Here is a 127,545-nt window from a genome sequence, read left to right on the forward strand (position 1 = left end):
TACCTTTCTCATCATTCTGCTGAACGTTGCTGGTGCGTTGACTAGCCCGAAACTCATGACATTAAATTGAAATAAACCAAAAGGACTACTAAACGCTGTAAGTGATTTAGCTTTATCTACCAAAGGTATCTGCCAATACCCACGGGTCAGGTCTAGCTTTGTAAAAAATGCTGCGTCTGCCATTTGAGGTAACAAGTCTTCAGGATTGGGTAATGGTTCCGATATTTTTATTCTTACTGCGCCTGATTTTTTCCTAACTACCACCATAGGTGATGTGTAAGGTGACTCTGTTGGTGATATAATGTCTAATTTCAGCATCAACTGAATCTCTTCTTCCACTTCCTTCATATACCCTAAAGGTACTGGATACGGTTTCTGTTTCACCGGTTCAGAGTCTTTGAGAATGATGTCGTGTTTAATTGCTGCAGTTCTCCCTGGTACATCCGTCAATATATCATCATATCTAGAAAGTACTTCCTTCACTTGCTTATTCCTCTAAATCTTTCTTAGAAAAGTTGATAGAAGCTTGCAGTGCCTTTCCCTGTAACAATGTGTATAGATGACTTCCCCACTGAGTTTTAGGTCTTTCTGTAGCTTGAGCATGTACTTCAATCTCGCCAAATATGCATCCATTTGATACACATTCTCATTTCGTCTCCCTAAGCTCCAACTCTCTAACTCTCAATTTGTGTATTTCTACATCAGCTTCTTTCACTTTAGCTCTCACTTTCCTCTCTTTAGCTCTTTCATCTCGATCTTTGTCTTCTCTTTTTTTTTTCTACCCACTCTTGTAAAGCGGTTCCAGTCAATCCCATCTCTTCTCCAGCGGCTATTATCTGTGATAATTTGTCTGCCATTCTTGTTTATGTGTGTAGCATCAAATATAAACAAAACAAATTATTTTATCACTGTGTCTGACCTAGTTTCGTCTCGGCTGATTGACTTAGTTTTTTTCTCCCGTCGTTGCACGTGAGCGCACACACTTCACGGCCTTCTTGGTCCTTGACCTTTTCACAATGGCAAACCGCAGTTCTGCCTGTCTTCCAAGACTAAGTCAAGTAACTAGATAAACGAGCCTCCAAAATATGTCACAGCTTTCCTATTATATAACTATCTACTTATAACTCGATAGAATCTACCTTAAGTCTCGATACGTCTCTATGTTTCCCTGGTTCAGCTGTAGTTAACGAAATAAAACAATTAAATCACTAGATCAAATACATAAACTTTAATGATCTTTACGGCATATCACACAAGCTGGGTTCTGTCTAATCACGATCTGAGAACAAACACACTTCCGGTCAATCTATATTTAATCATGTTTATTTAGGCAACCGTTTACCGGTTAGCCAACTAAAGAGACTTCATTTTAGGGGTGTGGCTGGGTGATAGTGTAAAACAGTGATGCCCAAAATACGGCCCTCGGGCCAGATCCGGCTCGCGACGTCGTTCCATCCGGCCCGCCGAAACGTCAGCACAGAGCGTAGAAAATCTTCCCCCTTCCGAAAATAAAAGATGAAAATGTATTTTTCCCTATGTTAGGACAGTCACGCTTTCATAGATAGATTGGTACCATGACCTTTTAAACTTAAATTTGAAATCTTCCTGGAAAAGTGAACGGACCTTTACTTTTTTTTTAGGAACATGATAGTGAGTCAACATATTTGTTTGATAAGATACTGTGGATGTTTTAAAAAAACAAAAACATAATGAAACAGGCATATCTGGTATCGCTTAACTCTTGGTATTTACGGTAGAAGCAGCAATATTGAAATAATAGAGGAGTTAATAGCTATAAGGAGGATGCATGGGGCCATCACGCAAAGACCTGTTCAAAAAGGTTTCAACCATCATAAAGGATATTTTTCTTGGGAGAAATTTATGAGAGTGACTACTGATGGCGCCAGAAGTATCTTATCTTATATAATACAGACGTTACTTCAAAAAAGAAGATGATTACGTCCTACGCGTCATGCATTTAGTCATGCATATTAACCAATGACTTAAATTAAAAGTATGGTTGGATTCCACTGTGGACTGGAAGCAAGAGTTATTAGAAAGGTTGTCGAGTCAAATGGAACCAAGTGTCTGCAGCTTCATTGCTTTATTCACCAACTAAACCTCTGTGACAAGGGTTTAAACCTGGAGCATATGATAAGGTACTAAAACGTGTTTTTTTTTAAATCAATATTTGAGACAGAGCATTCAAAGCAAGTATCTCAACTGAACTACCACACAAAGTTGTGGGATTTGGCTATTTTATGAGACATTACATCACATCGGAATGAACTCAATATCAAACTACAAGTTGATTTCTCTTAGCATGTCTTATGCTGACATAAGCGCTTTCGAACAACATTGCAGCTCTTCATTCAGCATGGGAAGGGGTGCATCTTTTCAAGTTCTAGCCTGTACCGCTCTACAAAAATACAAGCAGCTTAATATGTCTATCCCAAAAAGATCAAAAAACGATCTAATTTCTGAGGCCACTGAAGGATTATTCACTGAAAGATTTATCGATTTTCACATTTTTAAAGAATGAATTAAGTCTCTTCGAAAATCCGTTAGCGGCTGATGTCAAGAGCTCTGTCATCCCTGTAACTGGAACTGATTGACTTACAAAGCCAGACATCATTTCTTGATACATTTCTAACCATGCAGACAATTGATTTCTACTCCGTGGTGCCTGCAGAAACTTGTCTAGATCCCCCGAAACAAGAGTTAAGGATGGTCACCTTGTTTACAAGCACAAACTTTTTCAGTGATGAAACAGGCGAAACCAATATTAAATCCTCGTATCATGGACGAGAGTCTGGATTCAGTGCTCTGACTTTGTGTCTCATCTATGCAGCCGGATATTCAGAAGTATGTTTTCGAATAAATTTCTAACAAGCAATTAATGTGTGAATAATTACATAAAAATGATTTCAAGTCAATTTTCTTTCTTTCTTTTTTATTTGATCATTTCGGTGGTGTGGCCCGCGACACGAGTGTTAAAAATTAAAATGGCCCACGGACCGAATTAGGTTGGGCATCACTGGTCTAAAATGTGAAAATGTCCGGCTTTCAATTGTTGTATACTACAAAGCCAAATTATAACGCCATCTAAATCAATCCTTTACATCTTCTTCTTTAATCACTTAAACCCACTCACTAATGATGAATTGAATGGGAGATGGGTTTTGAATTATAATCATTTGTGTGACCAGAAATACACAATTCTTAGAACGCTCATACGTCAACCTAATCTAATCCTAATTCTAACTCTAATTTAGCCGGACATCTTTTTAAAAAATATCCATATAATAAAGTACCAAAATCAGTCTAAGTCTTACGTAACAATCTCTTGTTTACTTCTACTCTAATGAACTGGGTTGCTATAAGAATACTTCTTATCTTATCTTATAAATTACATACGTTTCTCAAAAAGATAATTACGTCCTAATCGAATACATTTGTTAATCTAGTCACGCGTGTTAATTAGGAACTTAAACTCTCAGGTTTTTGGTTTTCCTGGCTGATTCAGGCAATCTATTTTATGCTCTAATGTCACTATGGAGAAGAAGTACTTGCAAAAATTTGTTCTAGTATATAGGATAAGAAATGTACCTTTATCGTTGTGTCTGAGTTTCTTTTTTATTGAGTTGTATTTTTGCATTTGTAAGTTATGGTTCAATGTATTATTGCTACCTTATTGTCATTCTTCTGTGCTAAAGTGTCTATAAATTGCGTGATTTGACTAATGGCGTTACTCTAGTCAGATCTGAATATTTGTTTGCTATAAATCTCGAGGCCGCGTTTGTTCGAATGTCTTCATGTTTTCTTCAATTGAAGGTTTGCAAAATGTTTTACGTTCGGATGTTCTTTCAGATTTGAAGATAATTTTATCCGAGCTCAAACATCGAGCAGGTCAACGCAGAATGGCAGTGGGCAGGGTATAAACCAAGGACCAATGGGACCTTTCGAATGACAGTCGAGTGTGCATACCACACGCCCAGGCAGCCAACCCAAACAAAGGACGCATATTGAGATATTCTAATATTCACATATACTGATGTCACATAAATTAAATACACGATTTGAAATTCTGAACTCGGAATAAGAAAAAGGGAAAACATAACATAATCTGAATATTCTGAATGAACTTGTTTGACATCTTGATTAAGTTGCCAGCTTTGAAGGACTTGGTCAGCATTCTCTAGATCAGTGTTTCCGAAACCTTGTTCCGCAGAACTGTAGGGTTCCGCGAGGCCTGAATAGGTGTTCCGCGGACTACTAGAATAATTAACTAGTAGGCCTGTTGTTACGGCGCCTTCGATATGTCACGGAGGTCACGTTGACTTGTAGCACCAGACTGCTGGAAGACAACTAAACCGTTGTTAGGCGTAATGCATCTTAACTTAAAAACTTCAAATAACTTGAATAACTTCCTTTTTTGAACAAACTAAATAACATTTTAATTATAATATAGACAAAACCAACTTGTGATTAATGAAATAGATGTAGTAGACTTAAGTAATAATTCATATTTCTTAACAAAATCTAACTCACTACAATAAATCAACCGTTCAGTCTTCCGTTCTTGAGTCGTCTGTCCTAACTAAGACCAAGTGACGTCAATGCCACCTATATTGCATCATTCACAACCGCTAACCTCTCCCCACCACCACCATATAAAAACACACAAACAGACACTCACACACACCATAACAAGGCCACCACGTGAATAGAAAAAATAAGCGAAGCGCTCAGCTAAATACTCAGAACGTGCGAAGTGTTCCTTTAAGGCAGGGGTCTCAAACTCATATCAGCATGTGGGCCGCAGTGGGAAGTAACAACCAGTCAGCGGGCCGCACCACGAAAAGAGTATGTTTTTCCATTAAATTTTACGAACACTGCAGTTAAATGCTAAAATAAAGTTTTTATAATTATTAATCACATTTAGTGTAGTTTATAACTTTCACAGACAGTTTAGATTACTAAAATAAGTTGACGTCACTAATAAAAAAGCAGAAACTGTATTTCCCCCCCCCCCCCCCCCCAAAAAAAAAAAAAAAAAAAAAAAACTATAATTACTAGGCCAACTGCAGTTAACTCGTCACTCATGTTTCTGTCCACTCATCTGAAAGCGTTTGGCAGAGACCAGACCATCGACGTTAGGCATGCAGTCGCGTGTAGTGGCAAGCCGCAAGGTTGCTCTCAGATGCTCATCAGTCAGTCTTGATCGTAATGCTGTTTAATTGATCTTCATTCTGGAGAAAAACTGTTCGCAAACGTACGTACTCCCAAACATCGCTAGAATTCTAGCAGCTGCGCAGAATAAGTTTGGAAACTTCTCTCTGGGAAGAAACTGGTAGAAAATCTGGAACGCCAACATCAGCGTATTTTTGCTTCACAACAGTGTCACACTGCAGGTCCAGTAGATCCATCTGGACTTCCTCTGGAACGTTTTTCACGTCAACTGCGATACAGCAACTCTCCGTATTCCGTTTCTAAATCAGCTAGAAATTACACAAACTGTGGTTGAGACCCCGTGCACGTATGAAGTTCACCGTCTTCACGACAACATCCATCACGTTCTTCATTTGTAGACTTTTGCCACAGAGTGCTTCTTGGTGCTGAATGCAATGTATGGCTGCAAAAGGTCCCGCCAAGCTGAGCTGATTCCGTTTCTCTACAATTAATCCAACAACACCAACCTTCTCTGAACACATTGCTGGTGCACCGTCCGTAGCCACTGAAACAAGTTTTTCCCACGGTAGCCCACACCTGTCAATACAAGCTTCCAAATCTTGAAACACGTCTCGTCCAGTCGTCTTTCCTTTTATGGGTAGTAAGGCCAATAGGAAACAGTTTGTGAAACACTGCTCTAGCGACACACGTTTAGTTGCTTATGCAATAGCGCCGACTTTTATCTAGGTTTGCTCTCAGTGGACAGTGACTTGAAATACCCTCCCGTCTTAAAAATTAGTATATGAAAAAGAAAATATAAAAAAAATACTTTTAGAAAAAAACTGTACAAACTTTTTACCAGACAGACAAAGAGAGTTGATATACGCTTAGTTAAAAAAAAATGTGTGGCCGCCTGTTCGAGTGATATGCGTTTTAATGCTAGTCGTCAATGACGTCATCCCCTGACGTCACGCATGAGGTTCGGTCTGGAATGAATTATCTTCATTTCAAAATAAGTGTACGAAACTTGAAAAAAAAAACAAACTTTAAATTGGGAGATCACTTACACAATCAACCTGTCTTTACACAGCTTAGATCAACTCACTCTGTCTGGTCTAAAGTTTTAACACGTTATTTCTCCCATACCCATTCTTGGATCATGCTTAAACTTTGCACAATTATTCCTTGGTGAAGTAAATACATGAATCGATAACAAAAAATTAACCAATTAATTAATGCATCCTCTGTTTGGGACCCCTCAACTCAAGAAAACATTAAGAAACTAGAACAGACACAAAATAGAGCAGTGCGACTCATAACAAACGAATATTCACATTTGACTAGAGTAACACCTTTAGTAAAATCACTAAATTTAGAAAGCCTTCAAGACAGAAGGCTCAAAAGTAAAGTAGCAATCATACATAAAACACTGAATCATAATCTTCAAATACAAAAACAAAATTTAATAAAATACTCTGAAAGACACAAAGATAAAGGCACATTCCTCGTCCCATATGTTAGGACAAATTTGTACAAATACTCCTTCTTCCCTAGTGCTATTAGAGCATGGAATGGGTTGCCTGAGCTAGCCAGGAAAACCAGTGACTTGGCAGAAGTTAAGTCATTGGTTAATATGCATGACTAAATGCATGACGCGTAGGACGTAATCATCTTCTTTTTTGAAGTAACGTCTGTATTATATAAGATAAGATAAGATTTTTAAGTACTGGTAATTAAATATTTTGTTTAATGCCAACAAGGGAAATTAATCATTCAACAGTCACAGATATGCTAAATATGTAGGGTTTCGTCCCCATAGATAATTGTGCACGTTATTTCTCCCACATCTATTTTCGGATCAAGTTGAAACTTTAAACAATTATTTTTTTTTACCTAAAAAAACATTAATCAATTAAAAGTTAACCAATTTGCCAATGGACCTCATTCACCAATTGTAAACAAACAACATTTAATCACGTGATCTTATTGATAAAACAACGAAAAAAAAAACTGTCACGAGACAACCAACATGAATTAAACACGAGATCGTAAATTATATAGAAGAGATTGGTGAATGAGGTCCATTATATATTGGTTATCAATTATTTTGATATGGAAAAAAATAAAATATCTTCTACAATATTGAAATTTATTGTTGCGAAGGTGGAGTTCTTCCTCCTATAAAAGATTTTTTTTTAAAAAGTATTTCTATATTTTGCCTTTTTCTTGTTCCTATTGTGTCCAGATAGTGTATCCAGTACTTCTGAAAGACCTTTTTGTTCCAGGTTATTTGCATTGCTGGATAGGAGTAAGATCATTCAAAAATCTATTCAGAAAAGCAACAAGTACACTACAAACTTAAATTCCTGTTGTTTTTTTTTAAATTAGATTTTAGATCTATATCTAGACTTAGCTATCACAATGACTTGTTCAATTAAATGAATCATCTGAACATGTTAAGAGGTGGGGAAGTTAACAACGTACACAAATCATTCGTATAATGTTTTATATGTTTCGGATGTTCCTTCAGGACGACGGGGGATGGGAGCGGGCAGGGTTTGTACCCGGGACCCTCGATGAATCTGAACGACAGTCCAGCGTGCAAACCGCACGCACCGGGCAGCCATCCACGACCAGGCAGCCATTCAAACAATGAATGACAATTGATCTATATTTGTTTTGATAGTATTCCTTCTTATTTAGATCGATCTAAAATTACTTAATTCGAGATCATCTAAAATTTAGAGCATTTAAAGTTTAAAAAAAAAAGGAAAAGCGAAGACCAGAAAGTGAGGACTTAAAATTATAAATGATGGCTCCCCATGTCTCAGAAGACAATGGATGCTCCCATTAGATCTATAAATACGAATTAGAAAAAAAGATGACTTCCGCTACAAGTTTTTATTATTGACGTCTGAAACTAACATGACTAGCTAGCTCTATTGACTATTAGACTTTAATTTACAGTCTGGTATATAGACGCTAGATATTTCATCACGGTAATCTAGATTTATATAGTTACTAGAATCTACTCTAGTATTTCCTGAATCATTCATAAATTTCATACATTTATTGTTTATAAATCGATGGCGATGAAGACCATGTCATGCGCATGTCCAGGCCCCATGGCATAGGGGCATACTACGGCATAGGCATAGCATGATGATGATGATATTAATGATAGCCCAGATAGACTCACTGGCAATATAAGTTTAAAAGTTGTAAGTTACAAGTAACTACAGTGACTAACAGTGACAGTCTGAGTTAAGTTAAGAGTCAGAGACAATCTCTTACACTCATCAATGAGTAACACTTACAGTGAGTCACAGATTAATTTAATCATTTAATCTGTTTTTTGTGATCTTTTGTGAATCAACAACCCATCAGGTACGTAGATATTTCATTATTCTACTGAAATGTAAGCTTATTACAAATAAGTTTGATTGCAATATCCTAATCGAAGTGCTTTTTTATTACGAGGTTACTAAATTTAACCATTCAATCATGACGTCACGTGAAGCGTCTTGAATACAATTTAGTCTTAAATCGTAAAGTTAATAAATTTTAAAGCCTGTTACTAAACAAAAAGTTTATATTTCTAAAACAATTATGTTGATGTAATAGTAGACGTGTGTAGGGATTTTAAAAAATTAATTTGTTTTTATTTTGAGAAGTAAATTGGATAAGGCATTGAGGTGCTCCATGGGACACCGTGTTGGTGTTTTCCATGCATAAATTGTGGTGTCACATGTAGCGTCTAATACGAGTTCAGGATTTGTTAAGTTTTCTGTATTCATGGAAAGTTTCAATTAAGATTAAATGATTTTAATATATGTAATAAACTATTTTCATAATCATTTTAAATGAACATTTTTTTTGACATCTTTCATTTTATATTTTTTTGTAATTTTACTTTACATCGTTTGGGGCGTTTCAGTGGACACTACTCCGTTTATTTACAAATGGTGTCCTAGTTTACGTCTGTTAAGTCCAAATAGATTTTAGTCAATTTTAGTGATACTTTGTTAAAGATTTTTACAGTGTCAGATAATATTAGCTACATCTAAAAGAAATAAAGCGGTACTGTTTAAAAAATATTAAATAATTAAAATTTACTTATTCTGTAAATAAGATTTAGAACTATTTGATCTTTCGTTTGAGGCGCATCTCGGACACTTGTCTTTAAAACTTTAAAAAGCTAAACTCTAGATCTAGAAATCTAGACTGACTAGACCTCTAGACCTAAATCTAGATTTACTCTAGATCTAGATCTAATTATGTAATTCATTATCTACATTTACTCTAGATCTAGACCTAGATCTAATTATGTAATTCATTATATTATAGCTAGATTTACTCTTGATCTAGACCTAGAGTAGAGTACAAGAGTCTAGAATAGTCTAGTCAGTCTAGATCTAATTCAATATCTAGATTTAGATCTAAACTAGATTATTAGATTAGAAATCATTAGATCTTTTATGAATCTAGACTAATGACTCTAGACTAGGTCATTAATGACTAGATTTAGATCTAAACTAGATTATTAGATTAGAAATCATTAGATCTTTTATGAATCTAGACTAATGACATTGACTAGGTCATTAATGACTAGATTTAGAATCTAATTCTAGATTTAATAATATATTTTTCTTTAAATTGACAAGTATCTAGAAAATTATCTAGATCTATATTATAGACCTATTCTATATTAAAATGTAGATTATATCTAAAACAAAGTTTGGTTTAACCTGCACTTAATTTCCATTGTATTGTTTATACAGTATATTCAATTATATTGTATTCAGTTCTTTCAGTATTAACTTAAGTTAATATAATTAACAGTACTAGTCCTATATTATTGATTGAGTCTATCCCTATCAAGCAATTATGGGCATTACTAGACTAGATTTAAATAATGCACCAATATATAATATATGTTTATGAAAGTTATTAGTAGGCCTATATATAATAGATCTATTTATTTTGATACTTATACATTTTTATAAATTACAGATTTCAGTAATGGAGTATCTGTTAGTTTCAAGGCGTCTACAAGCCAAGAAAGACTCTAAATTTACAAGCATCAAAGCCTGAGCCGTGTTGCTGTTTTAGAGTGGAGAGAAAAGGAAAGGTTAAGAAAAGCTGCATACAGGGCCTAGTTAAGCCCACATGAAGAAGCTTGGATAAACAGAAAACGCAAAGAAAGAAAACAGCAAGCTAATAGTCCACTTAATGTAATCTCAGCAGAGGTTGATGAATCACTAGGTACTGGATTCCAGACTCCAGTGGCAAAAAGAATGGCTGTTTCAAGGGCTTTGATGAAATTGCCTAGATCACCCAAGAAATATGCTGCAGTTTTTGATGGTCTCACACAAATATGCTCTCCAAGAAAAAGTAAAGCTGTCAATGACATACGCTTTCTGCGCCTACCTGAGAGAAGAAAGCTCATCTTTCTAAACAACATTAAAGAAAGTATCAAAACCTAACTACACTCCACCAACAAAAAAAAAGTCAGATGTCTAGTGCTCATAGACATGTACTCTGCAGTATCCTTAGTAAGTACAAGAAACTTAGAGGTTGTGCTACTCATTTCTAACATTTTGGTCTTCCAAGAAGTTTTATGTCCAAGTGCAAATCAGAACAAATTGCAAGAAAAAAAATGAAGTGATTGCATTGCACAAAATGCCTTGGAAACAATATTCATTTTTTACAGTAGAGAGGATGTCTCAAGAACTGATCCCTCTCAATCATCTGTTAGTGCTCAAACAGGAAAACGTTTCATGCAAAAGCTACTTAACATAAGATGCAGTCTTGCTTATGTGAGTTCTGTTTGAAGATTTTTCTTTATATAGAGGGCATTAATAAATTTCTGATCAAAAAAGGACACAGAGAGCTGACATTAAAAAAATCCAGCTTCATCACTCGACGGTGATGGTACACTGCGAAAGGTAACAAAGTGGCGACCAGTAAATAAAGAAGGATCTTTCAATGACCTAGTGAGAGGTATTACATCTAACACTATTGCTTACAGAAATAGAAGCTGTTTCTGCTTTCCATGCAGAAATCCATATGGCAGTCAGTGCCTGCATGATGAAATATGTGGATCTTGGAAGGTGTTCAAACTTCAGAAACAAAATGGTAAGTACTTGTATTTATTTATTTTTAAATAGCACTTTACAATTATCTGAGAAAAAACATTATTCATTTTAAAATTAGCTAATTGATTTCTAAATGAAATTGTTTCTTTTTCTTCAGTAGTGCAATCTCAGTCAAATCTTGAAGACTGTTTGGATGTCAGTCCCATATGCTCAAATTCAAAGGTAAAGAGCTTTTACATATAAACATTTAAAAAATTTTCATTGAATCTTATGTTACCTGTATTGTATAAGTTGTTTTTTAATAATATACCCTGCTAAATAATTTTATACTCACTTTAGAAATTAAGTATTTCAGCCCCATGTTGTTGTTTTTTCAGGCCCAAACAAATTCCTTCACTAATCAAAAGTACATTGTAAATAGCTGTGTGATTGTCAAGTATGGGGAAATATTCTATCCAGGTATAATTTTTTGCACTGTGTACCTTTTAATTTCAATAAACAAGTTCAAAGTATGTTTTAGATTGAAGTATTAACTTTTCAACATTGCTGGTATTTTTTTTTCTTACAGGTGTTGTGATAGAAGTCCTGGATGATCAGCGCAGAAATAATTTTTTAAAAAGGCACAGACAGACCTGCCTACCGTTACGCAAAATGCGTATTCGTTACACAAAATCTCCCAAAAATGACAGTCAGTACGCAAATACGCTTTCAACCCGTCGCGTTCTTCATTTCGTATCCTTCCCCCCCCCCCCCCCCCCTCTTGCCTAGCTTACCATCGGTCACGGAGGTCACGCTAAGCCGTCCTGTTGGGGGGGGGGGGGGGGAGGGAACAGAAAAGGTGGGGGAACACATTGTGTTCAGATCTATACGTTGATTGGTTCTTAAAAGCATAGATTTAGTCTAGAAATGAAGAACGCGAGAGTGAGGGAGTGGCGGGTTGGTACCGTCAGTTAGCTGATACACCAACGTGACTTTTTTTTTGTAAGTTCATTAGTAGAAAATAATTATGTTGAATCCCTGATTCCCGTATTCATTTGTATAGAAAAAAAATATCGAAGTGCTATCGATTCAAAACACATTGAGTGACATTGTAGATATCTAGTCTAGATCTATATCTGGATTCTAGATCTAGAATCTAGATAACTTAGTTATACAGGAATAGATCTAGCTAGACATTACGACTGATGATTACGTTATGTCATGAGTCTCTACATTACTCTATAATCTAGATCCAATTTAGTTGCAGTATGATTTAGATTGACTAGATCTAGATCGATAACATCTACTAACATCTAGTCTAGATCTAGACTAGATTAAATTCTTAGTCTTAGTATAGAATAGATCAAGGATGAAGGTAGGCTTACGAAAGTTTGGAGTAGACCTACGTTTGTAGCGGATCCACGGCATCGGTAACACTCTTGAGCCCAGATCTAGAGTAGATTATATTCATTATATAGACATAGATCCAAATCTAGTCTAGATATCATCTCTATTGTCGTATTGATTTAGATTGTAGATCTAATCATGACATTTAGATCTAATATTATATATATATATATATATATATATATATATATATATATGACAAAATAGTGGTTCGCGTAAGTGTTACGCATTCTGGTGCCAAAATACGCATTTTGACCATCAGCGTTACGCATTTGGACTTTTTTTGGTAGGCAGGTCTGCACAGAAATAAAAAATATATTTGTATATCCAGAAGTGCAGGACATACAGTTAGTGTAAGCAGACATGATTGTTACTGAAGTGATGTTGATACCAAATGGCAATAGTTTGAGAGTGGAATGTTTTGATTTCTGAATTTGTCAAATAAAATTTGTGTACAGTTTTATGCCTTTTCTTTTCTTTCTTTTTTTTCAAACCTTTTTCTGTGTGTTAAAACTAACAAAAGATATAAAATATATATTGTCAATAATTTAAAATAATAACGATCATTGACTTGTGCACAGATAAGACAAAAATGTACACTTATAAACATTATTTTAAAAAATGGTGTCCCATGAAGCACCAGAAACATTTTGTGAAATTAAAGCAGCATTTTTACAAATGGGTACTTTATGACTAGAATACTGAACTTAATAATAAGTCTAATGGATCACTTTAGTGCAAAAATAAAATAATTTCTATATTCTCACAGAATATCTTTTAAAAAAAACTTTAACCTGTAGTGTCACAGGTGCTACGGTGTCCCAATTTTTTAATTGAACTCAAATCCACTTTTTCTATTCAAAAGCATAAAATTTAGTATCTAAAGACTAATAACAATAAAGACAGTTATATTATGCTAAAATACAATGAATTTATCAATTGGTAGTTGTTAAATTATCAAGTGGTGTCCCGGTGATGCACCTGTGACGCAAAAGGGGGTACCCCTTGAATAGACACTTCTGTCAAAATCTACATCTTGCAATTCATTTTCTATTGATAAATTCTTAAAGTGAACTGGTTGAAGAAGTGAATACAGTTGAAATGAAACCAAAAACTTCAACTTTAATTTTTAGCATAATGTGACACTTTTTGGCACCAGTACTGGAGAAACACTCATATAGAAATCTAGATCTATGTGGTGACTATGACCACTAAGTGACAGTCTACTACTTAGTACTAGATCTAGGTATTCTAGTATTACAATAACACTTAGTAAGAAAGTGAAAGTGCTGCCTGTAATGCTGTATTGTTGCCTGATGTAGAATCTTAATGCATCTAGAAATTTAGTCTGACCTATGACTAAGTCTGTACGATTTATGACATTATATATAATGTCACCCTAACATCATGTTATCATATTTATGATGTCCTGATAACTAGGTTTATCACTACATCTATATCCTATAGATCTAGTCAATAGAGTCTGAATAGACTCATTGCTGCGAAATGCCTGCAACGGTATTCATGATAGTCAACGTGACAATAATATGATTCATAAAGACATAGATCTAACTATGTCTATAACAATTAAGATTACTAAGAATACTTTGATATGACTTGAATCAATCTAGATCTTTAACTATGTCTATAACAATCAAGATTACTATGATAACTTTGATATGACTTGAATCTATCTAGATCTTTAACTTAAGTAGTCTTATTCTTAGTCCCAGAATCAGAAAATGGCTGTCAACTGTCTTTGTTGTTGTCACCTTCTCCTTTAAGCTTCTTCAGAGAGTATGCTTTTCAAGAACAAGAATCATGAGTCAATAATATTCTTAAAACTTAAAATATTGTTGCTTTAAATTTAGTATGTAGTTTATAGTTTAGTAACATCTTTCCATTCAGATCTCTCTTGAGCTTTTTATCTCTATGCCGAAACTCTAAGTTGTTGTAGATCTGTCGCCATATCTTCAATCCATTTTATTTATGTTCTGCCCTTTGTTTTTTGTTGGTATACTTTTTTCGCTCCTCTGTTGTCTGACATTCTTTTGGAGTAATCTTCCCAATGTAATCTGCTCTTTTTTATACATTTTTCTAAGGATTTGTTATCTCCAAGTATTTAGCAGACTTTCTGTTGTTTTGTCAGTGCCCAGGTCTCACTTGCATACATGGCTACTGGTCTTATGATGTTTATATATACTTCCCTTTGATTCTCCAGACCATCACACTAATGAAATAACACAATAATTTTCTGGCAGAATGATCTCCACCTAACAAACCAAATTATGTCTGTGACATTACTTCAGCAGATGGTGCTACTGTTTGTCAACATCACTTGTTTTTTTATTTACCATGTGAGGCTACTGAAAAATAAATCCACTTTCAATATTTTTTGGAAATAAATTTATTTGTTTGGCTTTATATGTTGTAATGATTCTCTCCAACAGGCCTTCTGTAAACACTGATCAACACAACAAATCCAACTCAAGAACTTGACAACAAGAGTTCCAAAATAATGTGGTTCTTTAATAACAAACAAATAACATCCAATATAAATACTACACAATTGTCTACAGGATACACTGGCTAAAAATGCTTTACTAAACTCTAAATTGCTGTACTGCCATACTAAACTCTCTATCTATTCTGGACTCATACTACTTCACTTGAGAATTCACTACTAATTCACTTGAGAATTCACTATCCCCGGACTGACTTCACTGTAGACTAATAGTTTGGTTCCCCTAAGGTTTCAATCACATGATCATAACATGAGTCATATTTATGTGTAACATTCATACCAGTACTGTCCCTTGTCCATCAACACTCTACACTTAACTGTATTACTGGCCTGTGTCAAATTTGTCAGGTTATGACACACAGTTAACCCTATCATGTCCTTCAGAAATGAACATTTCTTCAACTGAGCCTAAACTTCTTGCTGGATGGCAGGGGATGAGCTGGATTCAAACTTGGAACATCATCTTGATGACAGGATGGCTGCCTGGTTGCTGGTCTTGATTGTCTTCAGTTCAAACCCTGCCTGTCATCATCTCTTGCAATTCTTAGGTGGTTTGTGTTAGGATGTAATACTTTTTCAAATCTGAAGGAATATCAGAAACAAGTAAAAGCAACAAACAGCATGATCAATGACCACATGAACAGGCAAGCATTCATCTGCATTACTAGTATCCAATTCAATAGATATATATTTTTATATATAGATCTATATACTAATATTTAATTATTGTGCTTTGTAGCCTAGATATAGCCTAGATATTGTGCTGTATACTGTGTAATATATGTACTGTATAGCCATATAGTGCTACAGAATGTAAAATATAGCCTAGAAATTGCACTATAAATTTAGTTTTTGATAGAGTTACATGAGTTTATTTGAATGTATGATTAGTTAAAATTAAGTGACCATGTATTCTCTGACCCAGTTTCTAGAGTCAAGCTTGCCTTATTTTCTGTCAGTGATAAACATAAATATAAATAAGTTGACACTTGAGTTATCTTCAAGTTTTCTCCTTGATTTCCTTCCCTTAAGTATCTGCACTATTCAACACATTCAAAGAGGAAGCAGCAGCACAAACTTCACAATTTTTGAGTCTTTCTATTCTGTTGTTGTCATGTTCTCCACTGATGGCTATGGAGAATTTTTCCGACATTTGGCTGGGTCGACTCTTTATGATTCTAACCATTGCCCTGGCCTTTGTTATATGTAATCATACTCAAGTCTCCCAATCTAGCTAAGTAAAGGGATACTTTACCTTACTACAAACATTCCAATGGAACTTAAACATTTTAACTCATTTCTTCTAACTGGTTCATTGTTATAAATCCATTCTAGATTGAAGGAATCTTAGCCACATACATGGAAAGAGTTAACTGTGGTGGAGACTACCGTTTGGGTCTATCTAAGATCAAGAAGCATGTGATTGTCTGTTCTACAACATTAACTCTTGACAGCCTGATAGACTTCCTGAATGAGTTTTATGGTAATCCTAACTTAGAGGTGAGGCCATTGCTTGAATATATGACCATTAATAGCACTTTAAAAGAGTTGTACTTTAAGGCTCTCATAAAATAACAAAAATACTACAGATTTGATGAGGTAACCTCCACTTGGGAGTCATTTTACAGAAGATTGAATCATATCAACTTGCAAAGAGATATGTGGCTAAATTTTAAAAAAATTGAATAACAAAATAGTTTAATTTTTTCAGCTATTTAGTAAAAAATATTGATAAAAACACTATTGGCTTTGATTCTCATGGCATATAACTTATAACAAAACAAACACAAATGAATAGTTAGACTACCACATGATAAAGAAAGGTTTGAGGTAAGTAATCTTTAATCATGGGTTATGTTGGCAAATGACATGCAGGTTTTTTTCGTCTTTCTCCCACAAAACTTCAGAGGCCTCTAGGATATGGCTGAGTTGCAGGTGGTCATGACTTCCACAGTATGATGTGGAGGGTTATAAGGGAAAACCTGCACAATCTATTCACCCTAACACAAAAAACTTCCCACAAGCCTCAGCTGAAGGCACGGTGGCTAAGCGGTAAAGTCTAGTAATGTGCTTCTCCAGTTCCGCCGTATGGTAACGTGATCAATTTGATTCTCTGTTTTATTGTCTAGTGAAACCCATGTCACTTTGTGGCATTTTTTGTGGGGGGAAAATGCTGCCTCCTATCACTAATTCATTAAATGTGCAGAAGTCTGCAAACTTTTCTCCATTTTCTTTTATGATGCCAAGTCCATGGGTGCCCATACTTTTCTCTCTCTCTCTCTCTGTGTCACTTCCCACTTTGGCATTCAAGTCTCCCATGAGGATCAAAACATCTCTTGTAGGTATTTTGTCAACTTTACTTTGCAGTTGGTCATAAAATGTATTTTTGTCAGTATCACTTGCAAGGTTGGTGGGAGCATAGCACATAATGATGTGAACATTTTTGAACTTAGACTAAAATTTGGCTCTAATTATTCATTCTGAAACTTAGACTTTTGAAAGCGTCCTTGTTTAGTAGTAGTGCTACACCATTTTCATGTAAGTCATCTTCTTTTTCCTTTCCAGAGAAGAAAAGGGTTTCTCCTGATTGCAGTCTTGTTTCACCAAATGTGTTCCATCGAAATTCACTCATTTCCAGGATCTGTAGTATGTAGTTGGCCATTTCCTTGGCAATTGGAGCACATCTACCTGGTTCTAGTAAAGTAAGTTCCATGTTCCCAAGTTAAATGCTGCCTTCTGAATAAGGAAGTGTTTCTTTTTCATTGGTTTAAGTAGAGTGGTTGGCCTCACAGGATTCGTTCGACTTTCCCTGCATAGCTTCATAAGTCTCCTTTGTGGAGCTCTACTTTCGCCTCTGACAATGTTTAGTGTTTGTGTTTTTGTTCTGGTTTCTATAACACTATTTTTTCAATGGACAGGTTGTTAGCCTATTGCACAACCCCTGTGTCCCGTGGAGGGGGATGCACCTTTTGTCTGGCCTCTTTCCAGCAGACCTGTCTGGCTTGGTAGTACCTGCCAGGAGTGATGAGCTCCCGCCGGTATAGCTCTGAGGGTCATTGAGGCACTCAAGCTGTCACACCACAGCATGGTATGTGCATCAGGTGTGCATCTAGCGCGTCAGACATTTACACAGCTAAAACCAACGTGGAAATCTCCTCACATCTCAAACAAGACTAAACTAAGAATCTTTAACTCTATTAATGTCAAGGCTGTCCTACTGTATGGTTCTGAAACATGGAGAACAACTGAAGCCACAACAAAAAAAATACTGACCTTCATCAACAGATGCCTGAGAAATATCCCAAAAATACACTGGTATGACAAAGTAGAAAACACCAAACTGTGGGAGATGAGTGGACAGAAAAATATAGAAGTGCAGATCTTAGAGAGGAAGTGGAGATGGATTGGTCACACCCTTAGAAAAGATACCAGCAACAGAGCTAGGCAGGCCTTAGAGTGGAACCCCCAGGGAACAAGACTCAGAGGAAGACCAAAAAGAACATGGTGACGCAGTGTACTTGAAGAAGCAGAGAAGACCGGGAAGAGCTGGGAAACCATAAAAAAACTAGCAAGAGACTGTGGAGAGTGGCGTGTTTTTGTCGAGGCCCTATGTTCTATGAGGAATTCAAAGGATTGATGATGATGATGATGATGGAAACTGAGCCTCACTAGTCTTTGGCAAACTCACAACAAACATTTTTCAAAGACATGAAACAGCTGGGACTAAGTGTTAGATTATGTCAGGGTAGACAAAATCATAGGCAAATACAATAAGTTCTTAGCAACTTGAAATATGGTGTCTAAATGTAGCCATCTTTATTTCATTGTTTTAATGACCAAATGATGACAGACAATTAATGCGTGTATATTCCGCATTCCACATTTTTCATTCCAACAAGGACATCTGTACAATAAAGTCTCTATTTTCATATTTATATATATATTATTATTTTTTTTCAGATTAACAATTGACATCTCCTCATGACAATGTCATCAGGTTTTGGCAAAACAAACTTTCACATCAGGCTAGAACCAAGATCTTTGTGCTGCTTAGAATGGGGAAATTGGGAAAGGTAAACTTAGATCTTAGTTGTCATTTTGTAAAATTCAATTTTTCTTAGCACTCTCATAATATAACATACCCTTGGTGAAGCAAACTTGCTGCCTTGCAGGATATGGAGGGATCTACAAAGGGTTAGAGCAGCTTACACAAAAATAAAAGGCAGCTATTGATAGAGGCAAAAGGCTCACTCCCCCAGACGGTTGTGCGCAGGGCAAACAACCCTGTCATATAAAATGAATACTCTGACCAAAGCTTCTATTTTTCTAAGCACACTTATAATATAACCTTATGTCTCTCATAACATACTTTATGGCCAAGATAATTAGGATGTATTAGAATGCATACTCCAACAAACCTCTGTCTAATAAAGATAGAGAAATTCTGGATTTGTAGGGCATAAGATAGTACAGTAAGAATAGAGGTGCAAATAAATAATATGTCAAATAATAGTAGGTATAAAAAAAATACTGTAAAATAACAAAAAATGTTTTTCCTGCTAACAATGTGCCATATACTGGTTCATCTATCTCTGTGATGTTTTTGGATAACAATGTTGAATTCTTGATTGAAAAAAAAAATTGAACTTATCAAAGGGCAGTAACTTTGGTCTACACTACATATAAAGTAAAGTTCAGTTTCTGAACAACTTACACATCTGGGCGAGTCTCTCCAACTGCTCTCATGTCTTTAAAAAAAATAGGTAAAGTTCCCATTTCAGACCTTGCGATCTATAGGGCATATGATGTTAAGGTCATCTGTTTCTTTGGCCAACAATTAATAAGAAAGGTGTCCTGTGGCTAGCACAATTACCAACCACCTTTACTTTCCCCAACTAAATTCAGGTACCCATTAGAGTTGGGTGGACTCCGGTGCACCCTGAAAATCCCGAAATAGAAATCCTAGTCTTCTCTGAGTTTCACCATCTTCTTCCAGGTCTGTGACCTCTGTTGATTTGCCATTTGTTATTACTGAAGCTAAAGGTTTTTCCCTATGCCCAAGCTTCCTCCTTTCTCAGCTGGGCTTGGGATCCTCCTATGGCCTAGTTTTCTGCACAAAATATAGTAGGTTTTTTTTCATGTCACATCTTTTCATTTTTAGTTGTTGATCTAGTATGGGTTTATAAAGAAATATCTTGAATTAGTATTGTCTATCAAAAATTTTTTAGCATTTTTTTTATAAAGTGAAAATTTTAATAATAGCCTTTTGTTTTTTTAAATGTTTCAGGCCTGACGCTTTGTTCCTGGATACACTTGCTCATTTCCCATTGGTCTATTACATAACTGATAGGTACAGTGTCTAAAATATTATCAGTATTTGATCCTGTTTCTTGTTGTTTATAGACGTATTGGTAGTAACTATTAATGTGTTAATCTAGTTGTTTATTTGTTCTATTTATGCTTTAATCTAGTCATTCATTTTTCCCTATCACTTCGTTTCATTTGTCCCTTGACTTTTGGTCTAGGAGTACTGTGACAGTTCACATAACCAAATCTCTCCACTTTACCTCATCAGCAGGTGTTCTTAGCAGGATATTAAGATCCATTATTTTATGTTATCCAGCCAGATTGACCCTTTCTTCATGTTCCCTCCACTGTACCTTGAAGAATGATTTTAGGCAATGAGTCATGTCTTACAATATGACCAAACCAGTTCATCAGCTTTCATCTCTTCACAGTATTGAGGAGCTCCTCCTTTTTGCCAGCCAGTCTTCTTTTCCTGGTATTTGATACCCTGCATTTTTCTGTTCTATTCTCTCAAAGACTTGGGTTTTTCTTTCAGTCAACCTCAGCATTAAATGTCAAACTTTAACAACCTTATAGGAGAACATAGACCACTAGCCAAGAATAAAGTTTTGTGTATTTAAATAAAAAAAAAAGTAATGAGTCCATGTTAGATCTAGCTAGTTTGAGGTATTGAAATTTTTAAGAGTTTACACAAACATGTAGTCAGTATAATATGAGATGAAATGAAGACTAGCCCAAACCTTCTTGTGAAGGCAGCCTTGGTGTGGGAAGCATTGAGATCAGTCTGATGTACATATCACACAACCAGGCAGACATCCTCACCATTTAATTGCATTTATATATAAAGTCTAGTTACATATGATTTACATTTTGTCAGTATGTCACAATGGAGTAGATCAATCTTAATGTTGTGTCTGTTCCAGAGTGGATGATCTCCTAGCGGCTAGAATCACTCAAGACAGTTACCTCTAGTGGTTGTCAAAAGAAATCCTGATTCTAATTATGAAGGGAAAGAGTTTCTAGAGGATTCCTCCACCATTGTTGCCATTCAGAAAATTGTTAGGTAATACATTTCTTCATTGCATTACAGTAAAAAAATAAATTTGTTTACTATGCAAAATAAGAACATAACCATTGGTAGCAAGCCTGAATAATTGTTAATCATTTTGGTTTTTTATTCTACACAAATTTTATTATGAGTTTGTATGATCCAAGAATGGCAATATCTGAGAGTCTAAAGATGAAGAATAAGGGCAATACAAATAGATTGTTCACACACACATGCATGCATCCGTTACTTTATTAGTATGAATAATAAATAAACAAAATCTATATCAGAACTTTCAGAGTCATGGATAAAAACTAAATAGTTTAATTGCTTTCTAATTAACAAATTATTTTTGTGCATTTCTTTTTTTTTTATGTACATATTTAGCTAAAGAATTACCTTTTGACTGAAAAAAACTCATTTAGTTTTAGTTTTGTTCCTTAATTATTGAATTCATACATGCAGACACTATGCAAATAATGTATTGAATTTTGAATATTTATTGTAGATCATTATTTGGGACAAACATGTTAAAAATTTTTTACTAGCTCCAGAGTTTAGACTTAGTTTAACTTCAAAATCTTTATCAATAGTTAATCAGTACGCTAGTCATCAACAGTTAGTTTGTTCTATTCTGCTAGACAGACCACTGTCTTTTAGGTCTTGTTGCTTAGTTTAGCTTGAATTTTCCATTGTCCTCTCTCTATGTCTCTCTTGTTTTTTCCTTCTGTCCCTCTTTCTTTCACTATTCTTGTCTAGGTCAGTGTATTGTTCTCATTCTAAGTATGCAAGTAACATAAAAAAAAGTTGTAAAAAAAAAGACAATCCCTCTCAACTTTTTGTAAGAATGATTACTTTGCTCGTAACTCTTAATAACTAATTCTTCTTCTTCATTGTTCTCATTGTTATGTTGGAGTGTTCATATGACTAGACCAATACATGAGATGAACTGCGCGGTGGTTTCCAAATCAGGGAGCTCTCCATATAGTTTTCTTTCTATTGGGGTGATTTGGGGCCAATGTCTTATATGGGCCTCTTGGTAAAGAGAGCAGTTTTGGAGGACGTGGTCGGCATTCTCTGGTGATACTCCACATGGGCAGATTTCACTGGCTCCAATTTTGAGCTTCCAGTGCATGTGTTGTCGCATTCTGTTGTGTCCGGTCCTGAGAAAGATTAGACGTTGGTTTTGTCGGGATAGCTTATAGTAAGCTTCATCTTTCTTGTGATTTGGATGAGAGCTCGTCCATTTCTCATTTATTTTGTTTACAATTAATTTCTTCATTTCTTCTGGATAGAGTGCAGAGTTTATTTGAGAGTTAGTTCTCCCACTCTTGGCGAGTGTGTCAGCCTTCTCATTTCCTTCTAGTTGTATATGGGCTGATATCCATTGAATAACAGTTTTTTTGCTCTTGTTGTTGAGCTTTGTAAGTGCTGTTCTGAGGTTTTTAATATAAGAGGAATCAGAGTTTTGCAAACTTTGGAGGGTTGTTTTTGCATCGGTTAGCAAGACAATCTGACTGTGAGGGGAACTTGGATGATTTGCTAGCATGGTAGCAGCTAGTGCTAGTGCTTCCCTTTCTGCTCTGTGACTGTCAGAGAGCTCTCCAGTTGCAATGGATTTTTCTAGTTTTCCTCCATCTGGCCATTCGATAAGTATTCCAGCTCCTCCATTTGTGGTGGCTTTATGGGATGAGCCATCCGTGTAAACTCTGATCCACTGATTGCTAGGGTAATAGGTATGTAGAAAACAGTTCACTATTTCCTTGAGCTCTGTTGGTCTGTAATCAGATTTTCTTTTTATGTTTTCAATATGGTCCCTTATAGTAGGAAGAGGGCTTTCGTCCCAGGGTGGAAATTCGTTATAGTTTATTGAGGATTCCAGAGTAATTTTTTCAAGTTGATGTTTCTTTTTTAGGTTTAGAGATTCCTGTATGAAATTGGTCCTTTTGAGACATTTTTTGTGCCAGTTTTGTGGATTTTTGTTCTGAGTGGGTGCCTTTCAAAGGTTTCCAATTTAGTGAATTGGGAAAGGATTTTTATTTCTCTTCTTTCATCCAGAGAGATCAGGGCAGCGGTTTCCTCCATAGCTCTAATGGGTGTTGTTTTGATTGCTCCTGTCATTATCCTTAAACCAATATTTTGAACCTTGTCTATTTTTCTTAGGTTGGTTTGGGCTGCTGAGCCCCATGCTGTGGCACCATATTCTAGTACAGGTCTTACATAACTGGTATAGGTCTTTTTCAGGATGTTGTGATTAGCTCCCCAATCTGTGTCAGCTAATTTTTTCAAGAGGGATAGTCTCTGGATGCCTTTACTCTGTGTTTTATCTATTTGGTTTTTCCAGGTTAGTCTCGGGTCATAGGTGACTCCAAGATAAGTAGGGCTGTCATTTTTTTCTAAAGCTTCCTTATCTAATGTTAATTTTATTGTTTGTTGTTTTGTTGACAGTGAGAATATGGTATATGTTGTCTTTTTTGTGTTAATGGACATGCCCCAGTCTTTGGACCAATTATTGAGTTTATCAAGAGCATCTTGTAATCGAAATTTCTATGTTCCTACATATTCTTCTGTGCTAATTAAGGCAAGGTCATCTGCATACATGCTGCTTTTAACTTTTTTGGGTAGGTTTTGATTTAGATCGTTTATGAATATTAGAAAAATTGTTGGGGATAGGACTCCTCCTTGGGGGACGCCATTTTTTATACCCACTGTGTGGCTTCTTTGTCCTTGCATGCAAACTAAGGCTTTTCTGTTATTTAGGTATTCCTTTATCCAGTTGTACATTCTTTGGGATATGTGATGCTGGATTAGCTTGAGCAAGAGACCTTGTTCCCAGACTTTGTCAAATGCTTTTTCTAAGTCAACCCACACAATTGTTGTTGGTTTCTTTTCTTGAAAGCCGTCTTCTATTTCTTGTGTGATGAAGGCAATTTGATCTTCTGTTGATCTGCCTTTTCTAAAGCCATCCTGGGCTTCAGTGAGTAGGTTATTTGACTCAAGGATCCATGTCAGCCTTCTATTTATCACTCTTTCCATCAGTTTGCAAGTACAGCTAGTGAGGCTGATGGGACGGTAGCTATCCAGTTTATTTCTTGGTTTGCCGTGCTTTATTATAGGGATCATAATGGCTTTTTTCCAGATGTTTGGAATTCTGCTAGATTTCCAGCTAGCATTGAATAATTGTAGCAGTTTTCTTTTGGCTTGAGGACCCAAGTGAAGAAGCATGTCATTTGATATTTTGTCTGGGCCCGGGGCTTGTTTTGGTTTGAGGACTTTTAGGGATTCATCTAGTTCCTTCATTTTAAAATTAGTGGTCATTCCCAAGGAGTAAGCTGGATTGTTTTCTTTAATTTTATCTTGGATTTCTGAGTTTACATCTTTATTTCTACTTTCATTAATTTGTATTTGTCCTACGCTTTGGTAAAACTTAATGAATTCATTTGCTGCTATGTTGGAGTTCAGACACATATTGATCTCAGACTTTTGTATATGATAGAGCTAACCATTTTTATCATTGTTCTTCAACATCAATTCTGTTCTTAGGTTGTTCTAACAATATGTCAAATGATGTGGACCTGTGATGTCACAGCTATTCTTAGAGACTCTCGAACAGTTATCAGGGGAATGAGGGACTTCGAACAAAGAAGCTTTACAGTAAAAATTTTTATTTGATTTTATATTTCACAAAACTTATCTTTTCTACCATTATGTATCAGCACTTAAAATATATCAGTACTTTCAAAATCACTTTCTATCAACAGGAGTTAAATCTTCTAGCTGGGGCAGTGAGAGGAGAACTTCCTAAACTGGCACGAGCTACACTCTGCGCTCTTATTACAATCAATGTTCATGCACGGGACATAATTTCAGAAATGGTGAAAAAACAGGTCAGACATTTTTTGACATTGAACTTTTTCATCTTCCTAATATTATTAAATTCCATTTGATGGCTAAATCAATTTTTTTGACATCATTAGAAAATACATATTGCTTCATGCAACAAAGACCAACAACTCTTCTTAAAAGATGACTGGTGAAATGTGCATTAAAAATATTTTTAAATGAAATATATTCATTGTAAAATCTGTAATGACAACACCTTATAGTGCCCCAAGTACCCTATCTATCCCTCCATGCTGTGCAAAAAGAAAGACCATTATGTGTGACCCTTGAGGTAACAGAAATGTTTTACATGCAGCCCTGAGATTACCAAAAGCTTTAAAATCTTGTATTAGAATGTAATATCTATAGCTAATATCTTACAAATAGTATGTCTGAAAAACAAATCAAAGCTTTACAAATTAATCAGTCAAATGGAATTTTAAAAATGGTAATCCATTGTAAAAAAGACAAAATCCTAATTGTCCCAAATGTGGTTAATTATGCCTATATTAATCAGCACTCAAGACTTCATGGTCAAAAAAAAAAAAGAGCATTTAGAAAAACATCGTTTAAATAAACTCAAGATCTTCTTTTTAAAAAGATAGAAAGGAAAATCACAAGTTACAGTTTCATTCTTTCGCTTTTACAAACTGTTTTGGGAAAAGTTTTTGTTTTTAAAAATAAAGAATAGTTTCGGTAATGGTGATGAAATGTAGCACAGTGCTTTACCTCTTTTACATTTGTAACTATAGGACTCATTTTAGTCTCTTTAGGTCTGTGTCATTATCATCTGCATATAAATAAAAAATCTTTCTGGGGATCAGTATAATGCTAGGAACAAAACAAAAACATTTTCTTTTCTGCACATGAATGGAAACATTGCATGTGCATTCAAAACATTTACAATCTAGAGGAAATATATCTTATAAATATTTCAAGTTGTAAGTTGTAGCTGCTGGCAGTTTTAAAATCTCTTTAGCCAAGTTTTTTGGTGTGGCATTTCTTTTGATCTACTAGATTCATGAATCTCTTTGGCCTTCTTTCATTTGTTTGTTAAATGAAGAAACAACAACACTTGTGTTGACAGGTATCAGAACTTTTAAGTTTTGACTGGCAAAAACAACTCAGATATTATTGGAATATGGAAGTGGACAACTGTGTTGTCTGCATGTCAATTGCTGTCTACACCTATGGCTATGAGTACCTTGGAGCCTGTCCTAGATTAGTGATTACACCTCTGACTGTAAGTTTATTGATATGGCTTTATTCGGGAAGTGGGGCTATCTACGAAGATCTGATTTATGAACATGCACTGTTTACATTAGATTTTTACCAAATATTTAAATTTTTACTACCTTTACTATTTTAACTGTGAATAGACCTTGATTTTAATGATATGACTGTATAGAATCTGGCCCTTGTTGTTTAGAGAGAGAGTAGTCCTTAAGGGACTGCAGGCACAACATGGCCTAAATTGTGCCGATGTGCCTCAAATCAAAAATCAAATCGTTGGACTATTTATATTTTTCCAAGTGACAGGCATATTTGTTTGATCAATTGATAGGATAAAACATTTGAATTAATGTCAGGATAGAACATTTGAATAATATGACATGACCTGACTAATTTTCAGAACATGCCTAGCTGACTATTTGAGGATTCAAGTGGATATTTCTATTGAATTAAAAAAATAAAATATTTGAATAACTAAGTTGACACATTTCATCAATGATTATTAACTGGGCAAACACGTTTAACAAATTTACTGAACACAACAGAATTAATTGCTAATAAATTCTTTAGTTTTAAATAAACTTAATAGCAATGCTTTTAGTTTAAAAAATACAGCTACCACTTTTGTGTAGATCCCTACTTTTTAATTGTAAATTCTCAGTACTAGCCTGAAGATTTTATGATTTACATATTAGTACCTTATTCGTTAGTAATCTAGTAGAATGGGAACTCAAAGTCTGTAAGTGATGCCAGATGTTACTTTTTGACAAATAGTTATAAGCACAATCAAAGCACAATCATAGAGACATTGACAAAATTCTTTCTTCCTCCTAGAAGGATAAGTTTCATCTTTCTGGTTTATGCATTAAAACAGCAACCATCTTTATCTTTAGTTTTCTATACATGCCACATTGCTCATTCATAGGACAGATGCTATCTCTGCCTTATGGGAGCCCTACAACTTGATCTAGGTGGAGCACCTGCAGGTCCAGCTGGTACTGGAAAGACTGAAACAACTAAAAATTTGGCTAAAGCTTTGGCTATATGGTGTGTAGTGTTTAATTGTTCAGACAGCTTGGATTATAAGGTGATTAGGACCTTAAATATAATTATGTTTCTTTTATAAAGACTTTATTTGAATTAGTGAAAATTTAATATTTAGTTCAAATTGTTCATTGACTTAAAAGAGACACCATGGCTGAGGGGCAGACAAACCATAGCTATATGGTATAGAGAGGCTTACTTTCATTGAAAAACACCATGGCTAATGGCTTACATATAGACATGTTGTGACTGATGAGACTGGGTGACATAAACACTACAGAACTGAATGACATAAGACTCCACAAGGCTCAGTGACTTAGATAATTATATTAACACAATATATTTTAAGATTCTATACCAGAAATAAATTAATCCTCTCTTGATTTATATTTTTTTTTTTTTTTTTTTTTTTTTTTTTTTTGTGTGTTTTTATTGGCGATGCTCTAGTGTTCTAAACTTCATGTAATCCATAATATGCTATTGGAAGGGAAGGCTGCTTACATTTTCATTAGACTAGGCTCACAAGTCTGATAAAACTAAAACTCACCCCAAAAAGATGCAAGTCTACAATACATGCATTCTGAGTACAAAACATGGTCAATGTATGTGAAACAAGCCCCCACCTCTGCCAAGTGGATGTGATCAAAAGGAAAAAAAAAAAAAACAACCTTTGTGGTGATCAATATTTTTAAATAGAAAATAGTTGCTTTACTATCTTGATGATAAGTGTGTGATCATCATTTACAAATGAAGCTTTCAGAATGCATCGAATCATATGAATAGAAGAGCATATAAATGCTTGGGAAGACATGGACATAGATCTAGACTTCACCATGTGTAGAGAAGTGGTAGAGAGACACTCTATAAACAGCCATGTAGCAGCAATGATGTTGCAATTATCTCAGCTGACCAACCAAGCTAAATGGAAAAGACTGGAACTACCAGAATGAATGGGAAAATGCCTATCAAAAATAGGGCTCTATAGCCCCAACAAGGAAGGCTCTATGTGATAGCCATAGTCATCTTAGGACAGAGGTCTATCATTGATGATAATAATTATTCTATGGTTTGACTCCTTAATGTTAATTACATTTTATTGAGCAATTATTAGATGTTAAAATTTTATGTTATTTTAACATAACTGATAGTTTCAATTTCCATTGTATTCTTCCAGATGATGGGAGGATTCTTCTCTGGACTAGCACAGTCAGGGGCCTGGTGCTGTTTTGATGAGTTCAACCGAATCAATATTGAAGTTTTATCTGTTATTGCTCAACAACTTATTACTATCAGAAATGCCAAAGTAGCTAAGGTAGGATTCAAAAGTAGCTAAGGCAGGATTCAAAAGTAACATAGGCATGAAGCCAAAGCAGCAAATATGAAGCATGTCTTACCACCAATGAAAGTGTCGATTAAAAAGTGTAGCCTGAAAATAAATAAAATAATGACTAATCAAGATAAAGTGACTTTTATCAAAATGTAATTACTTTAATATGGTTATCATAATATAGGATAAACTGTTATAAAAACAAAAATAATTATTTGCAAAAGAATCTAATGAGAAAATAATATTTTCATATTGAACATTGTGCATGAAAGTAAATACTTGGGTTCTAGGTTTCTGAATGAAGATTTCTTGTGTTTTTATTAGGTCTAACGACCCAGATGAAAGTTTACCTTTATTAGATTATACTTCGGCATGAAACTCAAGACATACATGTTTTTTTTGTTGTTTGTTTTTGGCGTAAAACTCAAGGACTACATGTTTTGTTTGTTTTTTTTGACATGAATTTCAAGGCCTACATGCTTGTCTCTAGTGTTTCAATCTAGTCCTTTATTAATCTCCATTATTGCCTGCTAAAAGAAGAGTGTTTTTTTTTAAATATTATATGGAAAGGGAGTTAAACAATCAATGTAATTAATCAGACTAAAACATTGTTCTCTTGAAAAAGTGGCGAACATCGTTAGGCTTAGTTTTTTTGGCAGTATTATTTATGAAAAGTGTTGCAGACTAAGAAATAAATAACTTCAGTTGTACAAGGCACAGTAAATAAAGACACCATATTAACTCCAATAAGTCCTTCATTATAAAATACAAAGATCAGTGTGAGAAAATGTACCTCATTCCTATAATCTTATTCAACTTATTCTGCTCCTCACAAGTCTATAGACTTCTCTAAGTTGTAGATTTTGAATAATGGGATTGGAATTTTTATACTAAATAGTACTGCAAACTTTCCATATTATAATCAGTAGATACAAGTGTGTATGTAAATGTGAATAAATCAGCAACTCTGGTTTAAAAAGCGAAACAAAATCAATCTTTCAAAGAGTTTATCAGAATAACACACCAATATTTCATCAGAATAACACACCAATATTTCATCAGAATAACACACCAATATTTCATCAGAATAACACACCAATATTTCATCAAATGAACACACCAATATTTCATCAAATGAACACAACAATATTTCATCATGGGCAGTGTTTTTGTTTTACTTATTTTTCCAAATTCTATGTGTCAAGCAGTTTCTTGTATTTTCTAATTTTGCAATTTAAAACTTTCATATATATTTTTTTTTTTTACACCACACCATATATTAATATATTCCTGAGATCGTCATAATCATTATTTCCAATTTAATGTTGACTATTCATTATCATTACCTCTGTTTTAGTGATGGTTTGAGAGGTGGGTGCGTTTATTCTAACTTTTAAAACCCCTAGATAGAAGCTTGGTAATTGCATGTAGTGCATGTATGTTTCCATGTAGGTTACGGTCAAAGGGATTCGGTAATGAAATTGGTTAACCTGATTGGTGTTAAAAACAATTTTAAAAATTGTCTCTCTCTTTAGATTACTAGACTGGTAAGAACAAAGTTTTCTATGTTGTCTCCCTCTATAGCTCAATAGGTTCATGTTTGAAGGGCGTGAGATCAAACTGGTTCATACATGTGCAGCCTTCATCACTATGAATCCTGGTTACGCTGGACGGACAGAATTACCTGATAATTTACAGGCTTTGTTTAGACCTATATCAATGATGGTACCAGATTATGGTAAGAGGATGAAACATCTAGAAGGTCTTTTCCTTAGTAGTATTCAAAAGCTAAAAGTACAACAATGGCTAAGTGTTTAGAAAAATCCCAAAAGGCCCAAATCTGCAACTACATATGATGCCTGTCATGGAGGCTTGAACAAACTGTTCATTGTGCAGAGCAGGCCATTGTCTTGTATTGTCTTGTACTTTGCATGGTTCGGGCCAAAGTTTGACTCCTACGGAGATTTATTTATGTATTTAATTTATAAGACAACAAAAATAGAACCTAAACCTATGGACCAGTTTAAAGTTGAGTGATCCTTTTGAATGTTTTATTACTTTTATCTCTGGTATCACATGCAATTTCTTTCTCAGCCTCTGTCATTTGAGATGGCTTGGATCTTATGCTAGATATGCTATATTGTCTCTCTATTCAACTTGGGCTAATTCTTTTCATCTCATTTCAGTATTGATACATTTTCTGCTGTAAGACCAATGAAGCTTTTTCCATTAAGGCCATCAGTGTTGATAAAAATGATATATAATAAACTTACAGATGAAGTTTATATGTAGTTTATTGTCACTCCGGTACAAAGTGACTCCTTGTAGATAAATTATTTCCAGTTGAAAAATCTGGCCATATTTTATTGCTTCTTTTGTTTTAGGTCTGATTGCTGAAGTTATCTTGTACTCAGAAGGATTTGAGTCCTCCAGAACATTAGCCAAGAAAATGGTTCAAATGTACAAACTGTGTAGTGAACAACTCTCGCAACAAGATCATTATGACTTTGGTAATAACCTTGACACATTATTATTATTATTATAGCTTTTATATAGCGCTACTTTCATGCTTATAGCATGCTCAGAGCGCTTTTGGTCCAATCTCATTTGTGGACCGGTGGGGGGGAGGGGGTATCTAGGAGTTGGTTTTCCGTGCTGGCTTTAGGCGCTCAGTAAACACAACTCTGCCCGAGTCGGGTTTCGAACCTCGAGCCCCCTTCTAGGTAGCCAAGCCAAGTTCAAGCGCACTTGGCCTCTCGACCACGCTTCCCACATTTTTAAATAAGTATTTCCTATAAAAAAAATACACACTCATAAATAATAATGTCCTAGAAAATAGTAGACACTCCTGAATAATTATATCCTAAAGCTAAAGACATGTACACACTCGTATAAAATGTGCTTATATGTTTCATTTAGGTAAAAAGCAAATTTATGATAATGTACACATTTTTGTTTTAGGTATGCAAGCTGTTAAATCTGTCCTGGTTATGGCTGGCAGTTTAAAAAGACAGAATCCTGACAAACCGGAAGATGTAGTTCTGATTCGAGCGCTTCGTGATAGCAATCTTCCAAAGTTTTTGTTCAATGATGCTAAACTGTTTCAAGTAACTCGGTTTTTACTTTTTCATTTATTATTATTATTAGTATAAGTATTACTATTATTTGTTTATGCTTTGAACTGTTATAAAAGACTAACAGCTAGCAGGAAATGAGAAGGCTGACACACTCGCCAAGAGTGGGAGAACAAACTCACAAGTAAACTCTGCACTCTATCCAGAAGAAATGAAGAAATTAATTGTAGATAAAATAAATGAGAAATGGACGAGCTCCCATCCAAATCACAAGAAAGATGACGCTTACTATAAGCTATCCCGACAAGACCAACGCCTAATCTTTCGACTCAGGACCGGACACAACAGAATGCGACAACACATGTTCCAGAAGCTCAAAATTGGAACCAGTGAAATCTGCCCATGTGGAGTATCACCAGAAAATGCCGACCACGTCCTCCAAAACTGCTCTCTCTACCAAGAGGCCCGTATAAGACATTGGCCCCAAATCACCCCAATAGAAAGAAAACTATATGGAGAGCTCCCTGATTTGGAAACCACTGGGCAGTTCATCTCATGTATTGGTCTAGTCATATGAACACTCCAACATAACAATGAGAACGATGAAGAAGAAGAACTAACAGCTATATATATAAACTCTTCTAACAAATGTCAAAACAATAGAAAGATGAAGTAAAAACCACAGTGTTCAGCCTTGTAATAAATGTGAACCATTTGATGAAGTGATAAATCACTCTGTTGATTAATAAACCACTACATCTACATCTACATCTATTCATGTAGGCCCTACTTCTGATTATAAGCTTACTGAACCATACAATAGTAAAAACTGTATATTATTATTATGCCATAAACTAAATTATCACTCATATTGCATGTTAATAATGTGTATTTACTTACATGGAGCTTGAGCTTTTAATTAGTTTTTAGACAAACAGGTTGTTATCTATGAATTATCAATTAATTTGTGGAAAGTTTTTCTTATGGTTTTATCACCAGCATTAAACAGAATATTTCTTACAGATAAATCAAAATTTTACAAAAAATTATATTTTTGGGTGGAATAAAAAAAAGTATTAAGAAATAGTTATGAAACGTGTTCACTGAGTGGTTTATAATGTTTTGCAGGCCATACTTTCAGATCTTTTTCCTGGTGTGAACATCCCAGAACATGATTCTGGCCAGCTGAAAGATGAGATCATGAACATCCAACTAGAAATGAAGCTCCAAGTGGTGGACACGCAAGTTGTGAAAGTGATACAGTTCTTGGAGACTATGATTGTCAGACATGGTGTTATGTTAGTTGGACCAACTGGGGGTGGAAAGACCACAATTTACAGGGTAGTGTATTACATTTGTAGCCATTCTAATTGTAGTGTTTTAGAGCCACTAACTTAAAAACACTATTCGACAATGTCGACCCTGGGAAGGTACTGGGCTTTATCCGGGAAGTGGGGTTGTCTACAAAGATCTGATTTATGAATCTGTGAACATGTACTATTTACATTAGATTTTTACCAAATTATTAAATTTTTACTACCCTTACTATTTTAACTGTGAATAGACCTTGATTTTAATGATTTAACTGTATAGAATTTAGCCCCTGTTATGTAGAGAGAGAGTAGTCCTTAAGGGACTGCAGGCACGACATGGCCTAAATTGTGCTGATGTGCCTAAAATCCAAATCAAATCAAATCTAGGTACGTAAATATATTTTCATTCACTCTGTGACTCACACAATTCTCAGACATCACATTCAAGCATATTTTCTACAAATGAAAGATTGCATTTGTTTTTAAATGAATGACTTTATGTTCTTGCATTTGAAAAGTTTGAAACAGGGCCTAAAAGCAGAGTTTAATGATGCTAATAAGGAATCCATCAAAAGTACATGATCTGCTAAGCTAGTATTTTTAAAAAATATATAGTCATCTATCCACATTATGTCCTTTTGTTGTACAATGACCTTGTTTCTTAGGTCTATACATAGAAAGTTAACAACAATCAATAATTAAACACATTCAATATCAACTTTCTCTGTGGCACCAGTGAGACAAAGACAAGAAATAAAATAGGCTCCTCCCTTGGAATTATGTATAACAATTTGAACAAATTTAAAAATATTTTAAAGACCATCTTTCACACTTAGAGCATTTATATATATATATATATATATAGTTTGTCCATCGTGGTTTGATGATGACCACTTTTGTCATCCAGGAGGCTGAGGGCTTTGCACAGGGGTTTTGTGCCCCCTCATTTGGCTGGTGAGACCTATGTAATGTTTGGCCTTCTTCTTCTCCTTTGGATAGACTGTCATATGTAAAAAAATGCATATCTTGTTTCAACTAATTTGGGACAGGTTCTGAGTTTTCTGAATTTTTTTCACAATTTCATGATGTAGGTGTAGGTTAAGACATCATTGCCTATCTTCTCAAACTCTTTGAAATCTATGTTGAAGATGGTCTAAGATTTGTCTCCAAAAAATGTACTCAGACAATGAACCAGGTCAGTATTTTAATTTTGTGTGATCATTCTTTTAAGAGACCAAGTCCATTATTAGTTCATATTACTTACTGAAAAAAATCATTTGTTAAAATTACACTGAGTCATATTTAGCCTACCTTTTTTTAGTGATATAAACTAAAACTCATTTAAACTCATACAAACTGAAAGTCATATATACTTATTTCATTTATACCTATTTCAATACAAACAGTGGCCACCAATATAAGACTTATTTTTTCATGCACTTATATCAAAATTAGTTACATTTAAATTAAGTGATTCACATTTCTGATAATGTGTGTTGATTTGTCTTATTTTGAAATGTAATTTTTGTATGTTGATGTAATTATGACATTTAAATGTTAAAACAAAAAAAAAGGGAACCTATACACTAAGTTTGGTCAACCCCTTTATGTGTGAATTGTCCTAGAAATGTGAAAAAGTAGCAATTTTTTCACAATTTTTGCCCTAACATAAACATAACATTTCTATTTTTTAGGATGGGGGAAGTCAAAGTGTCCATTGTAATAGATTGTAATAAATTGTAATACATTGTAATAGATGCTATGCTTAAGAGTTACTAAGACATAATTGGCAACACATTTATTCATATTGAAAATCAAACAAAATTTTTTTTAAAACTCTAATTATTTAACAAAAAAAAATATTGTGCAGTGTATATGATAATGTTTATTCACCTTTTTGAATTTCAAGATTATATCATTACAATGTTAAATGGATAGAGATGGAAGGTAGTGAATAATGTAATGATAGAAGCATGCAGATGCTATTAGCTAAGGTTGACCCATCAGGGTGCCAAGAAAGATTCTAGTGCTTTTTAAAAATGATGTTGGATTAAATACAAAGTATCTTAAAGAACTATATCCATACCAGTAAGAACAAATTAGTTTCAATGTAGACTTAAGAATTCTCAACATTTAGATCTGTACTCTTATATTCCAGGTACATATCAGTAAAATAAACTCATTTTGTAAGTTGCTTGAAGCCATTTTCTTCTACAAGCTTGGTCAATTTGACTGGTCACTAGAATCCTCCAAGATGTTTCGATTTCTGTGCCAGATCTTTGTGTTTTGTTACCTTTGGGCTCTTATGGGTAACCTCAATGATGAGTACAGAGATGCTTTTGATCTGTTTATACGACAACAATTTGATGAAAATCAAGATGCCAAGGTAACTGAAACAATATTATGTGTTGATAGTTTCAATCAGATATTCTATTTATACATCATAGGCAATTTAGTGCTGAACGGGCTCAGAGTTGATTTCATTGTTGGATAATATAACAACAAATTTGGACCTTAAAGAACTGGGTATATTTCTTCTACTCACTAAACCTATTGACATTATTAAAAACTATACCCATCTAGTAAAAGACTACATTGGTAGTGATAGTAGAAAACAATTAACAAAACATACACCAAGGACTCTTCTTTATAAGCATAAAAAATAGTTTTTGTGATTGGATACAGAGACGGGTGAGTCTTGAGTGCATTTTGAATACTGGTGCTTGCTTATAGCTTACTTCAGTGAGTAATCTAGTAGCTGGAAAGAAGTCTAGATGTAGTGCATTCTAGATGCACTGCTGAAGTACTATTGAAATGACAACATGTTCTGTTTAAATTTGATGTTATGTTGTCCTTAAAAACAATACTGAAGTTATGTGCATTGAATTTATTTGCAAGATGGAGTGTTTCTCTATTATTAATAAACCTTTCAGCTTCCAGGAACATATCCCTTATGGAGCTATTACATTGAGGTGGATTCAAAGAGAATGGATCTGTGGGAACGTCTTGTCTCATCCTTTCGATTTGACAAATCCATTTCATTTTTTAAAATGATGGTGCCCACTGTGGACACAGCACGTTATGGCTACTTCCTAGAGAGGTTACTTTCTGTTCAAAAACCAGTGCTCTTTACAGGAGGGACAGGCGTGGGCAAGGTAGTATGAAATTAGTTTACCAATTTACCTTCATTAAAGATATGATTATAAGATGTTGATTTAATGTTTTTGTTTAAACTATAACTAAAAAAAATTGTTGCAACTTCTGAATATTTCTTGATTGGTTAATGTTTGTGTAATTGAAATAATTGACTGCATATCTGAAAGAATGAATATATTGTCTCCTCCAACTTGTTCTAGTCTGTGATAGTAAGAGATTTACTTGATCGCATCTCTGAGAGAATGAACTACGTACCAGTTTACATTAACTTTTCTGCACAAACCAGCAGCGGAAGAACTCAAGAAATTATTGAAGGGAAGTTGGAGAAACGAAAGAAAAATGTTATTGGTAAATTATTTTTTTGTCTATAACTGTAACATTTTAACTTCTTATACAGTCTTATGTTTTAAACTAAATGTCTGATGTCAGTAGTTTTTTTGTTTTTTTTATGTCTTTTTGGTTAATATCCTGACTTATTAATTTCTTTATTTACTCTCTCAAGATATTTTTAGTACTAAAATTAATTTCAGTAATTATAAAATTAGATATCCTTTTATGCTAAAAATTGATTACTTAAAATAAAATAATTTTCTATATTTTCAAAACCCTACCAATTGAGTCCGGGTTTGCAGGCTATATAGGCTACTGTTTTGATCTTATGTGCAAAAAGAATCGACAGGGGCTTATTGCAAAAAAAAAAACAATTTATATGAAGAGCGCACGTTGAGAAAGAGATCATGTTCTTCCTCAACTACTAACAAACATTTTGTGTTCAACTGCTAATATGCACTTCTCTAATGACCAACAAAAATCTTTTAAAAACTAACATATATATCTTTAATGACTAACACACATATAGTTCTATAACATCTTCAATGTTTGAAACACATATAAAAAAAGTTATGTTCACTTGATACGCTTTGCCAGCTATGCTTTAATGATCTAGAATGGTTCCCTGCCCCAAATGATAGTCTGGATGGGGTTACATCTGTTTAACAAATGATGTCTGGATGGGTTACATCTGTTTAACAAATGATGTCTGGATGGGTTACATCTATGTATAAGTAACACACTTCACACATTGCAACAAATGCATTCAAACAATTAGTAGAACAAACAAAATAGGCTACATTTCTTTTTTTTTTTTAAAGTTATAAAACAAAAAAGTTGTTTGGTTGAAGTTGTGGCATGTTACCCCACGCTGGGGTAACTTGACACATGGCTTGGGGTAACAAATCACCCACACACAAATCACCATAATTGGATCATGGTTGTGGCTAAAAGGAGTATGAAAAATAGACTTTGTCCTTTCAATATACCTGCTGGTGGTGAAAGAGTGGTTTTTATTTCCTGTTTTGGACAGTTCCAATAGCAGCTACAACAATTTTTTTTCCCTTTCAGCTTTGGCATTTCTTTTTATAATGCCCTGACCCAATTAATTTTTAGTCTATGCTTTGTGTATTTTTAGTTATTTTTTTCCTGATTCTCTCAGGTCTACCTAGTAAACTCATGAAATGTTTCTGAAGCAGTGATCAGTTGCACCATTAAATGTTTTTTTTCAAGTTCTTTCAAGAAAACTTGTCAGGTCTTAATTTAACCTGCATTTCTTTTTTCTTGTTTGCTTTCCACACATCAACTGTAGTTTTGTTTTGTACATAACATTGTGCTGTTAGGTAGTTCAGAGTAATGACAGCATAATGACATGGTATCTGCTTGCAGCCTAATTGTACTTTTAATATTTCCCACATGCTTCATCATGATTGGGGGTCAACATGTCCTAGAGCAATTTTTAATACATTAAATTAACTAACTTTTTGATTGATTGAAATTAAGAATAAGAACAATTTCAATGTTTAACTAATGCATGGTGACATTATAGTCTAAAACTGACCTAATGTTTCAGTAGTATTAATGTTTAATTACAAAATTTCAGAAAATTGAACTCCACTTTTAGAACAATTAAAAAAACAATACAGTCCAATAGATGTATGTGGTGAACAAAGAAGTGGCAGGGGCTATAATTGACCATCATTTATATATGTTTCTATAAGCATCTCAACTGTAGTCTTACATTTTCAATAGCGCATCAGATTATGTTTTTTGAGGATTTGTAACGACCTGCCCTTTTGACTTAAAGCCCTGCCTTTACCTACATATTTGTAAAATGTTGTTTCAGAGTTGAAGATAATTACTTCCTAGTCCAAATCTCCTGCAGGATGACAGGGATGGGAGCGGGCAGGGTTTGAACTCTGGACCATCGATAAATCTGAATGACAGTCCAGTGCGCAAACCGCATGGCCAGACAGCCATCCTATCCTTAATGGCTGACATACAAGACCATAGTAGTAACATACAACTCTTGAAAAGTACCAGTAGACTTACATCTTAATTCCTCAAAACTTTGATCAATGTTCATTATTCATACCAATGTCCTTCTGTCATGCTTTTCTCTGTGTACAGGTGCACCTCAAGGTAAACGAGTGGTCATATTTATTGACGATCTCAACATGCCCAAACTGGACACGTACGGCTCTCAGCCACCTATTGAACTTTTACGACAGTATCTAGACTTTGATGGTTTATATGACAGAGAAACAATGACCTGGAAAGAGATTCAGGTGCTAAAAATAATTGCGAACGTTTTTTTTTTCATAAAGGATAACAAAATGTTTACTGTTTGAGTGCATGTGTATGAGTTGAAGATTTTTGATTAAACTGATGATAATAATTTAATAATTTTATTTATAAAGCGCTGTTAACAAACAAAATGTAGGCTCAAGGCGCTGTAATAACATTACAAACACAAACACGACAATAGAAATCAAAAACTAATCTAAAAAAGTTTTAAACAAGTAGATCTTAATATTCTTCTTAAAAGTGGTATAGCATGTTGTCTGTCTGAGATCAATGGGGAGTGTGTTCCAAACCTTTGGTCTGTGCACTGAAAAAGCCTGCAGACCGTAGCTTTTGAGGGAGAAACGTGGCACCACTAAAAGCGTTGAGTCCATTGAGCGTAGGGCTCTCTTGGGGACATATGGAGTAATCAGTTCTCTAAGGTACAGTGGCATCTCATTGTTATATATACACTGATGACAAAGTGTGGCGACAGTGTAATCGATTCTTGAAAACTGATGTACCTGGCATGATAACAACAGCCAAAGAACAATGGGGAGAGTCTTGCAATGTGGACCACTTTTTTTTACCCTTTATATATTTAGAGGGTAGCATTCTTAATATACTGGCTCGCCATGATATAAAATGTTAAATAATTTTAAAAGATTCAGAATGGCTCATACTGGAAACCCTCTTTGACTGCAATTTTGAAATCATTAAAACTAATTCCACCTTGGACTGACAAGCTGTGAAGAGACTATAAAGTTGTTTTAAATAGGCATAAATGTAAAAGTATTCAATTTTGTCATTGCAAATATCATTTAAAGAATTCACCTATCCCTTAGCCTGTTTAACTGTTGGGACACCACGCATGATCTGTCGACTGTTTTTCTCCATTCCTCTCTGGTTTTTTTTTTTTTTGCCTTTAATAGAATCTCTTTCAATGACTGGTCATCCATTCTTTTATGTTGTCTTCCTATCTTTTTCTGTGCTGCCTCTTCTATTTCCTGGTTCTGTTCCCTGCAGAAAGTTTTTTGCGAGCCCTGAAGACCTTGTGGTCATAGACGAATATGGTCATAAAGTTTTAGTTTTCTGCTATTGACAGTGGTTAGCAGGTCATCTCTGGGCCCAATTGTCATTGTGATCCAGTATCTAATCTTTTGTTTATGTTTCAGTCTTTGTATGTGATAATTAGGATCATTCTATAGCATATATCTATGGCCAGGATCCTCCTCTATAGTTCTGCAGTTCAAGCATATAAGAATGTGGCCATGACCAAAGTCTGATTTAAGTGTGGAGGGCTATACCTTTGTCTTTCTAAATTGCTATGAGTTAACCAAGTGCTCCTGTGAACTGGCCAGTAGTTCAGTTTTGGTTTCTTTATCTGAAACAATAGCTCTTAGGTATTTAAATTTACTGACACTTGTCAACTTTCTTTAAGTCTCCAATACTAATGTCTGTTGGCTACTAGAGTCATAATTAGTGTTTTTTCAACATTGATTTGCATACCCTATGCTGTGGAAGTCTTGTCTTTGAGCAACTAGTAAGCTAGTCCCTGCCAGACCATCTATGTATTCAGCAAAGCACAAGTTAGTAATTTTTCTTCCTTTAATGCTTACAGTACCTTTGTAACCTTTAATGTTGAAAGCTTTTTTAAAATCTATTAAGACTTGACAGAGTATCCTGAAGCTTAGTATTTTTTTCTGTTGTGCTATGACCTTGTCTAAAACCTGCTTGTCCTACTAAAATTTTTGTCATCTATTGGTTTTAGATGGTATAATATAATTTTTAACAGGACTTTGCTGGGATGGCTTATGAGGCATGGTAGTTTTGACAGAGTTGCAAATAGCCTTTTTTTAGCAGGGTGATGATGAGTGATTGAAACCAGGGCTTGGGCCAGTCTCTTGACTGCCAGATCCTGTTGCAAATCTTAAAAAGTGTCTTTATCATCTTTACTCCTCCAACCTTGTAGAAATTTACCCCCAAAAAAAGTATATATGTGTGTCATTAAATGATGGGATAGATTTTGATAAGAGAATAAATAGGCTTTGCAACACAAAAGTTCAGATGATCAATTTAATTCAAATATTTTCACTCAGCAAAGAGTTTCAAGTAGCACTTTTAATATTTAACATTCTTAAAGATATTTTGAGTGTTTATTTCACTTAAGAAATTTGGTTTGAAATGATAGTCCTGTTTCTGAATCTATTCTGAAGTGAAAGTTTTTGGCTACCAGAAGTTATATTATCAGAATTATATAGAGAATTTAGTGCTGCCAAGAAGGTACAGGTGTGGAGATATATAGGCTTTCACAAAATAATCTATCATCAAACCAGAGAAACCATTACTGACAATCAGCAAAGTGGACATATTTAATCCTGTGTTCAAGATTCCATGAAATAATCTTTCAAATTCTCTTTTAGTCCATTTTAAAAGAAAAAAAGCTGATGCACTGCTACACAGCTTTGTGCACTGACTCAAACAATTTTTTCTGTTACAGGATGTAACCCTTGCTGCTGCCTGTTCGCCTCCTGGTGGTGGTAGAAATCCTGTGTCACCAAGGTTATTTCGACATTTTTCCATGTTCACCATCCCATCCCCAACTGAAATGAGCCTAAAACAGATGTTTTTAGTAAGTTGTTTTTTTTATGGATACTTTTCTTTAGTACAATATTTGTTTTTGTTTTTTATGTGTTTTTGATGTTCCTTCAAAATTAAAAGATTATTACATTGTAGCCCAAACCTCCCTCAGGTAGTGGAGGATGGTGACTGTGTTTGAACTAGGAACCATTCAGACAATAGTCCAGAGCTCCTACCGTATCATCAGGCAACCATTTTAACAAGGGCCTCACTTAAACATGTTATAATTTAATTTTTAATGGTATTGATATTTTATACTTAAAATATTAATATTGAGTGTAATATATATTTTCAGTTAAAAAATAGTGATTGTAAATTGTATTGACTGCATTCTCAAATGTCAGGGTAAACTGCCTGGTCATTTAGTATTTGTGAATGTTGTCATGTTGGTCACTCCTGTCAGGTCTGGACTAGGATGTTCTAATCATCAATTCAGATAGAATGTCTGTCCTGTAACACACATTGAAATAAATTACAATTTATTGAAATATAAAATGTTTTCAACTATTTGTGGAAAAAAAAAAAGATAATTAGATAAAATATAACTTTTTTGACTAGTAAATTAAAATACATTTGGTAAAGACTTTGTTGGCCTCTTTCAGTCATTGAACAAAGTATTTACTTAATAATAAAAACATAGTTTAGGTTATTGGGCCTATTATGTTTGACTTCACTTTTACTTCCAGGCAATCATCAATGGGTTTTTACTAGACTTCTCTCGCAATGCCTGTACATTAGCCGAACCAATAGTTAACTCAGCTGTTGAACTCTATTTTAGAATGAGCTCAGACCTACTTCCTACGCCTGCCAAATCTCACTACGTTTTCAATCTGAGAGACCTGTCTAAAGTAGTCCAAGGTCAGCATTCTACTTTATAAATTGTCTGCTACTAAGCATTTAAACAACAAAATTTCATGAAATTTGCACCTTTTCAATATCCCATATTATAATAATTACTGTTGATATAATTATAATTAATTGCAAGATGATATGAAAATAGCTTTAAAATACCACTGAAAATATTGTTCGACTAGTACTGTGAATCAGAAACTATGAAAAGAAAACAAAGCTTTAGAATGTCTAAGTGAAAGAATTGTTGTTTGAAAAATATTATCACTTCAAAGCTCGAGAGTGACCATAAGGCCTAGAATGCAGACTGGTTCTGATTACAAATAAAAGTAAACTAACATTATTGAGAAACAGCTCTTCAATGAAGAAGTTGATAAATTCAATTTCATATCAAACAACTTTAAATAGTTCCACAATAAAAGCACAGATTTTTTAACTAGAGCTACATTAATTTACAGTAACAAAAGCAGGGAGTTAATTAAACAAATGTTTTTTAAATAGACTACAAAGTCTCACAACAATGGTTTAGACTTTCTGAAATTTTTTTTTTTAATAGTATTTTTAGATTGATATTTTCATAGCATGAAATTATAGAAAAAATTCTATTTCTTCTTTCACTTTTACTCTTTTTTTTTTTATAACAAACCATTTCCTTGTAATTTTATTTCTAGAATTTCAATTTCATTTTCTGTTAGTATTTTCAAATTTGTAATGACATTTTATTGTTTTGTAGGTATATTGCAGGTTGATGCAGGAATCTTCCGTGAAAAAATTCAAATTGTTCGTCTATTTATTCACGAGACTCAAAGAGTGTTCCATGATCGACTGATTAACAATGAAGACAAGCTTTTCTTCTACAAACTTATAGCAGAAATTGTGTACAAAACATTCAATGAGGTTATGTTTAAATTACTGTTATCATTATTTTTAATTTATTTAATTATTGTTTCCAATCTAATCAGTAATGTTAATTTGAAATAAATACAATCATCAATAGAAGTAATAGCATCAATAGAGGCAAATTAATCTTTATTAATAACTCTTTAAAATGTGAACATTTAGGTCAATGCTCTTAAATTGGTGTAAGAAGTGCAAACTGTCTTGTTCCTATTCATATTGCAATGTGAAATTCAGTCAGATTGATGAATGTTTGTATAGAAGTTTATTCCATTGTTGATGAGCTTGTCATTGTGTTGTAGTTCTAGTAAGCATTTAGCTTACTTGATACAAAACTGAATAAATTCTGAAAATGTTTCAACACCTACAACCAACACACATTCTGTCTCTCATCTCCTACTTCTTTCATCAGCTGCTAAGCTTCTTTTACCAACTGTAGAAATCTGAATTTAGCAGCAACAGTTCTCTGTCAATACAAACATGGGCACACACTCCATAACATACATGTTTAATAGTTTTTAGTTAGCTCAGTGCAATGGAATCTATATTTCATTTAAAATGGGGGGGGGGGGGGGGAGAGGATCTGTGAAGAGTGGCGGAAAAGCTTAAACTGCTGTGCTATCCATCAAAGGGGCTCAAGCTCATAACCCGACTAAGATCTGAGTTGTGTTTGCTGGGTTCCTGAAGGCAGCACAGAAATTTCTCACAGATAGCCCATACTCTCACAAAAAAAGAGATTGGACCATAGCGCACTACCATAAGCATGAATAATGAAGCTACAAACCAGCCTAAATCTCATTCATTCTCCTGACCTGAACTGAGATTGTCAAGATCTTACTACCCTATTTATTAGACCATCATTTCATCACTTGGCCATCCTATCTAAAATACAAATGTCAATTTTTTTTAATTTTTAAAATTAACTCCAAACATCTGACCCTCATCAAATATCAATGCCAGTAAAGAATTCTTTTAATTATTTTCAGAACTTTGATCCGCATTCATTTATCAAAGATCCTTTACTGTTTGGTAATTTCATGAAGATGGGATGCCCACCAGAAGAGAAATTTTATGAGGAGATATCTGACATGAACAAACTTCAACATGTTTTAGGGGAGGTAACAAACTGCTATTTAATGATTTCTAAAATTTATATTGTGTAATGAAAATTTCATATGAAAATATCAAAATAAAACGATAAAGTTCTAGACATTTGGAAACTTAGTTTTATACTTCAAATAGTTACATAGGTATAATGTTTTTAACCATTTCAAAAGTTATCATCAAGCACTTCATAGTCTAACCTCTATATTTTATTAAATCATCTAAATTAAAATACATCTTATATAGAACTCTACAAAGCTTTTAATACTTACTTATGTAGAAATTCCTTCTGTTTGAGACAGTATCTAGATGACCTTAACCTTACATCACCTAAAGAAATGCGTCTTGTGTTCTTTATGGATGCAATGGAACATATTACTCGACTAGTCAGGATGATTCAACAAGAAAGAGGCAATGCCTTATTGGTTGGAGTGGGAGAAACAGGAAAACAGTCATTAACAAGGTTCAATATATAAATATGTATAATATTTTTACCAGATTGTTGAGTTAAAATAATCATTTTTTTACAGTTTTAAAAGAACATTTATATATACTAGTAGATAAAAACACACCTAAGTATGTGATTTTTTTTTTGCCCACATGTGTAACTATCGCTGCTTACAGATTGAGCTCTTTCGAGGCTATGACTATTCTTCATTCCACGATGACCTGAAAAAATTGTATGATACAGCAGGCATTCAAAATAAACCCACAATTTTTTTATTTACTGATACACAGGTTGGCAAAAGAGTTTATATATATATATATATATATATATATATATATATATATATATATATATATATATATATATATATATATATATATAGAGAGAGAGAGAGAGAGAGAGAGATACATATGTATGTATGTGAATATCTGTGTGATCATGTGTGTTTGTCAAACTGTATGTATGTGAATATCTGTGTGATTATGTGTGTTTGTCAAACTGTATGTATGTGAATATCTGTGTGATCATGTGTGTTTGTCAAACTGTATGTATGTGAATATCTGTGTGATCATGTGTGTTTGTCAAACTGTATGTATGTGAATATCTGTGTGATCATGTGTGTTTGTCAAACTGTATGTATGTGAATATCTGTGTGATCATGTGTGTTTGTCAAACTGTATGTATGTGAATATCTGTGGGATCATGTGTGTTTGTCAAACTGTATGTATGTGAATATCTGTGTGATCATGTGTGATTGTCAAACTAATGTGATACATATTGATATTTTGATATACTATACTATATGGCTTCTTCTATTTGAAAGACAATGGATAAGCCTAGATGTGTCATTGGTTTTAGTTTCTTCTTGAGACTGGGCAGAATCTGGTGTTATTAAACAAGCCAATTCTTAAGTGTCAATGTTTGCCACAGTTAGTGTATATGAATGCACCTGTTAAAGGGCTATGTGACAGGACAGCTTTCTTTATCATCTTTTTGTCTCTAGCTGCTTCATTCCTTTTGTTCTCAATGAGGTTTGTACCAGTATGCACAGTCTATCTTTATGCTGACCAATCTTGGGTGATGTTTGTACCAGTATGCACAGTCTACCTTCATGCTGTTCAATATTGGGTGATGTTTGTACCAGTATGCACAGTCTATCTTCATGCTGTTCAATATTGGGTGATGTTTGTACCAGTATGCACAGTCTATCTTCATGCTGTTCAATCTTGGGTGATGTTTGTAACAGTGTGCACAGTCTACCTTCATGCTGACCAATCTTGGGTGATGTTTGTACCAGTATGCACAGTCTACCTTCACGCTGTCCAATCTTGGGTGATGTTTGTACCAGTATGCACAGTCTACCTTCATGCTGTCCAAACTTGGGTGATGTTTGTACCAGTATGCACAGTCTACCTTCACCCTGTCCAATCTTGGGTGATGTTTGTACCAGTGTGCACATTCTACCTTCATGCTGTTCAATCTTGGGTGATGTTTGTACCAGTGTGCACAGTCTACCTTCACCCTGTCCAATCTTGGGTGATGTTTGTACCAGTATGTCCAATCTTGGGTGATTCTTCTCCCACATACTTTCATTGAAGCCTGTGATCATCAAATGTTGCTTGGTTAGTCTTGGGCATCCCTTGGGTGAGACTCCATAATCTTGGCATAGTGGTTGGGCTTAGGAAACTTCCATTTGGCATGCAAGTGACATGTCCAAGCCAACTTAGTCTTTTTCTGTGTCATAATATTATAGATATTGTGTGTATTGGCTAATTTCAAAACTTCCTGATGGGAGACACAAACCCTGCAGGAAAAGGACATTATGTGTCACAGGCAGTGCAAGGGTAAACTGTTTAATCTATTCTCGTGATGTATGCTTGTTGACCAGCTCTCACTACCATTAAGAAGAGTTCACACTATGCAGCTTTTTTGGTCGCTGTGGTCAGTTTGGTATTTTCCCAGACATAATTAGAGAGTCTTGCCACTGCTGCAGAAGCTTTTTCTTGTGCAAGACTTGAGTCTTGGTGAGACTTATTGTAAGTCTGAACCCTTGACATGCAACAACCAGAGCATTTACTAGTTTTTGTGATCTTTCTTGCAAATGGTAGGTGTGCACCTTATTGTCGTGAACAGCAGTCCCTGATCAGGATATGCAGTTTCTTCATTTTGATGATAAGTCAAGACAGGTTAAAAAGCCATTGGATCTACTGTAGATAAAAGTAGATTGGTGTAAAATGTCTATTTGATCAGTTTCATAGTCATAAATATTTGATATTTAAATTACCTAAAAATTTTATATTGCATACACAAATATTCATTTTATGCCTATACTGAGATCATTAAAGATAACAAACATTTTTAAAATCATTAGATCTATATGAAAACTTGATTTTTAAAATCCTGTTTAGAACTATGCATAAAGTAATTTTAATTAATTAGTCCATATTATTATTTCTTATTAAATATTTAGTGTTTATGCTTTTTCTTTTTTTTTCAATTAGCAACAATAGAATCTACATTTTAGAAATTGTTTTTTCGTGCAATGCAACCCTTCTCCCATCCTCTTGGAATTTTTTCCAAAACAAAGCAATCCATTATCTTGAAGCCTTTCTCAGTACAATTACCTTTGACTATCTGTGTCTTGCCTTTATGGGTGTCCACTTAATTTGTTTAGATAACATTCCTTTACAAGTAGGTCACAATGATCCCCTCTAAATATGGCCACAACAAAATAACATCCACAAAACTTGTCTTACAAAAGATGGTGGTCAAATGCCTTGTCATCAATGTTTCCCTTGCACTAATTTCAATATAATTGACCATAAACATCAATAATCATACACGTGCACCACTGCTCAATAGTTTTTTAATGTGCTAGCTATACTACAACATAAAGACAGAAAAAAAATATGTGAGTTTTGTCATCTGACAGATTGTGGTAGAAGAATTTCTAGAAGATATTAACAACATGCTGAACTCTGGAGAAGTTCCAAACTTGTTTGAACCTGACGAGTATGAGAGGTTGATAATAGGCTGCAGACCAGGTGCTAAAGAGGCAGGAATTTCTGAAGGAAATAGATGCAATTTATGACTATTGTATCCATTGTGTCAGGTACAGTTGACATTATTGTCAGGCACTTTTGACCTTGCTATGTTTCATGTATAAATGACTCTAGACCTAACTGTATCCAGTGTGTCAGGTATGTTTGAACTTGTACCTGGTCAAAAAAAAAAAAAGATCAATAACCGACTTTATTGGTGGCTATAAAGTACTTGCTCACTCCACAATGCACAAGCTGGCTTCAGGAAAACAAGTAGATCAGAAGACCACCTCTTTCGTTTTATCCAGGACACAACAGAAGGGTGTCATGAAAACAAGCACACTACAGCAGTATTTATAGATTTGCAGTAAGCCTATGATAGAGTGTGGAGAAAAGGTCTATTTTTGAAGATGAAAAAAATGGGCATCCATGGAAAAATGTACAGCTGGATCAGAGCATTCTTAAAAAACAGAACCATCCAAACCCGATTCGAAGGTGCCATCTCTAGTAAAAAAAGTTTGGAAGAAAGACTACCACAAGGTTCAGCCCTTAGCTGCACTCTCTTTCTAATCTTCATGAATGACCTCCCGGACCTCATTTCGGTCAATAAGGCACTTTATGCAGACAACCTTTTAATTTGGACTACAGAGAAATATCCAGTGCTGACTAGATCCAAACTAAATAGAGCCCTCACAACTATCTCCACATATTCAAAATTATGGAAAATGGAAATAAACAAAGAAAAGTCAGTTTATTCAATCTTTAGCCACAGCAACAAAACAGCAAAAAGAAACTACATCCTAAAAATAGACTCTCAGCCAATAAATAAAGAAGAAAATCCAACATATCTTGGTGTAAAATTAGACCAAAGACTGTCTCTAAAACACTTTATGGCAGATTTAAAAGAAAAGACATCACAAAGATTAAACATAATAAAACACCTAGCAGGAACATCCTGGAGAGCTGAAAAGAAAACCTTAAGACAGTTATACACTGGATATGTCAGATCTGAAATGGATAACTGTCTCTCCATACAAGTAGCTGCCAACGAAACCTATCAATCATCATTAGATACAATCCAAAACCAAGCCTTGCGGCTAATTAGTGGAGGTATGAGAACTACTCCCACAGCAGCCTGTGAAATAGACTCAAATATTGAACCTCTTAAGTTAAGGCGCAACAGAGCAGCATTAGAAGCTATTGAGAGATACAGAAGGTTGGAGGATGATCATCCAAATAAATTACTAACACAGAGAAATAGGAAAAACAACCAAAAAAAGCAAAGGACTCTGACCCAACTTACTGACGAACTAGCCCTAAAACACCACCTACCCAATAACAGAAAAAATTACCAGGTTTTCAAACATTACACCCGGACTAAACTACAAACAACCAACCATCAAAACACATTTACTAAATAACACCTTAACAAAAGAATCAAATCCACTAGAGCTCAAAGTAGGCACACTTGAAACAATTGAAAGCTATCAAAAAAAAGCTATCCATATTTATACAGACGGATCGGCTTTCAAAGCTACCATCAATGCTGGTCTTGGTGCCTTCCTGGTCTTCCCTAAAAATAAACACCTGTGGCGATTACTGCTCAAACTTCCAAGCCGAAATTGAGGCAATTACCATAGCACTACAGACAGTGGAAAACAAATTATATGAAGTAGTGCAACCACCATCAGATATTGTTGTCTTTACAGACTCCTAATCTACTCTGCAAGCACTTAACAGCAGCACCTCAAACAGCCCAAGAGAGTTGACAACACTCATTGTGATAATCCATCAGATGATATCAAAATTAAATATCAATATCACACTACAGTGGATCCCTGGACACATTGGCATCATGGGAAATGAAAATGCAGATAAGCTATCAAAGGCAGGTTCATCTATGGAACAACCAGATAGACCTGTTAACTACCTCACCCTAAGGTCAATGTTAGTCAACAATCACAAAGAGGAGTGGCTCAACCAATGGGCATCAGGAAACACAGGCAGAGCCATGTACAGAGAAATGACTACGCCTAACAAACTGGACAGTATTAACTTCCTCCCCCGCAAAGAACAATCTACAATCTTCCAACTAAGAACAGGACACACACCACTATTAAATTACCACCTGAACAAAATAAACTCCACACAACTCCCTCTTTGCAGACACTGCGCCCACCCCTTTGAATGCCCCTCCCTAATCCACCTTAGGCAGACCCTACTTCCACTACAGCCCAACATAACCAACACCCTGTACGGCAGTGCTGAACAACTGAAGAAAACAGCACACTTTTTTTCCTTGGCACAGTCTGCAAAAGAGCTCACAGCTCAGCAGCAATAAAGCTGGCTAGAAGAAGAAGTACCTGGTCATTTGACTTTTCTTTATCCATTTTTCACGTTCATTTGACTTCTCAATGTCCCCTATAACAGGTTCATTTGGCTTATTGTATTCACTGTCAGGTACATGTAGCTTTTGTTGCATTCAGTATGTCAGATAAATATCCAACATATCATGGCTTATGAAACCAAAAATTGTTCAATCCTTTACCCTTGGAAACTGCCTTGTTCATTGTGTGGGTTAGGATATCTAGCACCTGTTCATAGAAAGTCATTGTCATCATGTTCAGAGAATTGTGCTTGTCACTCGACTGGTGTGTAGCACTACATACATTATGGTCATCTTCACCTTACCCTGTCATTTAGTCTTGTCGGACTGTTGAGGCACCATAAACACATGTTCAGAGAATTGTGCTTGTCACTCGACTGGTGTGTAGCACTACATACATTATGGTCATCTTCACCTTACCCTGTCATTTAGTCTTGTCGGACTGTTGAGGCACCATAAACACATGTTCAGAGAATTGTGCTTGTCACTTGACTGGTGTGTAGCACTACATACATATGGTCATCTTCACCTTACCCTGTCATTTAGTCTGTCTGACTGTTGGGGCACCATAAACATCTGTTCAGAGAATTGTGCTTGTCACTTGACTGTTGTGTAGCACTACATACATATGGTCATCTTCACCATACCCTGTCATTCAGTCTGTCGAACTGTTGGGGCACCATAAACCTCTGTTGACAGTTTTTCTCCATTTCTCTCTATCAGGATTAGAGTTTCTTCCGTAGACAGCCCCATCCACTCCTTAATGTTGTCCTCCCAATCCTTTCCTTTTACACCACCTTCTTTATTTCCCTGGTACTGTTACCTGCAGACAAATTTTTGCCAGCCCTGAGAATCTCACTGTACAGTCTTAACTCGGGTTTTTTTTAACAGTGGTAAGAAGGTCATCATGGGGCTTGGTTACCATTGTAAATTGTAATCCTGTTTTGGATTTCCAAGTTTGAAAATATAATCTTTGTATGTGATACAAGTTAACAATTTGTATGAATTGTACTATGCATAGGTAAATATATATTTGATGAATGAACAGTCACAGTAAAGTAAAAAAAAAAAGTAAGACAAGATGATTAGAAGGCACTCAAGAATGAACTATTAGTTGCAGATTGGTTGAGAGCAATTAAAGTGAATTAAGAGTATAGACATCATGTTGTGATAGATTCAACACTGTTACCCTTTAGATCTTCATTTGGACATTCTTAAAAAGAAAACAAAAGCTGAGATTACAAAGGTGTTAAAGTCTAAAATTAATGTGCATAACTAGATTAACAAGGATTATCTGTAGACTGATAAGATACAAAAATTATTTTGATGGTTATGAAGAAAACTTTTCAGAGAAATAAATTCTTTAAGACTCTGTACTGTTGTAATATTTTAATCCAGACATAATAAATTTCTTTAATATTATTTTCTGTAAAGATGCCCTTTAAATTTAATTGCACTTTATCTGTCTGTATTTTTTCCAGAAATAATCTGCACATAGTATTGTGCATGTCTCCGGTGGGCTCTGCCTTTCGATCACGATGCCGGATGTTTCCATCTTTGGTCAACTGTTGCACCATAGACTGGTTCATTGAATGGCCGAAAGAAGCTCTTTTAGGAGTGGCACAGTCTTTCTTCAAAACCGTATCTTTAGGATGTTCAGATGAAATCAAAGTAAGTCTTACACTAAATTATTATTTTATTGAGCATTAGAAAGAAAATGTGATTCTCAAATATCTATGATCATTAACATCCATTCAAGACTTCAATTGAAAAACTTGACTTGCATTTTTTTTAGAAAGCACCACTTAAAAAATATGAAGCAAACTAATCTTTAAACAATTAATGTTTACTATTTAAGTAAACAAACAAAACTCAATAGTTAAAATTGTTCTTGTTTTAATTTTTAAAAATATTAATATTGACACTTAATACAAATAGACATACAAGAAATGTTTAATTTAGAGCAAAACAAATTTGAATATTTTGTAGCAAAATATTTTGTCAACAAGTTACAATTAAGTGTAGCATCTGAACCATTACAACAAGAAAGTTCTTATTCATTTTACATTGGTGATTTATCAAAAGGACTTGATTACATAGGTTTGACATTGCTATTTTATTGCCCTAAACACATATTATATAGAGGTTTCTCTTTCTGTACTTGTGACCTATGGAGACAGATGAATAAAACTTGTGTTGCCTGGTCAAGTAGTATTCACTCCAGACTGTCATCTCAATGATCCCGGGTTCAAACTCTGCCCACTGGCTTCCCCTGTCAACCTGAAGGAGGTGGGGGCTAGGAAATAAGGATATTCTATTCTGAAGTAACATCTGAAACATGTTAAACAAACAAAGCTTATCTGTTTCTATAACCAAAGGTTAACTAGGGTGTCAGGTGGCTAGCACAATAACTACAAGGAACATCAATACTATATTACTACTAAAAATCAGTAAGTTTAAAGTACAAATTATATTTTGACATGTATGTTTCTTTAAAGTAAACTTTATTAACATTCTGAGTTCTTTATTCAAGTTTTGTAATCCTATTTCAAATATAGTGATAATATAAAGTTCATTTCTGTCTCCCTTTGAACATATATACATATTTTTTTTTTTCAAAAGCTAAATTAGAGTTTGACAGCAATCATCCTATACTTTCTTAATAATTACCAATATTACCATACACCTGATGATCATTTATTAAAATTCCATCATTCTATCAAAAAAAAATCAAACAAAGCATTAAGCAAAACTAAAATTCCATGGCAGTTTTTCATTTATCATAACACCTAAGTATTTTGCGTTTTTAGTCTGTGTTACTGGTTAACCATGAGTAAGATAAGTGGAATTTATTTGTTTTAGTTTTTATAATAAGAATGACAATGATCTGTTATGACTCTGCGCTTTCAGGCTTTGTTAGCACTAGACAAAAATGACATTGCTGAGATACGAGTATTTACCAAACCTCCAGAACTTGTTCAGACAGTTCTAGAAGCTGTTGCCATTCTCTTAGGCAACAAGTAAGTGGAATAAATAAACAAAGCATTAATGTTTTATACTTGGTGAATGACTAATGACCGTGACCTTCAGTAATTCATTGCACTAAAATGTTGATTGCATATGCAATAATGTCTTTCAGGACAGACTGGGCGAGTTGTAAAGCCATGCGGGCAGACACAAACTTCTTAAAAAAAATTTATGAATATGACAAAGAAAATGTCCCAGCCGCCAAGCTGGCTAAAGTCAGGAAATATACATCCATGCCAAGTCTTGTACCTGGCGTTGTAGCCAAAGTTTCAAAGGTAACTAATTTAATTGTTAAATAATTTCTAAAAATCATTAAATTATTTCTAAAAACTCATTAGACTGGATAATGAAAAGGTAAAAAGCTGGCAACACATGCATTCAATGGACAAAAAAAAATGGAGGATCTAGATTTCACAGAGGATATCTGCCTCCAAAAACTACAACATGCTCATTTCAAATGAAACAAGGTCATTATAGAAGTGGAGAAAACTGGTTTAAAAATCAATGAAAAGAAAACTCAGGTGTTGAGAATAAATAAAACCAAGAAAAACCACTACAACGTCAAGGAGAAAACCTAGTAGAAAGAGATGATATTGTCTATATTAAAAGCAAAGAGGGATGATTAACATAGATGTTTAAAATTAGATCAACTAGGCTAGTCATGTGTTTAATATTCTACAGAAGATCTGGTGTTAAAAAAAAACAACTGTCACTACACAACAAAATGTGAATGTGAAATCATTTCTTTTATTTGGTTCAGAGACTTGAAGAGTAACACAGTCTAACATTCACCCACAAATGTTGTACTAATAAAATGATCTGTCTAATAAGTTAAGCCCACAGTATGTCAAAACAATTCCACTTTTCATTGAATGTTGTTTTGTTTTGTTTGTTTTTTTGCTTCTTTTTTATTTGCCAACCAGCAGTCTTCTAAGCAGAAAAACAATTTCTGTATTTGGTGTGGAAAAAAATGTCTATAGATGCATTATTATTTTTTTTTTAGTAGACATTATATTTTGTAATCACATTGTTTATGGAAAAGTTTCATAGTGAATGTACATCTTAAATCATTAACTACTTACCTGAAAATATTTGTGATTTAATGTTTTGAAGATTGTTATAACCACAGAGTAATGATGGAATGTTGTTTGATAAATCTATTCTTCGTCCAGGCTTGTAAAACTTTAGTCCTATGGGTTCGAGCAATTGATGTTTACTCTGCTGTAGCTAAACAAGTTGAGCCAAAGAAACAAGCATAAGTAATTAGCAGTCAAGGCATTAAATAATTAGCAGTCAAAGCGTTGCTATTTTTTAAATCATTCTAGGTCTAAGTAAAAAAATATTCAATTATATTTGTTTTCTTAGACTTGTTTTAATACAACTTTAGTGGTCATTAATTAGTAAACTTTGTACTAAATCATAATGATGTCACTTTGACAGTGGAACATGGGATATATATATAGTATTATTACAGAAGTATATGTATAGTTGGTATATTATTATTACAAGATGTATTATCTCTTCCTTGTCAGACTGGCTGAGGCTCAAGACTTTCTCAATGAGGTTTTAAGTGTCCTCAAAGCTAAACAAGACCAACTGGCTGAAGTGGAGAAACAAATTAAAAATCTTCAGGCTGTCTTTGACAAGAGTATGGCTGAAAAAAAAAAGTGTGGAAAGAAACATGGCTGTGACTGCCGCCAGATTGAAATGCTCTTCCAAACTGACAATAGCCTTAGCTGATGAACAAGTAGGTTATTTTAAAATCTATGAGAACTATTATAACATTAAAATATGATTCTTAGTCAGACTTGGCCTACTGGGCGTAGTTTTTATAATATCAAAGATAAATTGAAATGATCAAACAAAAATATCACCTTGAGGAATAAATTAATGATTTGAAAATATGTGCATTCATTCACTAAAACCATATTTCCATACTGGAGATGAGACATGCATGGCACACAGTCTTAGAAAGAACTGTGAGACTACAATGATTTTGTCACTTTTTTGGTGTGATTTTTTTTTCATATTTCTACTTTAAAAAAATATACATTTCAATAGCTCAACTATTTTTGAAACAATATCTCAATCTCATGATTTCATGTTTAAATAAGGATGGGACATTACTAGAAACTCATTTAGTTCTCATCTTTATCATTGAAATATTTATTCTCTGCTCCTTGAAATATTTATTCTCTGCTCCTTGAAATATTTATTCTCTGCTCCTTGAAATATTTATTCTCTGCTCCTTGAAATATTTATTCTCTGTTCTGCAAGGTTGTTAAAAGTGGTAATGGATATAAGCACTCCACTACCTAAAAAATACTTTCAATGGCTTTCAGATAGCCTCTGACAAACAGCCTCTACCAGTTGGATGTTAGATATGGGAGAATTGTTATCACTAACTGGGGAAAATGTGTAACCAGTGCCTAAACCAGTAAGCTTCAGGCTTAAGGGGCTCATTAGCCTTGGTTGACTACCCACCTAGGAGAAGGAAAACTGAATTCAAACCTCTGCTGCCTTGCGGCTATACCCAAATATGTGAAAGGCTTTGGGAGTCTATCTTGAGGAAAAATAAGCAGCAGACAACCTTAAGGCAGTTTGCAGAGCCTGCGCCACCGCATTTCGCATTCTGTATCAGCACTTGCTGTTCCTTTGGATTCATCAGCTGTGCTGAGAAATTGGAAAATAGCTGTTTGGGTTACATTGTTCCAACCATAACTAATGCCCAGGCATTCATCTCATTTCTCATTTCCATAGTTATTTTGCAACTGAAAGAGGCCATAGTATTTGTTCTCTTTCTACATCATGTTTCTTATAGGTTCGTTGGGAGGAAAGTGTTGCCAACTTTGATGTACAGTTGAAAAATGTAGTAGGAGATGTTTTTATAGCAGCAGCTTGTGTAGCTTACTATGGAGCCTTTACTTCTACTTACAGGCAAAAACTTGTAGAAGGTAAGTCTAAACATCAAAAACAATGTACTTTTAAAATGTTTAGATACAGACACCCTTGAAAACTAGTACCATTAAGAGAGAAAACTGGTTGTGTGGTATGCCTTTAGGACTGTCATCAGTTTGAACCCTTCCCACTGCTGTCTGCTTTGGTTCTCAAGAAGTTTAGATTGGTACATGATAATCTTAATTTCTGAATGAATGTCCAAAACTTAAAAAACAAAACCTTTATTAATGCAATGTCTGCTTATACCATATTAACTGATTGTTTTTTGACTAGCTTAAGTCTTGTGTTGGATACATAAATACATTTTTTAGACCTTTGTAGCAGCTTTTGATTCATTTCAGTTGTAAGTTTTCCTAATCGCCTATTAATCTTGATACATGTCAACTAATCATCCTCAATAAGAAAATATGAATAGTACAAAATGAATTAGGTTTTGAAAATGGTGAAGGCTGTTTCTAAAAAATGTTTATAAAATGTTTTACATGTTACGGATGTTCCTTCAAAGATAAGGATAATCTACTTTCTAGTCCAAACCTCCTGCTTTCTGCTTTTGAATTGATCATTTGAGACTGTATACCTTCCTGGCCAAACATCAAATTATACAAACTTCTTGTTCTCATAACTCTTGAAAATATTATTAGGTCTAGCTTGATTTTTCATTATTTAGTTATGCTTTACTCTCAGATATATGATTTAGTAGTTAGAAACAAAATATTTTACTTCAATTATTATTAACTTAGGAGGTGCGGTGGCTGAGCGGTAAAGCGCTTGACTTCCAAACCGGTGTCCGGGGTTTGAATCCTAGTGAAGACTGGGATATTTAATTTCAGGATCCTTGGGCGCCTCTGAGTCCACCCAGCTCTAATGGGTACCTGACATTAGTTGGGGAAAAGTAAAGGCGGTTGGTCGTTGAGCTGGCTACATGACACCCTCGTTAACCATAGGTCACAGAATCAGATGACCTTTACATAATCTGCCCTATAGACCACAAGGTCTGAAAGGGGAACTTTACTATTATTAACTTAACTGTATCTTGTATTTCTCACATTTAATTATTTGTTAAAAACTTTTAGAAATATTTATATTAATATATATATATGAATGATATATATTTATATTAAGAAAGAACATTTTTAAGAAAGTAGCATAACATAACCTAAATATTACCGCAACGACCAATTGACATGACTGAAATACTCTGATGTATCTAGCATGAATACTTAGATTCATTATAAGACATTTGAATGTATTTAATAATTTGGATACAAAAACTTTTCTACAGGTTGGACTAAACTATTGATTGAGCTTCAAATACCTGCAACAGAAAATATGACTCTTGTGTCAGTCTTGGCAGATATATATGAAATTCGACAATGGAATGCTGATGGTCTGCCAAGAGATGCTGTGTCAATTGAAAACGCTGTTCTTGTAACTAAAGGTCGCAGGTGGCCTTTGATGATTGACCCACAAGAACAGGTAAAGTTTCTAAGTAAACAAATAATGTTTCTAGTATGTACTTGTATTGATTAAAGCTGAGTATTATTGTTGACACTTCTTTCAGGCCAACAGATGGATCAGAAATAGAGAGGCTCTAAATAAGCTTAAAATTATTAAATTATCCAATTCCAACTTTCTGAGAACACTGGAAGCTTGCTTAAGAGCAGGTTTACCTGTTTTGATGGAGGATGTTGGTGAAGCTTTGGATCCAGCACTAGAACCTGTCTTGTTAAAACAAACATTTATACAGGTAACATTTTTCTATTACAACTAAACATTTAAACACTTTACTGTATACCAAAATTTTCTCTGTGTGTGTAAAAGCTGTGTTTGTAAAAGCACAAAAAGGTTTAATGATGGAGTTATGTCTCCTGACTTGTTACAACTTCACATAATCTACCCTTGGACTCCAATATGTTTTGAGGGTTTGGTCAGCGCAACATTCAATTCATTTCTCCATCTATAACTAAAGTGCTTGACATTACAAGTAACATATCAATCTTTAAACTCCTTTAGGTAATTGAACCTTTTATGTAACCTTATTGACTTTTTCAGTTATATATTCATAAGTAAGGTCACTTTTATCAAATTTGACACTATGAAAATGCTTCATTTCTAAGGACTTAACATGTTTCTTTATAAGAGTAGATCCAAAAATTTTGATTTTTTTGGGGTGCCTAATTAGGTATATGTGTGAAGTAAAGCTATTGCTTGTTTTAATCCCAGAATTCTCAAAGAGATGCACAGGACTGTGTTAATGCAGAGTGTTCAGATGCAAATGTATTGTTGAACAGAGAGGAAAAAAATGTTACTGTAATCTTTTAGAACACCTGTCTTGGTTGCTGAAGTTATAAAAATATATTTTGTACACAAATAAATAGTATAGTGTTGTAGGTAACTGTGAATGAAAAAATGCGAGGCTAAAATGATAATACATAAAAGGTTAAGGATGATTTTATGGAATGCCTCCCCCCTCCCCATTTGCCAATGCTTTCAATGAATTTCATAGTGTTGTATCTGGTCTCCTTAGTGGTTTTCTTGGAATGTTCCTGGTTTTAATTGAATAGAGTATATGTAGTCATAACGTATGTCCAATTAGAAAATTATTTTCTGGTCAGAGCCTACTTGTTATAATATAGCAAATCTTACCTTATCTTGTCTGCCTACCATATTCCTTTGTAGATTGAAATCTTGATAATGATATTTTAAACATTCTCGAACATCATTCTCATTATAACTATGTTATGGGCTGATTTATGATAATTTTTCTTTCCTTTTCTAAGGGAATGAACTAAGTTTTATGTTTAGGCTCACAATAGATTTATAGGAAATATAAGAAAATATAAGATGGAGTTCATTTGCCCCTGAGTCCACCCAACTCTAATGGGTACCTGACTTTAGTTGTGGAATGTAAAGGCGGTTGGTTGTTGTTCTGGCCACATAACACCCTGCTTGTTAACTGTTGGCCATAGAAACAGATGACCTTAACATCATCTGCCCCATAGATAGCAAGGTCTGAAAGGGGAACTTTACTTTTACTTAGCTCGTGTCTCATGTTTACTGGAAGTATTCAATGAACAGCGTTTTGGATGTAATCTTTAAAATTAAAACAAAAGTTAGTTTATCTTGTAATATTTCTAAAAGTAATGAAGTCTTTTCACATGCAAAATATTTCACATGTTCCTTCAGATTTGATGGTAATTTCATCCTAACCAAACCTCTCGCTGAACTGAAGGTTATGAATCTGGTACTACTGAGACCATCGAACAACAGTCCAGTCAGCATATCACACTACCTGGCTGCCGTCAATGAAACGATAAGGAAAAATCTTAGCATGAATAATATTATAATAAATGAAATGACCATAAATAGAATCATGATGAATCAACTAGTAATTAATAAGATTATTATAAATAAAATCAGCATAAGTGAAATTATAATTGAATTTGTCATGAATGAGCTTAAAAGGGATTGGAAGGATAGAACTTGCAGTTAAAAACTAAATTTTCAAAGTGATACCCAATGTGTAGAGTTTTAGGCCAACATTCTGATTAAATAAAAATTACTTTTTAATCTTTTTTTTTCGTTGTCTTTTTTCAGGGTGGGTGTGTGTTGATTCGCTTGGGGGATAGCGATATAGACTATGATCGAAACTTCCGTTTCTATATGACCACCAAACTGTCTAATCCACATTACTAGCCAGAAGTCTGCATCAAAGTAACAGTTATCAATTTCACAGTCACCAAGAAAGGCCTTGAAGATCAACTTCTTAGGTTGAAAATTTCTTTTTCATCTGTTTTTTTTTTAGTTACATGCATTTTATTTTAGCTCTGGCTTAATATCCAAAGCATTCTTTCAAGACTAAATTAACCAGTCGAATTGTTAAAAAGATTTTTTAAAAAATAAGATTAGTTAAACTAAATACATTACAATTTTTATTACCAAAATAAAACCTACATTTATGTAAATGTTGTTTTATTGTTTTGATTATGAAAATAGAAATAGAAATTTTTTTTTGGAATACTATCTGTTTTTAAATAGACTAATTTTCAACTAGGAACAGTAAAAATTTCAACTAGTTACATTTAAAAGGTCAGACATGAAAAGGTTGTTGTTTTTTTTTCTTTTGGTTGTAGTGATGTTGTCAGTTTAGAGAGACCAGACTTGGAAGAACAAAGAAATGAACTCATCATGAGAATCAATGCTGATAAGAACCAGCTGAAATCTATTGAAGATAAAATTCTTAAGTTACTTTTTGAATCGGAAGGAAATATATTGGACAATGAAGAACTTATCAATACATTGAATGATTCTAAGGCAAGTATCACATAGGCCTTGAAATGTGAGAGTTTCACATGTGTGAGTTTCACTTGTTTCCATTGGTAATGTGGGTGTTTATGACCATTAAAGCATCAATCAAATGTCCCAAGCACATCTTGAGGATCTCTCATTCCTTATATCTCTCGGCAGAAGTAACACAGCACTAAAATAATTTTTTTTATAATTCCGCTAGCAGAGTTTAATATATAATAATGATCATATAATTATAATGTGATTTAGAAAACAAAGATGTAGAAGACTAGAAATCAAACAGAAAAAATACCATTATGTTTTATTAGACTTGGTTCAAGAAAAAACAATGTTCATAAAGTTAAACAAAATTCTAAGATTAAAATGGGTCTAACAATGTTACCAGAAAATTATATCATGAGGGTGTCTACAGCTATTGGTAAAAAATTGGTTTTAGTTGCAAAGTAAAAACATCAAGTAACAGTGTAGATACTCTTGTTGAAATAAGTTCAGATGTAAAATGTATAGCAGACATGTATTAACTAGTTTTTATTTCTGATCAACTTAAAGAAAAATATTGTATGGTTTCTTGACAGGTCACCTCAGCAGTTATCAAAGACTTACATTGAATTGTTTCTTGACAGGTCACCTCAGCAGTTATCAAAGACTTACATTGAATTGTTTCTTGACAGGTCACCTCAGCAGTTATCAAAGACTTACATTGAATTGTTTCTTGACAGGTCACCTTAGCAGTTATCAAAGACTTACATTGAATTGTTTCTTGACAGGTCACCTCAGCCTGTTATCAAACAAAGACTTGCTGAATCCGAGACAACAGAAGAAAAGATCAGTGTGGCCCGGGAGAAATATCGCTGTGTTGCTGAGAGGGGTTCTGTTATGTACTTTGTGGTGTCTGACATGGGGGAAGTAGATCCCATGTATCAATTCTCTCTCAAGTATTTTAAACAGGTAAAGGAATAGATTAGCAAATAAATCATCACATTAGTATGTGTACTTTACATTATTAAACCAATAAGTATTGATCGTAGTACCCAAAGTTGATCTCTTTCAAATTGTAGTGGGCCCATGCATAAATATAAATTTTTAAACTTTACCCATATTTACTTAATATACTTTTTGCAAGTATTTATAAATGATATTGTTATAAATGAACTTATTGATGTGGGTAAGGTTAGATGTGCATATGACAAGCTCACACAGGTGACAGAAGCCAGCTTACTGCTAGCAGTGAACAGGGACAAGGGACGGCCCTTCAGGGACACTCTACTTGAAAATAGGTTGTGATGTGGTCATGTGATTTGTCTAAAAAGGACTGGGGACGTTCTGTCATTTCCTAGAAGGCCTTCATTGGCCCTTTATAAAGAGAAGAGGTGGCAGAGTCAAGATAGTCTGGTATGAGTTCAGGACAAAACAGATAGTCTAGTATGTTTCAATTAAGTAGAGCAGTACCTTTTTGTAAGGTTCTCTACAGTGAAGTGCTTGTGCAGTCTTTCAAACTTCCAACTGTACAGTATTTGACTTAGTTTATTAGAGTTGATAAAGTACCAGGCAATCTGAGTCCAGTGTTTCAAGGCAGCCAGATAGATAGTCATAACAATTAAAAACAGATAATTTACTCTTGTATAAGCACATGTGTTTTTTTTCTCATATTCTTTGACGATCAAACCATGTATAAGTCTTATCCAAAATATCCATTATTTACAGTTAAAGTTTGAGATAGTGTCATTCTAAACTAATTTCTTTGTGTATTGTGTTGCTGATGGGCAGAACCACTTTAAACATTACCCCTGTAAACCGATAATAATAATAATCTTTATTATCCATGAATGCTTTGCTAGATGGTATATTAGATGACAATGATGCTAACCTGCAACAAATTTTAGCACTGCAGCTATGGTTCTTGACAAGGCTAGAGGGGATTCTTCTGTAAAATCCATTGTTTCTTTGTGATTAAAAGAATTAATTACAAGGTGTCAACATTTTTGTCATCTGTGCCTCTGTAATAAATTGGTAGGGTTTGAAAACAGGACTAGGCAGTAGTCAAAAGGACCGAGGAGCCATCTGTATGAGTATGAAGTAGAAATTAGTTTGGTGTATTTTTTAGAAAATCTGAAACAAATTTGAAAAATGAAATGATGCTAGAATAGAGTAGTTTTCTCCCCTACACCCACATTACTAATAAAATTTAAAAAAAAAAAAAATCTCCCTCCCCATCATCTGATTGTCTGAAAGGAAAATTGGTCCAGTCCAAAGTTAGGCAATCATGTCTGAGTTTAATTTGAATTTTAGCCTTTATTTTTCCAATGTTTCAAATGCTTAGGATTTAGTCAGAAACATCTTAACCATTTTATTATTTTAAAATTTTATTCAGCTATTTAACAATACAATCTCAACCAGTGAGAAGTCCGATGACCTTCAAACACGACTGGGCATTTGCTTAGAAGAGACTACAGTGTGTATTTACAAGAATGTTTCTAGGTAATTCTTGTATTGTTACCTGCATTGTGTCTCATGGTTTCAGTAATATTGACATTACTGGAATTGGTGTAATGCAAAAAAAACACTCCACTGCCTATAAAATGCTTCCAAAGGCATGCGTCTCAACTAGCCTCTGACAACTAGTCCAACTCAGATATTGGTATGTATTTACAAGAATGTTTCTAGGTAATTCTTGTATTGTTACCTGCATTGTGTCTCATGGTTTCAGTAATATTGACATTACTGGAATTGGTGTAATGCAAAAAAAGCACTCCACTGCCTATAAAATGCTTCCAAAGGCATGCGTCTCAAATAGCCTCTGACAACTAGTCCAACTCAGATATTGGATCCGGCTTGAACTGTTATCTGTAAAGAAGAGCACTGGTGCTTTAACAAGTAATCTTCAGGCAGGAAGGGGCTCCTTAGCTTGCTGGCTACCCACCTAGGAGAACGAAAACTCTAATTCAAATCTTTACTCATTGCAGCTATATCCAAACATGGGGAAAGTTTTCAGGAGTCAACCCTGAAGAAAAATCAAGAGCCAGTGACCCTTGGGCAGCTTACAGTGCTACACCCTGGCAGAGTCTGGGATGCCGATAAAATTTACTCCTTAACTTTATTGGCATTAACCTTCATTTGGATAGATCAGCTGGTTGCAAGGGGGGGGGGGGGGGAGAGGAGGACTGCTCCGTGTGTGACATGGTTCCAATCATAGCCTATGTATTCATCTCAATTACATGAGACCAATAGTTGTTTCATGACTGAAGGAGGCCATAAAATAATCAAATATATCTCATAGTGCCTCTAGTATATCTTGTTTTGTGGGTCATGCTTTATTTTGTAGTATGCTTGGTCCCCTTTCACATCCTTCAGATGCAGATGATGCAAAGGTCATCTGTTTCTATTACTGATGGTTAGTTAACAAGGGTGTTATGAAGCTAGCCTTTCCTTAGCTAATGTCAAGTACCCATTAATTATATTGTAAATCTTAAAGAATTCATTAACTAAATTAACTTTGATCTTACTTACAGATTAATGTGACATGTGAAATGAGATATTCCTCTAGTGGTTGCTTTGATTTTCTTTCAGAGGTCTCTTTGAAAAACACAAGCTTGTATTTTCATTTTTGCTTTGCTCAGAGATTATGAAGACTGAAGGGGAAATAACTCCCTTGGAGTGGAATTTTTTTCTCCGTGGACCTATTGGAGGTATAGAGAAGGTACTAGACATTTTGATTAATATTTCTCTTCTTCTCTTATTTCAACTTCATTTATTTTAGGAAATGCCTTCACAGAAATGAAATGACTTTCTAGAGATCCTAGAGATATATAAATATGTTATCATTTTATTATATACATTAGGAATAAAAAGTTTTAAATAATAGTACACTTGTATGGAGTAGTGATTTTCTGTGACCGTGGCTGTGTATCAATGATTAGCCTCTTTATGCAGCGGAGAGGTTACAAAGGGAAGATTATACATTTCAAGAGATGTAAGTAAAATGCTGAATGCCACAGAATTTTCTGTACATCTTAAAGAATGTAGCTTATTCAAATCAATTAGATTTGAGAGTTTAAATTTATATAACCATTGAGAATCAACACACTTTGTCACCACTGACAAGTTGACATATTTATGGATTATTTAGAATCTCACTGAAAGAGGAAGGGCAAACAATTATAGAACACACAATTTCTATCAAAATAAAAACTTTTTTTCTTTTTTTTTGTAATTAAAAGCCATTACATTTTCTACAGCAAAATGTCCCCAAACCAGAAAACACAACATGGCTTCCATCAAATGTTTGGAAAATGGCCTGCGAGATGAGTGACACATTTGAAGACTTCCGTTACATCCATTATGATTTGGATAAAACACCTGTATGGATAAGACTGGATGAAGGCCCTGAGGTAATAATAATGATAACAAAATGCATTACCCATAAAAAAAAATATTAAAACAATCAGTCTCAATCAAACTGAAGGCTACATATCTTAATAATTAGGACATATCTTCAAAAAAGATCGTTTCATTCTTTGAAATCTGTCTCTTTAATCTATTTGTACATAATAATGAGAGACTTAACTCTGCAAAGGCATTGTTTTTCTGGCTGATTCAGGCAACCCATTTCAGGCATAGGAAATAAATAGCACTTTTAAGAATTTGTCCTAGCATTTGGAATGAGAAATATGCCTTAATCACTTGTCCTATATTAAATTGTTTTATTGTGGTTTTAAATTATACAAAATATTTTACAGTTTGTGGCATAGTAACCATGGCACAAATGTGTTCTGTGAGCCCAGGCTCATTACCAATCTCTTTAAAAAAAATGTGTTTTAATGTTTTGAATTCTTACATTATTTTATTTCCCATTAATTCTGTGATTATAATTTTTAAATTGTCTGCAGTATATTGCAATTTGATAAAGAAACTGATGGGGCCTCCATACAGGATGACTAAATTTAGTTTTGTCATTCTAGATTCATCGTTTTAATCCTGTGCCCAAGAGTCTCTTGCTACCCCTTCTATACTATCCAAACACATTTTCTGTAATAGTATATAGCCTGGTGAGCCAATACACATAAAGCGATGAACAATCAAAATAAGCCCTATATTTCTTATGGTCCTAAAGAATTCACATTAGTCTGAACACATTTGGATGAACCTATAATAAAAATCTGTCGTTGAAATCATTAATGTATACTGTGTACAGCTCTCTGTACTTTAGTTCCAGTGTTACTGAATTAGACTCAGATGGCAAGTCCAGTCACATTTATTGGGTTGGTTAGTTCTTAGCTTCATATCAGGATTTCCTGACTACAAACTCACTCACGAAGCTCTATTGCTATCTTAAAAAGCTGAACACATGGACCAAATGAAGATCGTAAAATAAAGAGCAGATAGTTGCTATCTTTGCACCAAAAATGCAACAGCTTTTGTTGAACCTTATGATGATAATATTCATGAGGTCGAAATGCATTTTATTGATCAAGCCAGTTACCTGATGAAAAAACAACCACAAAAGTGCAAACATAAAAAAAAAACAAAAGCAGAAGATGCAGATTAAGGAGACGCCCACAAAAATTCAGACTTAACAAACAACCAGCAAGCTTGCAGACAAAAGAAACAAGCATGAAGATTAAGACAAGAAACAATTAGCAGAAAATGCAGACATAAGAAAAACACCTTGAAGATACAGACATAAGGAACAACAGGCAGAAGATGCAGACATAAGAAAAACACCTTCAAGATACAGACATAAGGAACAACAGGCAGAAGATGCAGACATAAACCTTTAAATTCAAGAGTGTAAATTTGAGCCTCCAACTAGGAACAATTAAGTGAGTTGGCATCTTTCACACAAAAATTGTAGTGCTTGTGACAATAACAAAACAATAGTGCCTTGTGACAAAAATAAAGTTTTTTATTTCACTTTCTCTAGTGGGTATTCCCATTTTACATAATGATTTATCAATCTATCTAAGCAATGGACATGAAGTTTATACAATAACTGTTGGAAATAAAGAAAATGAACAAGATAACAATTATTTTGGTGTATGATTAGTTTAGTTCTTTCCTTGTAAATCCTAGGCACAATTTGAACCGAAGGGGGTCTGGGGTGAATGTTATGAAAATGATTTAATGTATCAGTTGTTGTTGTTATGTTAACGTGTGCTTGTAACTTTCCATAAGAATGTGTTCAGCAAATATTAGAGATGTGTGTTGTGTAGTCATTCAGTGTATTTTGACTCTATTGTACTATTATGTTCCTAACAGGAGGCAAGAGAAAAAAGTGTTTTTCTTTACAATAACTGTTAACAGAATTTTAAAAAGGCTCATTTTATTAACAAGGATGTATTTTATATTCAGCTTGACTTGGGCCTTTAGGTCTAGGTTTTACAATGTTATGAATGCAAGAAGCTTGTGAAAGTTTCTGCGTTTTAAAATTGTATAGATTATATTTGAGAAAGCATGATTTTTTTTATATCAAAAACTTTAGGTTCGAGCCAATCCTCCTCCGGAGCGCTATCTCTACGCTGTCTTGGATCCCCCTGAATATAACGATGGTGATCTGCCTCTTCCAGATAGAGTTAATGGAAATTGGAATGATCGCCTGACAGCTTTTCAAAAATTAATGTTTGTTAAAGTTTTCCGTGAGGAAAGGGTGAGTTTTCAATTAAAAGTTTTGTTGTGTGCCCAAATGAAAGAGCATCATACTCACGTCTTACAAACCAGTACATAGACCTACTATTCTAACTGTGAAACTGGCAAAGGGGATCAAAGGATCTTGCGCCATAGCCTTAAGTTTTCTTACCTTGGTCATAGTTTAAATATTAGATCTATGTTCTGCGGCACAGGTTCTCTGTAAAATCACATCACATCTTAGATCCCTGGGTTAGGGCAGTCAAATGGATAATCTAGATCTATGGCCTGCTAACCAAACTCCTTCCCAGTTAAAGGCTCATTCTGGCTTTTTACAATATGATGAATTAAAAACAATGCTTACACTCACAATGTTCAAATGTTTAAAAGGAGTTGATATTCTCTGTAACATGAATTAACTTAATGTTGAGGTAGAAAGACTAATGGAATAGATCTAGATCTAGATTAATCTAAATTGATACCAGGGTTATCCTTCAATGCTAATAGATATCTTGGGGCTATTGAGATTGTTGATCCATTGAAAATGATAGAAAAAAGTAGCAGTTAGGATCAAAATAATCTTCTAACTATAAAGCACTGTGTGTAAATTTTTTTCAACAAAGATATTTTTCTTGGGTTTTATGTGAATAAAAATTAATTATATCCTTTTTGGATTTATTGTTAACTTTTATATTATGTCAATTCTGTTTTTATCCTAGACAACATTTGCAGTGACAGAGTTTGTTTCTGAATGTTTAGGGAAACAATTTGTTGTAAGTCCTGTCACATTGCCAGAACTCTATGAAAGTATGTCTAAGACTACTCCACTGGTCTTCATTCTTTCTCCAGGATCAGATCCAATGACATCATTTCTACGTTTTGCTAAAGATATGGGAGTTCATGAAAAGTAAATGCAGACATTTTTTCAATAAATATATTCATTAAATTAGTTTTCTACCATAAATGTCTTCTTTAAATTAAGCTAAATTCTATGGGAATTTAAATATGATTGTTATGGAAAAGAGAAACATAAAGCTTACATGGAGAAACTGCTGCCATTTTTGTGACATCTTTTTTGTCTGGTGTCAGTCTGCTGCCCTTTCATATCAGTTAGTTACTTCTTGAAAATTAAGTTTTAAACGATACAACATAGGGAACTAGATTTCTTTGCAACACTAGCTTTTAATACAAGTAGATCTACATCATCTCATTCACAAAGTCAAGGCTCTAACTCTAGTTAGACTGAGAGTTTCTTGTAAGAGTAAAAACCCAGCATTTTTCTGTAGCATTTATTTGAATTTTTTCTTTCTGTGTTCAGTATCCAACTTACACAACCATGTGGGGGTTCAGAGACCACTAGGGAAGAATGCAGTTTTAATTTTGTTGGAAGCTGTTACTTTTCCAGATTCTCTAGATTGCTTATGACAGCAACTGCCAAGCTTAAAAGGGTTTTTATTTCTTATTGATTTGAAGTCCATCTATTCCAATGTTTGACCATAGGTATTTAAATGAGTCAACTTCTTCTAATGTTAGTTCGTTCGACTGTACCCCAACATCCTCAACATCTCATTATATCTCCAGCACAAACTAGTATTTTGAATTTATCAGCACTGATTTCCATGCAGACTGCTCTAGTATACAGTTTTGAAGTAATATCTTGTACCTGGTCTGAAATTTCCCCAATGAGGTCTATATCCTCTTCAAACCCGAGATGGACAAAGTCTGCCCATATGGTCAAGTAGGAGTAAATCCTTCTAGAGTTTCCATCATAATATGCTTCAGAAATATGTTAATAAGAGCTGGAGAGATAATGCATCCTTACCTCACTCCAATGGATGTCCTAAAACTTTCTTTAACTTTGTTGTTCAGAAGTATTGAGCTGTTTACCTTAGGGTATAGGGCTTCGATATTATTGATAATGTTTTTATCCAAGCTGAACTCCCCCATCACTTACCACATACCATGATGCCAAAACCAGTCAAACGTTGTTTTTTTTAAATCTGTAAAGTCGTGTACCAGTTTATTTAGCTGTTAAAGACATTTTCTCCTTTAACAGTCTAATGTTAAATATATGTTCAAGAATGCTTCTACCTTTGCAAAGGACCTCCTCAACTTTTGAGTCTGTTGAAATTATTTTCAGCATTATTTTGCTTGGATAACTATTAGACTTTATCATTCTATAGTTTGTTTGTTTTTTTATTGTCTCAAGTTTTCTTTCTGGAGCAGTGGAATAAAAAAAAATTTGGTTCTATTCTTGTGGCAATATTTTTTTTAATCCCATATTTTCTGGCAGATAGTCCTAAAAATTTTGTTATATTTGAGCCATTGTATTTTAAAAGTTCTGATGGTATGTTATCCCTCTGATGATACAATATAAATACCATCAGAAGGATAGAAGTGTTACTTATTTGAAACCTATCAATTTTTTATTTGTTTTATCTTTATACAGTTTAATTATATATTTGATAAATTCTTCTTTGTATAACTTTTAATTTGGAGCAAGCTGGCTAAGGGAAATTTCTGTGGCATTTTACGTCAGGAGAGACGATCTTTTCCCTTTGCAACATCTTATGTGACTAAAGAGGCCAATCCTTGATACACAGCTGTGATCGCAGGTTGGGCATATGTGGGCGCCATTGCATTATCACCCTTCTTTCTGCTTCTGTAGTGTATGGCATCTGCAATCCGAGACCCTTCCTTTATGCTCTCTCTTCTTGTAGATCTATCCAAAGCTACTTTTTCCAAGCTGCTAGTGTAGATTTTGAAGAGCTTCATGTCGCGTTTGCATACATCCATATAACGTAAAAGTGGGCGACCAGCGGCTCTCCTGCCTTCTATTAGATCACCATACAGAATATCTTGTGGAAGTCGATCTACTGGCGTTCTACGAACGTGGCCAAGCCAGCCAAGGCATCTGCTGCTGATAACAGAGTGCATGTCCTGGCATCCTGCTCTTTGTAGCACTTCCTTATTGGTTATCCTATCTTGCCACCTTATTTTAAAGATCAGCCTTAGGCATCAGAGGTGGAAGACATTCAGCATTTTTTCTGCCATGAGTAAGTTGACCAAGTTTCACTTCCGTATAGCAAGGTGCTCAACACACAGGTCCGGTAGACTTGGGCTTTAGTATTGTTAGTCAGCAATATGTTGTCCCACACTCTTTTCTGCAACTGTGACATGGTGGCCATTGCTTTGGCTATCCTGTTGTTAATGTCTTTATCCAGTAGAGTATTGTTGGATATGATGGAGCCGAGATAGCAAAAGTGATCCACAATTTCTAGTGGTTGTCCATTAATGTTTACTTGAGGAGCAGTATTTGTGTTCTGGACTAGTATCTTAGTCTTGCTTTGACTAATGTTTGAGCCTAACTTCTGGCTAGCAGCAGATAGTTTGTCAACTAGGAATTGAAGCTGAATATCAGAATCAGCCACAATAGCTGCATCATCAACATACAGGAGTTCCCTGATAAGTAGCTTCCTAACCTTTGTTTTTGCCAGCAGCCTTGATACATTAAATAGTTTTCCAGAGGATCTTGTATGGAGAAACACACCTTCGTTGATGTCATTGTACGCATTATGCAGTAGACAGGAAAAGAATATGCCAAACAGAGTAGGTGCGAGCACACATCCCTGCTTGACACCACTGCTAACCTCAAAAGGTGCTGATTGGGCTCCATTAAATTTGACAGTACATTTCGTTTCCTCATGAAAGCACTCAATGAACTTCAGTAGTTTGGGAGGGCAACCTATTTTCCTTAGGAGTTTGAAAAGGCCACTTCTGCTGACCATGTCAAAGGCTTTAGTAAGATCAACGAAAACGATGTAAACGGGTCTGTCTCTCTCTCTGAATTTCTCCTGAGGGAAATTTAATTATTATGTTATTATTAGAGCTAACGAAAGACATGACATTTGCTAAATTTTATTTATGTATGATTAGTTATTGCTTAATTACATTGTGGTTGTTTTTATTAAATCCTCATCACATTTAGAAAGTAATTTGTAGGTTTGGTTCCTTATTTTAACTATTCACTTATAGTGTGAAATCAATTTCACTTGGCCAAGGTCAAGGTCCAGTGGCAGATACAATGATCAAGAATGCAACCAAATTTGGTGAATGGGTTTTTGTACAGGTCAGGAACAGAAGCTAGCATTTTGTTTTTCTTAGACCTTTCCAATTGTCATTTTCAAAAAGTATATAGGTAACTGTTATCTCTCCTAGCCATTGACTAAACAGAAATCAATGTTTGTTATTTTTGTATAAACATAGATTTTTTTTTCCCAGATTTATAAATATATTAATTAAAAATTTGATTGTATTATTTTTAAAAGACTTAACATTTTTTGCTTTAAAAAATTATTTAAACCAAAACATTTAGTTTAAATTTAACTAATTAAATTCTTTTTAGAATTGCCATTTAGCCGCTTCATGGATGAATGCCATGGAAGACATTATTAAAAATATCCAGGAGACCAGCTCACTTTTACACAGCAACTTTAGACTCTATCTGTCTTCAATGCCTGCCAAACATTTCCCTGTCAGTGTTCTTCAGAATAGTGTCAAAGTCACTAATGAGCCACCTAAGGGCATTAGAGCCAATCTAAGAAGGGCATTCATAGATATGTCAACTTCATTTTTTGAAGACCACCGTAAGACTTTTTTGTTTTTTGTTAGAAAATTTGTTAATAATTAACAATAAATTCCAACACTCTCGCACACTATGACAGTATTGAGAGATGATAATGTAGTTTTCTGTGTTAATAGTAATAATGTTATTTACACCATGTATTGTGTAGGATTATTATAGTGTGTAGGATGATTCATTTTTTAATTTAAAAAATGACAAAAAAGATATTTTAAAGATTAATAATAATAATGACTGACTTAACTTGTGTTATTGTTTCTATATAAATTAAACATTTTTTATAACAGCTCTGGGAATGGACTGGAGGAAGATCATTTTTGGCATTTGTTTATTTCATGCTGTTATTCTTGAGAGAAAAAAATTTGGACCATTAGGCTGGAATATAACAGTAAGAGTCATGTTAAGACTGTAGAACTAGAATATTACAGTTAAGAGTGTAGAACCATAATATTACAGTAAGAGTGTAGAACCATAATATTACAGTAAGAGTCATGTTAAGACTGTAGAACTGGAATATTACAGTTAGAGTGTAGAACCATAATATTACATGTTAAGACTAGAACTGGAATATTAACTATTAGTGTAAGGACCCATTCAATTTTTTTGTTTAGATATTATTAAAGCTATAACATAACAGACATAAACTCAAGTGTTAAAATGACCCATTAATCTAAAAAAAAAGTTTTGAACAGATAGGTCTTAATTTTCTTCTTGAATGTAGTAGTGAAGCAAGCTGTGTTTGTCTGAGATCAATGGGGAGTGAGTTCGAAACCTTTAGACAAGCACTGAAAAGGGCCACAAACTGTAACTTTTGAGTGAAAAACATGTCACATTGAGTCCATGGACTGCAGGGCTCTCTGAGGGACATATGGAGTGATCAGTTCACTAAAGTAAAAGGACGTTCTTAGTTTTGTAGTCGATTCTTGCATTCAATGGAGTGTACACAAGAGAGCAGTAGCAGAATCACTTCTTGTTTTTCATAGGACCATTCGTGCAGCATTGTCCTGAATTTGCTCTAGCTCAGCGGTTCTCAACCTTTTAAGGTCGGCGACCCCTTTTAGAATCCCCCACTCTGACGCGACCCCCCTAACACACACACACACACACAGCAATAGAAGAATAGAAGAAAAACAATCTATATTTTTGATGGTCTTAGGCGACCCCTGGCAAATTGTCAATCGACCTCCAAGGTGGTCGCGACCCACAGGTTGAGAACCCCTGCTCTAGCTGAATGATGATGTTGTCCTGTATACCTACCTGCTAGCACGGGATTGCAGTAGTCAAGGCAGGAGAGTATGAATATCACAGCTAACTTTTTTTGTTGACTCTGTTGTCAAATATGGTCAGATCTGGTCTAATCTGCCCAGCTGCAGATAGAGATCTTTGCAGAGATGACTTATGTGTGGGTCAGAAGAGAAGAGTTGAGGCAAAGAAAACTCATATTAGCTTAATTTAAAGAACTAAGCACCAGTGCTCAAAATACTTTTTCAGGCAACACTTAATCAGGGTAGGGTACCTAAGATTGCAAACTAAGTGGATAAAAGAAACCTGGCAGTTCATGATGAATAGGGAATCTATACTCTCTACATTTGTCATGTAGTTTTCTTAATTGCTTTTGTCCTATCTTTATTCATAGTAATATATATATATATATATAATCCTTCAGTCACGAAAATGAATGCTGTAGTTGACGACTTATTTGACTTAATCCTGTGCACTCCCAGGAGGGCATAGGGCCACAACCACACCTCTCCACCGAACTTTCTTCATTTGCTCCCATGTCATTCCAGTAGTAGTATAGTGCTTATTGCCATTACCACCTCCAGCAAAGAAAACCTTACAATCTGAACAATGAAAAGGAATAGAAAAGCAATCTCAGCAACATGTGTCATGAAGTTATCTAAAAAATCAAAAGTTATTTATGTTACAAATAGCTGGAAAAAAAAACAGTGAGGCTATAAAGAAAAAGCTTAAGAATTATGTTGTTGTTTTTTCAGTGTTTCTATTGTTATTATTAGAACTTAATGTTTGTTTTTATTCCAAAAGAATCAACTTGTTTATTAAGGCTTGTCCCATTAAATTAATTATGACATGAAGCTGATATAAAATAATAAATTGACGAGAGTTGGCCTTAATTAATGCTAATTAGGCATGTGGCATCAGACTGTGTTAAGATATTAACTTTCATTTAGTGCTGGATATTCAAAAATAAATCTTTTCTCTAGGTTACTAGGACAACATTTTGTTAAACATTTATTATTGTCTAACAACCTTTTTTTTTTCAAGAAAATTCATCTACCTGGTATATTGAAAATACATTTTTTGACCTTTCCTTATAACAATTGTGAAAGACTATACCAGTATAGAGTCAGAAGTAATTGAAGCTGGATGATTACTTATATAATATTGTTATTAAATCTTATTTGGAAAAAAGACTCCTGACAGACATTAATCAACTGATAAAGGAAGTTATGTATTAGAAAAATGTATTCTCTGTGCTGTGTAGAAAAAAAAGAGATAAAGAGATAATCAATGTTTGAAAGTAATGAGAGGCTGTATTATGAGAGCAGCTACTGTGATATATTGTAGACTAGATTTGTTCAATTTAAAATAGAAAATGCAATTAGGGAAGAAAAAATGTGTTTTGTTCAGTGCAGACCATCCTGGCAATGCAAGCTCTAAAATGAATTGGTGGCTCATGAATATAAAAAAAAAGAAAAAAAGATAATGCTCAACACACACACAAATATAATAAACACACATATAAAGTATAAATATTTCTTTTATTTTTTTAAAAAAGAAAATGTTTAGCATCAAAACATGCAGCAATATGGACCTGTTAATTAAACAACTAATAAATCATAATGAACCTAACACAGTTAACAATAATGATATTGTTGTGTCTCTCTCCTTTGTTTCTTGATTGAAATCAAAACAGCTACCACCAATTGGGAGAATGTGGCAACTCAGATTCCAAATAGGCTGATACTTTATTGAGCCTAATGTATTACATGCCAAATAGTGTACTATTGGCAACACAAAATTTCTAATTGAATAACTGTTGTACTGTACTGATCTTGTACTGGACTCCACTGTGCTAGACTGTCGTGACTCTGCAACTCTCTCTATCTCTCTTTATATAGGGTTTCTGAATGTCACTAGTCCTCTCTGGATGATCATTTCTTCACTTTCCTAAAGTAATTCATTTCAAAATATTATCTTTTTAGAAAAAAAAATTATTTATGTATACAGTTTTTCTTATAAATAAGTCATATTTTTATTTTTATTTTAGTACGCTTTTAGTGATAGCGACAGAGAGTGTGCATTGCTCAACATGGAAATGTTTTGTAAAGATGGTTACATCCCTTGGGAGACACTGATCTATATAACAGGAGAGGTAGAGTATTGTGTGCATTGTCATTTGCGCAGCATGAGATATAAATATTTTAGTTTCTTTCTAAAACACTAAGCCAAAAATATTTATCTCTTGACTTTTCATGGTATTGTTATAAACGTGTAATTATAAAGAAAAATTTTAAAGGAAATCATTGTAATAGTTTGAGACAACTTAATTAATAATTTGGTTATTGAAATTGACCAGACTTGGATGCCCACCTAGGTTCTTATCCATTTTAAGCAGCTTCATGTGGAGTGAAAATGACGAAACAGTGAACATTATATCAAAAATGGTTATAGACTTTCTATATGGATTTTGCTCAGCAGCTAGACATGCAATATCAGGCTTTGAGACCAAGCTGGATTAAAGGAGAAACAGAAGTGGGCACATCTTTCTAATGATGCCTTAGCTAAATTGAGTCAAGAGAGAAAAGTATCATTTTGTCATTAGACCACAGACGGCTCACATTTAATTATTATCGCATTTCTTAAAATGCAATTGCGCAAAAAACATTTTAACATTTTAAAATAAAATAACACTACAATTTTCAAACTACATACATCCATAAAAGACTTCATATGTTTATCTATATTCGTTAATTTCCAAATTTTAGGTTAATATTCATGAATGATTTTTTTTTTATATAGTATAATACACAATTAGTTGAATGATTAAAAACTTCTTTTATCACCACAGATTACCTATGGCGGTCGAATCACAGATGCCCAAGATCAAAGATGTCTAAGGACAATTTTAAAGTTTTTTTTCAGACCTGAAACCTTAAAACCAAAATATAAATACTCGGAATCAGGTAATTGTAATGTATATTCAATATAAGGTACATTATAAGGGAAGTCCTATTCATTTATTTGCGGCAGATGTTGATGTTTATTAGCAGGTTTCAAGCTAGAACTTTTTTATGGAGACAGCTTGCCGCCCAATGCGCCAAACGGCGCAGGAAGACCTAAGTCTAAGTATAAGTCTAAGCTAGAACTAAACTAAATTGAGGATCTGTTTCCTTTTTTCATCATCTGTGACTTTCTGTGATCCAACCTCAAAAGTAGCATTTTAGTCTTTGTACAAGTATTACTTCAGTCAGTACACACACACATACACACATTGTCCTTAACACAGATCAACATATTTTGATGTAAAATACAAATATTCCAAATTGATTTCTCTCATCTGTAAGTTTGTATAATGTTCTACTAATAATTTGTAAAAGGATTTAACTAGGTTAAGGTGCTGGTATAGTCAATAGTTTATGGCATATCAACATTATTTGGATCTCCATTGATTGTAGAGAAGCTGCAGGGTTAAGAAGCGTTGACAACTGATCAAAAACTTGAAAACTCTGGTTTGACCATTATAATTTTTCAAAATATAAATTTCTTACAATTAAATTTGGTCTGGAGGTCCAGATAATCTATATATTGAATACACATACATAAGCAAGTATTCCTGAATGTATTTCATCAAAGAGTTCAATAAATACATAAACTTTTTCAAGAACATTTTACATCTTTGAAACTTTTATTACTTGTATTAATATCTAGATCCAGTATTCTAGTCTAGGCTACCCTTTTTTTAAATATTGCCATGTCTGCATCTGTATCACCAAGCTAGAATTTTATATATTCTGACTAGATTTATACATGCCCTTAACCTTGATTTATTTCAGGTATGGGGGAGAGGGAATTGTTCTTTTGTTTAAAATGTAGTATTCATTAGTAATTAATAGCAAAGTAATTGCTTACAAAAAGTCATCAGCCTCATAAGAAAGAATGTCTTTGAAAAAAAAAGTTATGTTGTTTTGTATTAAATACAATGGGCCATGGAAGGTAATTTTTAAATTTAATCTATTTTTAATCTAAGGTATTTACTATCCACCTCTTGTCAAGACATTGGCTACTGTCAAGGCTTACATAGAATCTCTACCACTTATAGATGAGCCAGAAATCTTTGGGCTCCATGAGAATGCAAACATAGCCTTTCAGTTGAAAGAAACCAATGCTTTACTTGGTAAGTCTGTGTTTGTTTTGGTAATGGTTGTATAGAAACAAAAACAGTCGCAATTGACTGCTATGTACACTTACACTGGTTTTTGAAATACTTTAGTTAAGAATATGATTCATTGTCATATAATAAATTGGCATATAATCTTTTTTTACACTGCTTTATTATGGCTTACAACATTGTAGCCATCAGTGAGTCTTATGCTCTATGGACAGACTCCTTTGCCACTTTTCTCCCTAAAAAGATACAGGGTCATTTAGAACTTGCTTTTTGTTGATCTCAGGAGAACCACATTTGATAATGTTCAAGAAGAACATTCAAACCAGTTCGAAACTCTTGCTTTATATATCTGTTTTGTTCACCTATTACCTTGAGCCTACTGTTTTGTTAGCAGCACTAATAAATCAATTGATTCTTCTTATTCAAATAAATCAACAAAAAAAGGGTGAGATGTTTGGAATTTAAGACAAAATTTTTTGTTCATGCAGAACTAAAGGAGTAAAACACATTTTTATCTAGCTACAATACTTGATGTTCAACCGAGAATCGTAGCAGCTGATGGTGGGATGTCTAATGATGATATTACTTATGAACTTGCTGAGGCTGTCCTGGATCGATTGATTGACAAACTGGATATTGAAAGAGCGAAACCCAATATTTTTACAGTACGTACTAATATTATTAGTTCCAAGTAAAAATGGTAGTTTTTAATTCTTAGTACTTACTTTACTTAGAGTCCATCACCCCTATTGAAGTATGGGCCACCAGCAATGGATTTCCATATTCCTTTATCCTGGGCCATCCTTTTAATTCTTAGTACTTACTTTACTTACAGTCCATCACCCCTATTGAAGTATGGGCCACCAACAATGGATTTCCATATTCCTTTATCCTGGGCCATCCTTTTAATTCTTAGTACTTACTTTACTTACAGTCCATCACCCCTATTGAAGTATGGGCCACCAGCAATGGATTTCCATATTCCCATTTATTGGGCCATCCTTTTAATTCTTAGTAAGCCTTTCTGTTTCTAATATTGTTAGTGATCCATAGTTCCATAGTTCCTATTATTACATGATAGTCTTTTAGTTCTTGTGATGCTTTAGTGTCTAGCTTTATATAGCAGTGTCTTAGTTTTTATCATGCAATACCTAACATAATAGATTGCTCTCTTGGCATGCAATAATACCTGACAGTAGATTGCTCTCTTAGCATGCAATAATACCTAACAGTAGATTGCTCTCTTAGCATGCAATAATACCTAACAGTAGATTGCTCACTTAGCATGCAATAATACCTAACAGTAGATTGCTCTCTTAGCATGCAATAATACCTAACAGTAGATTGCTCTCTTAGCATGCAATAATACCTAACATAATAGATTGCTCTCTTGGCATGCAATAATACCTAACAGTAGATTGCTCTCTTATCATGCAATACCTAACAGTAGATTGCTCTCTTAGCATGCAATAATACCTAACAGTAGATTGCTCTCTTAGCATGCAATAATACCTAACAGTAGATTGCTCTCTGAGCATGCAATAATACCTAACAGTAGATTGCTCACTTAGCATGCAATAATACCTAACAGTAGATTGCTCTCTTAGCATGCAATAATACCTAACACTAGATTGCTCTCTTAGCATGCAATAATACCTAACATAATAGATTGCTCTCTTGGCATGCAATAATACCTAACAGTAGATTGCTCTCTTATCATGCAATACCTAACAGTAGATTGCTCTCTTAGCATGCAATAATACCTAACAGTAGATTGCTCTCTTAGCATGCAATAATACCTAACAGTAGATTGCTCTCTTAGCATGCAATAATACCTAACAGTAGATTGCTCTCTTAGCATGCAATAATACCTAACATAACAGAATGCTATCTTGGCATGCAATAATACCTAACATAATAGAATGCTCTCTTGGCATGCAATAATACCTAACATAACAGAATGCTCTCTTGACATGCAATAATACCTAACATAATAGAATGCTCTTTTGGCATGCAATAATACCTAACAATAGATTGCTCTCTTAGCATGCAATAATACCTAACATAATAGATTGCTCTCTTGGCATACAATAATACCTAACATAATAGAATGCTGAATGTGAAAACTACTACATTATTAAAAGCTTCTTATTTAAAGAAAAACAACATAATAGTGCATACAATATTTTTTAAAATATCAAAAACCATGTTGTTGTTTTTTTCAATAATATTAGATACGCTTAGTAGTAATTGACAAATTGATTGCGAAATATTGTTTCTTTATCCACTAGCCTGACGCCAAAGGTCGCATAAACTCTTTAACCATAGTATTGATGCAAGAAACTGAAAGATTCAATAAACTGCTTATAATAATCAAGGTACATGTTAATAAGATTTAAATATAGAATAATTAATGAGTATGTTTTATAGTATTGTATACAAAGACCTAACTGATATTATAAAAGGTTTAATGTAAACGAAATCTGAAGCCTAGATTTATTTAACGAATAGTTCATGAGGCAAATTACAAGAAGATTGCTTATGATATGATATTGACACAGAATAAGTTCCCCTTTCAGACTTTGCAATATTTATGGCATATGATGTCAAGGTCATCTATTTTGCTGGCCAAGGTTAACAAGCAGGGTATCATGTGGCCAGCACAATGACCTACCGCCTTTTCTTTCCCCAACTAAAGTCAGAATTTGGATTAGAATTACAATTTGAATTAAATTAAAATTAGAATTTGGTGGACTCAGGGGCGTCCTAAAATCACAAAGCCAAGCACTTAACCACTCAGCCACCGCACCCTCAGTATCTCATGTAGTAAAATCAAAAATTCTTAACTGGCCGTTTCTTGTAAAAGCAAGTTGGTAGCGCCTTTCAATTTTCTAGGCTTTCAATGCATTCAACAACTTGAAAAAATTACTCTGGAATCCTCGATACACTATAATGAATCTCCACCCTGGGACGAAAGCCCTCTTCCTACTATAAGGGACCATATTGAAAACATAAAAAGAAAATCTGACTACAGACCAACAGGAAATAGTGAACTGTTTTCTACAAACCAATTATCCTAGCAATCAGTGGATCAGAGTTTACACGGACGGCTCACCATAAAGCCACCACAAATGGAGGAGCTGGAATACTCATGGAATGACCAGATGGAGGAAAAATAGAAAAATCCATTGCAACTGGAGAGCTCTCTGACAGTCACAGAGCAGAAAGGGAAGCACTAGCACTAGCTGCTGCCATGCTAGCAAATCATCCAAGTTCCCCACACAGTCAGATTGTCTTTCTAACTGATGCGAAAACAACCCTCCAAAGCTTGCAAAACTCTGATTCCTCTTGTATTAAAAACGTCAGAACAGCACTTAAAAGCTCAACAACAACAGCAAAAAAACTGTTATTCAATGGATACCAGAATAGAAAATACCCAGCAATAACTTGGAATTCTCGTGATAATGGTGAAATGATAGTAAGTCAGAGCTTCATTTTAAGAGATAATTTGGTCAAGTTTTTTAAAATTTATTTTTACTCCTTTAGACATCATTAGAACAACTGAAAAAAGCCATCAAAGGTTTCGTAGTGATGAGTGAGGAATTGGAGAATGTATACAATGCTTTTTTAAATAACCATGTAAGTAATATATTGTTTACATTTAGAATGAACGTAGATCTATCTGTTAAATTTTAGTCTTATTTTTCCCGAAAAACTTCACACATTTCATTTGAAGCTTCAACTTAAAGTCAGCTTCTCTTATACAAATTTAGTTCAAAAAGAAGATAATAATTCCAACCCGAATTCATCCTGTTACCCACTGGCTCATGTGAAACCTTTACCTTTTACCTTTACCTATCCCTTAGTCTGTTGGACCGTTGGGGCACCAGGCAAGATTTGTTGACCGTCTTTCTCCATTCCTCCCTTTTTTTTGCCTTGTTTAGAACCTCTCTCAATGGCAGGCCCGTCCATTCTTTAATGTTGTCCTCCCATCGCTTTTTCTTTCTGCCTCTTCTTCTTTTCCCTGGCACTGTTCCCTGAAGGAAGGTCTTTGTGAGCCCCGTAGATCTTGTAATGTGGCCAAAGGTTTTAAGCTTTCGTCTTTTTACAATAGTTAGCAGGTCGTCATGGGCTCCAATCGCTACAGTAACCCTGTCTCTGATTTCTTGGTTTGTGATGCGGTCTTTGAATGTGATGCCTAGGATCCTTCTGTAGCATCTCAATTCCATTGCTAGGATCCTCCTCTCAAGCTCTGCATTCAACGTCCACGACTCGCAAGCATATAAAAATGTGGCCATGACCAGAGAGCGCATCAGTCTAATTTTGGTGCCGAGGGCTAAGCCCTTATCTTTCCATATTATTTTAAGTTTTGAAAGGGCTGCTGTGGGCTGTGCTATTCGGGCCAATAGTTTGGGTTTTGTTCCCTCATCTGAGACAATAGCTCCGAGGTATTTGCAGCTTCAAATACCTCATGTGAAACAGAGCTTAAAATTCTTTTTTAACTCATTGTTTTTCTTTTCCTTCCTTCCTTTTCATTCTCAAATTGTTCTTGGAAAGAAAGATTATTTATATTAATTTGTTCTAGCATATGGAATAAGAAATGTGTCTTTAGCCTTGTGTCTCTGAGTATTTATTATATTAGGTAATGTTATTGTACTTGCAAGCTACAATTTAGTGTTTTAGGTATTACTACTACCTGTAGTTTCTTTTCTAGTGTTTTGTCTTGGAATTCCTCTAAATGTTTAGTGATATCCTAAGGTGCTAATTTAGTTTAATGTAAGTATCCATTTGTGATATTCCTCATAGCTCTATATGACATCTTTTAGATTCTTTATCTATCACATGTTGAAGGATCCCCCAAATTAAGATGCAATTTTGCATAGTGGTTTAAGGTGAAATAGAATTTTGTTGTGATATTACTGTCTGATTTGCAAACATTTATGATAAACTATAGTCTTTTTTGTTTGATTTCTTTATTATGTCAATATGGGAATTCCATGATACTGGTAGCTTTTCATTTATTTAGGTATTTTGAGTTTCTAGTCCTCACTCTTCATTCAATGTATCATAAGATTAAACATTCATCAAGTCAATATATATGAATTGTTGTAGTGGTGTTTCTTGTTTGACATAATTGATTAACTGTGTCAGGGGGCCAGGACAGATAAGGCAAGGCTTTAAAATACAGCCTGACACATGTATGGATCAACTTTCCATTCATTATGTTTTTTCTAACAAAATCATTGTTGTGTAAATTATATGACTTACTCAATTTCAATAGATTTTTAATTTGGTTAGGGTTATTTCTTTCTGTTTGTAAAGCACAAGTTTCTTGCTTTATAGCAAGCTTCTTGAATTATAGTCCAATTCCTTTTGTGGATCAGGGGGAGACAATGGGTTGCCTTCAGGCACTCAGCAAACACAAGTCTGGTCAAGTTTGGAATAAAACTCAGCCCCCCCCCCCCCTCCTCTCGATGGGTTGCCACAGAATTCTTGTTACTCAGCCACACATCTCACATATTATAACAAAAAAGAAAAATAGAACTTCAATGAAAATAAATTATTAGAACTTCAATGAAAATAAATTATGGAATATCTTAAATCCACTGTGCTTACTAATGGTTTAAACTAATCCAGAGTTTTTCAAATCACTAATGTGTTTTATGTAACAATAATAATCAAATAGTTTTAACGATATGTTTAGAAGCACTTTAGTATATTTGATACACATTTTGATACTCATTTTCAGGTCCCAGAATTATGGGCCAGAAACGCTTATCCTTCGTTAAAGTCTTTAGCATCTTGGGTTAAAGACCTGATAATGAGGTGTTGTTTTATTGACAATTGGATCAATAATGGACCTCCTAAGTCTTTTTGGTTGTCTGGCTTCTTCTTTCCACAAGGTTTGTAATTTTGTTGGGAAGTTGTAGATCTAAATGTCAGATACTTACAATATCTTTTCACAAAGTTTTATGTGTCCTATAAACGTCATGAAAATGTGTTTGAAAATAAATTACTGTCTTTTTGGAGTATTATTTTTAAGTTGTAACATAATATGATTGGGTATGACTTTATTGCCCTATATTAAAGGATGAGTTTTGATCTTCCCATTTATGATCACATTGATTTAAGGCAACTGCAGGTGATTGCTGTTAAAACTAAAGTGTCAAAACCATGTCAGGAACAAGTGAAATATAAAAAGTACTTTTAAAAAACTAATAGCATTACTTATTTTGAATCAATAATCTAATTAATTTTTAACAGAGCTAGACTAATAATAATAAACTTGTGCAATTGGAAATACTTTAATTAGTTGTTTTTGTTTATTGCCACTTTAATGCTAATAGCTTGCTCAGTGCACTATGGTCCAATAAGTTTCTGTTGGGGAAGGGGTTGAATCTGGGAGAAAGTTTTGGTGCTGCCCTTTCAAAACCAAATTTATTTTTTTTTAAAGTAAGAAAGTTGCTTGATTCTGTATTTGAAATGGAGGTCTCAAGTATCTAGGATGAAAGGCTAATGTACTAGTCACTGAGCTGATCAAGTACTGATACAAAAATAGAAAGTTTTACAGTCTTAAAAAAAATGTGTCACCTTATTCTCTACACAAGGCTTATCTCACTTAGCTTAGTACATTAGGACTAATAATGAGAATATTTGAGTCTCAAGTAGGAGTGCAGTATTTCACTTGGCTAGGCTGTCCTAGCTGTGACCTACATATTTTGCTTAATTTTGTGATTGATTCATGTGTTGTCATCAGCAATCAATAACTGTGCTCATTTTCAATTTGGTTTAAGAATGGGAAGTGGAAGAAAAAATGTGTAAAAGATTCCACTTGTACTTAGTTGGCAAGCATTTTTTTTTAAAACAGTAAAAAAAAAAAAAATTACTTATTGAAGACTATATCTTCTATTTATTTACAAGTTTCTTGACTGGAACTCTTCAAAATTTTGCTAGAAAGTACAACCAGCCTATTGATCATCTCTCATTCAAGTTCATTCTCCTGCCATATTCTAGAGAAGAAGCACTAGTTATGGAGCAGTTGCGTACAGTTAAAAATGGCGAAACAATACCTATGGATCAAAATGTAAACTCTAAGTTAAAATCAAATTATTTCTCTAATAAATCAATATTTATTTTTAAAACAATGGTTAAATCAGTTTACGAAATCAAAATATAGAACTTCAAAATTAAAAACACTAACAAATGATCAGACTTGATATAGAAATATAGGAAGTATAAAAAGAATTTCACTTGATTCAATGAAATTATTTCCCATTAATTAAAAAAAAAATTAGAGAAATTTAATTAAACTTTTGTTGTTTTCTCCTCCTCGTCCTCTGTCAGATTTCAATTTTATCATAACATAATGAGGAACCTAAATGCTTCCCAGGGGGTGAGGTGGTCAAATGGTTAAGGGCTTGGCATCCGAACCTGAGGGCCAGAGTTCGAATGTCAGTGAAGGCTGGGATCTTGAATTTCAGGATTTTTAGGGCGCCCCTGGGTACACCCAACTCTGGGGAAAGTAAAGGCCGTTGGTTGTTATGCTGGCCACATAACACCCTGCTCGTTAACCGTTGGCTTAGAAACAGATGACCTTAACATCGTCTGCCCGTGTAGAAAACATGGTCGGAAAGGGGGAAACTTTTACTTTACTTAAATGCTTCCCAAACATGTTTAATTTAAAAAAAAAACAACAGCATATCTAGTAAACTTATATTTCAATCCTATCTACTTTCAGTTGGATGTTCCTGATGATGGAGTGCTTGTACATGGACTCTATATGGATGGTTTTGCCTGGGACTGGGATCACATGACTGTTGGTGACCAATTGAAAGGCCAGATGCAGGCAAAGTAAGAGCTCATAAAAAAAGGCCACATTGGCATTAATGTTTGCAACACGATCTTATTAATATTGTATACAACTTTCATTCAGCTACATATCATCTAGCTAAATGAACCAATACTTAAATACTCTTAGATAGTACAACATGGGGCAAAGTAATAGCCTGTAAAGCCACAAACTTGACATGTATTGCAGTGTGTGTCTTGTAATGGATATAACAAACAAAATGTATTTTAATTAATATCTACTTTTTCATTGTATTCAATATTTAACTGTAACTCCTTCCTCCTTTCTACTGTCTGAATAGAAGCCATCTGTCTTTTACTGACTGAATAGAAGTCATCTGTCTTCTACTGACTGAATAGAAGTCATCTGTCTTCTACTGACTGAATAGAAGTCATCTGTCTTCTACTGACTGAATACAAGCCATCTAACTTCTACTGACTGAATAGAAGCCATCTGTCTTCTAGTGACTGAATAGAAGCCATCTAACTTCTACTGACTGAATAGAAGCCATCTGTCTTCTATTGACTGAATAGAAGTCATCTGTTTTCTACTGACTGAATAAAGCCATCTAACTTTTACTGACTGAATAGAAGTCATCTGTCTTCTACTGACTGAATAGAAGCCATCTGTCTTCTACTGACTGAATAGAATTTGTCTGTCTTTACTGACTGAAATGAAGTCATCTCTCAGTGCTCGTTGAAGTTCAAAAAGCAAGTTTGAAAACATGTTTCAACTATAAAAAAAAGGACTGACAAAATGGAAGAATCAAAATAATGCAAATAAATATTGTTAGACTTAGAGAAAGTGATGACAGAAATGAAACCAAGAGTGTCCTAGTCTCATCACAATTTATGTGAACATGACTCTTATACACACTACAAAAAATTCAGCCTGAAGAAAAAAAAAAATTAACTCAACTACATAGGACAATGTAATTTAGAAATGCATTCCCTGGAAGATGAAAATCTGAACCAGCGACACAGACCCAAGTAGAATAGTTCTAAAAAATGTTGTTCAGATCTGTGCTTTTCTTCATAAGACACTGGCCTCAAGCTAACCTTATAAAAGTGTAAAAAGAACTATGCAGTTTGACCTCCATCAATTGACCATAATATAAAAAAAAAAAAAGAAACAACTTTCTGTTTTGATAGTCATATTGAGGGGAACAAATCAGAAAAAAAGAAATTACTGCTTTCATTATTTCTATACAAATTGAGTCATCTTTAATTCTTTGTTTCTAAATGATATCCAGTTTGCCTGTCATGCACATGGATCCTCGCCTAGACTATGAACCAGATTTATCTCTCTATCCAGCGCCACTCTACAAAACTGCTGCAAGAGCTGGACACTTTCCACTACAGGTAACAAGTTAACAAATTTCTTTACAGCTGGGATCAATGTTCTCACAAAACACTTTCTATCTTTTGTTAACTCCTACCACAGCTTTCATGGGCATGTCTGGTTAAGTCTTGCTACAGCTCTCACAGGTTTATTTTCTCCAAGACCTAACTTGTTTATTTTAAGATCTAGCTCTCACTTGTTCTATGTACATCTCTCACTGATTTACTCTGTATATAGATATACAACATTTTTTTCTGTTTATAACAAGATTGGTTAAATATCAAGATAGATTTTTGTGTTCAATAGTTTCTGTAGCTAGTACAATTAGTCTTTCTGTGAATATTTAGAGGATTCCTGAATTTCTCAATCATTTCTGTGTTGAGAACATCCTCATTTGCACAGCTATTCATTCAAAAATTTATTTAGGAAATTGACTAAAGTCATGCCTACTACATACCCAGCCCAGCAGAGTTTGGACTTTTTTTTTTAAAGTATGGACACTGTTTATTTGAGATGTATAGGATCTTACTATTACATGTGAAATTTTTCTTAGGAGGCACATATCAAAAAAGAGTTCAGCTATTAAATGTGTCAAGACTATAGAGACCATGACTTATAAAAGTGAGGTAAGAACTGTGGACTTTCAGCTTTGTTGATGCTGAGTCCTCGCCTTGGCCCTCCTTGTTCTTGAAGTCTACCAAATGCTGCACTAGCATGTGTAACACAAGTTTGTTTAATCATCTATATTACCATATATTGTTACAGTGCTCCCCAACTGGACAAATTATTGCATGTTGACCCTTTGTTTTATACATTTTGGATGTTCCTTTAGAAATGAAGATTAGTACCTCTTGGCTCATTCCTCCTACATGACGTCCAGCTGGCAGGCTTTGAACTCAGGACTAGGTTGATGACAATCCAAAGTGCATACTGCTCAACCTATCAATCAATGACCTGACATCAGGCAGTTTATGGTCATAGTATTTCTGGTTCCATGCCTACTGTGTTTTTGAAGCCAAAATGTGTACAGGGATAAGATCTGCTTCATTTGAGGCACTCAGGGTGCAAGCATCAGTCAATAGCAAATCTCTAATGCAGACATATTTTAGTCTTCAGTCTCTGTGTGTTGAATAGACCTGCATCAGAGAGATATAAGATGTCATAGTATTACTATAAGGCTTCTAGCCGTGTTGTTTGTGTTTCAGGAACTCTCAGATTTATTCATTGGTTTCATCAAATCAATAATGGTGTTTGCATTTTGGCTGTGCTAGTCACAGTATATAGAGTGCATGTGATCTTTCTAGTGGTTTTCCAGTGTAAAGATTGTATTTGAGGTTTTTGATAAGTTCCTGTTTGCTTTCTGTTGTTTTTTTTTAGCTTTAGTACATCCATTGGTTTAACATGATTGGTTTCCTGAAGCTGTCCTTTTTCTTTACAGCTTAGTTTTAATATATGTCCAGATCTCAGCTCAGCACATAGTTTTTGTGATTGTCTGACAATAGTTAGGTATAGATCTATTTGATGCCACTGTTTGGGATACATTCAAGGGAACTGAAAAAGTGTATATGTTATGATTATAAAGTAAGGTAAAGTTCATCTTTCAGACCTTGTGGTCTATAGGGCAGATAATGTAAAGGTCATCTGTTTCTGTGGCCTATGGGTGTCATGTGGCCAGCACAACAACCAACCGCCTTTACTTTTCCCCAACTAATGTCAGGTACCCATTAGAGCTGGGTGGACTCAGAGGCACCAGAAGATCCCAAAAAATTAAAATCTGTCTTCACCAGGTTTCGAACCCTGGACCCCAGTCATCCACCGTGCCTCCTATGTTATGATTATGAGCTGAGCGTATTTCTAATAGCAATATGCCATTACTTCTATTAAAATGGCCGATGACATGTTTGCCCAGAAAATGACTTCAGGTTGTCCAATCAGATTATGTATTTCAATACTGGTATAGTAGGCTTATCTGGTTTCTTTGTTTAAGTTTAAGTTTGATTAGAAGCTTTCTTTGATGTAGTATGGATTGGACCAACTGTACTTTATAGAAAGCTAGACATGTTTCCTATTCTTTCCTATATGTTGACTGAAACAAGAGATGTACTATTTTGAGAAATGATGTTAACAAAATGCTAAAAATAAGAAACTTAAAAAAAAAAATCAACCATTTAGTAGTAGAAATTACTGAATTTAAAATTATGATCAGGCTTCAGTGCCTGCTTTGAGCATTTATTTTTTAATTGCTTGCATTTAATGTCTAATTTTTTATGTTCTTATTTCATCATAATTAATTTTATTTTACACTTTTTTTTTCTGATTTTAAATAATAAGCATAAAGTTATATTTATATATTATAATAGAAGGCTAAAATAGACAATAATTTATTAGGGTTAATGACGAAATGTGTTCACATTGACATTTCTAAGATTACCTTTGACCATTCAATAGATTGGTTTTTAATATTAAGTAGATTTAAAAAGTGTTTTATTTGTGTAAGAACGCAGCATACAAAACAGATTGGCTGACATCTAGGGGTGTTTTTGTGTTTTAGAATATTGTTAGTATTGATTCATGTAGGGGTAATTGTGTGTGCAATCAGCTGACACTGATAGCACAGGCCAGAACTCAGTGAGTGGTCTACTGTGATGAGGGATGACACTTCAGGAATGATCTGTATTCTGAATACTATATATATGTAATTCATGATGATAGTCTTATGATCATCAATCACTTTCTAGAAGGTCTTTGAGAACCCTATATAAAGAACAAAGGTGTCAATCTAGATGATTCATGATTGAGGGTCTCACGATTCATTGTGAAGGCAATAGGAAACAGTTAAATCCAGGATGAGGTGGAAAGGCCTGTAGAGTTTGGTACAGCTGTACAGAGGCTTAGACTGCAGTACAGTTATTGTTCAGTATTCAGTATTGGCTGTGCATTTATTAGACATTAAAGTGTTACATTATTTGGAGCCTGAGTTATGAAGTTCTTTAAGTTGGTTATGTTGTGTTAGCAGAAATCCTGGTTAGAGTCTTTATAATATTATATATCCTTTTTTTTTTGTCATTCCTTTGGAACTAGCAGCTGCCAGGTGAGGGGCTTCTTTGTGGATGACAAGATCTTCTAACCAAGACCATAGCTTCAGGCTTTGATTTCATACAAGTTAATAACCCTATAGATGTAGTTTTATAATAATAGGCAGTAATATTCTTTATGCAATGATGTTAGGAGCCTCTGCCCTGGTCTATTATATTCACATTTTTAGAGAAAATTAAAAAATAAAAGTTTTTTTTAGCTGCTGCACCCTAGGTGTATAGTATGATCTATAAATAAAAAAAAAATGTTTTGTTTAAAATGTTTTACATGTTTCGGATGTTCCTTCAGAGTTGAAGATAGATTACTTCCTAGTCCAAACCTCCCGCAGGATGACGGGGGATGGGAGCGGGCAGGATTTGAACCCTCGACCATCGATAAATCCGAACGACGGTCCAGCGCACAAACCGCACGACCAGGCAGCCATCCAAATATTTGTACTCCACTGTTTTGACTTTGCTTTCCTTGTTTCTTTGGCAGGACATTCTACTAACTTTGTTGTAACTGTCCACCTTCCTTCAAGCAACACACAAGATTACTGGATAGCCAAAGGTGCAGCACTCTTATGTCAAATTTCTGATTAATTTTGCTTACAGATAAGTTGTAAAGCATTTAACAATAAAAACAATGTCCATTACAAATGGTTCTCTAGTTATTACTTTGTGTTTGTTCTCCTGTTTGTTTGTTTGTAGGCTCACACAATGTTAGATATGTTAGTGAGCAACTTTCTTCTCTGATCACTATCTAGAACATCTTGTGTTCATATCACAAAAATAAAGTCTTGAACTACTTTAAGATAATTATATTTTTTACCACTATAAAAATGAAGTAAAAAATTCTTTATAAAAAATTCTATTTAGTTATAATAAAATACATTTTTTATACATTGAGCTACTCTGACACATGAAAGAAAATAATATGAGACTATGTATCTATACAGTTGAAATTATATGATCCAGGCATTCAAATCCACTCTCATTCAGTCAGAATCACATTGCATAGTTAAGCAATAAATTATTCTCAAGGTCCGCAAATTTGTAATTGTTGGAAGTGGTAATGGATATAAGCAATCCACTACCTATATCTGCTTCCTAATGGCATACATCTCAAATAGCCTTTGACAACCAGTCTAATTCATGTGTGGCTCATAGATTTGAGTCCAGTGGAAGTTGGTTTGGTTCTTAGTGGGGTATAATACCATGCCCCCAACTGTAGAAAATCAACTGTGCAAGAATTATGGGTGTGATACTAAATGTATAGCGCAATGAGTACTGGTCATTTAAAGTATAAATATTTATTGTACTCGGGTCATTTAAAGTATTGTTACGATCTTCTCTACCAGGCCTTCTGCAAACACTACTTAACTACAAAACACAGCAGATCTAACACAAGAACTTGACAACAAGAGCTTCTAGTAACAAAGTGGCGGTTTAATGACAATTACATCAACAGCCAATTCAACACAATTGGCTACATCAAATTCAAATGCTTTAACACAACAGAACTGCCTAACTTAACAAGTCTCTCTAGCTCGTACAGCTACATTTTCGAAGGTACCACAGTCCTTACTGCCTTACTGTTCTGGACTCAACTGTCTCTCGTTACACACCGTGTCTCTCGGCCGTGAAGGCTCTTGATCGCATGACCACAACACAGGTCATACTTGCGTGAACTAGCAGTACTGTCCCTTGTCTATCGACACCCGTTGACCTGTGTGATTGACCTGAGTCGTGTGTATCAGTAGGCCGCACACACATTAATCTTACCTTTCCTAATTTTTATATTGAGGATTAACAAAACTCCCACGTATTCCAGGAAAGGTTTGAACCCGGGATTTTCGAGACCACATATCACTAGACAATATCCCACGACCAGGCAGCCATCCGTAGTTTCATAGCTCACACTATGCACAATAATAAATGTGATATATTATTTATTGCATATATATGTTTGTGTTTCACATATGTTGGCTTGAGCATGTTTGTTTATTAAGTGGAACATTTTTTTAATGGTTAATTTAATTTTATTAATTTATGGACTATCCAGCTATATATAGGCCTGCTACATTTAGTGAGGTCTTGTCTTCAATTGTTTGCCTTTATCTGTGCCAATAGAAATTCCTGTTACCAAAATCATCCTTACCCAAAATAATTTTTTTAAATTAAATCTACCTTTTAAAAGTTTCTTAGCTTTTACAGACATTTTAGCCTAAAAGTCTTTTGGAAATAGAAATCAATGGATCTAATTTAATGCGCTTGGCAGAGCTCGAAAATAATATAGGGGGGGAGTGAAGCTTGATCCTAATAAAATGACCATATGTCCATGCGACCAAAAATAAAAATTAATGCTACATTACCAATACCAGGCAAGGTTGACTCATCCAGCTGCACAGTCATACAATAGGTCAGCGTGTGTGTGTGTGTGTACTGTATCGTTATGAACTGTTTTGTCATTCGTATGTAAAAAGCCTTAGTGTTCTATATAAGGTTATTACCATTGTGTTATTCCACTGCAAAGTCTATGTCAGTGATGATAAAAATGTTAAAAAAAAAAAAAAGGGACACGAAAGGTCATCTGTCGTAATCGAGAAGTACATAGAAGTCTAACTTATAGAGCGCTGGTTGTAAGTATGTATGTGTTCCGTGTGTGAATCTTGTTCGTATTTGCATCTATATTGTTATTGTTACAGTAGTTACTTGAGGTGGTCAGTTCTAGACAAACAATTTTCATTTGATTGGGTCGATAAAAATGATCTTGTCTGAAAACAAAACAGAATAAAATACTCTGAAAGACAGATGGGTAAAGCACATTACTTGTTCCATATGCTAGGACAAATGTGTACTAGTGCTCCTTTTTCAATAGTGTTACTAGAGCATGGAATGGGTTGTCTGAATCAGCCAGGAAAAGCTATGACTTGGCAAATACTAAATCACTAATTAACTAGCATAACTGTATTCTCACAGGCCGTAATTATATTTTCTTTTGAAGTAACGTCTGTAATTCATCAGATAAGACAGGCGCAGTCGACGCAAAAAAAAAAAAGAACTTAGACCCCAGAGAACCTGCTTTTTTGTGGCAAAATATGCAGTTCGCAACCGGGTCTACTTGGCCTCTTTAAGGGCATGAGAAACACTCAAAAATGATAGTTTTGGGGAAAAAAATCGATTTTTAGTTTTTACATGTTTCAAATAGTTCAACATGTTTTGCTCGTATTTTACTTAATGATAACATTAAAAAAAAATTAATATGTAAAAAATACATTTAATAATGGTCATCTTTTCATAATAAGAGCTGAAAATGACCAAAATACCAATTATTTTTACTTGATTTTCGTTAACAATAATTAAAGGGAGCCCGCCATGTTTGGCCTCATTTAAAATAAACATTCTGTCATCGAGAAGCTCATAGAAGTCTATTTATAAAGCGCTGGTTATGAGTGTGTATGTGTTTTTCGTGTGTGAATGTTGTTCGTATGTGCATCTATATCGTGCATCTATATTGTTATTGTTACAGTAGTTACTTGAGGTGGTCAGTTCTAGACAAACAATTTTCATTTGATTGGGTCGATAAAAATTATCTTACATATTACAAACGTTACTTCAAAAAAGGAAGATAATTACGTCATATCACGTGTCAATCTAGTACCAAGTGTCTGCAGTCAAACCCGCAACGTGTCATACAGCCCAAAAGTATCTCCGTGCTTCAACACAGCCATCGCGTGTGTCCATTAGCGCACGAGTTTCTCGTCAAAATAATGTCAACATTGGCAAGACTGCACTGGTTCGGAAATAATAATAATAATTTTATTTATAAAGCGCTGTTAACAAACAAAATGTAGGCCGTGAACTGAAAAAGCACGCAGACCGTAGCTTTTGAGGGAGAAACGTGGCACTACTAAAAGCGTTGAGTCCATTGAGCGCAGGGCTCTCTGGGGGACATATGGAGTAATCAGTTCGCTAAGGTACAAGGGCATCTCATTGTTATATATACACTGATGACAAAGTGTGGCGACCTTGTAATCGATTCTCGCTTTCACGGGAAGCCAATGGAGCGCGCGCAAGAGCGTAGGAAAGTAATTCAAGACATTATAATAGGTTAATGAAGGCCTGCTGACCACTGTTAAAAAATATATTATGGCAATACCATTATGTCCTCAGTACTTGCAAAGTCCTTCATTCAGAGAACAATACCAGGAAAAAGAAGAGGCAGACAGAGAAAGCGATTAGAAAACAAACATAAAAGAATGGGAGGGGCTTGTCTCTGAAAGGATAGACAGGGATGGAGGAAGACGGTTGAGCGATCATGAGTGGTGCCCCAACTGGCTAACAAACCAAGGGATAGGTTGAGGTCAATAAAGGCGCCACGACAAATGGTGCAGAGACAGCTGGTTCAATGACACCGAGTTAATTCCAGATCCCCCTGACCTTTAAGGTGGCGCCTCGGTAAAAATGTTAGTGGAAGCAGATAGGTGAACATCGGGTAGTGAGCCTCGCTTCTGTCCGTTTTTTTTTTTTTTAGTTTTTTTTTAAATGTCTTTGTAACATTGTTTTTTTTTTGTTGTTTTTTTTTGGTGCTTTTTAAAAATGTTATTTTATGTTTTTGTTATGTTGTTTTTTTTTCAATGTTTTCCAGTGCCTAAAGAGAGAAAGAGAGAATCTTTAGTCACCTTCAGCCCATTGTACAAATATTCGTGCCCCTAATGCTATCTTCAATTTTTTTTTAAATACAGTTTTGTAGAAACAAAGGGAGGATACTAGAATCAAAGCATAAAAAACGACGAGAGAGAGAGGAAGAGAAACACAAAGAGAGAAAGAAAAAATTAGAGATGTTGACATTGTGTTGATGTGTATGTGTTTGTGTGTAGAGTTATTTCCCTTGGTAAGAAACCTATTGTTGTGCGTGTTATGTAAGAGTGTGTTATTAAACTGCAGTGTTTCTCAAACTTTTTTGTCTGGCGGCACAGTAAAAAGAACTACAAAAGTTTCGCGGCACACCACGAAGAGCAACAGTTGTTTTATAATAAAAAGAAAAAATATATATTACCTGTTTTTAAGTAATATATTTAATGTTAAGGGTGTGCCTGTTTTTGAGAGCAAATGTGATCTAATCGAGGCTCCAGAGTCGACAAACAAACTCACATTTCATCGTCTATTGTAAGAAGTCTCTCTCTTTTCTTAGACTTGATTTCAGTCAGTGCTCAAAATCCAAACTCACAAAACCATGAAGATGCAAATGGAAGAATTATTTTGATTGCTTTTAAACTGATTGCAGGATATAACTTGTTGATTGAAATCTAAAACACATCCAGGCTTTTCTCGGCAAAACTTGACTTAAGAACGGCATCGTTGCTTTAAATCAATGAGCTTTTCTGCTTCTTCAGTTGTCAAATTTGTAGCTTCATTGTTTCCAAATGGATAACTGACCCATCCAATCCATATTCATTACTTCCAAGTGTTGAAAATTAATGCCACAGTGCTGACTGCAAGTGTGTCAAAGTGTCCAGAATTTCGGGGGTGATTTCTTTAGTTGAAGCACATTCATTGTAAGTAGGAAAGCAGTCGAAGACTCCTTTCGAGATCTTACTTTGCCACAAAGACAATTTTTCACCAAATGATTCAGTTTGAGGATGCAGTGATGATGGTTTCCGATGGTCCTTGAATTTAATTTGTCAAATAAATCAGAGAGAAACGTCACATTAACCACCAGATCTCGTCATGAATAGAAAATCCAACTTGAAATCAATCCCTTTTCTGGCAGCTTTAGGTAGTTCGTAAGTGTCTTAGCTTGTTTATTTTGTTGAGCCCTGATGTTTTCAAAAGTATTTCTTCGGTTGCGCTTTTACAGCTGGATATTTAGTTTCCAAGTGTCTCTTCAATTTGCTTGAAACAAGCGTCTAATTCGACAGAGTTGCATTGCAGATCAGACAGAATGGCAATGGTTCAGAAGATATGAAACCATATCTGGTGTAATCTTCTTTGTACCTTCGTTTGGTTCCTTGCTTTTCATTTAACGCTTTCGCAGTTTCATTCTTGCTAACGTATTTCTCCATGGATAACAATGAATAATGCTTATTATTAATTTGTTATTATTAGCATACACCTAACCAATTTACTTGAAACACATCGCTTATTATTATCGTTACCAATTCGAGAACTGCTGTGCGTCTGCTAAGGCGGCCAACATTTTATTCATTTTATTCATTATAATAATATATGTATAGTGGACAATTCCATAGCCTGAATAGCTAACACCCCTTTCCGTCATAATGGAAAGATCCACTACTACTACTGGTCATTGCAAGTGGAGATGTCATCGCAACGTAAAATCAAAATTTAATAGTCGGCAGACCTGTGTAACGCTGCACGTGTGGCGTTCTAAAAACTCCCGCGGCACACCTGCAAATCTTCGGCGGCACACTAATGTGCCGCGGCATACAGTTTGAGAAACATTGGTGTAAAGAAAGGACAGTTGAGTCCAGGACAGCAAGAGAAAAACTGTGCATTACCTTGAGAGTCCTCGAAGATGTAGCTGTACGAGCTAGAGAGACTTGTAGGGATTAGTTAGGCAGTTCTGTTGTGAAGAAAAGCATTTCAGTTAGTGTAGCCAATTGTGTTCATTGGCTGTTGTTGATGTAATTTGTCATTAAACCGCCACTTTGTTTATTGAAGCTCTTGTAGTCAAGTTGTTTTAGATGTGTTGTGTTGTTGGCAGTGTTTGCAGAAGGCCTGATAGAGAAGATCGTAACAATATAAACACACACATACACAAATCATATTAAGGCCACCAAGTGAAAAACAAATAAGCGAAAAGTTTCGCTAAATACTCAGAACGTGCTAAGTGTTTGGGAAACACTGCACTAGAGACACAATAGCGCTGACTTTGATCTAGGTTTTCCTTCAGTGGACAGTGACTTGAAATTCCCATCTTAAAAATTAATATATGAACAAGAACACATACAAAAATACTTTTTGAACAAAAAAACTACAAAACTTTTTGACCAAACAGACAGAGTTGATATAAGCTTTGTACAAAAAAATGTGGGGGGGGGGGAGTATTTGAAAATCCCCACGCCCCCCCCCCCATTTGAGAAAGCACCCAAATTAGTGTGTTTTTTACATAAAAAAAAATATTACGCAAAATACAGAGGCCTCAAAAGAGGTCAAGCCCAACGATGGAAAATTCCTAGCTACGCCCCTGGTGGCCGCCTGTTCGAGTGATATGCACTTCAATGCTCGTCGTCAATGACGTCATCCCCCCGACGTCACGCATGAGGTTTGGCCTGGAATGAATGATCTTCATTTCAAAAGAAGTGTCCGAAACTTTAAAAAAACCCACATCACTTACACAATAGACCTGTTATTTACAAAGCGTATACCAAATCTTGTCTGTAAAAAGTTTGAACACGTCATTTCACCCATTCTCATTCTTGGATCAAGTTGAGTGAAACTTTTGCACAATTATTCCTTGGCGAAGAAAATACATGAATCAATAACAACAAAATTAACAAATTTGTACTGGGGCGTGGTGGCTGATTGGCTAAGCGCTTGGCTTCCAAACCTTGGGTCCTGGGTCCGAATCTTGGTGAAGACTGGGATTTTGAATTTCGGTCCACCCAAATCTAATGGTGACCTGACTTAATTTGGGAAAGTAAAGGCGGTTGGTCATTGTGCTGGCCTCATGACACCCTGCTCGTTAAGTGTTGGCCATAGAAACAGATGACCTTAACATCATCTGTCCCATAGATCGCAAGGTCTGAAAGGGAAACTTTCCTTTTACAATATTGAAATTTATAGTTGCGAATGTGGAGTTCTTCCCCATACCATAGAAAAGCTTTTTAAAAAGTATTTTCATATTTTGCCTTTTTTATGTTCCTATTCTTGTCCAGATAGTGTATCCAGTACTTCTGAAAGACCTTTTTGTTCCAGGTAATTTGCATTGCTGACGAGAAGCAAGATCACTCAAAGTAATCTATGTGCGTATTCTGAAAACCAATATGTTCATTACAAACTTAAATTCCTGTATCTAAATTTATCTATCACAATGACTTTTTCAATGAAAAAACATTTTTAAACGAATCATCTGAACATGTTAAAAGTTAAAGTTAATAGCGTACACAAATTCTACGTTCAAACTATGTCAGCATAGTCTAGGGCCTGGCCTAGACTATTGATCTATATTTGTTTTATTAGTATTCCTTCTTACTTAGATCGATCTCAAATTACATAATTCGAGATAATTTAAAATTTAGAGCATTTAAAGCGAAGACCAGAAAGTGAGAACTTAAAATTATAAATATGAATTACAAAAAAGATTAGGCTACTTCTGCAAGAAGTTTATCTTATTGACGTCTGAAACACAAACATGGCAAGCTATAGAGTCAATATTTAACCATTTGACAACTAGAGTGGCCGGGAGTCGCCGCTACTGGTAGTCAACTAGCCGGAGGAAATTCCAGCTACACGTCGCCTCAGCGTGGCCCTCCGGAGGAAACGTCTAGTGGTGGAAACTAGATAGTCTAAGTACGTGTAGTGAACCAGGCCCGGCCGGGCTTCCCTGGGTGAGCTTTTTTTTTTTTTTTTTTTTTCTCACTCGGGGTTGGGATGGAAAAAACGCCCGGAACCCAGTCCAAAAAGTCCGTCACGCCGTTCCACAAGGGGGCCGTCATCAGTGTCCCGTTAGCTGGAGTGGCGGTCCTTGTACGGAACAGTGGCGGTTACAGTATTAGTATAGGAATATGAGACAAGCTCCCCTCAGTTAGCATTGCTCTCAGCCACTTGTAGCGAGTGGGGCCTAGGAACGGTGCGCTGTGTAGCCTACACGTCACGGTCCGGTCTGGCCCAGTCAATCGATATGGCCGTCTACCGTTGGGAGCCCTCAGACAGAACAGGGGTAAAGAGCCCCACGTCCAGGCCTGGTAGTTAGAAAAAAGCCTTTTTAACCACCAATGGGATAATGGCACCTACGGCGCCGACGCCCTTCTGGACAACTAGAGCGTAACCTCAATGTCGAAGGCGCCGATTAAAGTCGCCGATTTTGGGTTGTTTTGTTTACGCACGCACTGCTAGTTTTTAAATAAAAATTTATACCTTTACTAACTCTGACATAGAAGAGCGATAGTGAAGCTATTTTTAGATGTTTATCTAGATCTATATCTCTACAGCATGGAGTTTTAAGATTTTTTGAAAATTAATTTTTTTTTGCTAGCCTTTAAAATGGAACATATTTAGGCTTATGTGTAGGCTTTAATAGAATAAGATTCTAATGGGAATATTAATGTTTATATGGATATAAACAATGATTGGGGTAAGTAATTTACTTAATTTAGAATTTGTCAATTTCAATTGAATTTTTTAGTTTTACTTTTAGTTTTAGTTAGGTCTCGACTACTAGATCTAGATAGTGATCATAGTCTAGATCTAGGAGAATCTAGATCTAATAGATAGTGTTATAGTCTACTTTAACTTTACTAAGTATTGACTTAGGACTAGGCTAGGACTACTCAGGGTCTAGACTAGATCTAGACTAATCTAGAGTTTCTAGAGCCATTTGTATAAATTTGTTGAATTTGTCTCATTTGACAAATTTTATTTGAGTTCAGAACGATTTTTTTTTGTAGTGAAAATGAATAAAAAAAATTGATGCTAGGCAGCTAGATTAGAATTCAGTATTGAATATGTTAGATCTAGTGAAAGTGAAACGGGAGATTGGAAGGCAACTAGATCTAGATCTAAATATGACGTGATATTTTAATGTTTTTGAGCTCTGCAGGCCTATTTATGACTTAAAATATGATGAAAGAATCAGTCACCAGTGAATGATCATCATAATAATTAGATCTAATAATAATATCATTATAATCATTCAATGATGCTGAATGTGAACCCTAGGTCTATTGTATTTTTTTCTATTATAAAAAGAATGTTTTTAACTTTTTTGTTAGGTTTTATTAGATCTAATCTAATTAGTTTTTTTCCTGTGAAATTAGTCATAAAATTGATTTTTTAAAATTCTGATACATCAGAGTTATAGTTATATATCCCTTCTCCAAGCCTGTCTTCGGTGATAGATAGTTTCTGACAACTGTTTAGTGGTGAAAGGGTTAATATAGACTAGATCTAAAATATAATAATATATAGATCTCTAGAGATAGATTAGATTGATTAGATCTAGATCTATAGAAATCTATACTAAACTGACTAAATGGTATAATACTATTATAATGTGTATAAGTAGATCTACTGACTAGATGACTACATTGTCTAGATCTATAACTAGTTAGTAGTGTAACTATAATTTAATACTTTAATAATTTAATAAAGTAATAAAGTATAGACTCTATAAGTACTATATATAATATAAAAATATAGTATAAATAATATTAATGGACCTCATTCACCAATCGTAAATAAACACATTTAGCCACGGCATAATATTGTAATATTGATAAAACAATAAAAAATATGTATCACGTGACAGCCACTACGGATGGCATACTTTGACGACTTTGTATAGTAATAGAGGATATAGAATAATCACATGGCTAAATGTTTGTTTACAATTAGTGAATAAGGTCCATTAACTATATTATAATTTTATTTAGTATGAAAAAATATAGTATAAAATAGTAGTATTTTAATTAAGTATAGTCTAGTGACTATAGTGATGGTATAGTCAGTCAAATAGTATAGACAGATACTCAGATAGTTTGAGATAGTCATACTATTTTAGTATTATAATTAAGTATAGTCTAGTGACTAGTCTATAGTGACTATACTCAGACTAATAGTATAGATAGATAGTGTGAGATAGTCATAGTATAATTCAAAATAGTTGTTAACATTGACATCCTCAAGGGCTTTGAGTCTTAGATAATTAAAATCTTTCGTGTCGAAGCGACAATAGAAATCATTTAACTCGTTGGCCAATGTTTTTTCGTCTCTTGTAGCAAGATTATTTTTAATTTTGACTTGTGCTCCTGCCATTTTGCTCATGATGCCCCACGCCTGTCTCATGCCACTTGTATTAATTGAGTCTTCCAGCTTGGTGCGGTAGTTTCTCCTCCCTTCCTCAAGAACGACGTTGAGATTTCGCTGAGCAATTTTCCTTGTCTGTCCATCGCCACTCATAAATGCTCTTTTCTTTTTTATTATTTCCCATTTTATTTTTGCAGTGTCCCATGGTTTATTGTTGGGGTATATCTTGATGCTCTTAGTGCTGACACACATGTTTTCGCAGAATTTGATGTAATTTGTCACTGCATCGACCCATTCTTCCAGATTGGAAGTGGTCTCTTTCCAGTCAGTGCAGTCTAGACATCCCTGTAGTTTGAGAATATTGTCTTGATTCCATTCTTGTACGTTTTTTTGAATGATTTTTCCTTCTTTAAGTTTTGTACGGTAAATAGGCAGCAGTTGTATTGTTTTGTGGTCCGATGATCCTAGTGGTGGCTTTTCACGAGATGTGAATGCTCCTTTGATGTTACAATAACATAAGTCCAGAGTTCTGTGCTCTCTTGTCGGACATGAAATGTGTTGATAGAAGGTGGGTAGGTCACCCTTCAAGGTGCATTTATTAAAATCACCCAGTTTAACTACTGGTGCGTCAGGTGTCCTCGTTTAATGTTAGCGAAAAGGCCTTGGCTATGTTTTATCACGCTCACATCTGCAATATTTTAAGTTTCAATATCACTGCCTGGTATGGCAATCTGAGCATTAAAAATAGGAATAAACTTTATAGAATCCTAAATGCTGCTGGCAAAATCATTGGCAAAAAACAAACCCCATTTGGGCAGTTGTTTGAGACAAACATCTCTAAAAAAGCTAACAAGATCCTCGAAATAAAGAATCACCCTTTGTGTCAGGATTTTGTGATTTTACCATCACAAAAGAGATACAAGACACCGATAGCAAAGACAAACAGACACAAACACTCTTTTGTTCCCCCGGCAATCAAATCATTAAATAAGAACAATCTGGTATAAACTTTGTCACATGTAAATTATGAGTGAGTCTGGTGTGAATGTACACTTTGGTTTCTTATAGTTATAATGTTTTTTGTTTGGTGTAATGCACAAATTGTAAGACAAATTTCCTTATGGATAATAAAGATTATTATTATTATTATTATTATGATAATAATGACTATTGTGATTGTCTAGATCTATAGTAATAGATAATAAATAATAATAAATTATAATAGATCTTTTATAAACTAGATCTAGAGTAGTTTATGCTATTTGGACACCTATAGGCCAAAATTTGACTTTGTTTGACTTTGACAGCGCGTTATTTGACAATGGTTCGACATAGAAAAGAAATAAGTATCAAAATCTTCTTTAGTTTAAGTTTAAGGAGAATAAGGATGACTACTTATATTTGTACCCCTAACCTATGTTTGTTATTATATTTAATGCAGACAAATTTGACCCACATTATTTTATTCCGGAGACCATTTAATTTATTTCAGACAGTCTCTATATTTAGGCATCAATAAACTCTGATTTTAATTCTATATTAACATTAACTAAATTTTTGTTTTTTGTTTATTAAATTAATTTAATAAATTTCTAATACAGATGATCTTTTGTAGTATAGTACAGGTTAGGATAGCCATTCTTGCCTAAATAGCTGAATCCTCTATATTCTCTCTCTATAAATCTATCTAGTAGGTCTAGATCTAGGCATTTAACTACATTCAATGTACCAAGCTCACTACAAACATTTGCCCATTTATTCTCTATGAAAAAAACAAACAATATACTCTCTCCATAAATCTATCTGATCTAGTAGGTCTAGATCTAGGCATTTAACTACATTCAATGTATCAAGCTCACTACAAACATTTGCCCATTTATTCTCTATGAAAAAAACAAACAAACAAATATAATATATAAGATCATTAACATTGATGTCCAAAACTGGCTGTCTGAAATAAATTTTGGTAAAGAAAATCGTAATTTAATTCCAACACCCTATTATTTTTGTTGTATAAAATCAAACAACTTGGCTTATGAATCAAATAAAACAGCTCCAAAAAACAGAATAAGTATTGCCGGGCTCATTAGCATAGACTTAGCAAACCAAAAAATATAGTCTTAACCCTAGGAAGAGGTAAAGTCATCCGGGTAACATAGGGAAAAACAAAAACCTCATGTAGACATTTGAAATTCTTTTTTCTTACATAAAAAGACAACTAAATGGAAGGAAATTGGGTCAGAATCATTGGAAATGGACATGCTAGTTTCATATTAAATATCAAAATAAAGATTTAATGACCACACAAACAGCTAGTGTCCGAATTCATGTAATGTCCGGATTAAATAAACTACTCTCTATATAATTATATTAGATCTATATTACATTATTAGTATATATAGATTCTAGTTTCTAGATCTATCTCTCTCTATATATATATTTATATCTCTAGATGTAGTATTTGTGGATGGCTGCCTGGTCGTGCAGTTTGTGCACTGGACTGTCGTTTGAATTTATCGAACCATGCCCACTCCCATCCCCCGTCCTCCTGCTGGTGGTCTTCACGTCTGACCGAAACTATGATATCTAGATCTATATGGTGACTATGACTATGAGTAAACTAAGTGACAGTCTACTAGAGTCTAGATCTGAATCTAGATCAAGTATTACAGTTAGACTACGGTATTAGTGACAGTAAGAAAGCCAAAGTGCTGCCTGTAATCCTGTATTGTTGCATGATGTAGAATCTTAGTGCATCTAGAAATCCAGTCCATTCCTGTATGATTTATGTATATGATGATCAAGTCATGTATATGTATCACATATGATGTCAAGATGATGAGATTTATCACTACATCTAGATCTTATTTAACCTATTTAATACAAAATAGTTATTTTGAAAGAAATACTTAAGACATCGTAAAATATGAATAGAGCAAATATTTTTTTTGTTTTAATGTCATTATTTTTCAGTCATTTTGCAGGAAACACTGTCCATCCATCCATCCCAATGGCACTACAACCCATGGAGGGCTTTAGCTGGCTTCAACACATCCCTCCATTCAGATCTCTCCTTAGCCTTTTATCTCCGTCACTATCTGTGGGTCTTCATACAATTGATATATCTCATGGTTAGTACATGTCCTCCACCCTGTTTCATCTTGTATAGCACCATAGATTTTCCTTAGAATTTTACGTTCCCAAGTATTTAGTATATTTTCGGTTGTCTTTGTCAGCATTCAGGTCTCACTTGCATACACTGCAGCTGGTCTTATGGTTTTGTATATTATTTTCTTGTTTTTTCATATTGTTTTGTTCTTAAGTAAATGGTGGGTGCTATAAAATGCCCTGTTGCCTCCTGCTTTTCTTTCCTTTATTTCTGTTTAGTAGGTCATTTTTTAAATCAATTGTACTTCCTAGATATTTGAATGCTTTGACATTTTCAAATTTGTGATTTATGATTTTAATATATGGTCCTATCTTTTTGATTGTCTCTTGTCATTGCGATGTACTTGGGTTTACTGTCATTGACCTCAAGTCCTGCTGGTCGAGATGCTTCTAGCTGTGTGAAAAAACTAGCAATGTCAGAGGTTTCTTTACCCAATAAGGCTATTCATCTGCATAAGCAAGGTATTGTAGAGGTTAGCTGTATATCATCCCTGTTGGTTATGGAACCATATTTTCTCTCCTGAAGTATTTGAAAAGTTAGTAATATTTCCCCTCAAGTTTATGTGTTTATTTCTTATAACTCTCCAGTGTCAAATTGAAAAGCATGCAAGTAAGTGAGTCACCTTGTCTTAATCCTCTTTTAATTTTAAATTCCAGTGAGTGTTCTCCTTCTATCATGACTTTAATTTTTGAGTTATTTAAAGTCATATATATGTATAAGTCTTGTCAGTTTGTTAGGTATTCAAAATTTTGTAGAGTGTCATATAGATATTTCCATTTGATACTGTCATAGGCCATTTTATAATCTAAATAGAGTTGGTGGATAGGTATGCTGTATTCAAGGCATTTTTCTAGTATACATCTTAGTGTGAAGAAGTGATCAGTTGTGGATCTATCTGATCTGAAATCAGATTAGTAGTCACCTAAGATTTCTTCTGAGTATTTTCCAAGCCTCTTAGTTATAAGACTAGACAGCATCTTATAAGTCACATTTAGTAGAGAGATTCCTCTGTAATTGCAGCACTTTAGCTTGGATCCTTTTTTGTGTATTGGGATTATAAGAGCTGTTTCCCATTCTGTTGGTATTACTTCTTCTTCCCAAATTCTGGATATTAGTCTGTGTATTTGGGAATCTAAGTCTTTTCCTCCATATTTAATTAGTTCTGCTGTAATTTGGTCCTCTCCTGGTGCTTTGTGATTCTTCGTGGTCCTAATTATTTCTGATGTTTCAATGAGTGTTGGTTCTCTAAGGGATCTGGTCCTCCAATGTGACAGTTCATATACTTCATTGTCCCCTCAAAGTATTCAGCCCATTCCACAATCAAAGAATTTAAATAATTCAACCGTTTTACTAGAAATAGTTTTACCTTTCAGCAAAGGAAAATGTCAAAATCTGTTTTCACTTGCTTGCCTGGAAAAATGGGAAAGTTTTGTTTGAAAAGATTTAGCATTCACATACATTTCATGTGCATTAGCTCCGAAGAAAAAAAAGTTTGAGTCTTCCACTCTTCATTAGAAATATTAGTAGCAAGTCATAGTCAATGTCCTTCAAGGAACATAACAATTTCTTCCTTGAAATCCTATATTCTTCTCAATATCTTGTCCATGCTAAGCCAGCGGACACTACTGTGGTACCGAACATTGGAATGTTTTATTTCCAAATCTTCAAGTACTTCTCTGAGTTTGAATCTTTAACTGGATCTTTAAAATATTGCAAATAAGAATTTATGCTACGTTTAGTTTAGGCTTTTTAGAATGATGTGTAGAGACTATTTCTTTCACCTCTTCATCATAACTGATAAGAATCAGAAATTTCAATAATTTATATAGATATTTAAAATTAGTTATTTTTTATATATTTACATTCTTTATATGTATAATCTATGAGCTCACCTAATTTCTGTAGGTATGCGCGGGTCGCATAAAACAGGTGGGCCTCATGTGGCCTGTAATTTGCACACCTCTGATCTAGTATATCCGATCCATGTCTCTTATCTATGAGTATATGATCTATTTGATTCTGGGTGTTAAATCGAGTGAGATCCAGGTTACCTTGTGAATACTCTCATGTTAAAATTTAGTGTTGCAGATAGACATTCCTTTTCCTGATGCAAAATTCACTAATCTTATGCCATTATTGTTGGACTATTCATGTAAGCTTTCTTTGCCAATTGTTGGTCTGTATGCTGGTTCTTTGCCAATTGTTGGTCTGTATGCTGGTTCTTTGTCAATTGTTGGTCTGTATGCTGGTTCTTTGCCAATTGTTGGTCTGTATGCTGGTTCTTTGCCAATTGTTGGTCTGTATGCTGGTTCTTTGCCAATTGTTGGTCTGTATGCTGGTTCTTTGCCAATTGTTGGTCTGTATGCTGGTTCTTTGCCAATTGTTGATCTGTATGCTGGTTCTTTGCCAATTGTTGGTCTGTATGCTGGTTCTTTGCCAATTGTTGGTCTGTATGCTGGTTCTTTGCCAATTGTTGGTCTGTATGCTGGTTCTTTTCCAATTTTTGCATTAAAATCTCCTTGGATTTATTTTGATGTCATGCTTTGGTGCTTCATCATAAATTCTTTCCAGTCCATCATAGAAGGCTTCTTTTGTGTTATCATCTGCATCTTCAGTAGGGGTATGGACATTGATGAATAATATGTTGAAGAATTTTCTCAAACGTAGTGAGCAGAGTCTATTACTTACAGGTATAAATCCAATGACATTATCTGCCATTTTCTTTTTACAGCAAAACCTGTACCTAAGTTAATGCTTCCACCACTATAAAATATTGTATACTCCTTAGTTCTGAGAATGTCTTTCCACCTGGTTTCCTGTATGGCCTCAAGAGGTATCCTTTATTTCTTTAACACTTCAGTAAGTTGGGCTAGCGCACCTGCTCTATAAAGGCTTTGCATGTTGCATGTCCTTTTCCAGGCCGAGGCCGTTTTCCTTTGAGATCTGTCCAGGTTTTCTTGTGAGTAGAAGCTTTCATAACAGTATTTGTTTTTTATATAAAGTAGTTAGGGCTGCCCCTTTCAGCTCTCTGGATAGCTGCCTTTATTTTCAGGTAAGGTGCCATAGCCTTTGTGGATCCCTCCACAAATTTCTCACAATTTATTGAATTAGAATTAGAAAAAGCTGAAAGGAAAGAGAGGGATAAACTAGAAACAGATATAGGGGAATAAGAGAAAGAGATGAAAGAGCAGCTCAATGAGCTCATCAAAAAGAATTAAAAGACTTAGAACTCAAACAAAAAGAAAGTGAGGAATGGATAGAACTAGCAAAAGTAGTTTCTAAGCAGTCAAAGTAAACCCTAATATATCGACCCAACAAACATCTCCAAATTCCATAACTTTAACATCAAAGAGGAAACTCTTGAAAATTACTTGGATCAATTTGAACACATAGCTTCAACCTACACAATGTTTAGTGAAGAAATGGCAAAAGAATAATTATTCTGTTTGAAGAATCCTCTCTCGATATTAATTGGAAAAAAAATATATTTGTTTCGTTTTGTATATTGTAATAATTCTGATTCTCTCTAACAGGCCTTCTGTAAACACTGCTCAACAGAACACATCTAACTCAAGAACTTGACAACAAGAGTTCCAAAATAATGTGGTACTTTAATAACAAACAAATAACATCACAACTACACAATTGGCTATAGGATACACTGACTACAAATGCTTAATAAACTCAAAATTGCCATACTAAGCTCTCTCTCTCTATCTCATTCTGGACTTGTGACTGCTTCACTCAAGGATTCACTGTCCCTAGACCAACTTCACGGTAGACTGACAGTTTGGTCTCCAAAAAATCACATGGGTCATATTTATGTGTAACATTCATACCAGTACTGTCCCTTGTACACCAACACAGTACGCTGAACTGTTTTACTGGCCTGGGTCACATTTGTCAGGTTATTACACACAGTTAACCCTATCGCATCTTTCAGAAATAACCATTTCTTCAACCAAGCCCAAACTTCTCGCTGGATGGCAGAGGATGAGCTGGGTTAAAACTTGGAACAACATCTAGATGACAGGATGGTTGCCTGGTTGCTGGTCTTAATGGTCCTGGGTTCAAACTCAGCCTGTCATCATCTCCTGCAATCCTTAGGCTTGGATAAAATACATTTAAAATTCAAATCTGAAGGAATATCAGAAACATGTAAAATACACAGTCAGCCTGATCGATTACCATATGAACAGGCAGGCATCCATCTGTATTTCTAGTACTCAATTCAATATAATATATCAAAAACTAACCCTATAGCACTATTTTTAGGCTATCTTTTAGATTCTGTAGAACAGAATATTACATATTACACAGCACTATATCTAGGCTACAAAGCACATATTCCAAAGCACAATAATTGAACTCAAAAACATTTAATAAATGAGTTGCCTATCTCTTTAAATAAGTTTCAAGTGTCTCACATTAATGTGATCTCTAATAACACAGCAAAATCTAATCTGTTTGTTTTTTAACTATCACTCAAGGTGATGCTACATATGATGTCATCTGTATTTTGATGATGTTGCTGTTCCTTTATCACTGCATCTCTTTGTGTCAATTTTCAGATTCATTTAGTTTTATTTTGTATACGATTGCTGATGCAGAGCTATAGCGAGTATCACAAACTTTTTTGACTATTTTTATTAGAAGAGTCCACTTTCTTCTAGTCACATTACATAAGCAGCAATGTTTTCATTAGCTTTTTCACGTTTGACATTAAGAACTCTAGCAATTGTTATTATTATTCATATTGTCTGATTTAGATCAATAATATGTCTAATCTGGGTCTGTCAAGTTTGTGTTGATCAGAAGATTGATTGTTTCTGTACACATAGTATTACTCTTATTAACAGACTTACAGATCTTGACATATGTTGGGAAGCATGGCCCAGAGGCTAAGTACGTTTGTGTTGGCTACCTATTAAGTGGGCTAGAGGTTCGACACCCAACTTGAGCAAAGCACCTAAAGGCATCACGGAAAACCTTCTCCCAGATACCCCCCCCCTCCACTGGTCCACAAATGAGATTGGAACATAGCGCTCTGAGCATGCTATAAGCATGAAAGTAGCGCTATATAAAAGCTATTAATTATTAATTATAATATGTATATTCCAAAGAACAATAATAAATAAATCTGTGTGTGTCTATGTGCTATGTAGCCTAGACTAGATATGGTGCTGTGTAAAATGTAATATAGCCTAAATTTTTTTTTATCAGAATCTAAAATATATAGCCTCTAGAAATTGTGCTGTAGAGTTAGTTTTTGACAGAGTGTGAGTTAAATTGAATAAATAATTAGTTATAATTAAGTGACCATGTATTCTCTGACCCAGTTTCTTGAGTTAATAGCTTGCCTTATTTTTTTGTCAGTAATAAACATAAATAGACATAGGTTTACATGAATTAACTTAAGTTTTCTTTTTGATTTCCTTCCTTCAAGTATCTGCACTATTCAAGACATTCAGAGAGGAAGCAGCAGCTCAAACTTCAACATTTTTGAGTCTTTCAATTTTGCTGTTGTCACGTTCTCCACTGTTGGCTATGGAGATGTTTCCTCTGACATTTGGCTGGGCTGACTCTTAATGATTCTAACCATTTCCCTGGCATTTGTTTTTATACCTAGCCAGGTAATCATACTCAAGTCTCATAATCTAGTCTAAGTATTTTTAGGATTAGTTCATAATCTAGCTAAGTATTTTTACAGTTATTTCATAATTTTGCTATGTTATTTTATAGTTCCCCTTTCAGACCTTGTGATCTATTGGGAAGATCATGTAAATGTCATCTGTTTCTGTAGCCCATAGTTAATGAGGGTGATATGTGGCCAGCATAATGACCTACCGATTTTACTTTTCCACAACTAATGTCAGGTACCCATTAGAACTGGATGGAATCATAAGTGCCATATGATCCCAAAATAAAAATCCCAGTCTTCACCAGGATTTGAACCCAGAACTTCCCCTGGTTCGGAAGCCACTCAGCCACCATGTCTCAATGTAATGTTATATAGTTGGGCATTATCAAATAAATAATCTTAATGTATTTCATAATCTTATTAATCAATCATATACATATTTCATTATGAAGCTAAGTTAATAATATTTTGTAATGTCTCTTAGTTATACCTTGTTCTTTAACTATACACAAATAATCTAGAAAGGTACACATGGGCATGTATTTGACTTGGCCATTTGACATTATAAATATTTATTTTCATCAGTATTTAAAACTAATCTTTGCCTTTAGATGTGGGATCTAGAGGCTAAGTACGCTTGAGATTGGCAGCACGGAAAACCTTCTCCCAGATAACTACCCCCTACTGGTCCACAAATGAGATTGAGCCAAAGCGCTCTGAGCATGCTATATGCATGAAAGTTGCACTATATAAAAGCAATAAATTAATTAATTAGTTAGTTGAAAATTTTGATTTTAGTTATCAAAAAAAGTGTTTCTTTTAAAGTTTTTTTTTATGTTCCTTGAAAAATGAAGTTTATGTAGTAATCCAAACCTCCTCTAGGGTGGTGGGGATCCCAGAGTGCATAACATATGACCAGGGAACCATGTAATAAAAATTAGTTACAAACATACCTGGGAGCATGGGTGCTGAGTCGTAAAATGCTTGGCTTCCAAACTGAGGGATCTTGAGTTCAAATACAGGTGAAGACTGTGTTTTGAACTTCTGGAATCAAGGATGCCTTAGAGTCCACTAAACTCTAATGCATACCTCATATGGGTTGCCTGAATCAGCAAGGGAAACCAATGACGTAGCAGAGTAATTCACTGATTGACTTGCACGACTAGATTGACATAAGAATTGCAAAGTAATTATCTTGTCTTTTGATGGAACATATATATATATATATATATAAGCCCTTCGAAGTATCAAACGGGGTAAAACAAGGCTGTGTCCTATCACCTACACTGTTCAGTATCATGTTCTCCGCTATGCTGACAGAGAAAACAACGGAATAAATATATCATACAGATTTGATGGTGGCCTATTCAACCCGAGGCGGCTTAAAGCAAAATCAAAAACAAATGCAGCAGTAATCAGAGACTTGCTATTTGCTGATGACTGTGCCCTAAATGCCTGCTCTGAAAACGATCTGCAGAGCATAGTCAGTGACTTCTCAAGAGCATGCTCAGACTTCGGCCTTACCATCAATACGAACAAGACTGAAGTCTTATATCTACCTGCTCCTGGGAAAGCCTACTTGAATCCAAGCATCACTATAAATGGACAGGATATAAACGCAGTGGACAAATTCACATATCTTGGCAGCACACTCTCCAGGAATGGAAAAATCGATAGTGAAATCGATCTGCGTATCGCCAAGGCCAGTGCATCCTATGGCAGACTGTCTAAAACTGTCTGGAACAGACGTGGCTTCACCACAAACACAAAGCTAGGGGTCTATAGAGCTGTCATCCTCCCTACATTGCTCTATGCCTCAGAAACATGGACAGTGTACAGTAAACATGCAAAGAAACTGAACCACTTCCACATGACATGTCAGAAAAATACTAAATGTCAAATTGCAAGACAAAATACCAGATACAGAAGTTCTTCTAAGAGTGTGTCTGCAAAGCATCCACACAATCCTGATGCAGTCCCAGCTGCGATGGGCAGGTCACATCTACAGAATGGAAGACCACCGCATCCCTAAACGACTCTTGAATGGCCAACTAAGCGAAGGAAAGCGCTTGCAAGGTGGTCAAAGAAAGCGCTTCAGGGACACCCTCAAAGCTTCTCTGAAGGCGTTCAGCATAGACCCAGGCACCTGGGAGACAGAGGCACATGACAGAGCATCATGGCGTCGCGCTGTGAAAACTGGCGCACAGGTTGCTGAGAAAAAAAGAACAACGCTGGCAGAAGAAAAACGCCAGAAAAGAAAAGCAAGGCAAACGACACTAGCTCCAGCTGGAATAACCTGCCCAGTGTGCGTCCGAATATTCCGGGCTCACATAGGTCTCACCAGCCACATGAGGAGGCATAAAACCCCAGTGCAAAGCCCTCAGCCCCCTGGATGACAAAGTGGTCATCATCGAACCACAATGGACGAACTATATGTTATATATATATTTATATATATAATATGAGTGTTTCTCCAGTACTGGTGACAAAAAGTGTCACTTTAGGCCAAAAATTAAAGTGGAAGGTTTTGGTTTTATTTTAAGTGTATTCCCTTCTTTACTCATTGTACTTTAAGAATTTATCAATAAAAAATGAATAGGAATACATACATTTCCTCAGCAGTGCTGGCAAGGGGGTATCCACCTAATTCTAATGGGTACCTGAAATAAGTTGGTCATTTTGCTGGCCACATGACGCCCTTGTTAACCATTACCACATAAACAGAGGAGCTTTATATCATCTCTCATTGATTGCAAGTACCTATCTCCTAAACTTCACTTTTGAGATCTGAGTTTAAAGCAATAAGAAACAGTTGTAATAAATATAGTTTGTTAAGATGTTGACCATTTGTCTATATTTCAAAAGAAATTGGACTGAAAACTTGATTAGTTGTAAAGAAAAAATTTAACCCAAGAAACTTAAAAATGTTCAATTCAGCTATCAGAATGCTTAACCTTATATATCTTTTTTTTTTTCAAGAATAGAGATGTAATTCTGCTGTGTCCCTGTGAGTTGGAAACCAGTAAGCAAGTCTTCTAATAGAGGTCTGATAGAGTCATGTACATCAAGCGATCAGCACTAAAAGATGTGGACCTGATGTGGTGTCAAGCTGATGAAGCTTTTGCTTGCTTCTTTTGGCTGTTCGTTTAACACAAGACAAAGTACAGACTGTAAGATTTTTTTCCATTTTATGTTAGATTTTTGTTTTAAATTTCTTTTTAAGATTAACTTCATGTTTCTTCACTTAACCTCATGTAAGTAAGACTGTCTAAAAATTTGATTCCATGAGTGGTACTCAGACATTGGTCTTTGAATGAAGCTTGCAATAATCTCCTGGTTAACTGAAAACACAAATTGCAGTCTCACTTCGAAACTGAATGATGCATACATATTACATATATAAAGACTGTTTCTGGGGTTACTGGTTATTGCCCTGCTTGTTACAGTCCCTTATTGTGTTTATATAATTCACTAATTTCTCTTATAAAAATGTGGACCCTAGTGCTTCACATATGCTATATGTATGCATTGTTCATTGTTTCAGCATTTAGCGTCACGTTGAAACTGGCAACAAAAAAATAACAAACAAAATATTAAAGAAGCAAATTTGTTCAAGCATAATCTTTTTCTTTCTCTCTTTCTTCCACTTCTATTGAACATGCCAAATATTAAAAAAACAACTCTTTGGTGTTTAAAACAAGAAACACTGTTTTTGTGACTGTTCTAAAGCCTGAGCTGGATTATGTACATTAAATAAAAATAAAATTCATCAAGATTTTCTAGTTTGTATGAGACTTCATTGAGTTTCTGAAATTTTTTCAATTTTATGCTCCAGACTAGTGGCAAGAGCACTAAATTATTTATGTAACTACACTTGAACCACTGAGACATGATCTGACACCATTCTCTCTTTTTACTTAGAAATATAATAAACACAATAGTGAATTAATAAAGGAAATTTCACAGAAGTTAATTCATCGCAGACAGAACCAATTACCACAAAATAACCAAGACTGTATGGCAGTGTAGAACAGCTAAAAAGTAAACAGCACATTTTTTTCTATGGGACAGGTTGTGGTGACTAAGTGGTAAAGCACTTGGTTTTCAAACTGAGGGGTCTCGAGTTTGAATCCGAGTGATGACTGGGTTTTTAATTTCAGGATTTTAAGGGCGCTCCTGAGTCCACAAAACTGTAATGGGTACCTGGTAATAGTTGGGGACATGTAAAGGCCATTGGTCATTGTGCTGGCCACATGATACACAAGACAGTCTTTGGTCTAGTTTTACACCAAGATATGTTGGATTTTCTTCTTTATTTATTGGCTGAGAGTCTATTTTTAGGATGTAGTTTCTTTTTGCTGTTTTGTTGCTGTGGCTAAAGATTGAATAAACTGACTTTTCTTTGTTTATTTCCATTTTCCATAATTTTGAATATGTGGAGATAGTTGTGAGGGCTCTATTTAATTTGGATCTAGTCAGCACTGTATATTTCTCTGTAGTCCAAATTAAAAGGTCGTCTGCGTAAAGTGCCTTATTGACCGAAATGAGGTCCGGGAGGTCATTCATGAAGATTAGAAAGAGAGTGCAGCTAAGGGCTGAACCTTGTGGTAGTCCTTCTTCCAAACCTTTTTACTAGAGATGGCACCTTCGAATCGGGTTTGGATGGTTCTGTTTTTTAAGAATGCCCTGATCCAGCTGTACATTTTTCCATGGATGCCCATTTTTTTCATCTTCAAAAATAGACCTTCTCTCCACACTCTATCATAGGCTTGCTGCAAATCTATAAATACTGCTGTAGTGTGCTTGTTTTCATGAAACCCTTCTACTGTGTCCTGGATAAAACGAAAGAGGTGGTCTTCTGTTCTACTTGCTTTCCTGAAGCCAGCTTGTGCATTGTGGAGTGAGCAAGTACTTTCTAGCCACCAATAAAGTTGGTTATTTATCATTTTTTCTGCCATTTTGCCAATGTTGGATGTTAGAGATATTGGTCTATAACTTTTTGAGTCTCCAGTGGTTTATTTTTCTTTAAAATGGGTATTATGTTTGCGGTTCTCCATTCCTGTAGTATGTCTCCAGTTTTCCATGTATGGTTGATAAAGTTAAGTATACAGTTTTGGGCCTGTGGTCCTAGTCCCCGAATCGTTTCATTTGTTATTTTATCTGGTCCAGGGGATTTTCTTGACTTGAGGCTTTTTAGGGCAGTATTGAGCTCATGTAGAGTGAAGGGAGTGTCAAAGATCTGACAGTTGACTGTTGGAGCTTTTTCTTCTTTCTTTAAGATATTACTGAAGGCCTGGTCCAGTTGTTTTCTTGGCTTTGACTTGTTAATGCTGGCAAAATATTTATTGAAGGTTTCAGCCTTTTTAAGGTTTTCTGTTATTATGTCGTCAGTGCCTTTTATAGGTTGGGGGTTTGTTATTTATTTCTTTCCTGCTAGCCGGTGCAGAATGGTCCAGGCCTTTCGACCATCCTTGTTTAGATCTAGTTGTTCGCATGTTGTGGTCCACTTTTTCTTTTTTTCTGTTTTAATTTTGTATCTTATAAGTCCTGTCAATTTGTTGTACGTTGTCTTGTTCTCTCTAGTAGGTTTTTTTTCTATAGTCTTCCTGGCCATGTTTCTTTCTTTTACTAATTTGTCTAATTCAGGTGTCCAAAAAGGTTTGTATTTCTTAACTTGGCCTCGAGGGATGTGTTTTTTTGCTGCTTGTAAGATGTTGGAGACTGTAGTTGTGTAGGTTGATTTGACGTCTGTCTCAATTATGCTTGATAGTCTTGTGTCTGCTTCTTGTGAAAAAGCTGCCCAGTTAGCTTTTTTATAGTTCCATCTAGTTGTTTTGTTGGATTGGTATCTACCTGGCGTTCCAATATTGAGGAGTATAGGCCTGTGGTCACTACCTATGTCTTCAAGTACTGTTGTTTTAGAAGAGTCGGTAATGTCTGTAGAGATAAAAGTTAGGTCAGGTCTGCTAGTTGTGTTGTGTGCTCTGTGGAGGAAAGTTGGAGGTGAAGTTTTGTTTCGCAGAAGTTGGAGGTTAGAGGCATTTGTTACATCCTATATTTCTTTGCCACGCTTGTTGTAGTGTGGGTAGCCTAGGGAAGGTGTGTGTGCTTTGAAGTCGCCAGCTATTATTGTCCTTGTGTAGTGTGGTAGTTGTATGTCTATTTCTGCTGTTGATGATGGTGGGCAATAGTAGTTTTTGATGGTGTACTTTGTTCCTCCTCTCCAAAGAAGTATTTCCTGCGTGTCGATGTCTGTATTGTTCTGTATTTGTTTTACTATGGCTTGTGTGTCGTTTCTTATGAGGGTCATAATTCCCTGGCATTTGGTGCAAAGGCATCTGTACTGTGTGTAGCCTGTGATGTTTATTTTTTTCTTGGGCAGTAGTGTTTCTTGCAATAGCGCTATGTGTATATCATGCTTCTTGAGTATGTGTTGGAGTTCTGTTGTCTTGTTTTGTAGGCCTAAGATGTTTAGTTGCAAAAGGTTTAGGTGTTTGCTGCTAGTCTGTTTTTTATTTCCAGTAGCAGACTTATCACAGGCACACGCTAGTCATCAACATTTAGTTTGTTCTATTCTGCTAGACATAGACCACTGTCTTTTAGGTCTTGTTGCTTAGTTTAGCTTGAATTTTCCATTGTCCTCTCTCTATGTCTCTCTTGTTTTTTCCTTCTGTCCCTCTTTCTTTCACTATTCTTGTCTAGGTCAGTTTATAGTTCTCATTCTAAGTATGCAAGTAACATAAAAAAAAGTTTTTAAAAAAAAAGACAATTCCTCCTTTATGAAGCTGACAACTTTTTGTAAGAATGATTACTTTGCTCGTAACTCTTAATAACTAATTCTTCTTCTTCATCGTTCTCATTGTTATGTTGGAGTGTTCATATGACTAGACCAATACATGAGATGAACTGCGCTGTGGTTTTCAAATCAGGGAGCTCTCCATATAGTTTACTTTCTATTGGGGTGATTTGGGGCCAATGTCTTATATGGGCCTCTTGGTAAAGAGAGCAGTTTTGGAGGACGTGGTCGGCATTCTCTGGTGATACTCCACATGGGCAGATTTCACTGGCTCCAATTTTGAGCTTCCGGTGCATGTGTTGTCGCATTCTGTTGTGTCCGGTCCTGAGAAAGATTAGACGTTGGTCTTGTCGGGATAGCTTATAGTAAGCTTCATCTTTCTTGTGATTTGGATGAGAGCTCGTCCATTTCTCATTTATTTTGTTTACAATTAATTTCTTCATTTCTTCTGGATAAAGTGCAGAGTTTATTTGAGAGTTAGTTCTCCCACTCTTGGCGAGTGTGTCAGCCTTCTCATTTCCTTCTAGTTGTATATGGGCTGGTATCCATTGAATAACAGTTTTTTGCTGTTGTTGTTGAGCTTTGTAAGTGCTGTTCTGAGGTTTTTAATATAAGAGGAGTCAGGGTTTTGCAAGCTTTAGAGGGTTGTTTTTGCATCGGTTAGCAAGACAATCTGACTGTGAGGGGAACTTGGATGATTTGCTAGCATGGTAGCAGCTAGTGCTTCCCTTTCTGCTCTGTGACTGTCAGAGAGCTCTCCAGTTGCAATGGATTTTTCTAGTTTTCCTCCATCTGGCCATTCGATAAGTATTCCAGCTCCTCCATTTGTGGTGGCTTTATGGGATGAGCCATCCGTGTAAACTCTGATCCACTGATTGCTAGGGTAATTGGTATGTAGAAAACAGTTCACTATTTCCTTGAGCTCTGTTGGTCTGTAATCAGATTTTCTTTTTATGTTTTCAATATGGTCCCTTATAGTAGGAAGAGGGCTTTCGTCCCAGGGTGGAGATTCGTTATAGTGTATCGAGGATTCCAGAGTAATTTTTTCAAGTTGGTGTTTCTTTTTTAGGTTTAGAGATTCCTGTATGAAATTGGTCCTTTTGAGACGGTTTTTTGTGCCAGTTTTGTGGATTTTTGTTCTGAGTGGGTGCCTTTCCAAGGATTCCAATTTAGTGAATTGGGAAAGGATTTTTATTTCTCTTCTTTCATCCAGAGAGATCAGGGCAGCGGTTTCCTCCATAGCTCTTATGGGCGTTGTTTTGATTGCTCCTGTCATTACCCTTAAACCAATATTTTGAACCTTGTCTATTTTTCTTAGGTTGGTTTGGGCTGCTGAGCCCCATGCTGTGGCACCATATTCTAGTACATGTCTTACATAACTGGTATAAGTCTTTTTCAGGATGTTGTGATTAGCTCCCCAATCTGTGCCAGCTAATTTTTTCAAGAGGGATAGTCTCCGGATGCCTTTACTCTGTGTTTTATCTATTTGGTTTTTCCAGGTTAGTCTCGGGTCATAGGTGACTGCAAGATATGTAGGGCTGTCATTTTTTTCTAAAGCTTCCTTATCTAATGTTAATTTTATTGTTTGTTGTTTTGTTGACAGTGAGAATATGGTATATGTGGTCTTTTTTGTGTTAATGGACATGCCCCAGTCTTTGGACCAATTATTGAGTTTATCGAGAGCATCCTGTAATCGAAATTTCGATGTTCCTACATATTCTTCTGTGCTAATTAAGGCAAGGTCATCTGCATACATGCTGCTTTTAACTTTTCTTGGTAGGTTTTGATTTAGATCGTTTATGAATATTAGGAACAGTGTTGGGGATAGGACTCCTCCTTGGGGGACGCCATTTTTTATACCCACTGTGTGGCTTCTTTGTCCTTGCATGCAAACTAAGACTTTTCTATTATTTAGATATTCCTTTATCCAGTTGTACATTCTGTGGGATATGTGATACTGGATTAGCTTGAGCAAGAGACCTTGTTCCCAGACTTTGTCAAATGCTTTTTCTAAGTCAACCCACACAATTGTTGTTGGTTTCTTTTCTTGAAAGCCGTCTTCTATTTCTTGTGTGATGAAGGCGATTTGATCTTCTGTTGATCTGCCTTTTCTAAAGCCAGCCTGGGCTTCAGTGAGTAGGTTATTTGACTCAAGGATCCATGTCAGCCTTCTATTTATCACTCTTTCCATCAGTTTGCAAGTACAGCTAGTGAGGCTGATGGGACAGTAGCTATCCAGTTTATTTCTTGGTTTGCCGTGCTTTAGTATAGGTATCATAATGGCTTTTTTCCAGATGTTTGGAATTCTGCCAGATTTCCAGCTAGCATTGAATATTTGTAGCAGTTTTCTTTTGGCTTGAGGACCCAAGTTAAGAAGCATGTCATTAGATATTTTGTCTGGGCCCGGGGCTTGTTTTGGTTTGAGGACTTTTAGGGATTCATCTAGTTCCTTCATTTTAAGATTAGTGGTCATTCCCAAGGAGTAAGCTGGATTGTTTTCTTTAATTTTATCTTGTATTTCTGAGCTTACATCTTTATTTCTACTTTCATTAATTTGTATTTGTCCTACGCTTTGGAAAAACTTAATGAATTCCTTTGCTGCTTCTTGGCCTTTCAGGGGTTTGTTGTCCTTTTCTTTTACTATAGGAGTTGTTCTGTTTTCTTCCTGGTTGAGACATTTGGCTATACGCCAGAGTTTGTGGCCGTCTCTATCTACGTTTAGTTGTTCTGTTTTTTCATGCCAACTTTTCCTCATGGCGGAAAGGTAATTTTTCCTGAAAACTGTGTTAGCTGCTTTTAGATTTATGTTATTTTCTATACAAGGGTTATTTTCTACTGTGTTTCTGGCTTCAATAGTGGCAGTGTGGAGTTGTTGAAGGTGATCAGACCAGTTGGGGATATAATCTTTTCTTGCTCCTCTGGGAATTGATTCCTTAGCTGCTAGGAGGATTGCTTTGGAGAAAGCTGAGAATGACTTATTAACCTGATTTGATTTGCAGTTTATTGAAGTTGTGTATAGGTCTGTGAGCTTTGAGAATAGGTGCCAGTTGGCTTTTTTGTAGTTCCATCTGGGGATGGTGGAGTTTTCTGATATTTTGAAGAAGGTATCGATACTGATCAATATGGGTCTGTGGTCACTGGTGGCTAGCTGGTCTGCAACTTCTCTTGTGCCCTTTTTGGATAAGTTGTCAGTTGCAAAGGCTAGATCTGGAGTGGTTGATGTTAGCCAGCCTCTTGAGAAAAAGGTTGGTTTATCCTCAGGTTTATTAAGCAAGATAAGTCTGTTCTCTGCTTGCCATTCTTCAATTTCTTCTCCCCTGGCATTTAGGTCTGGGTATCCCAAGCTCTGAGAGTGACTATTCATATCTCCTAAGATTAGACAGTCTTCTTGGTCAGGTATTTGTATGTGGTCAATCTCGATTTCCTTGTCTGGTGGGAATTAGCAGTTAAATAGATTAATATTTCTATCTGGGAGAATTAGCTTAGTTCCCATTATTTCTGATTCTGAGGAGTTGGGCATAGTTATGTCTGTGGTAGGGATGTCATTTTTAATGAGGGTGGGGATTCCTCCTTTGGGTCTGATTTCTCTATCTTGTCTGATGCAGGTGTAGCCTCTAATGGAGAAAAGAAGATTACTGTTCAAATGAGTTTCTTGGATGCAAGCTACATCAATTTCTTTCTCATGCAGAAATATTTTTAGAGCTTCTTTTTTCTTTTGGATGCCCTCTGCGTTCCATTGTAAGATTTTTAGACTTTTGGTCTTGGAGTGTTGGCCAGTAGTATTTACTTTCTTGTCCCTGCTCCTTCGAGGCGGAGAGCCCGGCCCCCTACCTGCGCAGCGGGATTCCACAGGCAGGACGCCACATCTATAGAATGGTTACTGAACTCCAACATAGATGAGGTTGCGTGTCAATGTGTTATGCGCCAGGAGGCCCATTGACTCCGACTTCAGCCTGCTTTTCTTTCTGGGTGTGCTCCCATAGCCTTTGATCATCCAAATCATCTGCAAGGCAGCAAGTGTTTATTTTCAGAGTTTTCTCTCCTAGATGAACTGCTATCCCTAGCTAACGGGTTTCATCTACCCGGGTTTAGAGTTAGAGCGCCCTATATTCGCTTTTTGCAATCATTTCCATGGATTTCTGAGATGTTTTTAGTAAATATTCTAACCACTGGAATACTTCATCTCATCCTCCATGACTGCAAACCAGTTGGTCCGCGGCTGTTTATTTGCTATTCACAGCTAACCCTTATATATCCGCCACCTGGGGACGCGCTTGGTAGAAGGTGGTAACTCCCCCAAGTTAATAACTAATGAGTTATAGATTTTTTAAAAGTACAATTTACCCCCCCCCCCCCCCTCAATGCACATCACCAAAACTTCTTCCTTGTTCTCATTATTATGTTGGAGCGTTCAGATGACTAGACCAATATGTGAGATGAACTGCGCAATGGTTTCAAAATCAGGGAGTTCTCTATATAGTTTTCTTTCTATAGGGGTGTTTTGGGGCTAGTGTCTTGATTGGGCCTCTTGATAAAGTATGCAGTTTTGAAGGACATGATCAGCATTCTCTGGTGATACTCCACATGGGCAGATTTTGATAGTTCCAATTTTTAGCTTCTGAAACATATGTTGTCTCATTCTGTTGTGTCTGATACTGAGGTGAAAGACTAGACGTTGATATTTTTGGAATAGGCATTGTCTTTCTTGTGACTCAGATGAGTCTATTTCTTGTTTATTCTATTCACTCTGACCTAAACAAATCCTGGTTAAGCCCAAGTGTGACAAGAGGGACAATAAGGGTGGCTACCTTTATTTTTTTATTAGAGTTAGCCCCCTTTATGACTTGATTTAAGTCCCTGTCAATTGTTTACGATCGCCACTCCCTCTTGAGCCTTTCAACTGACCAGTGTATTTTGAATTAAATCTATATACTGTTTAACTCATCCTTGTGTTGTACAATTGTTGTGTTACTCAAGAGGAGTGTGCCGCTGTTGTGGGAAGAGTATTTCGATAATGAGCTAAGTAGATTTTATCAATTTGTTAGTACTAAATTGATTTATGTAAGTGGTATAGGTCTACTTAGTCTCTTATCCTCTTCTGTATGTTTTTTTTTGAAAGACATATTTTGTTTAGATACGAGACAGTAGTGTGTCTCAAGAATGACGTCATTTCATAGTTAATGTATGTATGATATTATTGTAAACTAATGTAAACCCTCGCTTTGGTTTTTGACATAAAATGTCTCATGAATGACGTCATTTCATTGTTAATGCATGTATGGTATTATTATAAACCATCTTTTTGGTTTTTCGGCATAAGACATTATTGTGCCTCTATGATGGTGGTCCTTTCATTATATTGACCTGAAACTGTCTTGCTACTTTGCTTAGTTTCATTATGTCATTTTCTTTTGGTGAGCCTTTATTGCAATTTATATTTTTCATGATCTTTTCCTTTTGTTTGTAAATAAACTCCTTTTTTTTGTTGTAACTGAAATCTCAGAATTATTATTTGTTTGTCTCTGTAGTATTATACATCTAGAGGCTATAGTTATTAGCCTAGATAATATAATTGGGACCACAAAGTACCACTGGACTAACTTGCTAGTACAGTACAGGTCACTGGTCTTATGACCTATCCTATTTTTAGGTCACATGGGGGCTCGTGAACAGGGTGAAATAGTTTGTTTGTTTTCGTAAAGACCAGTGCGTCTACCCTTGAACCCTACTGAGATATTACAAGGACAGTATAGTTTTTTTTCATTGTAGTAATTTTTTATTGTATACTGTAAAATTCTGAATTGTGATTTCATTATTTTTTGTACTTTTTACATTTGTTTTCTTCTGTACTAGTATTATTTTCAGGTTTCTAAATCCTAAAAATGTCTGTAAAACAAAGTGAATCTCAGAATTATTATTTGTTTGTCTCGGTAGTATTATACATCTAGAGGCTATAGTTATTAGCCTAGATAATATAATTGGGACCACAAAGTACCACTGGACTAACTTGCTAGTACAGTACAGGTCACTGGTCTTATGACCTATCCTATTTTTAGGTCACACCAAGTATTAATCTAGAGTGTATAAAATTCTAGCTTGATGATGCAGATCCAGACATGGCAACATTAAAAGACAGTAGTCCAGACTACAGTACTGTGATATATGTTATGCGCTTCCGCGGTGATGAGTAATTGAACTATAAACAAACTCAAAGGCTGCATACATTTTGAAATAAAATTCAAGTTTGAATTCAACCAATGAAATATTTTCAAACCTACATTATATAAAAATTAGCTTAACCAATATTCTTTATGACTATTCAAAGTCAAAGTTACTATATATAGCATTAGTCATTTATTAATTGAAAGGGGCACTTATTTTTCCTTCTAAATTCCTTATTTTTGTAGTTTTAATATACTTAACTCTCTCTGGAGGTGGCATCAAGGTTGTTCTACTGGAGATGGGATGACTTATTTATTGTTCCCCCCTTTTAGACCTTGTGATCTATAGGGCAGATGATGGTTAAAGAGCAGGATGTCATGTGACCAGCACCAACCGCCTCTACTTTTCCTAACTGAAGTCAGGTACCCATCAGAATTGTGTGGACTCATGAGTGCCCGAAATTCTAACTCCTAGTCTTCACTGGGATTCAAACCCAGGACCCTAGTGCTTATGCACTCAACCACCGCGCGTCATCAATTCTTCCGTCCTTGTGGTTATGCAAATCATTTATATCGATGTTTCATTAATTTGACTAACTATGCCTACAGTTTCCCTAGCTAGCTATTTAACCTGTTACTGATGTAGGTGACATTTGATCAACATAATGATCCGTCTTTAATTTCTTCAACAAAAAAATACTCAAAGGGAATCCTGAGATTAGGAAATTTTCTGATTCAAATTTAAAAAACAACAACTCTAGGTCCATGGCTGTTATCTGTCATGCCTGAATATATTTTATAAAATCCCTGAACTTTTTATCCCCAGATTCTAGTGAAGAAAGCTACTGTCAGGAAGTACCAGATGTATGGTCACCTGTATGAAGACTTATGTCGACAGGTAGGCAAGTACCATTTGCTATCTACAGAACCCAGTCAGTGGACAACCTAGAGGTATATGATTCAAGTTCTTCTGGACATAAAGCTGACCACAACAGTTAAACACAGGTAAATATCAAATTAATAATTATAAATTATTGTCATCAGATTTAAAGATTGCTAAAAGAATCAACACATAGACAAGAAAATAAAAAAGAATCGGATCAATTTCAAAGCTTTCAAAGGTCTGAAATAATTGATCTAAAAGTATGTCAAGTTGATTAACTTAGGATAAATCCAGAGACTGTCTCTTAGGCTCATAAAATGTCCTAAGTTAATTAACCTTCTTATTTAGTAATACTCTTAATCTCTGCTTGACATTTACAGACTGTAGTGATTTACATCATATTGTATAGATTACAGATGTTATCTCAAAAAAGGAGATAATTACATTCATCACATTTCTAGTCATTTATGTTAATCTGTGACTTAAACTCTGCTAAGTTGTTGGGTTTCCTGTACTGGCTGATTCAAGCCATTCCATTCTCTACTGGCACTAGGGAAGAAGAAGCACTTGTAGGACCTAGCCTATGGAGTAAGATATGGGCCTCTATCATTGTGGATCTAAGTATTTGAGTAGGTTTGGCTGATCTAGTGGAAGGCATGAATTTTTTTAGAACAAAAAAATAATGAAGACCAAATTATTTAATAACAAAAACAAAAATATGTCCAGAATTATTTAGCATCATACACATAAATTAACATTTATCAATGCTTTTATTTAAAGTCTTTAAATTTAGTCCTGTTCTTTCACTACCTTCTTTTCATGTAAAAAACTGTTTTATCTTGTGCCATGTCCTCCACAAGTAGTGGACTTCAACAAAATGACTCTGAAACTAGCTCAGTCTCTTTCCATGGCATTTCACAATAAACAGTAAGTGGGTTTGAGAGTAGGATACCTTCTATTTCTGGATCTTAAAGTAGAGTTCCTTTTATTTCTGGATCTGAGAGTAGAGTTCCTTTTATTTCTGGATCTGAGAGTAGAGTTCCTTTTATTTCTGAATCTGAGAGTAGAGTTCCTTTTATTTCTGGATCTGAGAGTAGAGTTCCTTTTATTTCTGGATCTGAAAGTAGAGTTCCTTTTATTTCTGGATCTGAGAGTAGAATTCCTTTTATTTCTGGATCTGAGAGTAGAGTTCCTTTTATTTCTGTATCTGAGAGTAGAGTTCCTTTTATTTCTGAATCTGAGAGTAGAGTTCCTTTTATTTCTGGATCTGAGAGTAGAGTTCCTTTTATTTCTGGATCTGAGAGTAGAGTTCCTTTTATTTCTGGATCTGAAAGTAGAGTTCCTTTTATTTCTGGATCTGAGAGTAGAATTCCTTTTATTTCTGGATCTGAGAGTAGAGTTCCTTTTATTTCTGGATCTGAGAGTAGAGTTCCATTTATTTCTGGATCTGAATGTGGTGTACCTTTTATTTATGGAGCTGAGTGTGGTGTACCTTTTATTTATGGAGCTGAGTGTGGTGTACCTTTTAATTTTCTTCTTTGATAGTATCTTAGTGTTCTATTTGGCTAATAGTCAAATTTCTATATCAGATGGTAGAAGCTACCAATGCTCAATTTTGCTCATCAGCATTGCCCATTATATTTATCCTGGTTAACTTTTTTATATAACTCCCATTATCCCTTCCACCTCAGTTAATAAAGACTTTTGTTAAAGTCTTTTTTCATCTTCTTATATTTCTTGAAATGTTAAAGCTGTATTAGTATTGATATATTTTTTTGTTATTGTATCCATGTCTCATAAATATAACGTCTCCAAAATTAACCTGTTAGAACACAATGTGGCATCAAATTTTTTTATTATCGTCTAGAGTTCATCTAGCTAGTAGCTAGATCTAGCAGCTAGATTCTAGACTAGAGTCAGATCAGATGAGAGTGTCACTAGTCGTGACTAGAGTCTAGAGTAGATACTAACATAGATCATCTGCATCATGATCATCATACTAAATAACTAATCATACTGAATCATAGTTATGATAGTAGTAAGTAAATCTAGTAGTAACTTAAGTAAGTAGATCTAGCCTGGCCTAGACTAGATCAGTAGATCATAGATGAGATCTACTAGAAATGACTAGATCTAGATCTACTAGATTGTCCAGACTAGATTTACTCAATCATTTACTAGATATATAGAGTAAAGTGCGAAGTTCAAGCAGCCCCGATTTGTCAAGAGGTTCGAACAGTTCACTTTTTATTGCTAAAACTTTTTTATTTGAATGTTTACCAAATTACTACTATATTGCTGCTTAAGGCTATTTTGAAGTCTGATTGCTCATCAGCTTAAAGAGACTATTTGAAGTTATGGAGGGTGGGAAATGGTGCAATGGATGGTGTTCTTGCGCTGGCGTAAAAAGAAAATGACTATATAGTGAAAATTAAATATTAAAACATGTTTTTAGATATTTTTTCTTTGATCTGATCGAACCTTCCATCAACCCATTCGAGCTTACTAACTGGGGAAAAATCCGCTCGAGGTAAAGTACGCTTGGCGATACCTACCCAACACCTCTTTGAACTCATTTATTTAATTTTAACTAAGCCTAATGATACATTAAATTAGATCTATTTTTATAGAAAAAAGGATGAGAAATTCAGAGATACCATCAGTTTTTTCATAGGTCAGACCGTTACGGTGCTATAAAAATCCAAACATGAAAATTCCTGCCTGCTGGCTTAATAATTTCGAACTTCGCACTTTACTCTATGTATATTATAATATGATGTAGATCTTGTCTCTATATCTTAGTATCTAGTCTACTAGATCTACTATGATCAGTATGAACTATCTATGATCTAGATCTATCTAGTGGACTAGTCAATCTTAGATCTAGATCTAATTATCGACTTCTAGTAGTAGTACTACTACTAGTAGATCTCTAGTCAGATCTAGATATGATTATTAATGATAGAGATAGAATCTAGATAGACTCTAGAGACAGATATATAGATAGTGATATAGCCAATATACTGAATATTATTGAATATACTATAAGGCCTACTATTCTACTTTACTGTCTTTTAGTTTAGGGTGGAGGCCTTAGAGTATGTTATATATGATATATGGTATAGATTATATTTCTAGAATTCTAGATCTAATAGAAGATCTACTTAGATTTTGGAATCTCTCTCTTAGCTTTAGTTTTATAAATCTAGCTAGATTGTGAAGTAGATGGGGCTTAGAGTATAGTGTAATATGGTCTATATAGTATAAGCTGCTATATAAAATTAAACTATTCATGGTTTTACTTTCAAATTCACTTCTAGCTTTATGATTCAGAGCTAGATTTTATAGATTTAAAGACAGCTATTGTTAATAAAAACAATCAATGAAAGTGATATCCGCTGAAATAGGTAACTGATATTGATAATGTGTTATACATTGCAATTTGTTTTTAGAGATTTTAATTAATTCCTAATATATATAGAAAGAGTAGTGCAAATAGGCTTATTGGTTTACAAGTACTTTTTTACTCTTTAATCAGTTACTTTTGAATTTGCTAACTTGAAAAGGAAAAAAAAATACATTTTTATACATGTATATGGTAATTCAATATTTATTTCTGCTCCTGAAATTGAATATTTTCTCCTGAAAAACTCCTGGAAATCTCCAGAAATCCTGATCTCAGAATGGTGGGGGAACCCTGGATACTATCAGTCACCAACTTCTGTATGAATGGTTCTTTAAGTCAACAACATATGTATGAATGGTGCTATCAGTCACCACCATTTTTATGAATGGTACTATTAGTCACCACCATCTTTATGAATAGTACTATTAGTCACCACCATCTGTATGAATGGTACTATCAGTCACCACCATCTGTATGGTTCAGTGTTTAATGTATAATTGCTAAGAATGGTACTGTCAGTCACCACCATCTATATGAATGGTACTATCAGTCACCACCATATGCATGAATGGTGCTATAAGTCACCACTATCTGTTTGAATGGAGTTGTCAGTCACCACCATCTGCATTAATGGTACTATCAGTCACCACCATCTGCATGTCACTATCGGTCACCACATTCTGAATGAATGGTAATATCAGTCACCACCATCTGCATGAATG

General features: G+C 34.9%; 3 long non-coding RNA genes and 1 pseudogene across 5 annotated transcripts; all 4 read left to right on the forward strand.

Annotated features, from left to right (window-relative positions):
• Positions 1 to 7,372: 7,372 nt before the first annotated feature.
• LOC129926515 (uncharacterized) lies at positions 7,373 to 12,013 on the forward strand. 3 transcript variants are annotated; one of them, XR_008778220.1, is made up of 5 exons: positions 7,373 to 8,171; positions 10,186 to 11,310; positions 11,428 to 11,492; positions 11,648 to 11,729; positions 11,839 to 12,013. It is a non-coding gene; the product is annotated as an uncharacterized LOC129926515 (long non-coding RNA). The 3 variants fall into 3 exon arrangements; XR_008778218.1 differs by having other exon boundaries at positions 7,545 to 8,559; XR_008778219.1 differs by having other exon boundaries at positions 7,545 to 8,559; positions 10,193 to 11,310.
• An 18-nt stretch (positions 12,014 to 12,031) lies between these two features.
• On the forward strand, positions 12,032 to 13,119 carry LOC129926516 (uncharacterized). Its single transcript, XR_008778221.1, has 2 exons — positions 12,032 to 12,075; positions 12,109 to 13,119. It is a non-coding gene; the product is annotated as an uncharacterized LOC129926516 (long non-coding RNA).
• Positions 13,120 to 19,140: 6,021 nt separating this feature from the next.
• Positions 19,141 to 90,435, forward strand: LOC129926294 (dynein axonemal heavy chain 6-like; annotated as a pseudogene).
• A 22,318-nt stretch (positions 90,436 to 112,753) lies between these two features.
• Positions 112,754 to 116,260, forward strand: LOC129926203 (uncharacterized). The gene is made up of 2 exons (XR_008777850.1): positions 112,754 to 114,707; positions 115,057 to 116,260. It is a non-coding gene; the product is annotated as an uncharacterized LOC129926203 (long non-coding RNA).
• Positions 116,261 to 127,545: the final 11,285 nt, after the last annotated feature.

Source organism: Biomphalaria glabrata, chromosome 5 (assembly GCF_947242115.1).
Source record: "Biomphalaria glabrata chromosome 5, xgBioGlab47.1, whole genome shotgun sequence".
Lineage (NCBI taxonomy): Eukaryota > Metazoa > Mollusca > Gastropoda > Planorbidae > Biomphalaria > Biomphalaria glabrata.